The sequence below is a fragment of the Tiliqua scincoides genome, chromosome 1, assembly GCF_035046505.1.
Source record: "Tiliqua scincoides isolate rTilSci1 chromosome 1, rTilSci1.hap2, whole genome shotgun sequence".
NCBI lineage: Eukaryota > Metazoa > Chordata > Lepidosauria > Squamata > Scincidae > Tiliqua > Tiliqua scincoides.
Window position 1 is genome coordinate 29,361,912 of NC_089821.1, and position 144,179 is coordinate 29,506,090.

The window sequence follows — 144,179 nt, forward strand, 5'->3', positions numbered from 1 at the left end:
CTCTGTTGTAATTCAGCACACATAGAGATAGTCCTTCTCTTAAACAGCACTGAGTGATGAAACAACACACACAAAAAAGGATGAATGGTTACTCCCATTGGCTTTCATTCAAAGGAGAGAGAAGATCTTAGGTACTGAGGCTATAAGGGGAATATAACTGATATGTTTGACCTTCAGCAATGAACTGTACAGTGCTAAGCATGTGGGAGGGACTTTGTTTCACTGAATGTGTATGTCAATATTCATTCACAAAATGCTTTACAACAAACATGAACATGAAACCAATAGGAGCTTCTCTTCTGCAAAGGCATTCCTGGGGAGAAGCAGGCAAAACACTAAGGGCGCAATCCTAACCCACTTTCCAGCACTGACTTAAGGGCAATGCAACTCCGAGGTAAGGGAACAAACATTGCCTTACCTCGAGGAAGCCACTGTGACTGCCCCCCAACTGCAAGATGCTGCACATGCCCCACTGACACAGCTATGCCAGTGCTGGAAATTTGGTTAGGATTGAGCCCTAAGTTTGTCAGGTGGCTGAACACCAGTGTAAAGTGGTCCCTCCACTTCGCTCTTACTGTTGCGGTGTCTTGGTGTCTCGTCTACTTTTTTCAGATGCTGGTAAGTCAACATGGGGGGGGGGAGGAGAGAGATCAGGAGTGGTTAGAGGAGGGGAAGGAACAGGATGAAGAATGGGGTGAGGAGGAGGGCAGATTGAGGTCTGGAAGAGGGCAGTATTAGCAGTCACAGCACCTGCCTTATCCTATCCCCTTCCCCAGTCTCAATCTGCCTTCTTGGGTCCACTCAAACTTGCACCAGCAGGTCTGAGTAGACCCACGGGATACAGCGCATGCCCTGATGGTGTAATTGCATTGCAACATGGGGAGTTACATAGGACTGGGCTGTTTATCATTTAAGATGGATGAAACTGCTCCAATAGTTGCGTTTTTGTAGCAACTTCTAAATATACCGTAGATACTTGCCTACGAGGTAAGAAATTTCTGCCAATAAGCCAAGCTTAGATCATCTGCTTGCTTTTTCTGCAAGGTCATTCGGGTTAGGGCTGTAGTACCAGGAGAAGCAAGAGGATGTATCTGTGAGAGCAACTTATACTCAAGTATCTGCGGTAGTTCAGTTCAAAATATTAACAGGTACCAAAAATTATTACATGTGCATTTTCTACAGCAAAAAGACTAAAAGTTTAGATAAAAATGGTATTCATTCTTTATGACTGCAAAAGAGCTTTAGTTGCTGGCTCTGTGTTGAAAGACTTTGTCATAACTGAAAAACCAAGGAGTCTGAAGAGTTTAACTCACACTTTTGAAAGCCTTTGACTTATCTTTTGGGTTTAACAGATGGACATTGGGGGATGGGAAAGGAAATGACATTTAGCTTTTTTCCTGAAGGGGAACCCCCCCACCCTTCTGTTTAGATTTTTATAAGGTCACTCTGGTGCCAGGGTGACGGGTGACCTTATAAAAATATACGAGAGAAAAAATACTCAAAATTAGTAAATGCCACAGCCATATGCCACCAAGTGTCTCTTTTAAGGAGCTTTCAAGAATAAAAAATACTGAGTATAAGCCATTATTAATACTGTAAACAGAGTACTTATGTAAGCTTTTGAATTAAAGGAGAGGAAGGAGAGATTAAGATTGAAATATCCCCAAAAATTTTGAAAGTTTTGAAAGTACAAATGTATGATATTTTTTTATTCTTCTCAGAGGAATAAAAGGAGTTCTTGCCTTTTTTTTTTGCTCTGTACAGTACCTTTTTTGTACTTTATTTCATGTACTGCAATGCAGTGTGGAATTATTCACAGATGCATTTATGTACATAAGCATTTATATTACCTGCATTCATATCACTTCACCATTCTACATCATAACGATTTGTTGCCCTATGGTGAGACCTTAAATACTGGAAGGAAGGAAGAAATTTTTTTAAATGGAAAATACGAAATACGAAACATGAAACATTTCGTTTCGTATTTTGTATAAATGGTGTTCCTTAAAATTCCTGATATTTGGGTTCACTCTACAGTTGTGTTCTGGGCAGCCCAATCCTAACCTGTCCTGGAGCAGGCAGGCCGTTGTGTCAGCCTCGCATGCAAGGCAGGGTTGGAGCCAAAAGCGGAGCAGCCTGGGACAAGGGGAATTGCTTCTTCCTACCCTGTGTCATGCTGAAGCAGCCCCAATGGGGCTACTCGGAAGTGTGCCACCTAAAGAGGTGGTGCAGATCCAAGTTGCCCCAGCTGTCCAGAAACAGGGTTAGGTTCTGGCACAAGTGCCGGATGCTGGTCCCACCCTCATTTATGTGCCGCCCCCCCATGGGCCCAGCTACCGCCCGCCCTCCCCCATCCCTGAAACGCTTGGCTGGCACAGGCTTACGCCATCCGAGTGGGGCTCGTGTCAACCACCGGAGATGGCATGTGAGTGCTTTACGGAACTTTCACGACCTTCATGGGCCAGCGCAAGGAACTTGAGTCGGCCCAGAGCGTGCTCTGTATTGAGCCCTGAGCTGCTCAATTTTTTTGAAGCTGAGCCATTGGTCTAATGCAGGTGTGGCAGAATTGGCTGGGAATTTGACCTGGCTAATAATAATAATAATAATAATAATAATAATAATAATAATACAGGTATTTGTATACCGCCTTTCTTGGTCTTTATTCAAGACTTTATTCAAGGCGGTTTACATGGGCAGGCTTATTTAAATCCCCATAGGGATTTTTACAATTGAAAGAAGGTTCTATCTTTCAAGAACCACAACATTCAGGTGTTTCATTCTGATCTGGTTTCACATTCTGGTTTCACCTTTTACATGTATGAAAGGGTATTGAGATATCACTCATCTCAGGGTGTGTATGTGTCTGAAAATATATGTCCATGTGTGTGAGAAGGGAGGTGTAGAACCTTTCTAGCTGCTTAATTGCTTGACTATACAAGACACATGGTGAATGATTGTAAATTGTAATTAATTGGCAAATGTGTGTGCTCGTATGAATGATCTATTCTGCATGAGTTTGGAAGTCTCCATGACTTGAATCTTGGTTTTTGGATTCTCTTCAATGGATTGATTATTTTTAATACTAGAGACAAGATGTCTCAGTATTTCCAATGTGTAAATTGTTTTTGGGGATGCCTTCTGAATGCTTGTACAGGTTGAAACTACTTATCCGTAGATTTAGACAATGTGGATGTCCTCCCCGCCCGCCCGCCCCCCATTGAGCCAGACTTCACCCAACCTGAATTCTCTGAAGGTGATCGGAGCTAAGCTCCATCTGTCTCCAGAGGGCTTTGTGAAGCCCGCAGAGATTTCGAATATCTGCCTGCATCTTCTGTAGGCTTCAGAATGCCTCTTAGTGGCAAGAACATGCTACTTCCGGTTTTTGGAGGAAAACCGGAAGTGGTGTTTTTTGTTCTAGTTACCTTCAGAGGGTTTAAGGGGCCCCAAACCATGTGTTTACTTATCTGTGGGTTTTGGTATGCATGGGGGTGTGTGTCTGAGAATGGTTCCCCCGCACATACTGAGGCCCCACCTGTATTTGAATGCTTCCAAATGATTGTATCTGCTTACATGTTTCAGTCTTCATCAGATACCTTGCTTTTGGTACCTCCCACCAAGATGGTCATCATCATCTTGGATTGCATGAGATCTTGGAAGATTTTGGCACTGCCATCTTGGTTCACGCAAGGCTGCAGGGGTGCCATGATTCCAGTAAGTTTGGGAACCACTGTGCTTGAGTTAAGCAGTTTTAGTTCTTGCTTTGTACTTGCGATGCACAATTTGATGCACAGTGCACAATTGTGTGCACTTGGAATCTAGATTGAACTAGATGGATTGTTGTTGCCCTTTGCTGTATGTCCCCAATTTTTCCTGGTGCAGGAAAGAAGGTAAATTGAAGTCCCAAGTTTCTACACCTCCCTGAGTAGGATTCTTTTTCCTTGCCCTGTCTTTTTCTTCATTAATCAAGCAGAGATTGGAGCCCTGCCATGACCAGGTAGATACAGCCATTGTCAATTAAATGTCCTGCAAATTTAATGACTCCAGATGAGATGAGGAAGAACTGACTGTCCCTTTAGAATTTTTCCTCTGGAAAACTCCACTTACCTGTAGGCAGAGTTTCCATTCCTGGATGTCTGCTGTGCTGAAACAATTACAACACAGAAGGGTTTTCTTTTCTATCCCTTTCTCAGTAGGGTAGTGTTGTAATTAGACATGGTGTATTTAGCTGCAACCAGAGTAAGTTCACAGACTACAAAATAACCAAGCAACTGAATATTCCTCACAAGCCCTACTAGGCAAAGAAGAAACCAAACTGGAATGTTACATTTAAACCTCTTGCAAAAGACCCTTTTTGCTACATAGACCTGCTTTGTTGTCTTTTTGTCTGTTAGAGATAAATGCTGGGATGCTGATTTCCAGGCAAGCAGACCTTTTATACAAAGGTGAGGGAGGGAAAATTGCACCTCAGGGAGTAGAAGAGAGAGATAGAAGGGAAAGAAGAACAGTTTGACCTTGTCTCCACAGAGGAGGGAGATGGAAATGGTCAGAGCAGTGTTTCTCAAACTGTGGGCCGAGACCCACTAGGTGGGTCACAAACCAATGTCAGGTTCAGTTCAATATTTTATTTTTAATACATTAGTCGATGCTACCATGATATGTAACTGCATTGGGGAAAATGTTACAGACCTGTACTTTTAACAAGCTACTATGTACAGATATATTCTTTTAACAATGATAGTAAATGGGACTCACTCCTGGGTAAGTGTGGGTAGGATTGCAGCCTAGGATTATTAAAAAAATTTTCTGCTTGATGATGTCACTTCTGGTCATGACATCACTTCCAGTGGGTCCTGACAGATTCTCATTCTAAAAAGTGGGTCCCAGTGCTAAATGTGTGAGAACCACTGGGTCAGAGATAATGCTGAATAGGAGAGATGTTAGTGTGTTATCGTTATTATGTGGTTTACCTAAGAGGACAAATGGGATTTCTAGAAAACAAGAATCTAGGTTGAGTGAGAGAGGAAGAGGGCATAATGGCATAGTGCCTGGTCAAGACATGAGGGCATATCTATGAGTTGAAAAGTGGAGGGAAGCAGGAAGGTGGCTAGGTCCAAGTTGCCTCCCCAACAACTTGTAGTGAGGGATCTTTCTGTCTATTACAAGGAATCTCAGATAATGTCTCAGGCCCTCTCAGATATGTCAGACCCCTGGAGGCTGGTTCTCAAGGGTCTTGTCTTTCTGAGTTGAAAAACTGAAAGTGACTAGATGGGGTTGGGTGAGGGAAGAGAAGCTACACAGTCAATGGGCTGTATGGAGGAAAAGTTAAAATGGTTTAGAGGGGTCACGGTTGGACAATAAGACCAACCTTAACAGACCTCCCCTTACATGTGGTTATATAGTATAGTGTAAACAAGTACATTCCTTCTCCAATAAGACCCTCTTATGCAAGCTTTGGCTTTCATCCCTAGACTTTCCACAATTCTCAGATCACTTCACCCTGAACATTTCCTGACATGTTTCCCATATCTTGACATGTTAGGATGAAAAGTCCCTGGCCCACAGCCGACTGAGGTCTTGGTCGCAAATATGTTTTTCACTATCTGGCAGGCTAAAGCTGAAACTGCAATCCTCTGGCTGATGTCATGACACCAGGCCTGCTCTGTCCTATTTGCAGAGTTATATCCATTTCTGGCCCCTTAAAATATAGAATAAGTCACTGAATATATGATTACATGTAGAGTATACTTTACTTTGGTAAACCTTTATTGGCATACAAAAAGTCCAACAACAATAACAAATATAACAAGGCAAAGAGATACAACTTTATCAGCTAACAACTTCTGGCCTTTGCCATACAAACTGCCGCCAGAAATTCCGCCACCAAAATGGTGATGGAAGGGGAATAATCACTAAGAAGGACTGGGAAAGGATCAACAGGAGAAGCAGGAAGAGAAGAGAGAAAAGGGCCAAATAGGTGGGACCTGAGATTATGATGGGCAGTGCACCGAAGAAGAATATGATCCAAAGTATCTGGTTCAACTGAACAAAACAGACATGATCTATCTGAACGAGGGATCTTAGAAAATCTTAGAGATGGAAATATGTTCAATCTCGCTAACATGAAAGCCCTTCTTTTGCTCGGATTAATAAATTGGACGAAATAATTCACAGGGCGGCCAAGGGAGGGGGACAGTCCGAAGAAAAGGGGTGAACAGGTCGGATTTATATTAGACAATAATGTTACGTATTCTTGCTCCCAGAGTTTGAGTTTAATGAGATGATGCGCTTTTTGAAGGTCCATATCAGCTAAAAGTTCAGGAGAAAGATTTAAGGTAGATAATTTGGCATGGATAAATTTGGACCAATTAGATGAAAAAAGGTCTTTTAATAAATCTAAGAGAATGGAATTCGGGCAAATATTAAGATGGAGTCTGAGCCAAAACTTAAAGGTGGAAGTCCAAGCTACCGTAGTGGGTAGATGGATACCCAGTTCCAAAGACATAGTGGACAACCTAATTAAGTTTGGAACTCCAAGAATTCGTCTCAGAAATTTAGCTACTGCCTTATCTATCTCCTGATTAGCTGCTTCAATCCAGACAGCTACTCCATATAATAATTTGGGATAAACTTGCGTTTGGAGAGCATGAATGGCAGCAGGAATATACTGGTTACCTTTATGAAAATGAAACCGAGCAATCGCATTCTGAGATAACAGGGCTGAGGGAATGGCAGATCTACGGTGGTATAACCAAGAATGTCTATAATGAAAGTAGAGTATATAAAAACAGATAAAACCACTAAATTTTCCCACAACTGGCCAAGATTACCTATCCCAATCTCCTGGCCGAGATTACCTATCCCAATCTCCCAATCTAGAGCATACTCCCAATCTAGAGTATATAAAAACAGATAAAACCACTAAATTTTCCCACAACTGGCCAAGATTACCTATCCCAATCTACCTGGCCAAGATTACCTATCCCAATCTCCTGAAACAAGTTGATATCTGGAGATCTGAGTTGCATTGATCAGTGTTATTTAGCCAATATAGGACCCAATCCTATCCAATTTTCAAGTGCCAGTGCAACCATGCCAATGAGGCATGTGCTGCATTCTGCAGTGGGGATGCAGTCACAGAGGGCTCCTCAAGGTAAGGGAACATTTGTTCCCTTAGCTCGGGGCTGCAATGTGGCTGCACCGGTGCTGGAAAGTTGGATAGGTTTGGGCCAATAGGCTCCAGGAAGTGACCGGGAATACTCAAAGAAAGAAGAGGGGATCAGGAGGGGTGTAGAAGAGAAAGATGACCAGTGAAGCCTGTTCACATTACAACTTTTGTGTGATTTCAGTATTTGAAAGAGGTCAGCTTCCGCTCCACTTTGGTGACTCATTGGGGAAAAAAGGCCATGAGTGAGTTAGCTTGGGCCAAGAGGAGAAAAAAAGTGAGGTGGTCCTTTGAGGGAGAGGAGAAGAGAGCAGGGAGACCTGATGAGGAGGGATCAGGAAGCAGAGGAGGAGAGAAACAATGAAGAAGGCAAATAGAACAGAAGAAAGTACTTTCAGCACAGCCCAAGTTCATTCCATACAGTCTCAGCTATCCAACACAGCTACTTTTAGAACAGGTACAACAGAAGTAACAAAGTCATCAGTTCAGCACATCTGGCATACTTTTCTAGGTCTTTTATGGAGTAGGCCTTTTCTACTATACTTTATTTTCAGTCTCATTCATCTGAAATCATATTCAGTATTTGAGACTTACCTAGTCTCAGTCTCGGGATTTAGATGTTCCAATACATTTTGGGGGGGGGAGGGACTTAGAGATGCATTTTCTGCAGTTCCTCTGCTGCATGTCTCAATGGGAGTGAAGAGAAGCAACAAAAGTGAACCTTTAAGAAAGAAATCGCCTCCTCCACCCCCTTGCATCTTTTTATTGACTCCACTTCTTCCTCTTTGGAAACGACTGACAATTAGTAAGCTAGACTGGAGTCTATCATGGTTTTTGCTCTTGATAAGTAGTTTTTGAGAAAGACTGTGGCCTTTGTATTAGCATAAGAATAACCTTTTCCTGAATGACAAAGTCTCCTAAATTCAAACATGGAAATCTAGTTTTGGGGAAATTAGCTCAAATCAAAAGATACATATAAAAAAAGATCTTAGATCAGTGTTCTTCAGTGCAAGGCCCACGAGCCAGTGGCAGCTTCCAACAATACTAAACCCAGCTCCCACACTAAGCAGGGATGAGGTGGAGCAGCAAAGCCAGATCTACCTCTGTGTGCTTGAGTGGAGGCAGGAGGACCAAGGGAGGTGACAGCCTTTCTGTCTGCCTTATGTACTACACCAATGCACAGAGAAGCAAAGGAGAGGTGGGATGCATTCTGTGTGCTTGCATGGTATCATAATGTGAAGGCACATGGAGAGGAGAAGAGCCGGCTGCAGGCATAGCAACTGCAGTACAAAAATCTACCAGTCCACTGGGGGAAAAGAGGAGGTGATCTGTCGAAAAGTGTAGTGCTGTTAGAATGAGATTAAGAGTACAGCAGTAAACAAGATTGGAATGGGAGATAGGAGGCAGGGAAGGGTAAAGATTGTCTAACTGATGTGTATGTGCATTACACAACAATGTGCTCCCAAGCATAATGAGGAAAGCGCACAATCTAAATATGTAACTGTTTTGTAAACTTTTGACTCTGCATAAAACTTTTGCCTCTCCCACTCAAAATTACGTGGAGTTGCCCTCTACCTACACCTGAGTCCTTTAGTCTTCCTTTTCCTTTTGCTGGCTACCAGAAAGTGGATCTAGGGGCATGCATGAGACCCAGACAATCACAGGTGGACGGGGGGCCAAAGATGAGGAAGGGAAGCACGAGCATTGCCATTTGTTCCCTGATTTTAAAAAATCAATTGAAATATCATGTGCCTCACCACTTTCCATCACCCCTTGCTGTCACCCCAGCAATTACCTAGGTGGCATGCCATTAAACCTGGTGACTTGTTTTGTGTGTGTGTGTATGGGGGGGGGGATAAAATGAAGTTCTTAGTTCTGCCTTCCCTGCATTAGGTTAATTTAGTATTTGATGCAGTTCTTACATTGACGTGTACATTACATTTGCCAACATGTCCCCAACTTGAAAGTCAGGTACCAGAACGTGGCCTTTCAGAAGTTGGCATCCCTGGTTATAAATCTGAAATAAATAATTTTAAGGGCTCACTTCTATCAAATGCTCAGCCCTGCATTATTAGGAGGGAGACGATGGTTATAAGTAGCGCGCACACTGTAATTCATAACCAACCCTTCACCACCATGGTTCACCGTCTTTTCCTCCCTCTCATTTGCAACTTAGCTTTTTACTAATTAAATGGCAACTTTCTGAGAATAGTGATTAATGCAGCTGGTCATGAAACCTGTTATCGACGTTGTGTGGCAGAAGGGAGTTGTGCGCTTAAAATACGTTGCGCTAACCAAACATTTTATTTCAAAGCAAAAAATGCAAAGCAAAAAAGAAGTAATAGTAACCAGTAGTAACATGAAGACACAATAGTAGATCCTTGCCCTTTAATTTAGTTGGTCTAATCTGTGTCATTATTTGTTGTTCAGTGTGCACTCTCTGTGGCTGCCCAGTAAGTACTGTGGTGATGTCTTTGAAAAGTAAACATATCTTTTGGCAGTTACAGGCACTGCACTGCTCTTTCTTTATGTAACCCAGTAACTACCCATCGGATAGCAGCCACGGTCATGTGTTATTTTATTGCTTTATTATTAACCTGTATAAGGGTCAGTTGGTCATGACTCATACCTGGAAAACAATGCCCTACACAGTTGCGTCCTTTTATTTTTCTCGGTGTGCAAGCTTGAATTTCTGTGGTCTGCAAAGAGTGTATTTGCTGCTGTATGAAAGCTGTTTGCAGTTCCCATTCTGGTAATCAATGAGATGTAAAATTGCAGCAGTTCCATGCTGCCTAGAGCCTATCCTGACAAACCTCATTTGGTTTGTCAGAATGCATAAACCACTCATTAGACCAGACCATTAGCTCAGTTGCTTTCTGATGTGAAGGAAAAGTGAACCAGGCCAGCTCTTAAGGTGATGTCTCACTTTGTTTTTTCTAACTTTAGGGAAATGGCACTGTATTTCCTGAACTCTAACTTTGTGATGAGTGTCTAATCAAGAACTATCCCTTTAAGGACCAGCTAATTTCCTGAATCTGGAAGTTATTTGCATACATTATTTAAATACCTTAAAACTCTTTAAAATGATGCCCTTTCCTTCCAAAGATTAGAATGTTTTCTTCCTCACTTGGTTACATTTGAATAAACAGAGGTGTGAGGATTCATGCTTAATTAGCAGCTCCTTCTGCTGATCTATAAATGCAATGAGGGAACGGCATTCTGCATGTGCTCAAAAGCATTTTGCTTTTATACTTAGCTAACACCTTTCAGGGTTCCAGGCTGACATTTCATAAACCTTAGTTCCAGTTTTATCATTGTCCCTGTGTGAGTACATGGATGGCTTACTTTTTGCATAGCATATTTAGTCTCATCCCATGCACTTCAGACTGATGTATTCATGCACTTCAGACTGATGCACTTCAGAAGTCATGTATTCACATATGTGTGGTGTCCTCACTAGGCATGCATGTATAGTTATTTTCTGGTTACTTGATGCAGACAGATTCCTAATAAAATGCTATCACTTTTGGTGAATCCATTCTCAGTTGCTACATGTTTTCGGGAGACATAGACAGGACCGCAGACTGACAGCCATTTTGTTTAGAAATCTGATGGAGGCACCGAATGTCAAGGACAGTGATTTTCAACCACTGTGCCATGGCACATTGGTGTGCCGCGAATGGTCTGCATGTATGCTGTAGGAATTTGGGGAGGGTCATAGTGCCCTCCAATGGGGGATGTGGGGGCCCTTGGGGAATGTGAGCCCCTGGCTGGCAATGTGGTGTGCCTTGTCAATTGTCAAAACAGATGGTGTACCTTGGCAATTTTCATACCTTGTCAGGTTGCCATGATATGAGCAAGGTTGAAAAATCACTGCGGTAGCATCTTGCTCAAATGACAGGATATGCTTAAGACTTTGCATGGATAGTGTCTGAATCTTTACTATTAATGGCTGACAAACCTCCTTTCCCACGATCCAGTTCAAAATGTGGCAGTCCTGAGCTGAAATAGGGCATACTTATGTGTGTGTGTTTTCTTTGATGGTTTGAAATTAGAAATTTATCAAATGTCTGTATCTCTTTTTCACTTCAGCTAGCACAGTCAGGTAGTATTTAAATGGGAGGTTATACATCTACATCAAATACCCTTCATTGAAGACAGAAAAATATTTGAATTGTCTTTGAATTTCCTGTCACTGCCACCCTAATTTTCTGTCTCTAGTTCCCTGCTAACATTACGTTTGGAGTGTGGGAACCAAAACACAACTCCTTCCTGGTGTTGGTAATATGTGAAAAAGCCCATAGTGCAGCTGTTCTTAGGCTGGGGTTGCCCCAGGGTTGATACTAGCTGCATAAGCTCTTCTCATATTCTTCAAGTGGTGTGAAAAGGAGCTGCACTGCAGTGGTTCCCATGTGAAGAGTGTTGAATGAGGAAGAACATAAGAACATAAGAACAGCCCCACTGGATCAGGCCATAGGCCCATCCAATCCAGCTTCCTGCATCTCACAGCGGCCCACCAAATGCCCCAGGGAACACACCAGATAACAAGAGACCTCACACTGGTGCCCTTCCTTGCATCTGGCATTCTGACATAATGACCAACTCTGCACCCCTTCTATGCTCAAATTACAGGTGGGGGCAGAGGGCGTCCATTGCTTTTTGTGGTGACTCATAGGCAGCCCAATCCTGAGCTGACTGGAATGCGGGGCTGAGGCAGCGCCAAAAATGGCTGCTGCTGCATCCTGCGCGCTTTGAGCAGCCACGGGTGGCTCCTCGGGAGAAGGGGACTTTTTACTCCCGGATTAACGGAGTAGCCCTGCAATGGGGCTACTCGATTTACCACCAACGGAAAGATCGGCGGTGAATCAAGTGCCTCCATAACGGGTGGTGAGCCCTGCAATGGGGCTACTCGATTTACCACCAACGGAAAGATCGGCGGTGAATCAAGTGCCTCCATAACGGGTGGTGAGTTGAATATCGAAGCTTTGGGTCTGGTGGAGCATCGATCCACCAGTCCCGCCTCCTTCCCTCCCTACTCCCTCCCCCGGCACGCCTCCCCCAGCCCTCTCCCTGCCTCCCCAGAATGCTGCTTCCCCCCCCACGCACCTGCTTGCCTCTCTGCTTCTCTGCAGTCTGCTGGGCTACCACCTGCGCTCGCCCAGCATTAGGGTCTGCAAACGTACCTGTCGGCCTTTCGTAGGGGTACATAATTCAAGCATTGCAATATCCCCATCCCACCCTCCACCTTCTGAGAAAAACGCATCACCCCAAGTAGAAAGCTTGGTGGTGACTAATCATGCTCAGTGAATAATTGCAGTATGAAACTGCAAGCATAACCTCCATAAGTTGTAATTTTTTGGTCAAATGATTCATGAATCATTACAAATGAAGAATAATATTTGGAAACTAACAGCTCGTTTCATAGAAACATATTAGCCAGGACAAATGGCTGAATTCATTGCATAAATACTTTGATTACTTTGCTCAGGCAACTGAAGCATAATGACACAGAAAGATGTTCAGACATATGGAGATCTTTTGATCTTGAGAATCCTGGGAATTTTCTGTACTGCTGACATATTAGTTTTCACATCTTGTTTATTTGGCTCCGTCTCCACGCCTATGCCTTCCCTTATGTAACAGCGTACAGTTATTTGGTGTTATCTAATTGCAGTTAAAAAATAATAACTTTAGCCTTCTGATACCCTCCACCTGTTACTTGCCTTGGAAAAAAAGCAAGCTAAACGCAGGATGTATATTTAATGAATTCTTGGTGCTCTTATTGCTATTTGTTCAGCAAGAACAGTGTATCTGGTTCCAGACCTGTGGAAGTAGCGTGAACAATGTTTGTTGACATGTTACTCATATGGGGATGGGAGTGGGGAGATAAGAAAAAGGAGGTTATTTATTTATTTATTCTGGGGTAATGATTAGCTGCAGCTCACTGTAATAAGGATTATTCAAAATGGTTAAATGATGATTGGCAACCTTCAGTCTCCAAAGACTGTGGTATAAGCCTACAGCACCCGGTATTCCCAGGCGGTCTCCCATCCAAGTACTAACCAGGCCTGACCCTGCTTAGCTTCCAAGATCAGACAAGATCGGGCATGTGCAGGGTAACAGTTGCTGCTATACTTGCATTTTATTATTTAAGTAATATCTCTATTTCACCTTATTGTAGCTGTTCCACAATAGATACATTCCCCTTTCATGTTGTAAACAAATGCACTGTGGATCAAGCCTAATGAATAGCCTAATGGTATAAGAAAAAATGGATGAACCCACAGCTGAAGTAGAACCTTGCACTACTCACGGGTGGCAAAGGCATAACCAGGGCTGGGGCAGCAGGGGAGTGAACCTCAGGCAATGTGAATTAACAGATCCCACCACTGTCCACCTACTTGCTGCCCACCTACCTACTGTCCACTTCTCCTCCTCCCACTGGAAAAGGAAAAGGGGGCCAGAGTGAAAGAGTAAGTGTGGAGGAGAGGAAAAGAGGTGGGCTAGAGTGCTGCTCTCTTCTACTCCATACTTCTGTTCTGTCCCCCCTTTCCTTTTTCAGTTCAGGGAGTGGGAGGAACAGAATTCAGCATCACCAGGGTGGGTGGGGGGGCAGGATTTAGTACGCTCTCTAGGCACTAGGAGGTTTTTCTTGGGCTAGTCGTGGGCATAGCACCCATCCTCTTAACTGTCATAAAATACTTAACTCATTTGTTTACCAAAAAAGAGGTTATAGTTCTTAGGGCAATCCATTGCTGTTATGTCTCCAAAAAGTGCAAGGTTGCAAGATGGTCATTAAGGTTCTGAGACTTGCTTCAATGTGGAATTTTTAATTCCAACCCAGACATTTTAGCACCAGAACCCACTTTTTAAAATGCCACTCTATCGGGACCCACTAGTTTTGCAAGCCTTTTTTTAAAAGAAAAGAAAAGAAATGGAAATAATACTTTATTTTTTTTATTTACAAATAATAGCAACCAGAAAAAGATACTCAAACATTGCCTAATTGCCTTGTCCTCTTCCTTCTTATCTCTTGCTGAAGATATACTGTCATTTCCTGAAGCCAATATTACCATTATTTGTCTATTTTCTTCACAAACACAAGCAACTGTTACCCTGCACATGCCTGATCTTGTCTGATCTCGGAAGCTAAGCAGGGTCAGGCCTGGTTAGTACTTGAATGGAGACCGCTTGGGAATACCAGGTGCTGTAGGCTTATACCATAGTCTTTCGAGACTGAAGTTTGCCAACCACAAGCTTTTTATGATTTTGGCAGCTTCAAAATGCAGAAAATGCCATATTCTCCTCATGTTTCAGAGAAGGAAAAATGGTAAGTGAGGTTTTTGATTTGTTCGTTTTCTTTTTCAGGCTACTAAGTACAAAGTAGAGAGGGCGGTATATTGTGGAGGCTCTCTCTTGTCCAGTCTAGTCGCAAATCCCTCTTTCCAGTATGATGGGCATCTTTTCCAGAAAAAATTGTATATGACTCTTGTATAACTCGGCTGGTAGAGCAGCAGTTCAGTTTCAGTGGCAAGGTGGTGGACTAGTTGTATCTATGCCCACAGGTTGCAACTGTTTGTATTCCAACATAATTTTACCCTTTGTAGTGCTTTGCAAGACAGCAAGAAAAAAATTTATAGGATCATTCCATGTTTGCAGTTTTCATAATTATGTGTCTATCATTGCCCTCTATTGGACAAGTTGAAAAATTCATTATAACCTCTCTTTAAAAGGATAACTGTGACCCTCCCATCTGCACCTCTTCATGGAATGTCCAATGATAATTGGATTATATGTCAGTAAGCACAGAAAAGTCTGATGCCATACTTAAAAGTCACGTCAGGAATATTCGCTAGACGAGTGGTTTCCAACTTTTTGTGTGCCCTGAACCTATTGAATGAATGAATGAATGAATGAATGAATGAATGAAGTGTGAGACTGGGGACCCAATGCTAGTTTTGCCCCCTACCTGGGACCCTATCCACCCACTCCCCGCCCCTGTTACTCACTCCCAGCAATGTTCACTGTAACTGTATATTCTTAGAAAAAAAAAATTGAACAGAACAGAAACAGTAACGGAAAAAGTTACCATGATGCCTGGCACTAGTGATAACTATTTTAGCACAATTGCGAAGCCCTGAGCAGGCTGGGAAATAATCTCCTGGTGCCTCAAGGGGTACACCAGATGGCTCCCCCTTTACCAGGTGGTGCTCTTGTCCAGTGATCTTCAACCTTTTTCATTCCTGTAAGTTACTGTTACCCCACAACTGAGATTTTTCAACCCCATTGGGGTCCCAACCCTGAGGTTGAAGAACTTTGCCCTAGACTTCTATTGTTATGCAACCCTAAAACCTTTGAGCTTTGTTCAGCCCTCAGAGCAGCCTGGGTAGAGGGAAATCACTTGTAGATCATTACAAATTATAATAATGCTGGTTATCTATCAGGACCTCTTTTTTGTCTTATGAATATTGTAAAGCAACTGCAACATCAGAATTTTCTAGATCCAGTACAAAATTTTCTAGACCCAGTACAAAATAGGTGACCATCTCAGCCTCTCATCCCTCCCCCCCCCCAGAGGTTCCATTGACTTTGGATGTCTCATGGTAAAATGAATGATATGGCTTGATAGTTCCTTCGTGAGTAGTAGCCATATGCTTCTATCTGTGGGCCAACTCGGCATTGAGCCAATGAATGTTTAAAGGTTGCCACAACTGTTGACTTGACTTAACTGAATGAGGCTGTGTTTCATTAGCTTCTGGGATTCTATGATGGCATCTACATTCGTTGAATGAATGCAGCATTAATTCAGTGTCATGATACTGACCCAAATATTCTCTTCGTATTTTAAACAGATTGAGACTATGAAGAAAGACTGGCAGATTGTAACAGGAGGGTTGGCTTCAATCTTGCTAGCCCCAAGAAATATTCAATTTTCGTGCACGACTCAAGCATATAGTGTTACCTCTAAAGCAGCTGCTTGGTTGGCCAGGAAGTGAGACGGGCAGAAGATGGACTAAGTATTTTGGTAGGTTATTTTCCATGTCTAACTATTTCTGTAAAACCTTCTCCAGTGTTGTTCTTGCAAGGAGTGGTGATTGGGAACGTTCTGTACGAAGTAGCGTTTATGGTCACAAATAAATCCTTTAGTCAGATTTTTGACCTTAAGGCTTTTCACCACAAATCCAAAAGATGTTCACAGAAACTGTGATCAATATCATCTCTGCAGCTCGCTCCTTCGCATTCTTACTTGGAGTGATAAATATACATTACAGCTGTAGGTATCTCTGCACTCAAAATGCAAACTCTAAATATTTTGCCGTGAGCTAGACTGAAAAATGATACATTTTGAATGGCACACGCAGATGAAGATAAAGTGACTGCTTTACTTCGCTTCATAGTAAGGCCGTCCTCAGTTTCGTAGGCAATTAGTAATTTGAATATGAAATTGGTAGTGGTGAATTTAACAGTTCAAAATTCATCTTTGCCTGGCAACCATGACCTGTGTCGTTTGAAGTTCTGCTGATTGAACCCAGTTCTATGGGGATGGGCTGGAATTAGTGGTAACAGAAAACCACTCTCCTTAGGAACTAGCGCATGCCCTTAGAGGCTCTGGAACTGTTGGCTCAGTGAGAAGGCCTTTTAAATTAGAAGACTGAAAATGTACAGCTGAAGGTAGGACTTTTAAAATCATTGCATTGATAAACATAAAAGACAATCTCCAACTTGGTATGATTTCAGTCTCTTGAGTTGTCATTGCTTAAGACAGAGATTTTAGTATCTATATGGCACTTACATTATACTGTGAGTTAATGATGCATCTTCCTAATCATATGGAACATGAGTTGTTTGTCCAAACTGCTCCCCTGTATGCACTACTAAACCCATACAGGGTGGTTTATATTAACCTTCCTCTCACATTATTTGGAAGATACACAAAGAAAGCAGGAAAATGAAGGGAGAGACCAGGATGTGCATGTCCTATAAGCACATGTACTGTTAAATCATCTAAGCTGGCCCAAGGTGATGTTAATTTACAAACTAGGGACTGGTTCAGACAATATTTTTATCATCAGCCCAGTCCTTCATGTTGAAAGGCATGCATGATCATGGTGCACACACATCTTAGCCTGCCTCCTTACTTCTTTCAAATGTCCTGATAAGTCACATTCTTCATATGGGGGAATGGTTTGGACTATCCTCCCTCATATGATTAAGGTTATTTACCAGAGTTGCAGAGGAAGCGAGGGAAGGGACCAGGTTGTCTGCACTTCATGAACATGGATGTCTTTAAACTCATGGGACCAGACAGACAATAACACTTTTTTGAGTTGCTGTTGGAATATGGACAAGAAATCTGTTTTTCCAGTACCTTTTTATTCCTTTTTTCTTTCATATTTGCCAATATTATAGATAGGCCAATTATCCTGTATAATGAATTAACATTTGCAAATCAGTTTTGACATCCTGAAAAATCTATATCTATCAATAGATATTGATATATAATCCCTAAATGCCTTTTTATCAGAGGAAGAGGCATATATTGATACAGAAATGCATGACATCCTAGCAGGACCAGGGAAAAGAGAGAGTGAAAATGCAGAGGTGCTGTCAATGCTATCTGAATAAATCTGGTAACTTATTTTTTGGCACAGTGATGTTTGTTTGTTTCTCCCTCCTACTCTTTTCAGCTCAGTTAATCAGTGAGCTGAAGGGCTGATAAGATTGGCACAGACCTGTTCCTTGCACTTCCTGAATTAAAGATGCTAGACCATGCCACATTGCTGAATGCTTTTCACTCCCTGTCGTGTTCTTATCATCTTGTGATTTTCACTGTACTGTATAGCCAGAGCAGAAGTAAACAAAAAAAACAAAAGTCAAGTAGGGAATGTTTGTTTCTTTCACATATCAATGTATTTAGAGGTGCAAAAGCCGATGTGAATGGCTCAACTTTTTGAAGACATAGTTAGAACAAAGAAAATAAGCCAAGAAAAACAGGCTATATATTTACAGTTTGGATTAATTCAAATAGTCAAATCTTTGTGTCTTCTTTTAACGCTACTATTAAGGATTAATGCTCTTCATCTCTTCATATGCACCCACATCCTGCATGGTTAGCTTCACAGCAGCAGCACGGTTTCTAACTCTATCCATTGAATATGTTTACATGTGGCCCATTAGTTTCGTACGTTAGGTTTATATACAGAGAGCCCTTGTTATCCACAGGGCGTTCATTCCAGAAACCCCCACAGATAACAAATTTTGCAGATGCTGGAGTTCTGATGAGGGCAGGGTCACTGTGCCTCAATAACTTATCTGGAAGTTGCGTCAGACCCTCTGGTGGTCTTGCTGAGTTTGCGGCCCTCTCTTATGCCTTGTCATAAGAACTCAAGAACATGACCACAAGCATCTTCTGGTTCATGTCCACAACTTCTGGTTATGTCCTGAGACACAGGGATGCTCATAGAGTGGGCCACTGTCCTCCTGCACCTCAGAACACCTCCAATATGTAATTGGAAGTTGTGGGCGTGAACCCAAAGTAACTTCTGGTCACATCCTGGAGGCCCTGTGAGGCACGGGATCTGTGAATGGTGGAATCCGCTGATTCCACAGATAAGGAGGACCCACTGTATGTTCTTTCCAGCATACCTACTCTCCCACTTAACATGTGGCCTATCTAATAGTGACAAAAGATCTGCCTGTACTGATCACCTGGGAGGAGCACAAAACCCAGGTACCTCCTTCTACCATTCCAAACTTTCTGATGCTTTAGTGTAGGAGCACATGTGTCACTTACACCATGTATTGGATGTGCTGTTTTCCCACTGCAGCACTTATCTACGTATGGGCTGATAGTCTTCTCTGGATCAAGATTAAAGGAGCACCCTGCTTGCAATTTCATCACTAAGGCTTTTCTTATTTTCTGTAGTTTCAGTTTCAATACCTTTATTGGCATACAGTTACAATACATACACACTTACATATACAAGGAAAGAAAAAAAACTTAAAAGAGCTGACTAGAGAACCATAACATACCAAACTAAAATTGACAATTATAAAGCACGGACTTCAGGAAGTAGGGACATGCTTCAAGTTGGAATCCACTATTTGTGAAATAAATTGAGCTATCTGGAAAATGATGTTAGGGTCAGTGGAGGCTAAAAAAGATTGCAATATAACAGAGACCTCAAAAGAGGAGTTAAGATAAGATTGGAGAACTAAGCATTTCCTCCTAGCCACACTATGAAGCGGGCAATGAAAAAGGAGGTGATCTAACGTTTCTGCAACTTGCTGGAGGCAAGGACAGATTCTTTCCTGAAGAGGAATACCTTGAAATCTACCCCAAAGAACAGCGGATGGAATAGAATATTGCAACGGGCCATAGAAAAGGCCCTTCTAATTTTTGGGCATTCCAAAATGTAAAAATAATTGGGAATTTCCCCCACTTTGACCGGTAGGTGATGATATACTGGTGAACAAGTTTTATTAACAGCAAGTAGGATATTAGAAGTATAGGTATCCAAAAGTCTCCCTTTAATGAGTCTAAATGCCTCATCTTGGTACAAACGGCCAAGAAGGTCAGGCTCAACTCCCAGTTGTTTTATTTTTGTGCTCCAAGGTTTATCTGAGAAATATGGGTCATCAAGGAGGTGATATAGGAGAGTGTTAGGATCAGTATCATAGAGAATTTTTAGCCAAAATTTGGTCGCTCTAATCCATGCCAGTGTTTCAAGATGAATTTGGCCTGATTCGATACAGAGCACCTCATAAGACACGCACCGGGGCAGGCCTAGTATACTTCTTAAAAAGGCTGATTGAATCTGCTCCAGTGAGTTATTAAATGCCTTAATCCAAATCGGCACCCTGTATAAAACTTGGACATTTTCTGTAGTGGATTTATTATTGTTGCTTCTGATTTTGCCAAATAGCTATAGTGTCTAGCTAGACTCAGCTCCATCATAATGAAAAGGACTGGACAGGCCTGTAAAAAGTGATAGTCTCCAACCTGCAATACTGAATAACTGAGCTAAAGCACCCATTAACAACATTCACCCACATGAAAGTTAACACCACAAACACCGAAAAATTATCTCAGCCCCAGAAAGCAAGCTAACCTCTTTGAATTCACTCACCACAGTATTTGAGCCCTTATATAAGCCAAATTCAACTGGAAGAGCTACAGAGTGGTGAGTCTTGCATTTCAAACCATCAGTACATCTATAGTAACAGGAGGAAAAAGACAAAACAGACAGGGTTCATTCAGAGATGAGATTCAGGATGGCTTTGTCAGTAAAGCATCTGTCACCAAAAGCAGTGAACAGATGGAAGCTGGGAGAGTGGAAATTCCTCTACACCTGCACAGACAAGTGTTTTCTCCCTATCTCTGTTCAGTATATAGTTTGTGGGGATTACATGAAGCCTTTCCTTCCGCCGCTGGTTGTCAGGTTCCTGAGCCAGCTTCTCATGAAATGGAACTGGCTACTGTGCTGATTCTTCCCAACATGTTTTAATTTAAAGACTACCACTAGAAGTTGAAGGAAGGCCTTTGGAGAGATTTCATGGTTCAGTGCCATGACAACTTCCTCCCGCCAGGCATAAGCTAGTACTCTTTGAACAAAAGAAAAAGGACAAAAGTTTGGAGCAGTGTTCCATTTCCTTGCCACCTTCTATAACTGCAGACATCATGTCTATCTGGATCAATAAGTAGTGCTCAACATGCTCCCCAAAAGCAAAAGACTACCTAGCTATGAAGCACCCATCTGGTCTAGTTACTGCTCATTACAATTTTCTATTCAATTGGACTGTGCTGCCTGCCACTGTTGCAAAATGTGATTTGTTGTTTTTGTTTTTCCCTGAATGGAAGTTCTCAGATTGTTTCTGCACCCCCAGAAAAACCTTGTGTACCACTGTGTAAATAAATAAGAGCTATTGTCAATATAGATATTATAGTTTTGATTTAGGCATTGATTTTGTTTTGATCATGACCCTACCCTGCCAGTTATCTTGGCATGTATTTGGAGTGTATTGCATTCCAGACACATGTTCCTCAAGCATAAACTTTTGGAGCTTCTGGTGTGTCTATTCACATTCTACATGACATCTGCTTTCTTCCGAAGCAGTTCCATCTATTTTCACGGTTGCATATTTGGGCTGGTACTAATATCATTTTCTCTATTGCAGTAGCGTAGCTAGAGGGGGGGCGAAATGCTAAGTAGAGCCAAGTGCCGCAACAAGCTGTGTAGGTGGCCCTTCCACTTGCTGTTGGAGCCCATTTCGAGCAGCCATCGCTGCCCAAAATGACTCTGGTGGTGAGTGCAAGGAATTGCTTTCACGGCCCATTGCAGCACTTGCATTACTTAGGGTTTTGCTCCCCTTCTAGCTACTCTACTGTTTCATTGCACAATGAAACCCATTAATGAGAACATCTGATTAAAATTGTAAACCTGCATGCTTTGCTTTAATTTGTCTAGTCTAGTACGTGATTTCAGCTCGGCCCTGAAGCTCATCGCTCTCATGTCTGAATAGGTTATGCCTCAGTAGGTTTGCATTTGCATTGCTTCCTTTCTGCAAACTGGATTGTTGAAAACGGTGGTGAATGATGAAGTAGAGAGAGCAGATCTGTTTGTTTACAACAGAAAAGGCTCACTACCCTATTTGTGTTTTAAGATGTGTTTTAATCTATAGTGGAAAGCAGAGATAAACCAAGAAATGATTTGCTGGTTAGTTATTTCATTATGAGTAATACACATTGTTAACCTTAATATGAAGTCTTAAGTAAAACTCGGCCTTTGCATTTAGAACTTCAAAACTCAGTGTTGAGAAAACTCAGTGGTGCTTGACTTGAATCGAATCGCTGAGTCACCACCCCCTGGTACTCGACTTGAAAAAGAGTCATAATGGGCACTTTCTCTGAGTCACCATTTAGTAACTCTAATGGACTTGAGTCTCCCCCCCCCCCCTTAAAAAGCCTGCTGTGGAAAAAATGGGGCTGCTGCCAGGCTCTGTGTGTGTGTTGGAGCTCTCCATGAATGCTCCTTGGCTCTCCCAGACCATCTGTAAACAGGGCAGGACGAGTGGGAGGGACTGAGTGAGAGCTGGGACAGAGGTGGCAAGAAGGAAGAAGAGGGTCACGTATAGCAGCTGGTAGGCTTACCAGGCTGACCTGATCCTTGGCAGCCCTAGGCAGAAGTAGTCCCACTGCAACCGGACATTCAGTGGGGCTTCCTCTCCCAAGTAATGACAGAACCAAGAGAAGCCGTAAGTTCGAAAGCAGCACTGGGCAAAAGAGTTTTGTCCGGCTCCTTGGGCTTTTGCAAGGCAAGAAACCCCTTGGGCTCCTCTTCTTGTTCTCCCTCAGCCAACAAAAATATCTGAATGCCCATCCTTTGTCCAATTACACAGGCCAACACACATTTTGCTTCCTTAAACATTACACCAATTCCTGGGTATATTTAGGGTGCCGATTCCAAAAATGGCATCCGTTTTGTCCTATCACATCTAGTTTTGGAGACACGGCATAGCCTCTTTAGAGAATGGTTCAAGCAGCTTCCTCATGAGGAAGCCTACACCATGGCTTCCTCATGAGGAAGCTGCTTGAACCATTCACTAATGAGGCTATGCGGTGCCTCCAAAACTTGACATGATAGGGCAAAACATATGCCATTTTTAAAATCGGCACCCCAAATTCATATCAAACCACCATAAAGTTTGGGAAAAAATTTTCTGACCCTCAATTTTGTAGGGCTGTGTTGTCATTGGTTCCTTCCTTCCTATCAGAGATGGGGGGAAAAAGAGCTCACTCCTGCCTCCCCTCTGCCTCCCAATTCATTAACTCTTCCCTGCTTCCCAGCTAGAACTCCCTGCTGCTTGCTTTTCGAATGCTGGTCCCGCAAAGTTTTCCACATGGTAAAAACAGTAAGCAGGCACCCCAGACACATGCAGACTCAAGTCAGCCTGTGCGGGGATGAGTCCTGAGTCAGGGTGGCCCTGACTTGAGTCCTTTTCAGAGTCTTCCATGTGCGTGATTCACGAGTCATTGAGTCAGCAAAAATCACACATTTTCACGACTCCAGTTCAAGTCACTAACTCAAGTTCCCAACACTGTTAAAACCACACAATACAGTCAGTAGTCTGTCCAATGCCTCCAAACAAAACCATACAAACAAAATATTAGTGGTGTGGCTAAGCCGGGGCAGGGGGGTACATTACCCTCTCACGGCTTTGGGGGAGACTGTACTTATCTTGTTCTCATGGCAAATGCTGTGAAATTGACCCTGCCGCCCTTTTTACAGCTCCAAATGGAGCTGTTTTTGAAGGCAAAGCTGGGCATGTGCTGGAGAGGGGTGTGACCGCATAGGTTTGGGGTGTATGTGTGCCATACTGCTGTGTGACATCACCCAGCCTTAGGAGCAACTGGGCCTGACAATACAATTGCAAAACATCACTAATGTTCCTGGATTCTAGGAACTATATTCTGTACAGATTTTATATCACTCTGTTATTTGCTATATTTTAATGTTCTTTGATAGTGTGGGCACATTTTATTCTCCTCCTCCCACCTTAAGTTGTCCAGATACCTCTTCCAGAGGATGGACAGCTGTCCTTAAGGTAATGTGCAGGATCAGACAACATTCCTCAGTAAGGATTTCCATTATGCTCAATTTCTTTGCAAATTAATTGCTAAAGCGAGATGCTGTGAAATTTCCCCCCAGCAAGCATAATTATGAAGTGTGTCAATGTTTTATGCATAGATACTTTGCTTAGTATCATGAATTGTATATTTTGGACTCGAATCCTGACCCTTTGACACTGTTGTGTCCCTCATATCATCCTAAGTCCCTCTCCCACATGCTCATTTTTTTAAAAAAATCTTGTCTACTTAAAAAAAAGTTGCTTCTGAGGTTGTCTATTTCTTTTCACTGTTGCCCACAGCTCCTTTGCCATCTTCTGTTGCATAGAGATAAGACTACAGAGCTATAGATGTTGGATGTATAAAATGCCAAGAGAAAAGGTGTTTTCCCTAAGGCAAAATGTTAGCTTGGGAAGGTCCTAGAATTCCTGACAAAGGCTGCTTCTCAGTCACATTGTCTAGTGATGATTATCTATCTTGTTTTATCACATTGTATGGGAAGCTGATCAGTGGGTAGTTTGACTTTTCTGGAGTCTGTTAGGTGGTCATTTTATTTTCTACTTGCCCTCTGATCCCATGAAATGCACCAGAGGTATTCTGATTACATGAATCAGATGTGATGTACAGAATATCCCATGTGATGATAACCTGTTGCTTGTGGTGAAAGTACTGTGAAGCAGTCTCCTTTGGGAGAGGTCTCTTCACTGTTGTATGTTTGAGTGTGAAAACCTTTTATCTTTCTGCTTAATTTTCATGGGCAGTATTCTGATGTTCTGTATTATATTGCATACAGACTTGTTGCTTCAATTGTTTTCTGGACTGTGAGTGTAACAAGGTGTGTGTGTGTGTGTGTGTGTGTGTGTTTAAATTAAACAATGTAATTTGCTTAGAACTTTTTTAATGGAAAGTTGCTTGGCAAATAAAGGATATAAATTCACTTGTGCTCCCACTCTGAAACCTATCGTGTGGTAATTACATTATGAGACACAATCATATTTTGTGGTCACATGGTCCTGTCTGTTTTGGGGAGATGATTGCACTTAGAGTTGTCATGTTCCTAGCCAGTCATTTCATGCAATCTCTCCACCCATATCAGACCAGGCCAAGGCAATTGGCGTCCTGCACTGAAAATGTGAAAGAACTAATGAAGTTCTCTACACTCTCTGTCTGGGTATACAGGTCATACCTTGTTATCCACTGATTTCACTCACCACTGATACCGGGGTCCACTTTAAATGCCTTGTAACAAGGAAAAGAAAGTGCCAAAATCCCATTTCCTATCTGTGCACTGTTAAACTGCACTGGTTACAAGCTTCTCAGGATTAAAGATAGTTTTAAAGACCCACTTCTGTGTCTTGCTCCTCCATTGTCTCTCCAGAATGCATCAGTATAGTCATGAAACTGGCTGAATGCAGTATAGCGTCTACACCAGGAGTATCAAACTCATTTCATACAGAGGGCTGAATAGTATTCATCATGCCTGCTGAAGGCCAGAAGTGATGTCATTAGGCAGGAAGTGGTGTCTTTAAACAGGTCATAACCAAAAATAAGCACTTTTTCTCACTTAGGAACTCACTAGCTGCAAATGACAGAAGAGAAAATGTGCAAATCTTGACCATATTTCAAGATATGGGAGAGCCCCATTTTCATATTGGCTGCCCTTTCAGCAGTAACTCCTTAGCACTGTTCAGTAGCTGAGAGCCTGAGGGCCAAATGAAAAGCTTCTGCATGCTGCATCCGGCCCCCGGGCCTTATGTTTGACACCCATGGTCTATACCACTGATTTTCAACCTTTTTTTATCTCATGGCACACTGAGAAGGCCACTAAAATTGTCAAGGCACACCATCATGTTTTTTACAATTGACAAGGCACATCATGCTGCCAGTGGGGGGCTCACATCCCCATTGATCCTACTAATAAATGACCTTCCCCCAAATTCCAGTGGCACACCTGTGAACCACTCATGGCACACCAGTGTGCCATGGCACAGTGGTTGAAAATGGCTGGTCTATACCAGTGCATTCTGGGATGCCAATGGAAGAGCAAGAAACTTGGAAATGGGTCTTTAAAGCTATTTTCCCTCTGATTTGGTATCCACTGATTTTTTTCTTTAATCCACTGAGGGTTCGGGCACGGCACTCCAGTGGATAACGAAGCACAATCTTTATCTGCTGGGATAAGACAACATAGAAATAATCTAGCACTTTCTGTAAATAAAGAAGGTGTTTGTGAATCTCTCCTTAGACAGAGTTACACAGAGAAAATTATGCAGGGGGGAAAAGGGGGGGAATGAAGGAGAAATCTTGATTTGGGACAGTTGCGCAATCACTTCCCCCCACACTTTCTCAGGAGCTTCGCCAAGTGGCATCATAATTCCCCATGTCCATGAGAGCTTTTCTTCTGGTTGCACACTTTGTTTGCCTATATCACTATGTTCCCATCCCCAGACAACCTATTCCCCCACAGACCTGCAGGTTTTGATGAAAAGAGAAACTGAAAACTAAACCTAATTTCCCTCTACTCTCTGTATGGTGCAGAATCTGCTGGTGAGTCAGTGATGCAGATAACCTTCCTCTCTCACTCTGCGCCTGTTACTCAGAAACTGCAGGACTACTTGAAAGCATCGCATGCCCAGTGCAGGATATTCTGGGCTCATCGAGATACTTTTGGCAAGAGACAAATTGATTCCGATGCAACGTTTGAAAAAAGATTAGTGACCATTTCCACAAGGGACAGTAATTTGTAGGAAGGGATCTCAAAGCCAAACACACTTCTAACATGGTAAGAAAGGACAGAGGTTAGGACTCTGTTTAATTCCCAGTCAATCAAAGGTGCCCAGTGCTTCTGTAATTGACCAAAAGCCACTTGTATTTTTTTTTTTTTAAAGCATGGTGGAATGCCCGGGATCTGATGTTGAGAGAGAAAGAAAGAACAAACACCCCTTTCTTTTCTTTCCTTTTTTTGAAAGACGAAAGAAGTTGGGGGAGATGAAATCCCTCTAGCATAAATATAGACTAAGAAACCTCTGTTGAGGTTGCTAAGCAGCAGTGGCCAAAGGAAGAGAAAGCAGGCTGGGCTTTGAAGCAAAATCAGTGACTTGTGGGTTAACTGGAGTCACTGCATATTCTGTCATCTTTTGTTGCAAGGAAGTAAATGTGGAACACGGTTTTCCTTCTGAAGGCCTGTTGACGAGGTTGGTCATAAAAGGACCGATTTTTGTACTCTCCTACTTGCACATGAAGGAAAAATGAGATTGTAAATATGGTTGCTTATTCAATTATCTCTATTTTGGGGCCCTGCTGCATATTGCACTAGACGCTGCACGATGGCTACACTTCAGTATGTGCATTTGCACTTTAGGAAAGGGCTATTTAAGAATGAAATTGTTCTTATTTCAGACCCACTGTGGAGAAATAGGGCTCCTAGGAAAGCCTATTAGCCCCTGCCCATTTTACATGGCGCAATCAACCACATATAAGTCCCCAGGACTCCAATTACTTTAGCAAAAGAAACCCAACGGTGTTCTTGCCTACTGGCTGTGGATGCCATAGAACACAATCCCAAAGGATAAGGCTATGTAAATTAGTTCAAGTGATCGGTTTGGGGAAAATTAGGGGGTGAATTTCCAGATTTGCAGCTTGGCTCACTGCAGAACTGAAGTCTGGGAATTCTATTGGTCTCTGCAGGCCTCGCAACGCCTTTGATCTTAGCTATATTTGCTATTCTAGTACTGTGGGTGTTTTTTATGTTGTAACACGTGGTGAGCAATGTGGCAGTGGCATACCCAGGGAGGCAAGGGGTGCAAACGCCTATGGTGCCAGGTGTTTGGGCACTTGGGGGCTGCGCCACAACACGATCCCCCCGTCACCAGTTTTTCTATGGTCGAGCACCACATCGACAGTGGCTGCAGGAGCACAGCCACTGTTGGCGTGCTTCCACATCAATCTGAGGGCCACCCTCTTCTCCTCCCCTTTCTTTAAAGGGTAGGAGAGGAGGGCGTTCCTCAAATCAATGGGAAACCACACCTAGAATGACTGCACTTCTGCAGCCACTGTGGGCACAGTTCCCAACCATGTCTGAGGGCCGTCTTTCTCCCTTTTAAAGAAAGGAGGAAGAGTGTGCTGCTTCAGGCTCTGATGGAATATTTTGTGCCACCGCTAAGCAGCACAAAAGACTCCATTAGAGGTTTTTGCACCACTCGAAGTGATACCCAGGAAGCTAGAGCCATTTCTAGGAGGCAGGTGGTGCTCGCCTCATGGGCGCTGCTTCCAACAAGCACGTAAAAGCTCAGATAGAGCCCTCCGTGCCTCTTAGTAGTGTTGCAGAAGGCTCCATCAGAACCTAGGCTGCCTCTTCCCTCCGTTTTTTTTTTTTCAAAGGGGGAAAGGAGGAGATAGCGGCACGGAAGTAATTGCGGTGCCGATGATGTCACCACAATAACTTCCGGGTTGGGGGGCAGCAAATGTGGGGTTGGTCCCTGGTGGAAAAACCACCAGGACCACCACTGCAGTGTGGCCTTGAGATGAGAACAGACCAGAGCTGATATGCCTTTACTTCCAACCAACTGTAAATTTGTCATAAGTTTTCAGAAGAAGAAGAAAAAATAGCTCCAACTCTAGTGGTGAAATTGTCACACAGGTTTTCAGCTTTGATATTGGAATAATAGAATTTACTGCACTGGGATGTAATTCCATCACTGTAATACGCATAGAATATTTTTCTCACACAGGGAAATCCATCGTCATCTTTATATGCTGCTTTTCAACAAAAAAAAGTTCACAAAATCAAATAAATACATGTTTCCGTGTCCCAAAAGGACTCATAATCCAAAAAGAAGAAGATGATGATGGTGATTACTAACAGTGATTATTAACTGTGTTATTGATGTGGTTCAATTATAACTGGTGATTATTAACAGTATTTATATACTGCTTTTCAACAAAAAGTTCAGACCACAAAGCGTTTTACAGAAGATGCAGCAAAAATGTTTAGAGCAGTCAGCTTGGAAATCAAGTGTAGTTGGTTTCAGGCAGCCTGGCCCTCAGCACATGAATGCCTTAGGACAGGGGTGCATCCCTGGGGCCTCTCAATGCGGCCCTCAGGGAGCCCCCAGTCTCCAATGAGCCTCTGGCCCTTCAGAGATTTGTTGGAGCCCACAATGGCCCAACACAACTGCTCTCAGCGTGAGGGTGACTGTTTGACCTCTTGTGTGGGCTGTGGGATGAGGGCTCCCTCCACTGCTTGCTGTTTCATGTCTGTGATGCAGCAGAGGCAGCAAAGGAAAGGCCAGCCTTGCTTTGTGCAAAGCCTTTTATAGGCCTTGAGCTATTGCAAGACCTTCATTCATTCATATTTCATCTTTAATATATTCATTTATGTAAACTTATGTAAATTTATTCAAATTTTAAATGTAAATTAATTCTTCCCGCCCCCAGCACAGTGTCAGAGAATGTGTCCCTCCTGCCAAAAACTTTGGACACCCCTGCCTTAGGGCAATGGTTCCCAAACTTTTTCAGCTGGTGGCTTCCGTGATCTACTGGGCCATTGACCATAGCTCCCCATTAGGGTTACAATCTTATACATTTTATAGGGCGGCGTTTTTCACTAGAATTCTGTAGCTCCCCTGGCTGTTTTCCTTGGCTCCCCAGGGAAGCATGGCTCTCATTCCAAATGATTTGGAAACCACTGTTTTAGGGTTAACCTATAAGGTAAAGTGTGAAGGCCTAAAAATAACAGGACTCTGCAGAAGTCAAAATCTGGATACAGGTTTAAGCAAAGCTGCGTTCCGGACATTGCTGTGACACAATCTGGTTCTTAGAATCACAAAGTTGGAAGGGTCCTTCAAGGCCATCTAGTCCAACCCCTTGCTTCTCCTCTCAGGAGAATCTCCAAGATCTCTAGTGAGAGAGAACCCATAATGTTCCTTGGTTCCACTGTCTTACCGTTAAGAACTTCTTCCTGGTATCCAACTGGAATCTCCTCTCTTGAAGCTTAAGTTCTATTAAGATCAAGTTCCATTGTAAGGGGCAACAGAGCACATATTTGCCTTCTTCCATGTGAGAGCCTTTCAGGTATCTAAAGAGTACTATGATGTCTCCCCTTAGCCTCCAGGCTAAACATACTGAGTTCCTTCAACCTTTTCTCATAGGTCTTCATCCTCCTGCTCCAACCCACCCACCATGTTTCAACCCAAGTCTGCCCCCTTCCTCTCTTTGGACTTATACCAGCAAAATAGCTGGCATGGGCCAAGGAGACACATAGGTGATCGGGCAACCTACCAGGATGTAAGTAAAAAAGATTTTTACTCACCTCTTGTTAGCCATCTGATTGTCCATCCATCCCCTCCCCACACCATAGCATGCGGTACACACTCCACCAGCACGGCCACAATGTGGAAGATGGTGGGGGGATCTGATTGGGTTGCAAATCTATCTTCATTTTGTTATCACAAGGAAACAAACTAGCAAATGCATCCTTAATAAGTAATGAGAGCAACTCCTAAAAGCAACTCTCTTAAGGAACTTTTAGAAAGTGATGCAATAAATAGTTTAATAGTTCTTTAGATAAAGGCTTGTTTTATGTGGTGCCTAGTTTTTATTTATAACAGGTATGACTTGTTTGCTCCATTTGAAATACATTGATCTTTGTGCCTTGATTTAATTCTGTTTATTGCTTTCTGTATTTTTATCACAACAGTATCTAAGCACATATATTAAATATTAAATGCAAATTTGTTCAATAAGCAGAGCTCTATCTAAGAAATGTCTTAAAATATCAGACTAGAGTAAACCGCTTTCGTGGCTTAAAAGTATACTGAAATTTTATTGAGCTACAAAAATTAAAACAAGAACCCCCTCCTCCATTTCTACGCACATTTCAGGGTTACAAATCTTTTTGAAATAACTGTGACCCACTTCTAAGGAATGCTCTCAGATCATCCAGTAAATATAATTATTAACATATTGTCCATGGGAGATGAGCTTTGAGCTGAAGCTGACATTACATTTTAAAGGATTTTCTGTTTGATTTCCCATGTATAAATTAATGTCTGAAACAGAGAAATAGCAATGGTTGTAGCAGCTACTTCCAGGATAAGAACAAATGTATTATTTTGTTCTTGGTTGGCAACCTTCAGTCTCGAAAGACTCTGGTATCGCGCTCTGAATGGTGGTTCTGGAACAGCGTCTAGTGTGGCTGAAAAGGCCAATTCGGGAGTGACAATCCCTTCCACACTGGGACCAAGTGCAGTCTGTCCCTGGTCTGCCTCCCTGGCTATGGGTCTTCCTTCTTTGTCTCTTTGCCTCAGTCTGTTGGCCAAGTGTCTCTTCAAACTGGGAAAGGCCATGCTGCACAGCCTGCCTCCAAATGGGCCGCTCAGAGGCCAAGGTTTCCCACTTGTTGAGGTCCACTCCTAAGACCTTCAGATCCCTCTTGCAGATGTCCTTGTATCGCAGCTGTGGTCTACCTGTAGGGCGCTTTCCTTGCACGAGTTCTCCATAGAGGAGATCCTTTGGGATCCGGCCATCATCCATTCTCACGACATGACCGAGCCAACGCAGGCGTCTCTTTTTTTGCACTTATATTTTGCTCTTATACTACCCAATACTGAAAAGGAGGTACTCCTGAGAGTGGCTTCACATACCAGGATCTTTCTGCTCATAGCCAAAATGTTAACCTGTATTTTGGCCATGAGCAGAAAGATCCTGGTATGTGAATGGTATGTGAATGGTAGGTAAAGGTCGCAATCCTAACTTGCACTGGAACAGGCAAGCCAGGAGGCTTGCGCTGTATCCAGCCAGGACTGTGGCCAGCAGCAACGTAGCCAAAGGCAAGGGGAAACTTTCCCCTTACCCCTGGGTAAGGGCTGCTGGCCACAATGGGTCTCCTCAGACTTGCGCCACCCCCTGATGTGGCACAAGTTCGAGGAGAGCGGAGCAGCTTGTAGCTGCTACGTTCTCCCCGGGGAAGGGGGTTGGGATCTGACATTACTGCTGGATCCCAGCCCCGCCTTCCTCTCCTCGCCCACTCGCTTCCGCGCAGGCGGGCTGACACAAACGGCTGAGGGGAAGCCAGCGCAGAGGCAACTGTCAGCCTCCACAGGCCGGCGCTTCTAGGAGTGCCGGCCTGGCTTCCCCTTGAGGGACTTGGGCCGGCCTATCTAAAAGTTTTGACTGTGCCCATAGGGTCTAATTTGATCCCTACAATGTAGCAGCATTTCAATGTAATTTAGGCATCATGTAAAATCGCAGAATCATAGAATCCTAGAGTTGGAAGGTACCTAAAAGATCATTAGTTCAACTCCCTGCATGTTAATCCTCTTAGAGCATCTCTAGCAGGTGTTTGTCAAGCCTCTGCTTGAAGAAATCTAGTGAGGAAGAGTGAGAGGGAGTCATACGACTCGCGTTCAATTCAAGAACTCAGGTTTTTGCCATTTTATAATTCCTATAGGATATATTAAGAAGAAGTAGCTCAAAAGTTAAGAAGAATATAAGCAATCAAAGATATGAAATTTTAAAGGTTCCTTCGTATTATAGGTAGCAGTAAAAATGGCTTAAAATGATGCTCCGTACGCATGTCGCTTGGCACCCTCACCATTGCAAAAGCATATTGATTTGCATTCATTCCTTTTCCTGTTGCACTGTAGATTTAATTTTCAGAACACTTTACCTTTCAAAATGGGACCATATTCCAAGTGGAGTGCACAATATTAATTCTACCTTTACTTTTCCATATATTAGTTTAATTGCCTTAAACCAGAAATATTACCTTAATACCAGAAGTAGAAATGCACAAATATTGCAGATAAAACCCCTCCACTCTGATAGACCAGAGAAGAGACCAGAGAAGTGTTGCCGCATCTGATAATCTGAGCTGTAGTCTCCCTGGCAGAGGCTTTAATACTGAGGTGGGTGTAGTGTGATTGACTGCCGAACATAGTCTGTATCCTATATTACAGTGATTCCCAGTTTATGGGTCCGTGGCCCACTAGTGGTCATAACCCAATTTTTGGTGGTTCATGAAACCAGATTAGGTTTAGGCTAATTAGGCTATGTGCAGATTAGGCTATGTGCATCAAGGGTTAAACAACCAGCTGCTTTGGGCAGTAGTGCTCCTCCCATCACCATTAGAGGCTTGGTTGGCAACCTTCAGTCTCGAAAGACTATGGTATAAGCCTACAGCACCCGGTATTCCCAGGCGGTCTCCCATCCAAGTACTAACCAGGCCTGACCCTGCTTAGCTTCCAAGATCAGACGAGATTGGGCATGTGCAGGGTAACAGTTGCTGAGCAGCTGGTAAAGTGAAACTGTTTTTTAGATGGGTCCCAATGCTAAAAGAGATGGGAACCACTGCACTCCATTGTAGGAAAGTAGATGGAATGGAGTGACAGAAGGTGCAATTTTCTGCTATTTTTCTCTTCCCCATTGTTCCTTATGGGGTTACTCTGACCTGTGTTAGGTCTTAGCACAATTTTTTTCATCTGTCAGGGCCATGTTCATTTTCTGGAGGGAGTTAAGAATACGGTATATGCCAACTCCTCCTCCTCATTCCTATGTCCCTCCAATGTCCTTCCCATGTCACACCCCAACTTCCTCTCTGTTTTGTCCTCTCCACTGGCAGGTTTGTACTGGCATCTGAGTGACATCTGAGCGACATCGGCACAGTATTTTTATGACTTTGCACCAGCATTTCTGGTGTGTTCATCAGTGGGCAGACTTTTATGCCAGAGGAGCTATCATTGCACTGGTGTACATGGAGATAAAGGGCACAATCCTAACCAGGTCTACTCAGAAGTAAGTCCTATTTTGTTCAGTGGGGCTTGCTCTCAGGAAAGTGTGGTTAGGATTGCAGCCAAAGTGGCATATCTTGAGAATAGGACTGGACCTTAAGCCCTGAAGAAACAAAGGTTTCTTTTGTTGAATGTGCATTGTCTATCCCTGGCCAATCATTGTTGTTTTCATTGGTGTCATCCATCAGTGGCACTACTTATTGAATTCAGGAAATCATTTTTCCTTTTCCCCAAGTGCTACCAAAAAACAAAGCTCCCTTCTTCCTCCTCCTGCAGTAGAAGGAAATGAAACATAGGGTATGAATGTCCAAGGCAGAGATATGGTATGTAAACAAACTGGGGTTGTGTAATGTTTAACGAAAGATACTGATGCATGTTCCCTCCTGGGTCAGATAGAAGTGGGGGGGTGGGGGAGAGATTGATTTTCATCAGGTCTGCATTATGGGAATAGTTTAAAGACTCCTTCCATTTCCACCATAGTCCCAATCTGAGTTGTGGCCCTCAGTGGTAGCTAATTAAAAAAAGAATGATGGAAAGAAAATGAATGACATCCTGAGTAATGCTTCCATTCACAGAAGCATGTTCCATGGATTTAAGCTCCCTCTGAGAATAGAAAGAGGTTCCAATGTGCCCTTCTACTTGTGCAAGGACTTTTTGTGCAAGTACAGAAAATGTCTCTGGATGCACACAATATATATAGAGTTGTGGTTAGTTTGATTGTTATTTTGTGCAATCCAGTGTCTTCCCATCTGCAACACAGAGATTAGTTAAATAGTGCATAAATAATAGATTATTATTAAATAGTGCAGACCCAATTTAATAATAATAATAATAATAATAATAATAATAATAATAATAATAATAATACAGGTATTTCTATACCGCCTTTCTTGGTCCTCAGATTTCTCCTTAGACTTTATTCAAGGCGGTTTACATAGGCAGGCAAATTTAAATCCCCGTAGGGATTTTTACAATTTGAAATAAGGTTCTATCTTTCAAGAAACCACAACATTCAGATGTTTCTTTCTTGATCTGGTCGCACATTCTGGCCTCCATCCTCCCACGCTCAGAGCAGATGGAATAGCTTGGCTCAGTTTGTCAGCTGCTTCAAGGTCGCACGGTGCTGGTGGCCTCGAACTGGTGACCTTCAGATGTTATCTTCAGGCAAATGGAGGCTCAACCCTCTAGACCAGACCTCCTGCCCAATTTACAAGACTGTTTATGGCTTAGGACCAAGGTATGCTTTCTTGCATATGGATGGCCCACCCTCTGATGTCATCTTGGGGACCCTCCTGTAGGTGCCATTTATCTCTGAGGCAATAAGAGGAGGGGCTTTTTCTATAGCAGTACCATAACAATGGAACTGCCTCTCTATTGAATTAACAACTAAGCCCTCAGTGGTGGGCCACCCCCCCCACAGGCAAATCCACCCCCTCCACTCACTTGAGGCTCATGGAGTCTCGTGCAACCCCAGGCTGCTTCAGGGAAGCTTCCTGATGCTTCCTGATGCTATAAACTGTGCTTCTGAAAAACTCAGAGAGTCTTCTGCTGAGTCCTGAAGGCTTGTGCCTGGGGCATTTGCCCCATCGAACATCATGGGAGGTCAGCCACTGTAAGCCCTCCCTATTAATTCCATGAGGACTCAGGGTTTGTTTTTTTTTCCTTAATTCCAAATTGCTTTTTCTATTTGAAAATTGATTTTGCTAGTTTAATTACATTAATGTTTGATATTTTGTTAAAAAAAATTGATTGTATTTATTGTTGTATTTCACTGTTTTAAATTTTGATTCATTGTTAGCCACTTTGGTTCCTTACTTTAAGGAAAAAAGTGGGATATAAATATTTAAAAATAAATAAGGATTAACAGCCCAATCCTGAGCAGTCCAGGGTGCACGGCTGCAGCAGCGCCAAGAACAGCTCCCGCCTCATTCTGGGCACCTCAGCCTGCCGCAGGTAAGGGAAGCAGCTCCACAATGGGGCTACTCATTTTACTGCCAACCTTTTGGTTGGCGGTAAGGTAAAGGTGTTCGTGTAGGGCACTGAGCCACACATGAATGCCTTGGATCTGGTGGAGCAGACCCACCTCCCTCCCACCCCCCGGCACAGCTACCGCCCCTTTCTCCACTTCCCGGTTACACCTCCTTCCCGCCCCCCTCCCCGCCCTCGCTTACTGTGCCACAGCTCGGTGGTCCGTGAGACCGCCGAGCAGCGGAGGATGGGTACCTGCCTGGCGCTAGCCCAATGCCGGCCAGCACTGGGCTAACACGGGCACTAATCCAGTGGCAAACCTAGTAGATGTGCCTTAGGGCACATTTGTGACAGTTCGCTCAGGCGGAAAGCCGGAGCACTGAGCCCAGGATAGGGTCTAAAAGAGTCCTGGAAGAGGGATCTGTATTATTGTCCCTCTATAGCAAATGATAGTGAAAATAAAGCAGATAATATTGATAAAATATATGAACAGTACCAAGGATGTGAAACTCTTTGAATACTCTTCTAAATCACCATATAAATGCTAAGCGGTATTAATTTCCTATGTGGGAGATGAATGATTCTCACTCTTTAGTGAGTAGAATTACTCTGTAGCACTTATGCATGATATGCGAATGAATACTCACAAGGTATCTAGACTTTACTTCTCCATTTTCCCATATATTACAAAAGTTTTATATTCACTTGTCTCTAAATATCTCTCTGCTGTTTGTTATGAGCTGCTTTGAATCCCCCCCACTCCCTTCTCATCTTTCTTTTCCATTGATTTTTTTTCCTGGATGTTGTCAATAGGGCATATTATTTTGGAAATCTGAATTTTGTTTTGTAGCAAATACTCAACCCCTGTGCTTAAAAAGCCCCAACAATAGTGGGGAGGGGGGAGTTGGTATCACTAGACATTTAGAAGTTTTGAAAAACAGTATTTCAAAGAAAGCAATGTACTTTCTGCTCCTAGTCCTGCCATTTCCCAGTTTGAAGAGACACTTGGCCAACAGTCTGAGGCTAAGAGGCAAAGAAGGAAGGCCCATAGCCAGGGAGACAGACCAGGGACAGACTGCACTTGCTCCCAGTGTGGAAGGGATTGGCACTCCCGAATTGGCCTTTTTAGCCACACTAGACGCTGTGCCAGAACCAGCATTCAGAGCGCGATACCATAGTCTTTCGAGACTGAAGGTTGCCAACAACAGTCCTGCCATTTAATATAAAATCGGAACCTGGAAAACATTTTGATGCTGTAGTAATGTTTTTGTTCTTAAGAAACCCATTTAATTGGAGCCACTTCCTATATAGTGCAATGAAAATAAGGTACATCGTTTGAAGCAGTTATGTGTACATGTTTTGCTTAAATGTTTTTAAAAATTAGAGGGTATTTGATGCTTCTAAGATCAACAGGCTCACAGCTAAGATTGGCTGTAGGGAAGATGTATGGTGCTAAGCAGTTTTATCCCATTCTCTTCTGCTAAGAGACCCACTGTGGCTTGAACCTACAGTTTTCCCCTGCAGCTTTGAGTACTGTTCTGGATCTGTGATTCCAAGCAAACCGTGGCTGCCGCAACTAACTGAATGATTGGATGTGTGCAGCTGGCAGGAATCCACAAGCAACTGTGCTGAGACCCACCAAATTGATTTTATTCATTGATCTTTATTAAGCCAGAAAACGGGCCAAATCTCCAGAGAAGAAAGGTTTTAACTGTATGTTTGGAGCAGGAAGAAATTTTGGACTCAGTTGGCCTCTTGCAAATGAGGTTTTAACCAGACATGGATCATACTGGACAATCAGTATCCCTGTGAAAAATGGAGCTTCTGAAAATGCCAAATGACCCTGTTCTGTGTTTGTAATAATGAATGCAAAGTACATGAAAGCTTTGCTCTCTTTCAAGGTCACGGAATGAAAACACCAATTAATCATTTAAATCTTATTTCTGATGAGCACGATTAGAAACTAAAAAAAAAATCTAGAGCTTTTTTCTTTCTTTCATTTTTTTTCCTTCAGGAAAACACAGTCTGGATTTACATAATCTTACATGTTAAGAGAAAATCCCCATCACTTGTACAGCTATCTATTTTCTATGTATGAATTATTTGCAGAATGTTTACTCCATTGCAATGAACCTTATAAACTCTTTAGAAATATTGTACAAGTTCAGCCAAAAAAAAAAAATTGCCTGTCATTTTGATTTGGGGCGGGCGGATGCTCTTAGGTGTGTTCATTTTGTTTTCAGTTTGTTATTATTAAGAATAATAATATTTCAAACTAAATAAAAAACTAAACTTTTCAAACTAAAAAAAAAATCTCGCGAGCCAACCACCCCCCACTATAAAAAAAACCACCCACCAATAGTCAATGGAAAAGACACCATGCTGGGGTGAAGAGGGATAGAAAGCGACAGTCCAATCCTGAGCTGCCCAGTACCCAGAAGAGCAGCAGTGCCATAATGGCGACCACTGCATCCTGAGTGTACCCGGCAGCCGGCGGCGGCTCCTTGGGAAGGGGACATCTTTTCTTCTCCTGGGTAAGGGGACAGGCCCCACAATGGGGCTACTCAAGTCTGCACCAGCTATTTAGCCAGCACAAAGTTGGGAAGCCCCACGTGGGCCAGAATGCCCAATGTGGGGTTCTGGATTCAGTCCAGCAGAGCTCTGTTGATCCTGCCCCCTCCCGCCCTTGTTCCTCCTGCTCACTGTAGCACGTGACTGGGTCTGTGCACCAGCAGTCACTAGACACCTGTTGCACAAGTAAACGTGCGAAGGGACAGGAAGGAGGTGGGGTGGAATGAGGGAGTAATGGAATGAGGCAGAGGGAAGTTTAAGACCGTGAAGGTAGTGGGTTCATCGGGAGCAGCATTCACCAAATCCTAACCTCCTTTCCATATTTTTTTTTTAAAGTATTCCATGGTTCTGAAAATGGCTTCTATGAGTCAACAATCGTTTCTGTATTTGTGGTGCCCTCATAAACATGTCAGCTTTCACTGCACTATTCTTCATACCTTGAACCAAGGGGAGAAATTGATTTTGAACCTCATAAGGGATGTGTCCAGTGCAGATGATGGAGCAAAAATAATATTTCTACTGCCTAACAAATGTACAGGTGTGGCATAGTAGCCAGGTTTGTAATGGCTGCCCAAAAGCTTAGGATAACCTTTGCTGAACTGAATGTTGTAAAAAGTAAATACTTTTGTACAATACATAGAACTCACTTTTTTGTAGTTTATTCTTAAACATTGGAGAGGAAGTATACTGATTGTAATGTTCTGAGTTTTATGGAAGCTATCTGTAGTGTTTTCTGAATCATCACTGAGAATATATATTTTTTTTAAATTGATACAGGTTGAGTGTCCCTTATCCAAAATGCTTGGAACTAGAAGTGCTCAGGATTTTGAATTTTTTTTTTTTTTTTTGAGGTGGGAGGAGGGAATATTTGCATGTACCTAAAGAGAATTTTTGGAGATGGGACCCAAGTCTAAATGTAACACTCATTTATGTTTCATATACACCTTATACACATAGACTGAAGATGATTTTATACAAAGTTTTTAAATAATTTTGTGCATGAAACAAAGTTTGTGTACACTGAACTGTCATCAGAAAGCAAAGTCACTCATCTTACCCACCCATGTGGACAATCTATGGTTGTTAGGCATCACCATCATTCCTGATTCTGAATATATATGCTTCTGAAAAGCGGTCATATTTTTACACTTATTCACAAATAAGAACTTCACAGTAAAAAAAAAAAATGACATACCATTAATACAGTTTAAAACGTTTTGGGGTTTTAATCATTTCAGATCTTGAATTTTCAGATTAGGGATACTGAACTTGTAATTGATGTAATGGCCATCATGGTTGGAACAATGAATGAAGGTTGTTTAAGGATGTCAAGCATAGTGGGATTTTGTTGGGGGAGGGGCAAAATATAGCCCCTTGTCTTAACACCAGAGTCACCCTACTCCCAATGGCAGTCCATTTTAATCCCTTCATATAAATTGGTGGCATTTCCAAACCAGTATTTTGCCAGTCTAAACAAACACAACAAGACCAAGTCAACAGAGAATTATTTTGTTAGCTTTCAGCCATGTACAAAGTGAGACTTCTACACTCTCTTCCTGACAAATGTAGGGTATTCTTGAATCTCAATGAAGCCTTTAAAATCAAATTGAGTTTATTGTTTGTCCAGCACTTATACTTTCATAGATTCTGGTTTTGCTGGTGCTTTGAAAATGGGCAAAAGAAAAAAAAGCTTTCAGTCTAATAAAATATATGTTGTACTGGCTCAATAGGATTCCTATTTTGACACTGTTCTAATAATATATAGTTTAAATGTTAATTGAAGTCTTTCATAGAACTGTAAGTTCAATATAATATGCTTGTGCTGAAATCAGCAGTAGCACATATTCATAATTTGTTCATTTTTTAGAGCTTGCCTTATTGTCCAGGTTATTGAAAACTGGCATTCCATCTGTCTGTATGTGGGTCTTTCCAATGGATATACCTCCTCACAAATGGTAACATAGAAGGGGCTCAGAGAGGAGATGAGCATGCACCAACCGAGCAGTTGTAGCTGCTTGATATCTGAGGAGCCATGATTGTGGTCCAGCTAACCCACTCCAGTTCCCAACCAGAGGCAGCATTAAGTGAGGGATGCTAAGAATTAAGCATGTCTGATGATTTTTTTAGGAAATCAAATTGCCCAGCTGTCAATCCTTTATTTCCTCCCATTATGTCACTTGCATGATACATCTGGTCTTCGCCAAAGGTACCTTTTCCGTTTGAACCTGATATTTATAAAAGTTAAAAGGAGAATTGATTAACCTTCTGTTGGTTCATCTCAAAAGTTTATATCCTTGATCTCCTTTGATATACCCTAACGCAGCTCTCTCTTTTCCTTGCTCTACAGTTAATCAATGCTGATGTATTCATTTGGCCCTTTAGATCTGTCCTTCCTTGAATTGAGAACTGCATATTATTTGTGTCCTCTCTTTCTGAAAACAATTTGCTTAGATTTGAATCTGCCAGGATCTCATTGATTGGTTCTGAGTGAATAAGACTGCTGTTGTTTACTGACCCTGTCCTGTCATGTCCTACATACATACCTAACCTCTATTTAAAATATATATATATATATATATTCTTTTGTATTTAAGACCTCCTGTGTGCAGTCATTTTTAGTCCCCTAAACTTGTATCCTTTACCTCCGAAGAGTCTTTACTGTTCATTTCTTTGCCCCCTGCATAGGAAACTTTTTCCTTCTTTCTAAGTTTCTCACTTCACAGAAATGGTCTATTCCACAAAAATTCCTCACCTTCTGATTGCTTCAGCATCTTGTCACCTTCAGGAGAAACTGAAGGCCCAACTATACATTATGCATTAATTAGAGTTGATGATTTTGCTTCTGCTTTTTTTAAAATAAAAAACTACAGTTTTGGCTGATCCCAATTGAGGATCACAGCATTTGGGAAAGTGGATGTTAACCCTTTTCTCCTGCCACAGCTATCAATGTGATATTTCTTCTGGTGCAAAAAGAAACCATGGAAAGGCCCAATTCAGGTTGGAAATGTGGAGGGCAAAGGGATATCTTTTCCCAACCTGTTCTGGTCCCAATCCATATCACCCTCCCCATGGATCCTGTAGTTTTCCAAGGCATTTGGAATTTGCAGAATGGGTGGGAGCTTACTTGTTTTTGTTTGTTTTAGATCAACAATGTATCTTGCTATAAATTCAGTAAGAATCCTAAAGATTTTGTTTTAAGCCCAGCAAGTTTGACTTAGGGTGCAATCCTAACCCCTAATGTCAGTGCTTCCCAGCACTGGCATAGTAGTGCCAGTGGGGCATTTGCTGCATCCTTCAGTTGGGTGTCACTCACTGAGACCTCCTCAAAGTAAGGCAATGTTTGTTCTCTTACCTCGAAGCTGCATTGTCCTTATGCCAGTGCTGGAAAGCACTGACATAAGGGGTTAGGACTGCGCCCTTAGAGTGTACTGAGTGAGTCAGTATGAAAACCACTTTGGCTGCCATTTCAGCTGATGGTGTATCTCTTTCTGAAAGTTATATAGCAAGCAAGGGGAACATCTTTCTCTTCTGTCATCTCCCCAAACACAGTGGGGTCCTCTGAAGCTTTTTGTATTCATCCTGTGGTGTGACGGGATAAGGATGGATTCATCTCTCTTGTTGGAAAAGGACAGATTTCATAGGCAGAGACACACGAACTGTGCAATAGGCTTCCTTTCCCCCCCTCATCACAGCATTGCTTTGGTTCCAGCAGTGTTGTGGCTCCTCCTCAGTCTTTCCTTCACCATTTGGTGGCTGAGATCAAGATTTGGATGACAGCTGCAAAGAACTGAGGTGTTCATTGTAGTTTGTATTAAAGAAGAATACTGTACTACTGATTCACTTCCTTCAACTATCCAGGCAGGATCAGAGACACTTGGAGCCCTGTTGTTCCATGGTAGTTATTTCTTTCAGAAACAAGGACATATAGATGGTGGGAAGCATTTGAAAGCAAATGTAAGATCTGACTATTACGTATAGATGAATTTCCATTATGGAAGAAAAAAAGGTGATAGTTCTGCTATCAGAAGCTACCACGACATGAATGTTCATCAGTGACTGTGATTGGGATGATTGTAACACTGCCAGGAGATGAAATGATTCGTCTTCCCAAACTTACAATGTGCCTTCTTTTTTCCCTGTTAATAGTTGTTTGAAATCCATTTCTCACTGAAGGGCTTCCCCAAGCCTCCCAGTGCCTTATTAGGCATTAAAAAGTCACTTCCAATTTCTCAGAGAAACCGGAAGTTCCTTTATTTCAATAGCTGAGCTCAGTCTGATCTCTGCAGAGGCTGGGGACAGATGTCCCCGGCCTCTGTTGAACTCAGAAACTCCTCCAGAGGTGAGGCAAGCAGAGTTCCCCTTGTCTCCAGAGGCACAGCCCCTGAACCCGTATCTACGGTTTCAGCTATCCATGGGGGGGGGGGGGTTTCCAAAAAGGAACCCTCGCTGATAAGGGGGCACACATTTATAGAGTTCCAACTAAATGGGTGAAATTTTCACCAATTTTTGCACCAGCTCTGAAAAAGTTGTTCCCAAGGGGGAACTTCTCACTCTTTGTGAAAAAGTGCAACCTCATCCTCCATTTCAATTTAGTCCTGTTAGAAAAGCAACACAGCCCAGTCCCTGAAAAGCCAACAAAACCACTTTATTAAAAACAGAAACTTATTTGAAGCTCATAATTTTTTCAGGATTTCTGTACAATTGGGTTGGCAACACTGCATGTCTTTAATGGCCATGCTACCTAGAGCTGTGGTTGTTGCTATTAGCAGCAGGCATTCTGCTCCCATTCCAGCTACTGGGTTTATTCCTTTGTTTTTGGTGTTGGATAGTGCCATTCTTTTGGTTCTATAAAGGCAACTTTCCTACAGTACTCCACAGGGGATCTGATCCCCAAACACTTCTCTAGCCCTGTGCAGAGTCATCTGAGAGCTTTTCTTCCTGAGTTCCCAGCAGGAGCTTCCTGCATTCTTTGTACATTCCAGCCAACACACACGTACTTAGGTCCTAACTCCATTGCTAGGAGCCAGTCTAATGAGGTGTCACACTGAGACGTTAATGGCAAAGCAGCTTTACGTCCTTGTATGATCCCACCTTTACAGTCCACATAATCTTGCTGGCCTTAGACACTTACTTAAGTAAAAAATTAACATTTTTGATCTTTATTATATATACCACTGTTGTGTTCTCTTCCTGTTCATCTTTGTGATGTCTTCCTGCATGTGTTATCATGCTAGGTAAATCGCTGGCTGCAAATCACCCACTTCTAGAGGCCACATCAAATGATGCTATACAGTACATGGTCTCTATACGGGACCAGTCCATGGTCTAGTATGGGACCATTATATCTCAATCAATCAATCAATCAATCAATCAATCAATCAATCAATCAATCAATCAAACCTTTATTAGGCATAAAAATTAACACATAATATCTCTAAACAATCCAATATATAAATATATGTTAAAAAGCAAATAAAGAAAAAGGTTAAAACACAACAATTTACTTACGCGGTAACTCCAGGTTGCTTAGGACCCACAGATTAGCCCTCTTCAAGTTACTCAGGTGTAAAAATTTCGCAACTGGAAGGGTCACGAGTTTAGAATCTCCCGCCAACAAAAATTGTAGGCAAACATTCTCAGAAAGACCTTTTTTAGTTCTTATAATGGGAGAAGGTACTGGTCTCTAGGCACTTGATTGCTAACACAGTGCAAAACAATGTGTAAAAGAGAGTCTACCTCTCTAAGGCCACAGTTACAGACTTGTTCTTCCTTCGGGGCATTTCTAAACCTGCCAAGTAGGTCTTTAGAAGGCAACACATTGCAGCGAGCTAATATAAAAGCCCTCCTTGCGAAGGGGCACTCCAAGAAGGTCAGATACTTTGGTTGTTGACCAAATGTATTACTTAGGTGGAAATTCAGGGGCGAACATTTTTTTTGTGCAGTGCCATTATATCTTACAATGTTGCTAGTTTTGAACCATTATAAATGGTTATTTCTCCACTTACCGTAGTATCAGTGGGGGATAGGTTCCTGGTGCACCCGTGGATACCGGAAAACACAGTTAAGGTGGAACCCTATCTTCTTGACCTCCCACGCCACATTTTGTTTATATTCATTACAGTCCCACAAAATGTCTCTTACTTTAACCCAGGGTTGGGCAAACCCCAGCCCACAGGCCATTTGCGGCCCTCAGGGACCCCCAATCCAGCTCACAGGGAGGCCTAGTCTCCAATGAGCCTCTGACCCTTTGGAAACTGTTGGAGTCCAAGCTGGTCCATGACTGTTTATGTCTCCATATCGTTCTGGCTTGTTCTGTATGTGCAAGAGGTGTATGGCAAATAATTCATAGCTCTCATGCGGTTCTACAGGCCCGTATTATAGTTCTCATGTGTATTTTATAAGCGCAGCAAAATTCATTCATTCATATAAGTTATGTCTCTAACATATTCATTTATGTAAATTTATTCAAACTTGAAATGTAAATTAATTTTTCCCCCAGCCCCTGACACAGTGTCAGAGAGATGATCTGACCCTCCAGTCAAAATATTTGTCCTCCTCTGCTTTAACCAAACAAGCAGGCACGCAGGCTCTTGTAATTACTGTATTGTATGTCTCTTGCTCTAATAGGCAAGTGAGCAAGCAGGCTAGAAGGGAGAGTGAACAGGAAGCAGGAAGTTGACGTTCACTTTTCCTTCTGATCTGCCTACTTGCTTGTCGGTTAAAGCAGGAGACATGCAGTACTTGCAAGAGGTTGTGTGCCTTCTAGTTTAGTTAAAGCAACAGACATTTTGTGCGACTATAATGACCATAAACAAAAGTAATGGGGTGTGGGGAACCATGGATAAGTGGATCTGTGGATACCAGAGGACATCTGTAGTTTTATTCTTGTGAGGCACCTTGAGCATTTGTTTGATTCTAAAGGAAGGATTTACATTCCTTAAATAAATAAGCAATGAATATGGGGCGGTGCCATGGCATGAACTCTTTCCCTTCAGATATTACCATGTGAAGTTTAAGAGTTAAGTGCAGTGGAACTGCAGCTCCGACACCATAAAAAGAACATGCAAAGTGCTCCCAGGGTCTGTGTAAAAAGCAAACTTGATTCCCTTTCCCTGCTTGGTGTCTTGTACTGTGCATATTGGCGAGGATAGGAGAAAAGGCAGTGTGACTCAGGACCAAACTAGCTATGATACTACTGGCAATCCATGATCAGGGTCTCCCATGTTTTGTTTTGAATTATAAGCAACCCACTATAGCTGCTTTGTGGGCCAGACAAGAGATGCTGGGAAGAGAATAAATCTTATCCTCTGTGCTGTTTACATGATCTAAGCCGTTCCCACTGCCTTAACTTTGCAGGTGAAAACAAACAGGTGCTCCTGTGGTACCTCTCATGGTGAGTTAGGGCCAAATGGGCCCACGTTGGCCCAGAGCCTGCATGCAGTGTTGCAAATGTGCTATAAGGTATGCCCGCAACACTAACCTCTAGGCCAGCACGGATGGTGGTTCAGCGCGAGCTCACACTGAGTCTGTGCTGGGCAGAGGACTGATATCTGCTGTCTGGCGCTCCAGATGAGCACCAGGCAGTGAACTGGTAAGTCTGGGTGTAGGGGAGGTGTCGTGGGGCAGGGGAGAGGGCAGGGAGAAAGTGTGACAGTGGAGGAAGTGGGGCAGGATCTGCACAGAGATGGCGGCAGGCCCTTCCACTATATCCTAATCACCCTCGCTGCCTGGGAGGCCCAACATGGGTCTCCTTGAATCTGTGCCCACTCAATAGTGGGCACAGATCTGAGGAGACCCATCAGGGCCACCTGGTCCTGGATACTTACTTTGAGTATCCCCGGCGCTGCTTCTGAGACCCATGGGATGCAGCAGTAGCCATTTTGGTGCCGCTGCAGCCCTTGGCACTGGGAAGCACAGGAGCTGCTCATCATCTGCCATGATGTAGCATGCAGACCCAGGATTCTTAGCCAACCATGGAAAAGGTTCCATCCATGCCGAAATAGGCATGGAGTTTGCAGTGAATACACCCCTTGTATCTCCCTAAGCAGTGTATGCAGAATAACATATCTCATTCATGGGTATCTTGAGTCACAGTGAATTGAGTCTTAACTACTGAATTACTTGAAAATGACTTTCAAGTACTCATTTGAAAGGTGCTATACAAGTGCCTAATAATATGTCTTATAATTTCAGGAGTTTCAACCCCATATCCTGAGGGTTTATTTTCCTGCACATTTAGTGATTTTTAGGTCATATTTTAGTTATTTCACATTTTAGTTTTACCGCTAAATAATGATTCTCTATTGTGTATACATATATCAAAGAAGATTTTCTAAGATATGTTATTCATGTTCCACATGAAGCACTTGAGTCTTTAATTATAAAATAAGCCTTTTGAAAAACATAGTTTATTTGCTCTTCAGCTACGTCTGCTGTATGGAAGCATACAATGAAAGTAACAACCTTGGAAAGTAGGCTGTAAAATGCTCTAGTAGCTGTGGAACCTAGATATATAATTGTGGGTGTGTTCATTTTTATGGTTTTCAATCATTTGAAGCTGGCAGCCCAATTTGAACATTTCTAAGGATATGTTTCTGTAGCACCAGCCTTACCTCCTTGGAATGGTCTGAGTTACTGCTATGGTTCTAATGCCATCGCTGGTTTGGTTTGTGACTCCTGTGATGCCTCTCAGTCATCTGGAGGGCTGAAGGCAAAGGTAATTGGATCTGGAAATGTGGAAAGGAAAACAAGATATGGATTGAAATCTGGATATGCAGAAATTTTAATGTTTTGCATCAGGAAAAGTAAAGCATATGCTAATTTTTGTGCATGTACAGGACTGGCCCACCCACGAAGCAAAAACGAATCAGAAGCACTGGATAGGCATAGGTGGCAGAGTTTGTTTATTTACTGTATCCCACTTTTCTCCCCATATGGAAGTTGGGCATTGGCCACCATCTGCAACCACTTCAGTGTGCCATCCTTTGCACTTGTGTCCTTCTTCCTCTTTTCTTTGTCAATTCATTTTGAAATAGAGTAGCAGAACAGGGCCAGAATAAGGAACTTAGGAGAAGCATGGACTCTCCTACCCAAAAAGGATTCCCCCATTTTTTCTAAAGTGGGAGATAAGAAACCTAGTGACTGAGGATAGTCATTAAGAATTTGTCCCTAATCTGCTGGGACAACTCCATTTGGAGTGGAGCCTGGTCTATGCATGAAGCAGAAGGTGGTGGAATTCAGATGTCAGACAGTGAATTTTACCACTGAGATGCAGGTGGAGGGTTTCATATTTGAATATTTCCCCACATTTTTTTTTAAACCTCTATGTAAGTAAAGCACTAGCACATTCCAGCCTATATCACTGTATGCTGTATAAGTATTCTACTTACTGGGACTTTATGATTTACAAAATGGTATATTCAAAAATGCCAGTACTGGTCTGAGCAAGGAATATGTGGCACTGGAATGGAAAATGGGCTGATCCATGTAATTTGGATGCCTCACATATTGTGGTCACTATATGGACCCACCACTGTGCAGACACATTTTTGTGGCCTCTATGTAGCTGCCATTACGCTGGAATCAGTACTACATTCTACGGCAAGCAGAGAAACTTCACTTCCAAATCATCAACTTGACCCAGCAATATCTTCCAAATTTGGGAACTATAATAGGTACATAGGGGCTTCCTGTCTGAACCCCCAGAGAGCCACTGCCTGTCAATGTTGATATAACTGAGCTCAATGGACCAATGATCTGACTGAGTATAGGGCAACTTCCTATGGTCCTATAAGGAAGCTCGACTGTATCAGGGACCTCAGGATGAGAGTTCTTGCAACTGTGATCACACTTTGGAGCAAATACCTGGCACTACGTCCAGCTGTGGAATTCACTTCCAAGTAAGCTTAAAGTAACAACCTTGCAGCACACAAACTCTAGCTGGGATAAATACGCTTTGGATAGGCATGTGTAAGTAGGATTCCGTGGGTGTGCATAAAGAAAAGTTATTTTCCAAATTATAATTTCAGACTCATTCTCCAAGCTTGCATCAAGTACGTTCATATTTCTTATTTACGGTTTATTTGTTTCCCCCTTATATTCAAATTATTCCATTATCCAGCACACACGAATGATGTAACAGACCAATTTCAAAGCCCAAATTGCCTTTCTCAGGAAATTGCCCAAACTCTTGGCAACCTCCACAGTGTACTCAGCAGCATTACGCCTAATGCAAGCTAGCTACTTTTTCTTTAATATTAACGAGAGTCAAGGGTGGCTAGGAAAAAATAGGGCAAAAGCATAAAAAGCTATGAATTCCATTCTCTGGATTTTGCTGTGTGATCACTTCCTCTCCCCCCCATAATTAAGGAAAATATTACAATAATTACTCTTTGACCTACCATTTTTAAAAATGGCTTCAACAAATAATGTGCAGTAAAGGCAGTAAGTCCAATGGCTGCAGTTCGATGAGGTCAGATTCTCTGTTAGTTTCTCTTTTTTCACCTCCTGACAAACTGCAGAGTACATCCCTTTTAAAAAAAAATTCAGAGTGATGGGAGCTTCTAAAGATAGAAATGCTTTGGTGTCCTAGACCTGGAACATTCACACCTCTCTGCTGTGGCTATCGTGTACGGATACACCATTAGTCAAAGACATAAGAGACACTTGGTGCAGTGAGAGAAAGCCTTGCTTGAACTCCTTAAGCATGTCTCCCCCAGTACTTTGGGAAACATTGACTCTGGTTCTAATTATTTTATCCCTGTTTACACATGAGAAATAGTGTGTTAGAGTGGAAGAGCCAAAGCTACATGATAATTTAATGTGAGGACCTTGTACATAATTTAGCAGACCTCATTTACTCAGCACCTCCCTGTTATTTATTATGTCCACTACTCAAAGAACTACACGGTTAGTTCGGTTTATGTAGGGAAGCTTTGGGCTGGCATTTCTTAAACAGCAACTCCCTCACGCAGCAAGCCACTTTTGAAAGTGATGGACTTTTGAGAAGCATATCTGTCAAATTGTACAACCCTCACTCTACACTCATACAGATTTTTTGGTATGACTCAGAGTTGCTTTTCGGATTTCTAGACCCCATGATCAGAATGAATTCAAGTGTATAAACTGCCCTTAAACAGAGTGAACCAGGATGCCGCTGGTGTCAGCTGGACACTCAAACCAATCACATAAGATTGCATGATTTTCCACAGTGGCTCTCTGTGCTGAAGAAATGCAGAACACCATTAGGTTTAAGAGCAGCCTTTCTCTTTAGATCTGGAGCCAACTCAGGAATCAACATACGAAACTTCAGCTCCAGGGGCAGTTCTCCATCCCATGCACATAATATGGTTATTTGGATCACCGCTACTTTCTTGAAAGGCAAAGGGATTCATGGTTATACCAGTTCAATGCATTCATTGAAAAGAGCCCTTTGGATGTGATGTAAAGTGTTATGGTGTTACCATGAATGCCCTGGGGACAAGTGTACAGGCGCATACATGTGTGCTCACAACACATGGGTCTAGGTACCTCTGTTAACCATTGTGGACACAACTTGCAGAGTACTACCATTGAGAAGAAGGGGGGGAAGATCCACCATTCAAACTAGTGCAAAGCAAGGAAGACAGGGATTGTGATAAGCAAGGAGTGGGGAAGCATAGCATGTAAAACACCACAAATGTCAAAACTGTAACAAATGAGGAAGCTTGGAGAACACTAGAAGGAAGGGGTAATGATATCTGGGCAGATTAGCAAGGAGATGTGACATGTATGTTCCTAAATCTCCTGAAAAGTCCTAAATCTCCTGCAAACATGTAGGGGTTGCTATGAGAGACAAGGCTCAAGGGTAACTTGGGTTTTGGTGGGCTAATTTTGAGATTTATTTATTTATTTATTTATTTATTTTTCACATTTTTATACCGCCCTTCCTCCAAAGAGCTCAGGGCGGTTTACACAGCTGCTCCTCCCCTCTTTCTTGTCCTCACAACAACCCTGTGAGGTAGGTGAGGCTGAGAGAAAGTGACTGGCCCAAGGTCACCCAGGAAGCTTTGTGGCTGAGGGGGGATTTGAACCTGGATCATCCAGGTCTAAGTCCACCTCCCAAACCACTACACCAGAAAATGGTTAGACCTTACCCACTGGAAGTGGGGAGATGCTGTCCCAGAATTACGAATAGAGAGTTAACTCCCAGCTACCCAGTCTTCATGGCTAATGCCACAAACCTTCAAATGAGAGCTCAGAAGCACTTCGAAGAGGGAGGTTCTTCCATAGAACAAAAGATAAAATCAAGAGGGCTTGAAATTCTTGCAGGATTGGTCAAGAGGACCAAATATAAGACAGTTTGAGAAAGAACTGCTGGGCTCCCTTCCTAAATGGGTAAAGGATAGAGCAAAACGGTGCTGGATGCAAGCAGAGTCCACTGGTTTGAGGGAGAAATCAGACTTGTGGGCGGGTTGAGGTGGAAGAATTGGGAAACTCAAGACTCAAGAAGCTGTGTTTCCAGGAAGGCTAGTATGATAGGATAGAACCAGGATAGGTCCAAAAGGGTTGCTTGGACTTCAGTCCAAGTGGACATTTGGGGAGGGAAGCAAGGTAAGGACAAAGATGCAGAGAGGGACCAAATACTGTACATACTTGTTGATCCAGCTGCCATAAATTCCAAGGTCTGGATAAGGGTGCAGGATTTAGAGGTTATATTTGCCTGTCACAAATTTCCTGACACAAAACAAAACCCAAAAGATTTCCAGGCCTGAAAGGCCAGCACTTTGCTCAGAATGGCTCTGCATCTGACTTCTGGAAGGGAACAAAATGATTTGATTGGGGCAGAAATGGGTCTTCAGAGTTGAACAAAACTTCTGTTAGGTCCTAGTCAAGACATTGGGTGGGGTCAAGGTGAATGTGAGTGACGGGCAAAAGGATTGCCAGTTTCAAGTGCTGTCCCTTTACTGGTTTAAGATGTTCCTCATGGTGGGGCACAAGGAGTCTGTTCAGTATTGAGGACACTGCAAGCAAGGGCTATGACTGCAGAATCAGGATATAGGCAGGCAGGAGACTTGAGGCTTAATGTCTGTAATGTTATTCAGGTGACAGAAGGATCAACTTTTTCCTAAACCATTTCCTTAGACTATGGAAAATGACTATGGCTGCATGTGGCCTTGCTTGCCCAGACCAGATGCACTTCTCAGGTGTGTTGGCAACCTTCAGTCTCAAAAGACTATGGTATTGCGCTCTGAAAGGTGGTTCTGGAACAGCATCTAGTGTGGCTGAAAAGGCCAATTCGGGAGTGACAATCCCTTCCACACTGGGAGCAAGTGGTAGAAGCAAGGAATGGGGAGGCCTGGCCATAATGATCTCTTCCTCATCCCTAACCTTCCACATTACAACTGCACAACCCTCTGGTGCCAAGGCCATAATTGTGCCAACACTTGGGACTGTGCCTTCTGTTCAAAATGTCATTGGCACGAGGATCTGTGTAAATGATATTGTGTGATGCTACTTCAACACATGACTCATACAGACAGGCCATAAGCTAGTTCAAATATGACTATTGCTTAATTAAATGGTGGGTTTCAGCCTTACACTCTAATTTGAAATACTTTTATCAGTGTCATCTCCTGCCTTGGTTGCATAATGCCATGTTCTGTGATGTGCTGGAACGGTGAGCCTCAACTTAGCTGAGCAACTTTTAGACTAATTTTATTTTGACCTCAGAACAGTAGAATAGGCTTTGAATTCAGCTACCTAAACTTCCCCTTCTCCTTTTAAGCATTATGGTTAATCTAGCTATAGGTTACCAACAAATTAGGCAAGGGTATCTTTCTTGAGTTTACACCCATGATGGCTGAGAGTGACTACAGGTGGGGCCTTGTTATCCACTGAGGTTCCGTTTTGGAACCCTCAGTGGGTTAAAAAAATCAGTGGATACCAAATCAGTGGAAAAATGGCTTTTAAGACCCACTTCTGGGTTTCTTGCTCCACCATTGTCACCCCAGAATGCATTGGTATAGACACTATGCTGCATTCAGCCACTGGATGTGGTGAATAAGGAAATCTAATGGAATGAAATTACGGCTGAATGCAGTATAGCATCTATACCAATGCATTCTGGAGTGACAATAGAGGAGCAAGAAACCCGGAAGTGTGTCTTTAAAGCTATCTTTAACCCCAAGAAGCTTGCAAGCATTGCAGTTTAATAGCATGAAGGTAGGAAATGAGAATTTGGTGCTTTTTTCCTTGTTACAAGGCATTTAAATGTGGACGCCAGTATCAGTGGTGAGTCAAACCAGTGGATGCCAAATCAGTGGATAATAAGGCACAACTTGTATTCTAGTAACCAACATAACCATTCAAGTTGCAGATTCCCCATAAACTCAGAGTTTATGATCAGACCACCCTGAGCAAACACAAAGATTTAAAAGTACAGAGTGGTTTTAATATCAATGCAGAAATACAGAATTACACTTTTGACAATTCTACCATATTGGAGCTCAAGGTAGTGAAAGTTGGTTAGGATTTAAGTGTCAATGAAACAAGCTGGTTGCAACTTATGCAACACCCATTACTTTCAGTGGGGTATGCCATGGCTAATTGTAACTGAATTATGACTTTTGGTATTAGGATAATTCCTCAGGTTTGCCATTCCTCTTATAGTGAGGATTTCAGGACTTGGCTACTTGTGACATTTCATGCATCCTTGGTCTTGATGAGTTTAATCCTTCTATCCTCAGTAGCAGCCACAGAAAGATGATCTGTATTGTGATCAAAGCAAGGTGAGAAAAGGATATAAGTATATACTTCTGCCACAATCCTGATCGGAATTTCCCTCCCAGATTATATTTTCTAGAGGAAAAATGCTAATTAGTGCCAATTTCACCCCTTCGATGTCTGTTGACTAAAGAAAAACTGAACATGTCAGGGCCAAATTTTCATAAAATGTCACATGGACAATTTCCATGGTTTGCTAAATAGCTTACTGCTTATTAAAGCCTTTATTTCATCATTATTATCTAGTTAAATATTGATGCCACTTAAAGCCATTCATATAATCTTACTACCCTCCTTTCGGATTAAAAAGAAGGAATTTCAGCTCTTTAACAGAATGGTAGAAAACAATACAGCCTAGAAATGAATAAATTTGCCAGCAGTAATTGTGTAAACCCCACAAGGGCATTTTCAGGTGTTTTGGAGTCTCTGAGGACAATTCAGTTGGACACTGAAAATGAATCAGTGCATTATTTTATTTTTGGAATGGTTCTTTTTGTAGCATTTCAGAGTAAATAAGTTGTAAAGGCTTTCATAATTAATGCCACACCTGCAAGGGCTGGTTGCCTTTCATAGGCAGAATTCGGTAGCCTCAGAAATCCCACTGATTTCAGTGGAAATTACACATTAATATGTATGCATAGGATTGGAGCAATGTATCACAATTCTTTGCATGTTCACTCAGAAATATGTCCTCATTGGTTTCAGCGGGACTTTGGCTCATGTAAATGTGTTTAGGATTGCAGCCTCAATCATTTAGCTAGTACAGTAAAAAGAGATATGCATTTTTCAGCTTGCCGGAATGAATCTGTTTCTAATCATTGGCTACAGCTCCACTATAGGCCCTTTGTTGCAATTTGCATTAGCTATCTTGTGTGACTCTCATTTGATCCTATGCCAGCTGTTGGCAACCTTCAGTCTCGAAATACTATGGTATCGCGCTCTGAAAGGTGGTTCTGGAACAGCGTCTAGTGTGGCTGAAAAGGCCAATTTGGGAGTGACAATCCCTTCCACACTGGGAGCAAGTGCAGTCTGTCCCTAGTCTGTCTCCCTGGCTATGGGCCTTCCTTCTTTGCCTCTTTGCCTCAGACTGTTGGCCAAGTGTCTCTTCAAACTGGGAAAGGCCATGTTGCACAGCCTGCCTCCAAGCGGGCCGCTCAGAGGCCAGGGTTTCCCACTAGTTGAGGTCCACTCCTAAGGCCTTCAGATCCCTCTTGCAGATGTCCTTGTATCGCAGCTGTGGTCTACCTGTAGGGCGCTTTCCTTGCACAAATTCTCCATAGAGGAGATCCTTTGGGATCCGGCCATCATCCATTCTCACGACATGACCGAGCCAACGCAGGCGTCTCTGTTTCAGCAGTGCATACATGCTAGGGATTCCAGCACATTCCAAGACTGTGTTGTTTGGAACTTTGTCCTGCCAGGTGATGCCGAGATCCTATGCCAAAACATCATCATCATGACCACTATCAATAAGGCACTGTTGAGATTACTATTAATTAGAGTGCAGTCCTAAGATTGTGCTGGGCCAGCGCAAGTCCCCTATGCTGCCTCTAAAGCACGTTTGCACTTCCTTAAGTGTCAGCTGCAAGGACGTGTACCGGCCTGTGGAGGCTGCATCTAGCCGCCACAATGATGGACAGAGATAGGTATGTGCTGGCCAAGCTCAACCAGCACTGAGGTCTGGGGGGGGGGGCATGGGGAGGAGATGTTCCAGGGTAGGTGGGGGCAGGGAGAAGGTGTTCTGGGATGGGGGGAGGATGGGCAGCAGGCGGGCCCATGGGCACATGGCAGGAGAGCGGGGGTGGGGCCGGCACCCGGCACTTGTGCCGGATTCTGGCTCCATTCCTGGGCAGCTCCAGGCTGCTCAAATCTGCACCAGCTCTTTAGGTGGCGCAGATCCAAGTAGCCCCATTGAGGCTGCAGTGGGTCTCTTTGAGCTAAGAGGAAGCGATTCCCTTTGCCCCGGGCTGAGTCACTTTCAGCCCCAAACCCCTGCTGGCCTCCCCATTCCAGCACACGTTAGGATTGTGCTGTGTTTATCCCTGCTCCAAGACACTGGAAGAAGTACAAAACATGTTAATTCATAGCCAAACCATAAACATTAATCAATAAAAAAGATTACCTGAAAGCCACATTCTTCATGGGCATATACAGAATAGCCACACAAAAAGCAGCAGTGGTGCAGTGAAGCACAAAAGTGATTAGGAATAAATCAAAATGAGCTGCATGCCTTTTAGACATTACTCTGTATATTTGTTTTATCTATCAGAAACAAGTTATCCGGTTTTCCACTTCTAGATATAAATGCTGAAGGTGGCTGCACAATTAAAGTAAATTAAAATAATGAAAGCAATTTTAAAAGAAATCAATAATCACAATAATAATTTAAAAAAAACAAAAAACTTGCAGCATAAAAAACTTAAAAAGAGCCAAAGCAGCTAAAATATTTTCTTTAAGCAATAGACAAACCAATCTCATATTCTGGAAAAGGAGAGTCTTTAATTGGTAGCAGTACACAGCAAAAGAAAATGTCAGGTAGATCAGCAAGTGCTTTTTTTCCCCATTGCTGTGCATGGGGCCACTCTGGCCTTTCCGAAGGTGGTCCAGAAGGGCACAGCTCCACGCGCTTCCAGAGTGCCATTTGCAACAGCCGTAGACCATCCTAAAGCTGTATGCAATTGATATGAAGCCATAAAGTGAACATAAAGGAGTGGCCATAGAGCAGTGAGACATTCTGGAAGTTGTGCTACCTGAGTTTTGGTTTCTTTTGGAAGAGAGAGTACTGGTAATTGACATTCACTTGCAACATGGGATTCACTTTTCCAGCTTCAATTCCATCAATATTTTTTCCAGCCTCTCTATCATTCCTGGATCTTTTCCCCCAGTATTTTTTTTTTTTTACTATCTTCACTGATAGTAGTCTCTATCACCAGTATTTTTTTTTTTTACTATCTTCACTGATAGTAGTCTCTATCACCGGCACAGCCACCAGCCTTTAAGAACATCAGAAAAGCCTTCCTGGACTGGGCTGAAGACTCATCGAATACAACATCCTGTCCCCTACAGTGGCCATCCATCGGCTACCTCCAAGAAGCCATCAGACAGAAGCATACAAAAGCATACGTCTCTCCCTTCACTGCTCCATGGCAAATGGCATTCAGTGACTGAACTTGAAGGTAGTGCATAGCTATCATGATTAGCCGCTGTTGACAGACCTGTCCGCCATGAAATTGTAGAATCCTCTTTTAGAGTCATCCAAGCCATCACTACCTGTGGAAACAAATTCCACTGAACATATATGGCATGTGAAGATTGCTGCAAGATCTCCTCTTGTTTATTTGATTTGTAACCCACCTTTCTCCCTTTCTCCCAAGAGGCCACCCAAGGTGGCTAACAGCAATTCAAATACATAAAATTGCTGGAATGCTGGTTCCAAGGTTGCTACTACCTGCTCTTTCTTGGCTCAGTAACAACAGCTCACATCTTCCTTTCCAAGGGATCGCCAAACCCTGTTTAACACCAGTGTTTTATCCACCCCACTTACCCAATTGGTGAGAAATTCCAAGAGGAGTGCTATCCAGGTTTTAGTCTCCTGTGGAGAAGGCACTGGAGATTTAGGCCGCAATCCTAACCAGTTGTCCAGCAGACATAAGGGCAATGCAACTCCAAGGTAAGGGAACAAACATTGCCTTACCTTGAGGAGGCCTCCATGACTTCCCCCCAACTGCAGGATGCAGAACATGCCCCATTGACACAGCTATGCCAGTGCTAGAAAGAAGGTTAGGATTGCGCCCTTAGAGTATTTTTTGTAATGTCTGTTTCTTTACAAATGTATTTATTTAATACATTTACACCTTGCTTTCCCCCCACACTGTTGGCCCCCAAGGCCTAGCAGAGTCAGTGGGCATGCAAGTAGCATGTGTCCTGTTACCATTCAGACACAGTGATGGTGAGAAAGGGGGAAATAAATATTTCAAATAAAGAGATTCACAATAAAAGCAACAGAGAGGTTTGTGGCACTATAAAGACTGTGGCACTAGCATTTGTGTGATAACTTTAAGTGCCACAAATTGTCTTTGCTGCCATAGGTTAACACAGCTCTCCCCCACCCCAATTATGTGATTAGTATTCTGAGAGTGGTGTCAAAGGTTGTGTGCCTGAAGCTACCCATGGAATACCAACGATCAGTACAGCTCTTGTGAAGATGTGAAAGGTCAGCTTGACAAAAAAACTTAAACTCTTAGGAATGGGAGGAATTATTTGCTACTGGTTAGAAAGGAGGAATGAAACAATTGAAGAGGGACAACGTTACCTCTGACCTGAGAAGCAGGAACCTGAGGAAAGTTTGATGGGACTAGCGATGAAGTTGAGGAGCTTCTAGCAAGATTCATCCTGTGATTTTAAATAGCTCCATTACAAACAGAAATGTCATCATTCATAATTATATCTGTGGTTTTTGTTCTGCATGCCTATACAAAATATTATGAGATGTAAATGTTAGACTCAAGTGAAGAAGAAGAAGAAGAAGAAGAAGAAGAAGGACTGCAGAGGACTTCCCCTTCCTTCACCAAGTCAATACCGACCCTTGGGGTGACGCTGCTTCTGTGACGCTTTCATAGCAGACTATAAATGGGGTGGTTTGCCATTGTCTTCCCCAGTTATGTTACCTTTCCCCCAGCAAGCTGGGTACTCATTTGACTGACCTTGGATGGATGGAAGGCTGAGTTGACCTCGAGCCAGCTACTGGGATCAAATTCAGGTTGTGGGGAGAGTTCTGGGTCGCAGTACCTCAGTCTATCACTCTGCACCCCACAAGGCTGAAGATGAAAATAGCATAGCAGGGCAAAGTGGAAGATACTAGTCATCAGTTTGGACATAAAGGTGAGAAGAGTTACAATATAGGACAATGAGGGAGACACAATGTAAATTGAGAGGTATTGGGATGGGGAGTTGAACATGCCTGAAAATTGAAGCCAGGAAGCCTGTGTTCTTCCTTCCATACTTTCTCTGCAATGTAGGGGATTTGTCTTTGCACCAAAACTGACAGAGAAGCAGCAGGCATTGCCTGTGATGGGACACCAGAGCATGTTCCAACGCAGAACCTAAGATCACCTCCCTCTTTCACTGTCCATCGGCCTGTATAAATACATACGTACATGGGCTTCTTCGCAGCGTTCACACACGGCAACTTCATCCTTGAATGGAACGGTACAAAATACTAAGGGCTCAATCCTAGAATGCAGTTGGGCCGGCACATGTCTCTTGCGCCGGCCCAGGAGTGTTGCAAAAGTACCGCCAAGCACTTTTGCGCCACTCTGGAGGCAGTTCAGCCAGTGCAAGGGACTTGTGCCAACTTCACCACACCATCACGGACCCCAAGGAAGATGAGTTTGTGGTGGCCTAGCTCAGCTGACACAGGGGTCTGGGGAGGGTGGGGAGGAGGCAGGGAGGAGATGGGAGGGAGGAGTTTCAGGGCGGAGAAAGGGCAGGTGGGGAGTGGAAGGCGGGGCCAGGATCCAGCAGCTATGCCAGATCCTGACCCCCATTCCTGAGCAGCGCGGAGCAGCACCACCTCCAGAGGTGGCTCAGATCTGAGTAGACCCATTGGAGCCCGTGCATCACAACATGGTGTAAGGAGAGTTTTTCCCCTTGACTTGGGTTGCACCAATTCTGGTCCCAAACATGCGCTGGAAGCAACGCAGGTCTGCCTGCTCCAGTGCAAGTTAGGATTGCACTGTAAAAATGACAAGAGCATCATCCGTGGTATTGTGAGGGTACTTAAAGCATATCATGGTAAGGAAAAAAAGCTGGTACTTTTTCTTTTTTCTTTTTTTATAAAACTCTGCATAAATAATTAAACATGGCTCCTGGTAAAAGTTGGCCTAAATAAAAGATTTGAATGTGTTACACCACTTACTAATCAAGCTGAGTCTTCATTCCCCTTGATGAATACAATCTCATGCACCCAGTTAAATGATACACTGTGCTTATGTAGCCATGTTTTGATTAGCACAGATGCATTTAATTAGCAGTTTGTTTGATCAATTAGAAAATGAACCCTAAAGTCACCTACTTGCTTAGATCTGCTTTGAACAAGGATTTTAATCTTAGCGATGACTCTTGAAGAAATGAAGGGGAAAGAATATAATTAAACCATTAGCACCGGGGGGGGGGGGGAGAGAGGGAAGTCCTCACTAGGTGAGAAGCAAGGAAAGCAAAATAGTTTTAAATGCTAAACGTATAGATTTCCAAACAAGGAAGGGAGTCAAGTGGCTCATAGGGTGCGCAATGGGATATGATGCTCTAAACCGAACCTCCATCATTAGTTGTTTGAATATTTTCTCAATCAGTAATGACCAACTCTGAAATTTTCAGAAGTACTTGGTATTGATTTTCTCTCCTTCAACTGCAGTCAATGGTGAAATTCCCATTGACTTCACCACTGGAGCACGGTTAGATCAATATCTGAGTGCTTTTGAAAATACCATCCTAAACATCATTGCTAGGTGATGACAGCCTTCATGATATAGCATCTCAGTTTCTTATAAGTTTTTCATAGGCTAACCTTTATATTAGTATGCAGACGTTTGATTAGTTTCTATCATCACGCAAAACTTTCTTCTTTTGCTAGTTATGATCCAAATGATTCATGTTCAGATTACATATTTAATTTAATTGAATTAACTCTTTTTTTTTTTTTTTCAACCAGGATCTCTCTCCTGGAGTCATGTCTAGGTGCCTTCCAGAAGCCATGCAAGGCTTTTAAAAATTCAAATTGGATTTCTGTGTCCAGAGATAGGGCAATATGGATTTTAACCAGTGTAATTGGAAGGTTTATGACTAATATATTGCTACCCGTGCCAAATTCTTGGAATAGAGAAGCATGTAAATCAAAGATAACAACATAAAATAGAGGTTACGTGCAACTCAAATGTGCAGAAATACAAAATATGTGGCAATGAAGCTTACATATTTTTCTTAAAGGACATTAGGTAAAGGTATAGTACTCCAGTAGCAGATGGTCACTGTGTGATCTTAAAAGATAATTTAAGACATTTCTGACCAACATTGCATATAGGCAACAGGGACCAAATGTGTACAGCTGTGGGCCAGGCAAAAATGGGTTACTATCCCTATTGTGACCTAGCGCACTGGCCACCTATTCAAGGAGTCTAGGTTTCAGATCTTACCTCTGTCATGAGGAAGTCACAATCTCTTTGTTCCAGTTATTCGTATGTGATGCTCTCAGTTGAGAAGAGAACATAATGGTAGCCTACCTCTCAAGGTTGTTGTGAGGGTCAACATTGTAAAGATGCCTAAAGCAACTGGGAAATTAGAGATTCTGTATAACTGAGTAGTTTAGTACTCAACAAACCATTTGTCTTTCATTTAATCAAATAGCCTCTGCAGCACTCAAGACAATGAATATGCAGTCTGTCTTGAATGTCAAAATAAATACGTCACAGTATACAGAATTTGGATGTGGTTTTTCTTTTGTTGTACTTTGGAAGAGTGATGCCTTCTTCTTCTTCTTCTCCTTCTCCTTCTCCTTCTTCTTCTTCTTCTTCTCTCTCTCTCTCTGTCTTTGATTTGAATCCCAGAGTGATTATCATTTTGTACATAACAGGAAACCTGAGGTGTAGCAAGATTAAATCAGCTGTTTAAAGCCACACAAGTATCCTGTTGTAAAACCAAGGATGAGTCAGCCGAGCCCCATTACAGAACCATAAGAAAATCATTTTGTATATGTGAACACTTCTTGCTGAGGTGATGCTCACACTTTCATTGATAGCGTATAAGACCAACGAAGCTGGGAAGGGGTATTATTCCCTCCCCTCCACAAACTTACTGCAACCTTGACACCTTGATATTACTGAGCTTTTCCTTGAGAAAGACAAAGACAATATTCCATGCTGTTTGTCTGCGTGGTTGCATCATTTTATTAAACTTGTATTTTTATTTTCTCTGAACATGAAACTGGCAGGCTCTAGAGCTCCCTACCCACAGGCAGTCTGCAAATATTGCCCTTTACTGTCACTGAAAGTGTGTCTAGAATAAGCACTTCTCTTTTCTCCAGTGGGAATAACTTTCTGCTGCCAAGTTGAGATAGCAGATGTACTCTGATCATGGATAAAATCATAGACAAGAAAGGGAAACACCATTAGAATGCTGAGATAAAATGGAGAATAGGTTAAGGAAGGGATATTGGATGAACAGGGCTGAAAATACATTAGTGCCACACATTGTAGGGCTTCATCTGGGGATGTTAGGATCTGAAGCTGGGATCTAGGCCTAGTGAACTGTCACCAACAGAATGTGTTCAGACTTCATAGCCCATTTCAGAAAGACATAGGGAAGTGCAATGTCAACTCTGTAAAAGGTAAAGAGAATGACAGTCCACTCCTAATGGGCAGCCCAATCCTGAGCTGCCCGGGGAGCCCCAGCTCAGTGGCATCACGAAGCTACCGCCGAATCCAGCGCCTCCTGTGCTACCGTGGGAGGCACCTCGGGAGTGGGGCACCACCGAGCTGTGGAATGCGAGCGCCCACCACGCACTGGCTCAGCGTCGGCTGGAGCTGAACCAAGTCTGGCAGGAGCCCGGTGGTAAGCCCCGCAAATGTGCCTTATGGCACATTTGTGACTGTGGTCCAAGCCGCGGAGGCGTAGCGCGGACCACAGGATTGGGCTCTTAATATTCTGAATTGGCTAGGTCAGTTATAAATGCTATGTGTCCCTTGTTTGGTCAAAAATGCAGTACTTACGTACTCCTTTCAGGTTCCAGTTTCTGGCTCTGGAGAGTTCCCAAATTGGACATCCTTTGAGAGCTGGCTACAACCATGAGTGGTAATATCAGGAACTGGCAATGTCAGAAACTGACCAAGGATCCACAACCATCTCAGTCAGGCTGAGTTTCAGTACTAGCAGCAGTGGTAGCACCTAATTTCCCATCAGGGACAATAAGGGGGACCATGGCTGGGAGGTCCCAATACAGGGCCTTGTCCCAGAGCTTCAGCAACCTGGTGCCTGCACTGATGACTATCCATGGGTATAACTATCAGTGGTGATGTCAGGAATCAAGGCTATCAGTTTGGAAGAAGAAGTCCCAAAGCCATTTTTTGATAAGGAATTATTACTTATACCACTGTGGTTATCAATCTCCAGGTTTATCAGCCTGGAGAATTAATTTGGTTAACTGTCATAGTTCACTGAAGCCCTGATTCTATCATTCTAGAGAACACTTGCTGATTTCAGTCCAGGATATCTGGTATCTTAGACCAGGGGTGTCCAAAGTTTTTGGCAGGAGGGCCACATCATCTCTCTGACATTGTGTTGGGGGCCGGGGAAAAAATAATTAATTTACATTTAAAATTTGAATAAATTTATATAAGTTTTCATAAATGAATATATTAAAGATGAACTTATATGAATGAATGAAGGTCTTGCAATAGCTTAAGGCCTATAAAAGGCCTTGCACAAAGCAAGATCAGCCTTTCCTTTGCTGCCTCTGCTGCATCATAGATGTGAAACAGCAAGCAGTGGAGGAAGCCCTCATCCCACAGCTCATGTGAGAGGCCAAACAGTTGCCCTCATGCTGAGAGAAGTTGTGTCAGGCCAGTGCGGGCTCCAACAAATTTCCAGAGGCTCATTGGAGACTGGGGGCTCCCTGAGGGCCGCATTGAAAGGCCTCGAGGGCCGCAAGTGGCCCCAGGGTCGGAGTTTGGGCACCCCTGTCTTAGACAATCAATGCCTAGCCTCCACATTCTGAAGAATGGCAAAAATCTCATGAGACCACAAGGCAAATATTTCTGGAAGGACCTAGATAGCTAATATGAAATACACAGAAAAGTTTCTGCCTGGAATGTATATCTGTGGGCTCAGTTATAAATATATCTCATGATTCCTACATTGTTCTGCTTTTATAAATGTATTCTGCAATTTCATCAACATGACAGTCTGAAGACGCTCAGATCTGGACTGAATGCAAAGGAAGACGCAGGAGCAATCAACTTGTTAAATTATTTCTGAAAGCTGCAGCTCCTAAATCAAATAATCACTTGCTAAGGGAGATATATTTTTGATTGTTCATTCACAAGTAGCCAAGTAAATATGATGACAAGGCTGGGAAGGGAAGCCATGACAGATGTGATTAGAGAGGTGAATGTTTCATGTAAATAAAAGTTGGAACTGAACAGCATTCTTTTCTTCTTCTATCTCTCTTTTTACACACTCACAAGCACACACACACATCAAAACAAAAAAGGGTTTCTTTCTTTTGCATTTGTTGCATAACTCAGTCTAGGTTTTGAGGACTATCTCATTTTCCACTTCTGTGCATATTTGGCAATATATTCCTAGTCGGTTATCAGCTGTTCAACAACAGGAAAATAAAATTGCCTCTGTAAGGCATTGCCGTAGATAGAGCTTATCCCCACTGTGGCTTAAATGATTCAGTGAAACGATCCAAGTGAACAGGAATCAGAGGAATCATTTCACTGAAGGAATTTGATTCAGCTCCTCATTCAATTGCCTTATCATTCAGAGAAGCAGAGATTGACTATTCCCCCCCCCGCTAATGAAAAACATCTGCACTGATCAAAAATTTACCTCCTTATTCCTCTTTCATCTGCAGCATACAACATGTTTGCTCTTCACATTTGTAGGGACACAGGTGAAAGTTGTTTGCTGTTCTTAAGCAAAAACTGGAGTGCTTACCTGTCTATTCATGCCCCCTATTTTTTCCTGTGCATCTCAGAACCAGCTGCAGCTGTTGATTCTGCTGGAAGTAGGTCAGACAAGTAACCCTCTGACTCCAAAATGCCACTCATGCTGATTCCCCAAATATGACTCATGATCCCCGAAAATAAAATTGACAGACCAGTAGAAGCAGATCATGGTCATTAGAATTATATATTCATTTTTTAGGGATTAATACTTTAAGAGATTAAAAGCATGCTTAATTGGTTCATCACTTGATCACAGATTAATCAGATTAATTAATCAAAGTGAGCCATCTTGAGATGCATACGGAGCAGTCAGCAGGATGAGCATATGCCCTGCGTGGGTTGGTGTAGCAAGTAAAGGCAGAAGGAAAGCGATGCCAATGCTGCAGTTTCTTTCTTGATCATATTATCTTGTATGAACCAGAAAAAGGCAAATCAAGTGAGGCCTAAAAGTTTTGAAAACCAGTCCTCCTTGCAGAAATAAATAAGGTCTTGTGAGCATAACAGCTCCTATATGGTGTGAATTGTGAGATTGCATGACCTGGAAGAGTGCAGAAGACTGCCCTGCCTCCCTGCAGTGGCACAATTTTGTGGCATGATGGCATGGGAGGCTATTTTCTTACTGGTTTTTACTTTTTAAGACATTTTTGAAGGGGACCCTGGCATCTGTGGATAGTGATACAAGAATCCCAGACCTGTGGATGAGGCTGGTCCACTGAACTTGGTCTGACCTAAAGCCCCTTGAAAAGTCCCTGTTATAGTTGGCAACCTTCAGTCTCGAAAGACTATGGTATCACGCTCTGAAAGGTGGTTCTGGAACAGCATCTAGTGTGGCTGAAAAGGCCAATTTGGGAGTGACAATCCCTTCCACACTGGGAGCAAGTGCAATCTGTCCCTGGTCTGTCTCCCTGGCTATGGGCCTTCCTTCTTTGCCTCTTAGCCTCAGACTGTTGGCCAAGTGTCTTTTCAAACTGGGAAAGGCCATGCTGCACAGCCTGCCTCCAAGTGGGCCACTCAGAGGCCAGGTTTCCCACTTGTTGAGGTCCACTCCTAAGGCCTTCAGATCCCTCTTGCAGATGTCCTTGTATCGCAGCTGTGGTCTACCTGTAGGGCGCTTTCCTTGCACGCGTTCTCCATAGAGGAGATCCTTTGGGATCCAGCCATCTGACTTTCATGTTGTGAGAATGGATGAAAGTCCCTGTTAGCTTGCTAATATTACCTAAGTCATCAGAGATCATTTTGACTTTAGAACAATATACTCTTAGCCAAATTAAGGACTTACATAACCATATTTTTGGCTGGAATTTCTTGTACTTAGGAATATTGGTTAACTCTTTAACTGCTGTAACAAAACTATGCTTTATAGTTTCTATGTAACTGGACTCAAAAGTATTTAACTACAGTCCTGCGTCACTTAGTGACAGGAATGCAGAACGGCACCCCTGTTGCCAAGTGAAGCTTGATGTTATGCAAAGCCCGGGAGGCTTTTCTGAGCCTCGCTGAGGCAGCACACATCTACGGACCGCCTCTCCAAGGTTCCAAATGCCCAGTTCAGGCAAAAAGACACAACTTCTGGTTTCCCAGAAGCTCAGAAAAGCCTCCAGAGGTGAGGGGAGCACCACTGTCCTTGACTTTGGAGGATTGGGGGGGGTGTGAACAGAGACCAGTGGCGGCCATCACATATGCGGGCTGTCACTGGTTGAAACATTGCTAAGTGATGCTCACCTGTGTGTTGTGAATATGAAGAAGATACAATGTCGAAATAGAATCTTTCAAACTTTCTTAAATTTCCTCCATCATTGCTCCTCCACAAACTTCATTCCAAAGACAATTCGTATTATTTCCTCGCTTTTAATTCTTCTTGTGTATTTACCCACCTGCTAGAGATTGCTGCCGTGCATAGATGAAAAGGGAAACTCTTACCCTGGCAGTACACCTTCTGGTATTTAAAACAATCCTTCCCAGCAGGAAGCAATAGCACTTCAGATGATTAAAACAAGCACTAAAATGTCATTACAGACTAATGAAATCCTGTCATCAAGCAACAGGGCACTTCTGTAAGACTCCAGAAACCTCGATTAAAATGAAGAAAATTGAAGTTGACGTTTCAGGTGCAGGGAGGGTGGGCAGATGGTGGGCTGAGAGCAACAGTATTGCACCCTTCCCAATTTCATTCTGTTTGCTTCCTTCCAAGTCCTGTCCAGTGAGCTGCTTCTCTGAAACAGCTGGTGGCACACGCAGAGGCCCTGAAGCAACATATTCTTAGGATTCCTCCCTTGACCACTTGGAGAGCATAATGATATCCTCCATTTCTGCAATAAAAATAGTACAACTCGGAATTGTTCCAGAATGCCAGTAAGATGAGAAACAGAAGTTCAGTTGTAAAAAAGACCATCAAACACACATAACAATCGACAGGAACGATAAAACTTTCAACAACAGGCTTTCCCTCCTGCTATTACAAAAATCTATTCAATTTTCCGCAAACAGAACCTCTTCTTGCAGCGCCTGTATATCCAAGTCATTCTTCTTGAACGACTTGCTCTTTTTGCCACAGGAGTACAACTGGCATATGTTTCAAGCCAGCTTTGGCCAAATCCTATCCAACTTTCCAGCCGTGGGGTGCGCACTGCATCCTGTGGTGGGAGGGTAGTTATGGAGGCCTCCACAAGGTATGGGAACATTTATTCCCTCGCCTAGGGGCTGCATTGCAGCAGCACCGGCACTGAAAAGTTGGATAGGATTGGGCCCTTTGGTGGTTAAAATATTCAAGGAATGAAAGAACAGGGGAGAATTAGAGTCTACCATTTGGGGAATACAGAGTTACGCAAGAGATGTGGGCAAAGACAGCAGGTCATGGTAAATCTATGGCTCTTGTTTGCAAACCTCCAGAGACAATTTTATCAAACAGAAATACAACAGCAACAACAAATGAGGATTTTATTTGGTGCATCCCCCCGCTTCCCTTGTGCCCAGCTACCCACCAAAAGGCACACACATTTCAGAGTCCCAAACTTCCACATACGTTTTCAGATCTGCAGTAAAGTTTACACACACACACGTTAGTCCCTCCAAAGCAAGTTTTTCCACACTCAAAAACCCCACCTGTCCATCCTGAGCCTTTTACTGGTTTTTGTCACATCACATCTGGCCTCCCAACCCTGAAGTAACTGGTGGTAATGTGATCACCAGTTACTTCAGGTGGTACTTCAAATAGATGGACCATGTGAAGTGGTAAGGTGGAGACAAATGTTAAGAAACACTGGACTATAGCATCAAGAAGTGGCTTGCATGTGTGAATGAAGCATCACAGATTAACTTCACAGAGTTTTGGCATTACCCATTGTCAACTCTCACACAGCACGTTCACACATTCCACTGAGAGGTGTCAGGGGTTGAGTAATCCCATTCGGAGAGATCAAGAGATGCAGTTGCATGTGTGAATAAGTGCAGATATTTTCTGCTATTTGGTGTCCTGGATAACCCAAGCAGAATATTCACATAAAGGCACATTCTTAATGTATGCACATTAGGCTGGGACAAAAGATACCCAGATTTAGGCTGCAATCCTAACCAACTTTTCAGCACTAACATAAGGACAACACAACTCCTAGGTAAGGGAACAAACTTTGCCTTACCTTGAGGAGGCCTCTGTGACTGCCCCCCCCCCGTCGTACACTTGGGTCTCACTCCCAGGGTTTTGGGTGCTCAGAGTTGTTGGTTCTGAACCCTAGAGCCCTCAAAGATCCCTGTTCGGTAGTACTGCCACCACCCTGTAAGAGCCAGTGCCTCAGTCCAGGGACACCGAGACCCTCTAGGCTTAACTATATCCCTTGTAGGCACTGAGCACTTTCTTTACTTAAGTCTCAGTCCTCAAGTTTCTAGTCCACAATGAGGATTTTTGGTAGCTTGCTGAACGGCTAGCAGGATTCTGAACCTTTGTCCCCAACAGACAATGAACCAACATGGTAAAAAGATTTTCTACTTTATTAAGTACATGGGGTTACTAAAAGTTACAAAAGGCAGCAAATGCTAGAGGCATAAAACTTCTAGGAACATATCAGCATAAAATAATAAAGCTAACTGGCTAATTCTATTAATCCCTGACTCTCACCTGGGTCAGCTTCTTTTGTAGATCCTCAGGCCAGTTACCTATGGCCACATGGTCCTGGCAGGGCAGGATGTGCACCCACCACCTCTTTCACCTAGAGACAAGGAACAAAGACCCTGTCCTCTGGAAGAAGGGCTGGAAGTTCGCCCTCTCAGCTCTTTCCTCCCCCCTGGAGATCTGCAGCTGCATTCCATCCTTGATGGGCTTCTTTCTGGCTGCCTAGGTGCTACATAATCACCTTCCATTGATTTGTAAATCCTGGCAGCTAGGACTGCAAGCCACTTCTGTGTTACTGTTTTAGCTTGGTTCAGGCCTTGCAATGCTACTAGGCCTGAACTGTACATATTCATGACACCCCCCAACTGCAGGAGGCAACACACTGCCCACCAGCACAGCTATGCCAGTGCTGGAAAATTGGTTAGGATTGTGCCCTTGCACCCATACTCAGTTTCAAAGGTTGCAAGCAATGTTGGATGTCAGTGTGTTGCTGCTTAACCATCCACAGAATTGCAATGGGGAGATCTAAATAAATAAATAATTTACTGTAGTGCATATTGAATCTTTTGGACAGATGGAGATAAAATCTAAATAAATGAATCATCCAGCACCTATTAAGATCTTTACTTCTTTCCAGCCATCATAGTAGGTGCAACAGCATGCGGCAGGTAGAAAATGTGATACTGGATTACTAACATGGCTGGCTATTTCTATTTTACGATCACTGTTTCACAAGAGCAGGTATTTCAGCATTAGATGGGAGCAGGGGGTTGGTGGAGGAACTCGGCAGTGCCCATTTTAGGCCAAAATATGCTGTCAGATCAATTTATTTCTGACAACAGTTTGTCTGCCTTATAAGTAAAAACCTCCAGTTTATGTTTCTCAATAAAACAATGCTACTTTTAATTCTCCCTCCAGGAGTGGATATATCTTTTGCTTTTGTCAACACAGCAGTATTTATTTGAATAATAGTAAGTTGTTGTTTCTCCCCCCCCCCCCCAGAATACTAATTTAGCATCTGTCCACTTTAGACCAGTCTTTCTCAAACTGTGGGTCTGGACCCACTAGTTGGGTCGCAAGCCAATTTCAGGTGGGTCCCCATTCATTTCAATATTTTATTTCAATATAAAAGACTTGATGGTACCATGGTATGTGACTGCATTTGGGGAAATGTTACAGCTCTGTACTTTTAACAGGCTACTGTGTGTATGCTTTTAACAATGATAGTCAATGGGACTTATTCCTGGGTAAGTGTGGGTAGAATTGCAGCCTAGGATTGTCAAAAATGTTCCTGCTTGATGATGTTACTTCTGATCATGACATCACTTCTGGTGGGTCCTGACAGATTCTCATTCTAAAAAGTGGGTCCCAGTGCTAAATGTGTGAGAACCACTGCTTTAGACAGATGCTGAGCAAGGTAACCTACAAATACTAAAGGTTTTCTAGTGCAGATGGGAATCGGGTAGAAAAGGATATTGGGGGGAAAACTTCAAATGGTGAATTCCTACTGTAGACATTTGCAGTACAGGGCTATGGCTTTAGGATGAATTCACATGTTACACTGTTTCAGATACAGGGCTGCTCTTGCAAGATATCCCCATGGAAACCTGAAAGTGTGAGCATAATGCACAAATGAATGGCTTTCCCTAAGACCTCCTGGTCTCTTGTTGGAAGGGAAGCTATTCAGTTGCATAACACGTTCGGGTAGCTTCATAGAATGCACAGACTGCAAATCACTCACAGAAACAATCCCTTGCCCGGAAAATGTAATATGAATTAGCCCTATGACTTCTGCTTATTTCACCCCTCTCTTTTATAAGATACAATGAATTTGCTGCAGCACACCTGTCATTAGTGTTGTGTGTGTGTTTGCAATGTTTCTGGGGAGGTAATGATTCCATGTTGAACTCTGAGCTCTCACACAGCTTTCAGTGTCATGCAGAAGGGTGATCACCCCGGCTCTTATTCTCCCTGCCTCCCCCAAAATGCATTTCTCTTTCAGCTGCGCTACCACGACATGTTAGCGCCTTTTCCTCCCCACCTGGCATGGAGCCACCCTCTGGAACACTGGAGAAAGTGATAGTTCAAGGCTTTGCTTTTACCTCTTTTCATCACTGCCAAGTGTTATTTTACTTTCCTCACTGCAGAGACAAACAGATCATCCAGTGTGTGGGCTGGCAGCAGCTAACAGGCTTTCTCATTTTTTTTCCTGCAGTACAGCCCAGTGGGGATTTCCAGCTATTCGAAAAACGTGTATGTATCCTGGCTGATCTGTCGTCATCTCCACACCACTCTTGCCTGCATCGCATACCCATAAATTCCCCAAGGCAGACATGCCATTATACACAATATGATTTGTACTGCAGCAGCTGCTGGTGAGATAGAGATCTCACAGGATGCTGCACAAGGGAATAGATTTCCCTGTATTGGATCGGTCCACTAGACCATTAAGCTGCATATATTGCCTCCAGCAGTGGCCAATAGCTTCAAATGATGCTGAAAACACCACACAATGCATCAGGCAAACTGAGTAGTGCTTATATGTGAAATGGCGAGATTTGCTTCCTGGCACCATTAACAAACAGCTTCTAAAGAGAAGCTAAGAGCCCGTTTTCTCATACACGAAGGCATGCGCACATAAAATGGAGAGGATCTGTGAAGAATGTCATGGCACTACATTTCACGTATGAAGGGGAGCATTTGCCTTAGAAGATGTGCATGCCCTCCAAGTCCAGTTGGTCCTGTAAACTGCAAGGGACAGTCCATCTCACCTTTGAAGTAAAAGTAAGCCCGTTTACAGCCCAATCTTACCCATCTTTCTAGCGCTGTTGCAGACATAATGCAGCCCCGAAGTCAGGGTACAAACATTCCCTTACCTTGGGGAGGCCTCCGTAACTGCCACCCACAGCAGGATGCAGTGCACACCCCATTGGCATGGCTGCATTGGTGCTGGAAGGTTAGTTAGAATTGGGCTGTGTATCCTTGCAAGTGTGCAAACCTAGTCCAATTCCCTTCCACTGCTATAGAGCCCGATCTTGAGGGACTTGCACCAGCCCACCGCCAGCATGCACTGTTGCAAACATACTGTAAGGCACGCCTGAGACAGCGCCAACCCAGCACCAGAGCTAACCCAGCGCAGACACCACCTGGTGCTCTGGGCAAGTGCTGAGTGGTGGAGAGGTGAGTGGGGACCATGGGGGAAGGTGTTCCAGGGCAGGGGGAGAGTGGTGGAAGGCGGGACAAAAGGAGAGAGTGGGGCGGGAAGCAAGCAGAACTGGCGGAGCTCAGCTCCAGTGGATCCATAGCTGTGCATCGAACCTCCTGGCCTGACATGGGGCTGTTTTACTCTGCGCTGGCTAAATAGCCAGTGCAGAGTTGAGTAGCCCCATTGCGGGGCTTCTTACCTAACCCGGGGAAAGGGGATGAATATCCCTTTCCCTCAAGGAGACATCAGGAGCCGCCACCGGCTACCCAGTGTCCATAGGATGCAGCAGCAGCCATTTTGGCACCACTCAGGCCTGGGGGCAGGGCAGCTCAGGATAGGGCTGTTAGGTCTCTGATGAAAGGAAGCAACTGGCAAGCAAGCTGAGAGCTTATGCCATTTTAGTGCCCCTGCAGCCCTGGGCATGCAGCAGTTTTGGATTGGGCTGCTAGGCCCCAGATGAAAGGGAAGCCAACTGGCAGGCAAGCAGAGGGCTTATGCCTACTCTGATTTCTGAGGACAGCATTCCTGGGTATCATGAGGGCAGTGTGCACATGGGTGAACCTTGGCCTCTACTATCTTTGGAGCAGGTGTGTGTTTCAGGTCAGCCGCAGACCTACGCAGCCCCGTGCCCGGGGCAAAGCTCCATGATGGTGCCCCCATGTGGGCTGTTGCTGCCCCCCGCGCAGATATCCTCCCCCCCCCCCCACTCACCAGAGGCTCACGGAGCCTCACGCAACCACAGTCCACACCGGAGAAACCTCCATGAGTTTCCCCAGCGCTATGAACTGTGCTTCCTGCAAACCGGAAGCACAGTTTCAGCCCCCGTCAGGAGCCTCAGAGAGGCTTCCACGGGGTCCTAGCAGCTGGCGCCTGGGGCATTTGCCCCAGGGAAGTCTATGGTAGGCACGCAACTGTTTCAGGTATTTAAATCTTCCACCAGTTTTTTTTTCCCCCTTCTCCATCTCCATCACAGATAGGACCTTCAACCCTCTTTAGTGATTTTGGCTCCAAACACACTCATTCACTCAACCTTAACTTTTCAAAATGTAGAAAGAACATACACGTTTAATCAATTGGAAAGAGTATTCTGAAAACATCTGGGGCAAGAAAAAGAAGTGGTGAGGTACTATGTGACAAGTGAAGAAAGTGAAAGATCATGTATTTTTAAAAAATTCTGTAAAGTTGAAAAGTTGTGTGTGTATTCTTAAAAATATAAATAACAACAACAACAATAATAATAATTCCATAAGAACATAAGAACAGCCCCACTGGAACAGGCCTTAGGCCCATCTAGTCCAATTTCCTGTATCTCACAGCGGCCCACCAAATTCCAGGATAACTCATGTCTTGTGGTCAAATTACACATTACATACTAATGCATATAGCTTTGCCCTGGATACTTTAAGAAAAAAAAGCAACACCATTTGGGAGGAAAAAATTTAGAGTGGAGAAGCTGGGGGCATATCACCCTTTTTTTGCCCACTCTAAATCATCCTCATCAGCAGGTTGCTTCTGCATGGTTTAAAAGCCGGAAGCATGCATTTGAGACTTCACAGAGAAAAATTATACATGGGTAACTTGGAGTGGGAAAATGGCAGGGAAAGGGTTAAGCACCTTGCAATGTGTATTGCCCAAACAAGAAATTGTAATGAATTATCCCAGTTCTGATTATCTTGGGTCATCCATTCGCACCACTTTATTTCTCTTTGTAACTGTGAATTCTGCTCACTAGAAATAACAATCCTGATAGTTATGTTCTTATAGATGCCTTTAAAAGGGGATTGGACAGATTTATGGAGGAAAACTCCATCACAAGTTACAAGCTATGTTGGGTATACTGTATAGGTTTAGAGGTAGCCTATCTCTGAATGCCAGATGCAAGGAAGGATGCAGGTCTCTTGTTGTCTTGTGTGCTCCCTGGGGTTTCAGGTGTGTCACTGTGAGCTACAGGAAGCAGGACTAGATGGGCCTTAGGCTTTTGCCTCTTCTTATATTCTTATAGTTTACATAATTACTTGTTCTGATGGGGAAAATATGTCTTCTTCTGGGTTGCAGGAAGCACGTCAGCTCATATTTACATTTTCCAGAGTCCCAGGTTCTTGATATGCCTTGCTAGCAATATCCACCTGATTATTTTTTTTATTGGACTTCAAAAAGAAGACTGATCAATTTAGCAATTAACTACATATGGCTAACATACTATGAACAGCCTGGAGGAGTATGGGTTTGACAGGACAGATTTAATGCTACATAAGTCACCTCAGTGTGAAACACAAAACGAGTGCTGCCACAACAAAGATCTTAACATAAGAAGAGCCCCGCAGGATCAGGCCAAAGACCCATCTAGTCCAACTTCCTATCTCTCACAGTGGCCAACAAAGATCTCCTACACTTTCATTGTACACCCCAAAGCATGTATAATGTTATAATAGAAGCTGCTTGCAGGTGAACATGCTTTTTTTTCTTAGTGGGAGGGAAACAGGATTGCACCTTTTATGAGGCCTTTATGGTAATATTATTATAGATAATCATGTAGAAGAAAACACTCAAACACAGCAATTAATGTCCACTTTGCTTTTCAACAGCCCAAGGCTGATCTGCTGTGGTTGTAATCCAGTTTAATGACTGCTTGAGGAAAGAAAAATCCTCTGATTAATGTTTTGCTTCTACAATGGATATCATTGCAATCTTTCTACCTACCTTCATTCAGTGCACTTAAATGAGCATATTTGGGGGTTTGGGGATGGCAAAAAGATGCATGACTAAGAAGAACTATAACCAAGCTGAGAAACTACTTCTAGGTGGAAAGCACTGAGGACTAATGGTCAGAGTAAGAGCTGGACTGTTCTAACTTTTCTAAGTTAGGATTTATGGTCCAGTATTGCCTGCTGTATGACAGCAGCTATTAGCCTTACAGAATTAAGAGTTCATTCTCTTCTTGTCATCATCTCTATGATTAGTTAAGAATGACTTCTTGAGAAACAATCTCCTTTGCAATCGCTCATTATCAAGACTGATGGCAGCCTTCCAATCAGAAACAGAGAAGATGCTCATAAAAGATACCTCAGTGACTGCTTCATAGCTTGCTAATACTTTCCTCCGTATCTTTTTGTTTTTTAGGGGGGGGGTTGGTGTATTTTGAACTATCTTTTATTTAAGTAAACAATTAGGTCAGAAATAAGTATAAGAAGAATGAATGAGGGCCCAATCCTATCCAACTTTCAGCCTATCCAACTTTGCATATCTAACTTCCCTGAGGTAAGCAAACAAACCTTGAGGAGGCCTCCGTGACTTACCACCACAACCACAAGATGCAGCACATGCCTGGTTAGCACAGCTGTATCAGTACTAGAAAGTTGGATAGGATTTGGCCTTGAGTGTATAGCCAGTTACTTTAAGGACTGCCGATTCTCATATGAATTGTTCATCCTCTCCTGATGCCCTCCTCTCATGTAGGAGAAAGAATCCTCTGTGACAGTCCCTATCTATGAAATGCTCTCCTAAGGGGTATCAAACCGACTCTGTTCTTGTTGGTTTTTAGACATCTTCTGAAGACATTCTTGTCTGAGAATGTGTTTAATTCAGTTTTGGCTTGACTTTGCTCTGCAGTCCTGTATTTTTCTGTTTTACTGCCTTTGAACAAATATATTTAAAACATCATTGTACTATTAACCCATTTCTGCCCGGCCCACAAGAAAGGCGGTATATAAATACTGTATATTATTTATTATTATTATACATATTTGTTCCCTGTTGAGTATGTGCAGTGTTGGGCAGAAATGGCTTCAGGATGTAATTGTTGGACAAATCATTGGTTTCGCCTATTTCCATGTACTCTCATACTTTTATATTCATCTGATGGAAGTTATCTGGGCCCATCTCTAGGGCCAGGAATGAACATGACTATAAATGCATATAAGCAAGGAGCCTTGTCTCATAACTGCAACCCATGGCTCAAGTCTGCTTGCCTGACAGAAGAATAGTTTTGTGGAAAGCATGTTTATAACCAGTAGGCTGAAGGCCATGGACTTTCCAGAACTGGAGTCAAGGGAGGATGTTAGGGCAGGAGATATTCAGGACAGAGTGGTCTCCTAATTTGGGAATAATTTGGGAAGACAGGGGACCAAGAATTTTCATAAGAGGGACTGTACTTAATTTGCTTGTGTTAGTTGTTGTTCTAAGGGTATTTACACTTCATTTGGTTGGGTGGAGCTTTGAGTCACTCCAGGACTGCATGGAAACAGTATTCTTTGTGTAACATCTACAATTAAAGGTAAAAACTCCAAGGAGATTCCTACCTTTTGATTTTAATCAGTAAGTGCTCAGAGCAAGAACCAACTTTCTTTCCATCATAATAATTTCAGCTGCTTTTACTTTCTGTGTGCTTATAAGTTGCTTTGATTATGTCTTTATGAAAAGCATGATATAAATATGTAGAATAGTGAGTGAGAGAACGCCCATAGTTAAATTAGCTGAATTTAGCACAATGCATGTTAAAACTATGCAAGCTCAGCATTGGGCACTCGTAGTCCTAACTCAAACTGGAAAAACCACCTTGATTCAAAGGGCTTTTGAATTGGATGTGCTGGACCAAGCCAGTTATAGCAGAACTCAAGGACAAATTATTGTCTGGACAGATTTAACTGAAGTTGGTTACTAAGGGCGCAATCCTAACCAACTTTCCAGCACTGACATAGCTGTGCCAATGTGATGTGCACTGCATCTTACACTGGGGAGGTAGTCAAGCAGGCATCCTCAAGCAAAGAACATGTTTGTTGCCTTACCTTGGGGGCTGCATTGCAGCTAAGTCAGTGCTGGAAAGTTGGTTACGATTGTGCCCTAAGCCACAAAGTGAGTTTAGAACCCACTTTCACAGTGGTGATGTATATGCAGGGTGATCAGATGCAATGGAAGACAGAGTGCCTATATCTTTAGCCCTGTATAGAAGAGAGAATTTTGGCAGGGGCAGCTTTTTAAATGCTTCCACGTTGAGCTGCCCCTTCCTTCTTCAATACCAGCAATTTTCAGCCACTGTGCTACAGCACATTGGTGTGCTGAGACCAAACTCCTGGTCTGCAGGAGTTTGGGGGATGGTTATTTATTAGAAGAGCCAGCCCCCCCCCCATCATCACCAGCAGTGCAGTGTGCCTTGTCAATTGTAAAAAAAAAAAACCCGATGCTTTGCAACTTTACAACTAGTTTGTGTGCCATGAGATGAAAGAAATTGAAAATCACTGAACTATACCATAGTTAAAGGTATAGGCATTCTGTCCTCCAATGCATCTGGTCACCCTGTGTAGATGTTGTTGCCACCACACAGTGGAAATTGTTGCATACTCTGTGTAGCCCATCTAACAGTGAGACAGAATGAATACGGATATCAAGCCAGAAAAGCACCAAATGCTAGTGCTGAATTTTGCATGTGCAGTTGCTAACCCAGAAAAACACAGCTATTCTGTTGACTATGTTTATGTTTGGTAATTGATGCTGTACAATTCATGGTCTGTGATGAAAGCACCCAGTTCATTTCTTTTCTGATTGGGTGGTAGTAGTGCTGAAGTTTGTAATTCCTTGGTTCAAATGTGAAGAGGGGAGGGATTGGAAGTGAGTCGCATGCTGAATATTATGTGAGCAATATGGATCCAAGCAGAGTTTTGAATGCAGTGAAACAGTCGGGTAAGTGGTTCACCATAAATCTAGCTCATAATAGCACCACAAAAATAGCACTACAACAGCATCAAAAAGTTGCCCAAAGCAACACTTGGGTAAATGTGAGTTGAACTGTGAGCTAAGTGCATGGAAGTAGTTCCATGGACATTTCACAGGGTGCAAATTTCTTTCCAATTCTGCTCTTTCATCTTATATAAATTTGGTTGTCAGAAATGGACTGTAGACCCTGGGCTCCTGCACTCCTGCAATATTCCAGCTGAAATTTCTCATTTCAGTTCATTTCAGAAGCTGTTTTACTCCAATATGCAATCATGTAGCCATTCTGATGAAGTAGATGTTAACATATGTACACAATCTTTAGCATTAAGAAAGAAGAAACTCTTCTGTAATTAAAATCTGAGATAATTACACGATTACATTATTGTGGAGTTTCAACAACACTCCCCTCAAAATATTTTGCATCAAACCTTAGCTCGCCAAACTAATTACAGTACTTGATTAAAACTTTCCCCGAAATGTGGAATTGGGCCATCACATTAACAGAGCTGTCTCTTTGCTATGAGTCCTGAGGTAAAAGTTGGCTGATCCTCAGACCCCTTAACGGTTTAGATCAGTGATGGAAAACCTCAAATCTGTGGGTGCAAATTAAATTATTTTCCTAGTCCAATAGCCTCTCTCTCTCTCTCTCTCTCTCTCTCTCTCTCTCTCTCTTCCCCCCCCCCCCATTTCAAAGAGTAAGAAACCTTCCCAGGCTGTCATTACTTCAGCCAAAACCAGGTTTTAGTCTGAGCTCTACAGTAGAGGCCTTTGTGAATCAGGGCTGCAGCATCTACAGTGACTGAGAGAGCAGCTGGGTGCTGTAGCTGACTTCCTTGATTTTGGAATCAGTTGATCAATCCAACAGTGATAGTGAGCAGAATGTTGCTGAGCTGGTTGTCTGAATATTTCCGCCTCTTGCCAAAATATTCCTTTTTAGTTCCCAGTCTTCAAGTTTGTGCTTCAATAATTGCCATCATGCTTAATAGCTCAAGAATCACAAGCTGGAGGACATGGAAGCCAGTGTCCAGTGTTTGGGAAATGAAAAGTGATAATTTTATATGAATCTGGTTTATGAAAAGTTGCAAGAATAGAAAGGTGGAAATTTGGGAATGCAAGCCATTTGTTCGTATAGGTTCACCAGCAGAAGTATCATTACAGCTGAAAACAGTGTGGGCACTGTGTCGTATTTTCTGGCTCCATTTATGGAAAATTTTATAGCACTTCCAGGATGCAAAGGTTTTGGCATTCCTAAGGGATTATGGGAGTGAACCTGATCATGTGAGTCAACATGAGATACTGAAAATTTGAAAGAGTGGTTTGAAGAGTGGAAAGGGAGGTTTTCTGGAGTGTCTTTCAGAAAAAAATAATAATTTGTTAAAGCTGTTATGATTTTAAAAAAAGAAACTACACTTGCTTTCCTATTGGTAAAACTCCCGATTGCCTAATTAAAAGGGTGATCGGAGTTTGTTTGGCCTGGCCTGGGACACGAGAGTCCCTCCCCAATGGGGAGTGGAGGGGGCTGGGGCTGGCAGCTACGGCAGGCCTTGTAAAGGGCGCAAGACCCAGCCCTCTTCCTCCTTTGCACGTGGGCACCGTGGGAATACCCGCCCACCCGCCCTAGAGGTAGTCTGAGTTTAACTGGTTGCCGTTTGGGACCGGGTAGGAATTTTTTGCTGCCTGCCAAGATTGGCCAAAGGGCAGGCAGTTTTTTCGCCTACCCCAGACTGTCATGGGCCAGGGAGTCACACACCCCCCTGTTTTCAAGCTGCCATTGGTCACTTTAAGAGGGAAGGTGGTGCAGGTTAGGAAGCATGAATGGGACTTTGGGCATGCACCTTCAGGCAGCATAGGCATGGCGGAACCCTATTTCAGTCCTCGGGCTCGGCGGCATGAGGACGTAGACGGGGCCCTGGCCGGGACCGCGGGGCACACCTCAGAGGCTCAGCGGCTCGAGGAGGCGCAGTCCGCGGTCCGGCTGCCTTCCCCTTAAGGGACAGACATGGATGAGACGTGCCGCCCATCAGCGGGGCATGACTTGGAGTCGGGTGCATGCCCCCCTGGGGGCAGAGGTTTCTGGTACCACCCAGAGGTCCCGTCCCGCACCACAGGGGCTTTTGCTGCCTCGGATACTGCAGGTCTCAGCCTCCTCTTCTCTTGCTAATGTGAAATAAAGTGGCCCTTTTCCCCATATCTGTTGTCTCAAGTGTTCATTGGACAGTGCAGAAACAATGGAACATAGACAGTATAAGGGCCCAATCCTATCCGATTTTCCAGCACCAGTGCAACCGCAATGCAGCCCCAAGTTAAGGGGACAAATGTTCCCATACCTGAAGAAGGCTTCTGTGACTGCCTCCCCACCACAGGATGCAGTGCAAGTCCCATTGGCATGGCTGCACCAGAACTGGAAAATTGGATAAGAAGTCACTTAACTAGATATGATACTAGGAAGAAAAAAAAGGAGAAATTGGTGTTATCTGTTCCAGTAAAGAACTGACCCTAAGAAACACTGTATTTTGTGGTAAGGTATATTTCTGAGGTTGGCACTCTGAGCTATTAATGCAGCTTCATTATATATTGCAATATATATTGCTGATTGCAAGCCCAGTGGTACGGAACGCTGGTTATTCAGATAAAGCATTTCTGAAGTACCAATTTATGGAAACTGCAGAACCCTGATAAGGATGTACAAGTTTAAGATAGCATAATGGGTTATAAAAGCACTGTCCACCCTGAGGCTGTTCTTGGAAACCGATAGTGACTTGTGTGTTGTAATGCTTATGAGTGTTTTTTTTCCTGTCTTTTTTTTTTTTTTTTCCTTCAGAAAATGGAAATCTTCATGGTCATTTTACAGCTTTGCTAATTTTGGCTGAGAAGTGCATGCTCATAATGATTTCATAGCTAGGCATGCCCAGCTAAAAAAATATACCCTTAAATTGCACTGCCTTTCTGCTTTAAATCTGCTATACATTAACAGCTCAATCCTTTCCCCCACCACTGGTGACTATGCAGCTGTGCCAGTGGGGCACAAATTACATCCAGTGATGGGGAAGCCATCAGGAGGCTTTGGAGAGGAAGACTTGTGACCTATGGGTCTCATCTGATCAATGCCAGTTATGTTGCTGGAGTAAGTCCCAGGAGTGAAAAGGGAACTGATAGGTTAAAAAAAAAAGTGAATGGGTTCAAAAAGAGGGGATAGGTTCCTGATGCATGCTAGTGCTACCCCTCTCTCCCCTGCTCCCTGTGCCCCATGCCTCTCTGCCCCCAAACTCCCTTGATCCTTCCCCTTCCCATCCCTGCCACCATCCTACTGAGAGCAAGGGAGCTAAATGGGCAGGGGCATGGTCTGCACAGCAGCTGCTCCTCCAGCACGCAATGCTTCTGCCCTTTTCTAGCAGAGCCCCAGAAACACATAATGGTGTTTAGAGCTGTTTAGGTCATGAACCTTGAAGTGTGCCATGTTCTGTACCAATAATCCTAGCAAGTGATTAAAATTGACCCAGGCACTGTGGTTTCCATCCTTCATATGAAGTATGCTACCATGAACATTTGTGCACCCATTACAGATAAGAACATAAGAACAGCCCCACTGGATCAGGCCATAGGCCCATCTAGTCCAGCTTCCTGTATCTCACAGCGGCCCACCAAATGCCCCAGGGAGCACACCAGATAACAAGAGACCTGCATCCTGGTGCCCTCCCCTGAATTGGCATTCTGACATAGCCCATTTCTAAAATCAGGAGGTTGCACATACACATCATGGCTTGTACCCCGTAATGGATTTTTCCTCAAGAAACCTGTCCAATCCCCTTTTAAAGGTGTCCAGGCCAGATGCCGTCACCACATCCTGTGGCAAGGAGTTCCACAGACCAACCACACGCTGAGTAAAGAAATATTTTCTCTTGTCTGTTCTAACTCTCCCAACACTCAATTTTAGTGGATATCCCCTGGTTCTGGTGTTATGTGAGAGTGAAAAGAGCATCTCCCTATCCACTCTGTCCATCCCCTGCATAATTTTGTATGTCTCAATCATGTCCGCCCCTCAGGTGTCTAGATACCAAAGTATATTTCATTTAGCACTGTTAGCCTTGTATTGCAACACACAGTAGGCTCACATGATCTTCCCTACTGTCCATAGAACCTTCAGTATGAATTGGATTTACCATCTGCATGGGCAAATTGTAACTTGAATAGACTTCACTCATGTGATCCACCCTACAATCATGTAGCTTGGTTGTGAAATAAATGTAGTTCTTACACTATTGGGGTGCAGAGGGACTGGAAGACAAGGTAGGTCAGGTAAAAAATGAGAGGAATAAAAAAATAAAGACAACAAAAGAATAGAAAACTAAAGAGATGAGTGATAAATTACACAAATTTTAGCAAATTACACTGTCTTTCATAGCTTTGAAGGTCAATGCTGCCTCTCACTCCATCTGTAGGCACAATGGCTGTGGCCTCTTCACAGCAGTTAAATGCCCATCTGATTTGTTCAGTAGATAGTGATTTGTGAATTGAAGGGGAAGGAAGATTATGCCTTTTATTAAACAATTTTCATCACAATCGTGTCCAATCAGAAGTTAAGTCCTATTAAGTTCAATGGGACTTAGTCCCAGTTAGTGTGTGTACAGTGTATATAGGATTGCTCTCTTAAGGTTGTTTTAGGAATCTGCACTGCAAGCTTTTAGTAAACCAACCATTAACAAAAAGACAATCTTTCCTGTAAAATTACTTTGTGTCAGGGTAATGACTCTCACTTGGAAAGTGTGACTGTACCTTTAAGAGCATCTTATTTAATTGAGTGAAAGGCTAATAGGAAATGGAATGGACTTAGGAAGATAACAGAAACTAGTTGGGCAGTGAAAACACATTGTGATTAGGATGGCCTCTTGTTTTCATCTTCAAGTGAAAATTACCAAAAAAATGACATTTATCCCTTTTTCCAATTCATTGTCTTTGATAAGAGACCATCTTACCTCCTCTACTTTGATTAGCCATGTGCAGGTGACTTCACCTGTTTACATAGTTCCTGAGGCTAAAGATTCTTTACTGTTATCTCCAGTTGTCTTTGACAGTGGTCAAAGCCTCAGTCTGGCAGTTTCCAGGAAATGAACAGTACATTTGGTTCACCAGCAGATTGCTGTGGAAACAACAATGATCTCTAGTCTTAAGTGAGTTTTGAGCAGCAAAGCCCATGCTAGATTTTTTACTTGATTTTGAAGGTTGGGGAATTTTGCTATCAGCTAGTTTAAATTCCCTGCAATCCGCCTCCTTCCCTACAATCCTGCCCGTACTCTTAGATCATCTGGGGGGGGGCCCTTTTGACTGTGCTGCCACCAAGAGATGTGAGAGGGGTGGCAGCCAGGAAGAGGGCCTTCTCGGTGGTGGCCCCCGAACCTTGGAATACCCTCCCCTTGGAATTGAGAACTGCTCCCTCGTTGCTAATATTTTGGCGTGGACTGAAGACTTTATTTCAAAAAGCTTTTAACTGTTGACAGGCTGGCTGGCTTTCCTTTATATTAGAATCCATGGGGTTTGTTTTTGATTTTTATTTGAAAACTGTTTTAATTATTGTTTCAATTGTTAATTTTGTATTCTTAATTGTTGTAGGCTGCCTTGGGTGCCCATGGGGCAAAAAGGCGCAATATAAATTAACAAAATAATAAAATAATAATAATAAATGTCCTTTCACACATTCCGCCCCACTCCCCAATCCTGTGGCAGTAAGAAAGATGAAGTCACATTTTAATGGTACACAACAGCTACAGTAGCAAAAGCTTTGAGTTGACTGGTTCATTTTCTTGAAACATGCATTTGTCAATCAATCACTTACAGCAAACATTAGATACATTGGTTGGAGATTTTGTTTCTACCTGGGGAATGGAGTTCCTTCCTGATGCGGCACAACTAATTAAAAATATGCTGTTTTGGTTCTGTGTGCTGAGATTAGCTTAATTTCCAAATGAAGACATAATGCTGGGTGCTTGATTTAAAAATAGGTACTGCAGATGTTTCTGCAGAGAAAAATGCTTTGAAATGCCTCCTTGCTTGTAAAAGGTTCTGTGCATTTCTGCTCAGCAGCAGAGCATAATTATATTTTAAATTAATGGGTTACATATGACTATACTAGAACAAAGCTGTGCTAGGGTGACTCAGTGGGTGGTTGTTTTTTTTTTTTTCTTTGAGTCCCTATTTTCAATCCTTGATTCATCCTATGTGTGTGCTTGTGAATGTATGCAGTCTAACGGGAATATTAGTTCAGTAAATCAGTCATACAAAAATAGAATTGATTGTCCTGTTGGCCTCAGCAGGAAGATAGAGTTGATTTCAAAAGACTTACCGTAGATACTTGCCTATAGGGCGATAAATTTGTCCCAACAGATCGCTCCTGAATCAAACCTTCGCCTTATCTGCGGGGCCACTTGGGGTCAGGGCTGTTTCAGGCACACTGCAGAGCAGCAGTGGTGCTGCTGGGGAGGCTGACGCGCCACTCACTCCCCCACTGTGCGCTTCCCACCTGGAGCAGGGAGCCTGACGGAGCTGCTTGGCTCGCCTGCCGCTCCCTCCTCCCTGCTGCTCCTGGGCATTGCAGTTCCGCCCACTCAGATTCCCCGAGCCTGGTGTCCTTGGCTCTGACTTCCTCCTCCTCCTCCGCCCCTGCTAGTCTTTGAAAGGACAGGAAAGGGGGGCAGGAACCTGGAGCGTGTCCCATATGTGTCCTCAATGGGGTTTACTCCCAGGAAAGTGTGCATAGGTTGGCAGCCTTTGAGCCCAAGCCAGTGCATGCCTACTCAGAAGTAAGTTCCATTATTGTCAATGGGGCTTACTCCCAGGAAAAGATCATAGCTTGAAGATGGGGAGAGAGACGGGAGGGCTGCTTCTTCATGCAGAGTCTACAGCTCTGCATCTGCTTCTGCCCAGCGAGAGGGGGGAGGGGAGTCCCCCACACAGTCTCCCTCCCTCCCGCCTGCCCGCCCCCACTCCTGCAGTGCCTGCTTCTCTCTGCCCTTCAGCCCCAGCCCCTCTCTTCCCTCCACCAGCCTTCACTCTGTTGTACTGTTTTCTTCCCTTCTCTTCGCCTGCTTTGCCCCCCTTCTCTTCTCCCTTCCCCTCCATCCCTCTTTCTCTGCCCCCTATTTACAAGCCATGCAATCAGGGAAACTGACCAGGAAATTGAGTAGAGCAGGGACAGCAGTTTCCATTCACCCATCCCCCTAAGACAGAGAGCAGAGCTGAACCCAGAATCACCCCACTTCTTTAAGAGTGAAACCCCCCTGACAGCCTTGATCCTGCTGTAAATCAAGAGGAGGAAACAGACCAGGTGAGGGTGGGCTTGTTGCAGCTGCAGGATGCACCTTCCCTGAAAGTGGAAACATTCCCATCAAATGTCTCACAAACTACAATTCAGAGTACCATTACTTAGGAATAACACCCAGGGAAAGCAATGGGTCTGCTTCTGAGTAAATAGGGTTTCAGCTATGTGCAGCTGCACTTGGTCACAGCCATTTGCTGTTGCTTGTCTCTGCTGTGATTTGAATTGCACACTCCCAGTTGTGTTCTAAGTTGTATGTTATATGTAGAGCTTCTGGCTTAAGAGCAGAAGTCTCTGCCTTTGCACTGTTTTGCACCAGAAATGTCCTGAGAAATTCTGAGTGATAGATCACTTTTTTATGTTTTAGTTTTTTTTCCTGTGCTGGTCTTCAATCACTGGTTCATACATGAATTGATCACCAAAAATTAGCTATTGGTGGGGCTTTCACAGTCAACTAGCTTCCTGCAACTGGCCCTGCAAGGCATTCTGGAGCACTGCTTTTGTTCCATTCTCTTTCAAGTACCCCTAAATGTCCTGTTGAGTGCCCCTGGGAGTACATGAACCCCAGGTTGGGAACCACTGTTCTATTAGTATGTTGTTTACAGTGCAGTTACTCTTTGATAGTGTTTACAAAAAGATGGTGAAGACCAGAATTTAAAAGTTTATGAATAAAAATGAATCTTATGATCTTTTACTATATTTTTAATAAATTAGAGACTGTCAGTTCTTAGGTAACAATTACTGGTAGGTTATTTTTCAGGATCTGGCCTAGGGTAAATCAGACAAAACTATAATCAGACACCCCTCCCCAAGTTTATGACCTTGACTTATCCGAGGGTCATAGAAAATTCTATGATTCTTGCCTCAAAACCTGCCCTCTGCTTATCTGTGAGATTGACTTATAGCCAAGTGTCTGCAGTGATGCTGCATTTCTCCCAAAAAGGTTAGTGGAGGTCTGTAAGTGCTCTATGGACACTACTCATCCTTTTATTTTCCCTTACTTGTCTGCCTTTTTATTTTATTTTGTTCCATTCAACAGAACCTGTCAGCTTTTTGTGTTGTTTGTGTCAGATTTTTTTGACTGGGACAAGACTGTTGGACTTGTCTCCAGGCTTTTCACTCTCCTCCCCCCCCCCCCGCCCTTTTAGCAGTTCAGTCAGCAAAATGGTTCTCTTGAAAAACAAAATGAGCAGTCCTGTCCAGAACTTAATATGTGTGAAGAGATCAGGCCACATGAGACAAGGGTACAGGGGGTACATAGTGCCTGGGCTCAGGGTAAAAAGTGGGCTTGAGAGCCGAAGAAGGGGAGCTGGAAATTTCCTGGGATCTCAGAAAATGTTTGCATATAGTAAAGACTAGTGTCAAGTCTTGTGTAAAATCTAGTATTCATATTTTGCGTAAGCCTACATAGTTTTATATATCATAACTTGTAGAAATTATGATCCAATGATTGTATGAAATTGTGACTCAGTGGAAAAGGGAAGGGCCCAAAAATAAACTTTGCACCCCAAAAGGGGACCCAAAGGAACATTGTACCCCCTAATAAATTGTTCTCAAAGGCCCTGGAAGAGAGACCAGTACCTATTTGTCTACTGCCTATGTCACTAGGCATTTATGTAGCACTCCTGGGCCGTGCTACATCATCTGAAGGGTACAGGAGAAGCAATGCTTCTGTTGCTCCACTACCATGTGAAGCACATTGCCCTATTCCTTTTTCTGTCTGTTTCATAGGTACATAGGAAGCAGCCTTATACTGAGTCTGGCCACTAGACCATTTAGTTCAATGTTGTCAACACCACTCAGGCAGGTTTCAGGCAGGAATCTTCCTCTGCCTGGAAATGTTGGGGATTGAACATGGAATCTTCTGCATGCAACTGGTGTGCTCTGCCACTGAGTTATGGCCGCTTTCGTGTCCTTTTGGACACAGTGTTCATCATCTCTGTCGTCTGCTGATCCAACACAATGCTAGTAGGAAAACATGTTGATAACCTAGTGCAAAACAATCAGTAGCAACCTATCAGACTGTTGGCTTTGGTGTCAGTGAAGGTGCTTGAACGCAGGCACACTAGTTTTCTGATGTACAGGAAAGAAAATGTAACAAAACAAAAATATCATTAATATCATAAATCAGATAAGCATCAACCTGATGAGCTAAGAACAGAATCTTTTAAACCTCCACAGCAGGTGTTTGGCCTCTCCAATGGTTACCCATCTTGCCCTTAAATTATACATAATTCTGGTGGGCCAATCAGGTAATTAACAGTAAATCAAAGAGTCTACTTCATTCATAATTATTAAAGAGCATTTTATTCAGTATGCTCAGCTAGTTTTTGCAACCATTTCCAAGGGTGTTTTCACACCACATGAGCCAATGTCTCTAATGAGCCAGCATTGACTAATAATTAACTCAGAGTAACTTTTCTTTTCCAAGCCTTTATAGAGGAAGACCACTAAAGAGCAGGATGTAAATGTCAGAAGTGTTTAAGCCATTTCTGCCCAACATTGCATATACACAACAGGATAAAATGTGTACACCTGTGAGCTGGGCAGAAATGGGTTAAATTGAGTTGGATCACCTTCTGATCAGTCTGTAGTGATCTAAGCTTAGATTATTGAGCCTGTAACACTCAGAACCAGGGATAGCTGCTAGGACCAGGTAACTCCTAGGTGTTAAGATGTTCCTATTTAGTGGTGGAAAGATAAGACTGGGGTGTCAAACATAAGGCCCGCAGGCTGAATGCTGCCCTCAGAAGCAATTTAACTGGCCCCCGTTATAATTGGGCCCTCCCAGCTTGATAATTGGACTCTCTCATATCTTGGAAACATGAACAAGTTTTACACATTTTCTCTTCCATCATTTGCAGCTAATGAGTTTCTATGCGAGAACAAGGTGTTTATTTCTGGCTATCATCTACTTAGGCTGCAATCGTAACCACACTTTCCTGAGATTAAGCTCCAGTGAACAAAATGGGACTTACTTCTGAGTAGATTTGGTTAGGATTGTGCCCTAAATTATGTAACTTTTTGCTTACTGACATCACTTCCGGCCCTTGGCAGGCACCATGTATGCTAACTTCGGCCCTCTGTATGAAACAGGTTTGACATCTGCTGGATAGACAATTGTCATAGTAATGAAGCAGACACTTGTAAGTTCTTGATACAATGGAAAATATGAGAAGATGCATTGGCAGATTTTATTCTTACCAGAAATGTTTATTTGCAAATCATGTTTAAAGGAATTGTCTGTTGCCTGTAAAACTTTCCTTAGGCTTGACATAGAATATGGTGGTGAAACAATATATAAATGCATTTAATTCCTCTTTAGATACGTGCACCTGCTTCCACTGCAGTGTGTGTTCTGGCTTTAGCTACTTTTCCTATTGTTGAGGCTACTTTCAAAAGCCGCCTCATAGTTGGGGGCAAATTGTTAGTGGTGCAGGGAGCTTCAACTATAGTTAAGAGTTCAAAATCCAATTGTGAATGTAGAGCTGCTCTCGTGGATCCAGACCAAAGTGATCTAAATTTGTAGATTTGATGATTAAGGAATGGTGTAGTTGTGGAAAACTATAACCCCATTGTTGGAATTTTGAATGCAGTGATGCCTGCAGGACTCTGGAAGGCAGTTTTATGTCCATATCCCTTGAGACCCTTTACTTGTTCTCTATGATCCTTGCAGGAGGTGTGGTCCTTAATACTATTTTCTTCCTGCTCTTTCTCCACACACTCTTTCTCTTCCAGGCTATTGGAGGGGAAGGATGTAAACTTACTAAGCTCTGGCTCCATAATGGCAGAAAACCATTATAAGCAACACACAAACATGCATGCATGCAGGCAGGCAAACATACATGCACACCAGCTGTAGGTTTGTGCACATAAGAGTATAAGAAGAGCCCTGCTGAATCAGGCCAAAAGCCCATCTTGTCCACTTTCTGTATCTCACAGTGGCCCACCAGATGCCTCAGGGAGCACACAAGACAACAAGAGACTTGCGTCCTGGTGTCCTCCCTTGCATCTGGCATTCTTAGGTAGCCTACTTCTAAAATCAGGAGGTTGCACATACAAGACCATGGTTTGTAATCTATGATGGATTTTTCCTCCAGAAATTTCTCCGATCCCCTTTTAATAGCATTTAGGTCAGATGACATCACTACATCCTGTGACAAGGAGTTCCACAGCCTAATTACATGCTGGGTAAAGAAATATTTTCTTTTATCTGTTCTAACTCTCCCAACACTCAATTTTAGTGTTCTCTGTTCCATAGTAGAAGGAACCTCTGATAGTTCAGAAGATGCATATACAACTATGAGATTGTGAGTAAAGTATTTCTTTTGAAACCTTAACCAGCCTCTGCTACTGTGTATGTTAATTCATTAAAGCAGCTTAGCCGGGTGGTGGATTTAACCATAGGAAAAGGGGTCTTTCTGTAGATTCCTTCTGCTGCCTTCCCTTTTCCAACACCCACTTAGGTTTATATACTGCACACTGTACTTACTAAATTATTTGTGATACAATAGTTCTTTCTCCACACCTTAGTTGTTATTGTGGATGATGTTGTGGTTGTGGAGACATTTTAATTATCCTCCCTTGCATCTTCTCCAACTGTATAATATTTTTGTCGAGATGGGATGGCCACAACCGCACACATTACAGTATACTAAATCTGGGGACATGATCAATTTTTATAATGCCCTGATGATACTGACTGTTTCATTTTCAGTCCCTTTCCTAATAACTCCAAACGCTGACTCTGTCTTTTTTCGCTGATGTAGCACACTGAGCTCACAGTTTCAGTGAGCTTCCTACTTTGACCCAAAGATCTTTTTCATGGGTTGCTACAGCCAAGTTGGCAAGTTAAGATTTCTTTAAGCTAGGATTTGTTGTGGAAAGAATACTTCTCCTGAGAGCACCATAGCAATTTTACAGAACATTTTGACATCATTCAGGTAATAAAAGGGCCACATGTACTGGAAGTAAAGTGACCTGATAATGTTGTTTGTGCAAAAGGTACTTTTATGAAGACCAATGAGAAACCATGTCACTGGAATTCTTCTCTTAAAATTCAGACCAGGAGCATTCTGGTGCTTTAACTATTCTGTTCTTCATTTCAGAATACAGGAAGCCAGAGCAATTGCAGAAAGTTGAACTTGCTTATTCAAAATTGAAGACTAGTGTCACAACTTTCTATCTGTAGTAGTTAGCAATCCAGTTGTATTGTACTGATCTGATTGTACTGTCATATACTACCATAAACTCAAGAGCTACACAGATACTCTTACTCCATTAGCAGAAAGCTTGTCATGCATGCCATGCAAACCACACTGCTAATGAAATTGCCTTAACCATTTCCCATCCATCATGGCAGTGGTTAGGGATTAATAAAGACCAGCGATCTCCAAACTGGGGACCTCTATGTCTCAAAAAAGTCCTCCCTGTCCCGAGCAGAGCTTACAGTTCTGCCATGATGCCGCATGTTTTTGAAACTGAACAGGTCACAGGGATGCTCTGGGCAGCTACATCTGTTACCCAGCATCCCAGAAGGCTGAGTCACAGGATGTCCAAGCAGCTGTGACTGCCCAGAGTGTCCCTGTGACCTGTTCTTTTTGAAAAACATGCGGCACCATGGCAGAACAGTAAGCTTCGCTCATGGGAGGGGGGGTGCTTTCTCCAGCCTATGGGCTGGATATAGAGCCCTGACATAGACTGAAGATACCTATATTTGCTGGGTACAGTGACCAAGTGTGCTGTATTAATGCATTGCATTTGCCAAAGAAGCAGGGTCTAGAAATTAGTGTGAAGCCATTAGTGTGCTACCAAAGGTGGAGTATTAGTGGCTAAGTTCTCGTACTGCTTTTCTATATAGAGAACTGTTTATCCATGGAAGGACCGCAGGGATCATATCCAATATTCGATCAAGATCATCAATCCAGAGTTAGTTTCTAAGACTGCGATCCTATTCACACTTACCTGGGAGTAAGTCCCATTAAACTCACTGGGGCTTACTTCTGAGAAGATATGCATAGGACTGGGCCCTAAGACACCTTCAAAGTCACTACCCTGATTAATATCATTTTGTAAGTCCTTAATGTTTCAGGTAGCCAGTATTTGGGTCTAACCAAGAATACATATACAGGCAGCCTTTTTGAAAGATTCTGGTTATTTAACACCCTGCAAATATACCAGGGCAGAAAAATTAAACAAAAACATAGCAGATTGTCTACAGAGGCAGCTTATTTGCAAGACAGCTAAGGGCCCACTCGTATCCAACATTCCAGTGCCAATACAGCTGCAAAGTAAGGGAAGTCATGTACCCTTACTGTGAGGAGGCCTGTGTGACTGCATTACATCCCACTGCAGGATGTAATGCATTTCCATTGACATGGCTGCATCAGCCCTGAAAGTTGGATAGGACCGTGTCCTAAGTCTCTTTCTTATTCTTTATTTATGATTGTTTCTGAAGTTGGAGAAGATTTGGCTAATGTAGTAAAACAAATTGTAGTAATAATTTATTATGTTAGGATTCCTTGGACAACCTGAAACAAGAAATCATGTACAAGAAGAAATACCAACCATAACGGTTTAGGAAGAACTATGATTGCTCCTTCCACCCACCCCATTAATTCTGTAAATTCCAAGCTGCAATACAAATTATTCAACCAATTGGAATTCTCTCCATGTGTCAGTAGCATTATTTATCATTACAAAGCAGTTGCTCTATATTTAGGAACAGTGTCTGACGCTATCTGGTTTTTCAGGAGTGCAGGCAAACTTAACATATTTTGTTGCATAAATGAAATCCTCCCCATCTCAGCTTCCACTCATAAAGGATACATGATGCCCTGCATACCAAAATCCCATAATGACCAAGGAGGGTTGATTCTTTCACTGCAGGCATGCTCTTATATACTGTGTATCAGCAATGTGCTGTGTGGGGGCAGAAGGTGAGGCAGCAATGCCCTGCTGGGGTTCTTTGAAAGGCCACCGCCACTGCTACCAAAGTTGTGAGTGTGCAAACACAACCCACATGCTCTGAACAGAGAGCATTCTCAGAATTCTGAGCAGAGTTCTGCCTCACCTTCCACCCTTTCACTGCACATTGTTGTGTATATGTACATATGTCTGTTGTTGCCACCTACATAGCAACAGAGGAGAAGAACCTGGTGGTACTACTACTCCTACTCCTACTACTCTCCATTGCCCCCATTGCAATATTCTCCTTAAGAACAGTACTTTACTTTTCCTACAAAAATGAACAGCACCTATTTATATATAAGCAAAGTCAATCTGCTTTTCCATGCCACCAGATAACGTGAATAGCAGCAAACTATACAGCATGAACTACATACAGCATGAACTACACAATGGAGTTTCTTTTCAGAGTGAGCAGGTCACTAGAAGACACTGAAACCCCTTTAGACAGCTTTTAAGTATAACATAATGAACAATCAAAGTGTTTCCTTAAAATCCCAATCAGGGGAAGTTAGTGTGTTGTAGTGTTAAGCATTTTTGACTGCTGTAGAGAGGCAAATGGGCAAATATCAATGACAGCATCACTAGAATTTTGTGCCACTGATGTCTAACTACTACATTCATTGATGAAACAAACAGATATTGTAAATTGTATAAAGTACCTTTGCTACTTTTAGGAAGGACTTTGAATTATCAACATAATTATCTGTTTCAGTCTTTTACTTTACTTCAGTTAACCCATGGTGGAAGCCTATGCAGGTTTACACAGAAGTACGTACCACTATTCAGGGGAATAGTGTTGGATTCAGGGGAATGTGTGTTGGATTTTACTGTTGCAACACAATCCTCTGCATGTCTACTCAGAAGTATGATCCATTGAGTTCAATAGGACTTACTCCTGGGTAAGTGTGTACAGGATTGGAGCCTTAGCTATCTTCCTTTTAGTTTATCCTCTTTAAAATTAATGCTACAGTATCTTGGTATAGTTCAAATTGCCAACAGTAAGAATAACAGATAATTTATTACTAGAAAAAATATATTACTAGAAAAAATAATCTTTAAAATATTCACTGTATCAGAGGAATACATTAGCCACTTAATAACTTGTCACGTTGGAGAGATCTTGTTTAGAGCTGGTTTAAAAGCCAGATTTTTAACCTGAGTTATACTGTGATTTGATTAATTGCACTAATTAGTGCTTTAAAGCATGTTTTGGCTTTTCCCCACACAGCTACATGGCTTATGCACAATCACATTTTCCTTCTAAGCAAATATGTTCTCTCTGTTCAAATGTTGTGAGTTACACCTCTTGATACAGTTCAATACAATTATTTAGTACCATCTTTGACACATACCCACAAACACAACTACTAGGCCTACAATCAACTATAGATTAATTTCCGAGAAGCGTCTTTGTAAAAATTTTTCTGTCATTTTTCCAGCCAGTTCTTTCAGCCTGCTCCTAGATGTAAAGGGGGCAAATATTCTATTAGCCTTTTTTTTTTTTTATGAGTACCTTTACATGAATAAGAAAGGAATCAAAATATCAAAGATTGTAGTTCCTGATTTTTAATGCAGACCTGATAAGCTTTGTGCACTTTGTTCTAGCTCATTTGATGTGTAGTCAAACCCTATTAAGATCAAACTTTCTAGATAATGGGGGACTGTGATTTCCCCCTCTATGTGCTGCTAATTCATGTTTGAGATAGATCAGTGAAGTTAAACTAGAGTAAAGGTTCCTGGCCATGGCAGACTGGGAAATGATAAAAGTGACATGCAGGGTTTTCTTTGGAAGAAAAAATAGCATATTAGTGCCTTCAAAGAAATATGTTCAAAGCTGTATTCATGACTGTTCTGAGGTTCCTGTAACACACAGCTAAATACGTAAATAGCACATCATTGGCACATCAAACTAGGTGATGGGAAGTACAGGCATCCCCCCATATTCATGGGTCCCTTATCTGCAGTTTCACTTATCCACTGTTTTCAGATTCTTCCCCCATCACACTCATGACTCACCTCTCTTCATTTGCAAATGCTTTGCCAAAGGAAGGCTTTTCTTCATTTTGCTTTGCAACAGCAGGTGAATAATAAGAACCTAGCTTCATAGCTACCAGAGGAACACTACTGGAGGCAACTGTGAGAACTCTGGAAGTTTTCTGCTGTCCACTTTCTTACTGTGACCTCCTGTGGTGTTCCTCTAGTAGCAACTATGAGTCTACGTTCTCACTGTTTGCCTCCTGTTCCAAGGTGAAATGAAGAAAAATTGTCCTTTTGCAAAGCATTTGCAAACAAAGAGAAATGAGTCATGAGTGTGATGGAAGAATCTGAGTAGGTTTGCTGCAGTCTTTGGTTTCAGGTATCCCCACTAGCAGCAGGAACATATCTCCCATGGATGCCAGAAGACAACCATATATATTTACAGCACAATTCTATATGTATTTACTCATAAGTTAGACCTGGATCAAACATGCAATTATCCATGAGAAAATATATCCTTCAGGGTCAACCTAAATGGGACTTGCAACCACATGTTTGATCCAATCTGGGGCTTTCTTCATGGCAAAAGCCTAGCTGGTCCCTTCTCGGGCTCTGCCAGCTATCCTTTGGCAGACTTCTTGTGTCTCTGCCAGCCAACAGAGGAGGGAGTCTCCCCCTGGGAGGTTGCCCTTCTGACAGCAGTGAAACTTCCCAGTCCTGCCAGTGACAGCAGGATACACTATGCTTTTTATTCCCTGTATTTGTCTACTGTGACAGTGTGCATGGAAGGCTGACCCACTCATATGGGAGCAAGCTGTCAGCCACTCCTTGAGCCTTGCTTCCAAACAAGTTTAGGATCATGCCCAAAGCAGACACTTAGGGATGTTCAGTCATGCAGTCATGCAGCATTCAGTAGAATTTAGTCAGAAACGCCTTTTTCTGGCTGGGAGAAAAAGGTGCTGGGCCAACTTCTGGTTGGAATTGGGGAGGAGGGGGGGAATCTTTATCCCTTTTGGGAGAGCTAAGAGTGAATGAGACAAGGGAAGCCCCCCTTGTGCTGAGTTGCACTTACCTAGGAGTAAGCCCCATTGAACACAGTGGGACTTGAGTAGGCATGTATAGAATTGTGTTACTAAAATGTCATGTGGAGAGGCTTCTCTGCCAGCCTAGGGCAAACGTGCCCTCCATGGCCTCTTGCTGCCTGGGCTACCATCATTCACAAATGTCATCTCCCCATTTCCTGGGAGTAAGCAGCACTGAGCACAATTATGGGGGCACCTATGGCAGCTCAAGCGGAGACAGGTAGTGTCAGCATGGACTGGCCTTGTTCACAACAGGTGGAGGGAAAAGGTAACCACACAAGTCTGCCATTTGTAGAAAGCTAAAGGTGAAATTTAGGGCTTTTCCTGCAGTCTTGAATTGAGTCATAGGATCGTTGAGATTATAACTTCCATTAGAGCAAGGAGGAGTTTCATCAGTCCTCTCGGGCTTGGGAAGGCTTTCTCCAGTTGCCGCAGTTGTTTCTCACACTTTCCTTTTCTTTCTTTCCTCGCCTCTAAGTAGAAAATTTTAAAAAAAGAAGTGTGATCAAGTTTAGTCTGGCGAGCATTTTTCTCACTCTTAAGTGTTACTTGTTAATTTTTTTTTTTTTTGAAAAATGAAGTTGTTTTTGGAGAACGTGTAAGCAAACCTGAAAGAAAGAACCCTGACTCATTTTTTAAAATATATATCTTTGCTTCCTGCTGCTATATAATTTTGAAACGGCTAGGCAATTTGTATAGTGTTTAAGGAAAAAAGAATAAATCGTAGCAGAGCTGACAACTTGGACACCAAGCTGCAGGTAAATGCAATTTAAAACAGTGGATTTAGTATCCCTTTTGGGGGGGGGGGGAATGAAGTTTTAGATTAGAAATACTTGACATACCATTAATTAAACTGAAAGGTGCATTCCTGTACCATTCTGTTTCCTTGTAAGGAGACCAGTGAATTTATTTGGCTATTGTGTACAATAATCGTACAGTTCTGCAGCAGTGACTTCAGGCCCATCGTTGCATATATAAGAACTCAAATGAGTTTGGCCACTAGTCAAAAGAATCAAAGAATAGCTCCTTTGGTTGCAGTATTACTGTAGCCTGCATCAATGGAACATAAACCAGCAGGGCACATGGGAGTCTTTGCAAACATTTATATATTCACATACAAATAGAGGTAGAAATGTAGGGCCAAATCCTCTTGTAACTGTATTCTCTCATGATTGATCAGCTGTGGCTGCCTGAGGAAGAAACTTGCCAGCCTCATTAAAGGCAGAGTGCGCAGCTACCAGAGGTACCCAGAAATGTGACGGCGAGAATTTTAATAGGACCGGCAATAGATACACGCTACATGAAGGCTGACATGCTCTACAATCTATCTTCACTTGTGAGAAGAGATGGGATAACTCGCAGTGAAACCCCTTTCCACTAATCCCTCATCTCCTGGCTCATGAAGACAAATGCCATTATGGCACAGAATGGCTCTCAAGAATCATTGCAGATGCTGCTGGATAGAGGGGGCCCCACTGCGCATGCATGTCGCCCTTGCTCCCATGTAATAGGATTGTGGTCACACAGCCTTGGATTCCGCAACTGCTATCTATCATAAACTGAACAGCAGCATTGTGTCTGGTCAGCACTTGAAGGGGAAGGCGGCTAGGGAAATGCAGAGACTTGCAGGAAATGACTTTGTTGATTCATTAAGTGCAGCTTTCCCCCTCTCTATTAGTTAGCCAACGCTGTCGCTTACTGCCAGAGGGCACTGTGCCATTGGAAAGGCTATCTTTTTTTGGAATGAGACCCAAAGGCAGTGCCTTTAACACTTCAAGTCATTAAAGCGGTTGTGATGAATTATATTTTTAATCAAGTTCTGCCATGCTCTTATACTTTGCACAGTCACTGATAATACTTCTCCCCAGAGACAGATGCATTTTGAACAGTGGGTAACATTAATGTGGTGCCTATGTTGCCTTGTTGTTAAGTGCGGAGTTTAAGAAGTCCATGGGGCTGCTTCAGGATTTAAAATGCTCTATCAATGACAGCCATCAATATATATTAGCCCATTAAAAAACCCACCAAAGCAGTTGCATGCTAGGCAAAATGCACCTTAGACAGTACAGATAAGATATGCACCCAGCACTGTACTTTAATGCACAGCTGCCTGTGTGAAGAAGCATAAGAGCAAGCTGGAGAATCACAACTTACTTACAGAAATGCTTTTCAACATTTATTTTTTAGGAACTTATACCTGTGTGGTTTTAATAGATGAGCATCCCCCTTTCCGTTAGTGGAAAGTGGTTCTTCTCTAAGTACAATGCAGTCTGGTGGGTTGAAAAACAAAATAGAAAAAAAAATGTTTCATATTTGTGATATACCATGAATCTTCCATAGATTTATAATGCCCTCCCACTCTGCCTGTTTTGTTTTTTTCTGATTTTCTTTCAAAACTGGTAATAAACATTTCAGTTTCTATATATGTAGTTCCTTTCACCCATTAACATTTTTTTCACTATAGGCAAAGCATGCACATGAGTAGCCATGAAAAAACAAAAAAAGAAGAAACAGGAAAAAAAGAATGTTTTGTTTTAGTTAATGGAAAGAGCAGCAGTTGACCTGAAGCCCCTTTAGGCCCAGGGTTGTGCAGTCATTTGAGACAGGTGAGGCAGAGCTTCATCTGACCCTGGCAACGCATACCCCCAAAAAGGACCCAACAAGTCAAGTCCGGAGGTGTTCTGATGGCCAGAGAGGAAGTATACTGCCTCTCCAGGCCTCGGAAGGTCTTAGAAAGGTACGTCAGGTTTTTTGTAAAACTGCAAGTACCTTTAAAAGGCCTTCCGGAGCCCTCCTGAGGGCTGTAGAGGCTGTACACAGCCTCTCCAGCTCTCAGAACACCAGTGGACATGACCTTAGGGGTTGTGGCTGGAAGTGAACCAAAAGTGACATCACTGCAGGGTGCTGTGACAGTCTGTCCCTCACCACAGACCACAGTCCTGTTTAGACCCCTATCCTCTTGGAATCTTGCGCTGCCAGAACTAGCAAACTGGCAGCACAAGTTCCTTTGTGGTGGTGTGAAAGCCAGGCTGCTATTGCGCACTGCTGGGCTGCTGCCATAAATAGCAAGAGACATGGTGCATGCAGCAGCGGCCCAGGAGACTCTACAGATGCCAGTAAGTTGGCCGCAGGGGCAGGCCATGGGTAGGGAGGGGGATAACAGGGCATTCTGGGGGATGAATGAGTGTGTGTTGGGGAGGAATTTAATCTAGCTGGAACGAGGAGTACTATGAAAGACTAGAACTATTCAATTGTAAAAATCCCTACAGGGGTTTAGAACAGCCTGCCTATGTAAACCGCCTTGGATTAAAGTCTGAGGAGAAATCTGATGACATATATATATATATGAGATTAGGCAGCTAGTGTCCTTTGAAATTCACCATCAAGAAATGCAGGCAAAGATCAAATGACCAGAAAGGGATGAAGCTAATTCCATGGTGGATTTTTAACCTTACAAACGAACTTTTGAAGGAATGAAGTAGTCCAACGCGAAACTTCAGGTTGCACAGGTCCATCACCAAACTAATATTCATGGCTTTCTCCAAAGTTCCGTAAGGTCTAGGAAACCTAAAATATATTTGGCTTCTTCATACACATGTGGAACTAACAAGAATCTTACTGCACACTTCCGACAAACTTCGCCACATTGGGTAGGGGGTGTAGTTCTGAACACACTGTACTCCTTTATGTTGGCAAAATGATGAAAACAAAATAATGTTGTTTTTTTTCTTTCCTGTCCTGTGAAACAGCTCATTGTCATTTTTTAAAAAAATTTCATCAAGGTCTTCATTTTATTGAAAGTCATTCTCAATGCCTAATATTCCATTTCGTAGTTGTGTGTTCTATGGGCAGAACTGGTGAGGGAAAGGGCTTTTGCACTTAGAAAAAGCATGGAATTGGCATCTGTTTAGATTCAGATGCTACTGTTTAGATTCAGCTCCTGCTACTGTTAACAGTGTTTTGGTGTTCTTGGTGTATGAGAAAGGCACAGTGAAGTATGCACAGAAAAGATGTAACTCATTCCCCTGTGTCCTCGTAACTGGGGAGGGTTTACCTCCATTGAGTCTGGGGAGCACTGTGCAAATAGGATTGACTCTCTTGAATATTTTTCAGTGCTCAATGTATTTATTTTAACAGCTGCCTAACATCAAGCACATAGTTGTCAATTCCCTTCTATGCTGGAACACCATGCACAATGCCTGGAGAATCAGCTTCTCATTCCATGCTTATTTTATTTATATTCCACAATAAAACCCTCTGAAGCAAGGTATTAAAAAAGAAGAATTCAGTAAAGCAGTGGTTCAACCGCCTTAGCACCATGCAACCAAAAGGCAAAGCTAAAATTGCATGTGTACTGTGGCAAGGTTCATATGCTAAGAGAGATTCCTCTTGCATTGGTGGGTCACCGTAGACACATGAGTATGTCTGTCTCACAGATAAGTCGAGGACAGGTTTTGAGCCAAAAATAATGACATTTTCTGTGTGGGGGTTAAATTTAGGGGGGGGGGGAGTATAATTTTGTCTGATTTTACCCAAGGCCAGATCCTAAAAATAACCTACCAGTAATTGTTACCTAAGAGCTGTACAGTCTCTAATTTACGAAAAATATAGTAAAAGATCATAGGTTACTTTTTTATTCTTTAACTTTTGATCTTCACAACCTTTTTGTAAACACTATCAGAGTAAGTGCACTGTAAAACAACATACCAGTAGAACCATTAATCAAATTCTTCTTCAAAGTGCCTGGTGTGTTAAGCCAGAGTCTCAACATCTAACATTACAACACATAACTGGGAGTGTTTCAATTCACAGCAGAAAGACAAGCAACAAGAAATGAGTGTGAGCAAGTACACAGTTGCAACCTGATTTACTCAGAAGTAGACCCATTGCTTTCCTTGGGTGTTTTTCTTAAGGAATGATGCTATGGGACTTTGTTTCAGATGGCAATGAGGATTATATTGTGGTGTTTTAAAAAAGATCGCTGCCAAACATTTGCAAAATGGCAGGAGAGTGCAGAAGGGCCAAAGAGAAGGAGGCTTGCTTAACTTAAATGGAAGCCTTGAGCCCTGGCTTACTTTTTTCTCAGGAAGAGTCAAAAGATTGACTTTGGCTGCAGCTTGGAGGAGTTGCTGTGGAGACTAATTGCTCTCTAATCATCTCTGCATTATCCTCTTGTTCTCCTCTGGGCTTCTCCTAGCTGCCTAAACAGCCCTGACCCACAGATAAGGTGAGGAGATGATTTACACTTCATTTATTAGCAGAAATTTATCGTTTTATAGGCGAGTATCTACAGTAACTTCTGTTCTGGTAATGGAAATTGCATTGCATGCAGAAGCAAAAAGCAACCTCCCAAAAACCCTGTGTATTTTTAGACAAAAGAACTATACATCCTGAGCACCCCTTCATTTACTTTGCCCCCAGAAGCAATTACATTTCCTCTTATCTTCAATAAATTCTGAATTTTCTATTTGTGTCTTTTATAGAATGACATGTGTCTATGCAGTTTTTTTCCCCCTCCTCACTGTGATGCAAATCCATCAGGGTGCAATTCATCAAATATTTCTGATGCTTATCCCATATATTTCAGTGGGACTGAACAGAGGCAGTGCTATGATGGATGGATGGAGTCTTCAATTTCAAGCTATACAAATCCTACAATACTGAATACCGAACTGTGTTAAAGATGCAGTCTGGATGTTTTTTCCACAATAAACAAATTTAAGAATTTAATTTAAATTCTTTATTTAAGAATTTAAATTTAAATTTAAGGAGCCAAACTTTGAGACACTTTATCATTTTATAGAAGTTTTCACTTAAGAAAACTGTAATGTTAGCAGTGGACTCAGTGGAGATGGATTGTTGGATGAAAATACAGGTGATGCAATCAAAAGGTGTATCATGACTGCCGTTTATCACATGGCTTTGCTATTTATCATCCACTTATGACTACCATATGTTGTGTGTGGCACATATTTAGAGGCAGAGAATATATTTTCTCATTCATTTTGGCTCAATGAATCATTTTCTTAGCCACACAATAGGATCTCAAACAAATGAGTTATGATTTCGTTTAAAAAAATTTTCTTGGAGTTATGTGCCGACTGCCTGCAGGTCAGCTAAACCCATTCTTTGCCATGTGCAATAGTGAGATTTTGAACTCAATCTGTTAATTGGTTGTTAGGTTTCTTACAGTATTTCCTGTCCAAAAGTTCACCTTTCACAGTTAGCTCTTGTGATTGTACTCAAAAACAAGTTTCACTGAGGTCAATGGGACTTCTAGAGAAGCGTGCACAAAATTGCAGCTTTATAAGCTCTGCCCTATGTATTTTAACTGAGAAGTAAGCCCTGCTGTATTCTGTGGGGTTTATTTCCATTCAAGGTTGCATATGATCACAGCCATAGTATTAGAGTTACATCTCAACATTTTGTAAAAATACATGGCTGAATCATTATGAATGGTTAGAATGGGAAAAAGGAATTTTTCACCCAGGTTTACTGGAAGTGCACTCCAACCTGCAGATTAGAGTGATAAGACACTTGGGGGGAGACCTGCAAAGGAGCCTGTGGGCCTTCTTAAACTCTGCCTGAGGCTTGCTGAGCCCCCCCCCCCCACAGGGAGGGAGACAAGCCTTTGGGTGCCCATGGCAATTGCTGCACCGCCACCAGGGCATCCATTCCTGGTTCACTCCCCTTAAGGGGGAATGACCCGTTATTAGTTTCTATGATGGGTCATGACCCACTATTTTGAGCACCAGTGCTCTAGAGTATTTTGAAATACAGTCAGTTTTTAATGCAACGCATGCAGTTGTTGCATCTCATGTCATCCACAGTTCAGATGTGTGTCCCCCCCCAAAGTCTGCACTTCATATGTTCCTAATCACTGCATGCACTACATTTGGACCTGGGGAAGTTCATTTATTGTCCCCAACCAGGGCAGCCATTGTTAAAACAAATGCCATCTGGAGTATAGTTGGAAGAGTCTCACAAGCACTTATTAGCTATTATGCTAGCCTCATATTCTCCTCCAGACTTGTACTCTAATTAAACTACACAACTTGAGTCCATCTGCTATAGTCCCTCTCTGCCACAACTGCTGACAAGATCCTGGCTTGCATCTAAAAGACTCTATCTGCTTCTAATCTAGGCTTTAGATCAGGGGTGCCCAAACCCTGGCCCTAGGGCCACATGCGGCCCTCGAGGCCTCTCAATGCAGCCCTCAGGGAGCCCCCCAGTCTCCAATGAGCCTCTGGCCCTCCAGAGATTTGTTGCAGCCTGCACTGGCCCGACACAACTGCTCTCAGTGTGAAACCAACTGTTTGACCTCTTTGCATGAGCTGTGGGATGAGGGCTTCCTCCACTGCTTGCTGTTTCATGTCTGTGATGCAGTAGTGGCAGCAAAGGAAAGGCCAGCCTTGCTTTGTGCAAGGCCTTTTATAGGCCTTGAGCTATTGCAAGACCTTCATTCATTCATTCATTCATTCATATAAGTTCATCTTTAATATATTCATTTATGTAAACTTATGTAAATTTATTCAAATTTTAAATGTAAATTAATTATCTCTTTCCCCGGCCCCTGACACAGTGTCAGAGAGATGATGTGGCCCTCCTGCCAAAAACTTTGGACACCCCTGCTTTAGATCCTTCAGTCCCATACTGAAGTATGCTCTTCAAACAATCTACAACCTTTGTTCTACAGCCTTTTCAAAGCACTCATTATGTGACATGGTTCCCACATTGCATTGGTTCAGCACCAAGAGTCAGGTAAAATTAACCCCCATGTGCCTGCCATCTAGCCCTGCTTCCTTTTAAATGCTTGTTCATTCAGCCTTGTGCAAGTCCTCTACTGTCTTCAGTGGTCAGAGCTGTCCCTGAATCATCAAATAACTTTGTTCTTAATTGTACTTCACTGGCTGCCTCTAAAATCAACTTGAATTGTTTTCCCAGTTGTTAATATTCAAACATGTACAAATATTGTACGCAGGAGTGCCTGTGACCTATTCATTTCTCAGCAGTGATAGATCTGGTAATAATGTGTGCTTCCAATTCTGGCTGTGCTGTACTTTGTAACACCCGGAGTTTAATTGAAAATACACCCTGACCTTGGTTTTGTTCACTGGGCATAGAAAGGACATAATTGCTGCGAAGCTGCTGAGAGACATTATTTCAAAATGTCATATTGCTAATTTTGGCTTTAAAAGTCCCTCCTACAGAAAGAAAATCCCCAAATCCCCAATATAAAAAACAATGTGTTGCTGTTACATAAAACATCGATAAAACAAGTAATTTTCCAAAAAATTAACTTCTTGTTTCTCTGCACCTGCTTCCAGAATGCCATAGCAGTATAATAATGGAATCCATCCTAACAATCTAACGCTCATTCACAAATACATAAACAGCTTGTAAACTGTCAACCACAAAGTATCAGTATCCATTCTTACCTTCACAGAGTTTCCATAGTTACTAAGGACAAGAGGTCTAACCACCTCTTGTCTTAGGACAGAGGTGTCAAACTGATTTCATACAGTGGACCAAACAGCATTCATGACACCTACTGAGGGCCGGAGGTGATGTCATCCCATGGGAAGTGAAGTCATTAAGCAGGCGATGACCTGAAATAAGCACTTCTTTCACTTGTGTATGCGCAAACTCCTGATTTTAGAAATGGGTTATGTCAGAATGCCAGATGCAAGGGAGGGCACCAGGATGAGGTCTCTTGTTATCTGGTGTGCTCCCTGGGGCATTTGGTGGGCCGCTGTGAGACACAGGAAGCTGGACTAGATGGGCCTATGGCCTGATCCAGTGGGGCTGTTCTTATGTTCTTATGTTCACTTAGGAACTCCTTAGCTGCAAGTGACAGAAAACAAACAAATCTTGATCATATTTTCAAGATATGGGAGAGTATCAATTATCACATAGGCTGCCCTTTCAGCAGTGACACCTGAGCACAGCTCATCAGCTGAGAGCAGCTGATGGTGGTGCTGGGAGAGCCCAACTATCACGCAAGCTGGATGAAGAGTTTCCACCGGCCACATGTTTGACACCACTGCATTAGGATGTTGTAAAGGTGGGTGCTTAGGGATGTGGTATTTTGGAACAGAATAGCTTTTAGATCTAGAAGGGTTTGCTTTAGCCTTTCATACTAGAATATGCTACAACCATCATCCAGGTCATCTTCAATGACGCAGGTGTCATTCTTCAGACCATCATTCATTTTCAGTTCATCTTCACATAAACAAATGCTGAAAGTGATATGAATCTGTTTCCCACTTTTCTCATGCCACTGCTGCTACACACAGATGACAGTAAAATCTGACCTCTTTCCAAAGGCTATATAGGTTTCCTCAGCTGTTTCTTGTGATCTAAATGGAAAGAATGAACTTCAGAGTCTGGAGTTCAAAGCTTTGGCTCCTCACTTGGATCTTATTTAATTGCTTTTTCTTTTTGTTTAACATTCTTTTCCCAACTGCAGAGTTTTAAGAGGGCTCTTTTCACTCTAGTGCTCTTACAGTAGGTACCATGTTTGCAAATTAAATCCAGATACCATACAATACACATGGAGATAATCTGTGTGTACATGAAGATCTATGTCTCACAGGCATTTATTGGCTATCACCCTAGCCTCATATTCTCCACCAGTCTTTAATTAAACTACACAACATGAGATCTGTGCAACATGAAGATCCACTGCAGAGGAGCTCTCTTTAAATCACACTGCTGTGTACAAGAGCTATTTGTCTAATAAACCACCATTCAGAAATACCTCATGCAGTGAGAGCAGTCCATGCCAGGTACCAATGTACCAGGTATACCACTGGGAAGGAAAGTCTGCTACTGCCCATCACAGCCAAGAAAACAAGCCAAGACAAGCTTACTGTTCTTGCTCACAAACAGGGCTATTTAATCCAGATCTTCCCTTTTCTTGTAGGGCAGTCTAACCACACAGGACTTTTAGGTTATGCAGCTTAGCTGTTCGTATGTTTGCTTATCCTATTTTTAGTAATTCTCAGATCCCAATATGAGAATCTGCAGGTATGCTCGGAACTTGAAGATAATTGTTTATAATGCAAATCTGAATCCAAATCTCCCTTTAATTACAGAGGTGTTGCAGTTTAATCATTACTAGGAGTAATATTTCTTAGCATGAGAGCAGTGCATTCAGAATACACTGATGTGATTTTGATATATTCTCTTCGGCAAGCGATGTGGTTTATAAATTATGTGCTCTGAATATTTACAAGGTTCTTTTTTGTTGTCAGGGTTATTTCAGAATTTTCTGATTAGCTGTCTGATCTCCCTTTATTTTCCTCTTGTATATGTCCCTTAAGGTATAGTCCTTGAGAAAAGGAAACTGAAAACAATAGAAAGCCTTCAGAAGATCAATGCCCCTTCAAGAATTACTGAAGTGAGGCTCAGATAGCCCAAGGATTAACAATCCATTAGGAGACCTTGTATCATTAAGCAACTGCTTTGTATCTCACCCTGGTTAGTAGAGAATTCAAGTTAGCCAAACTTGATTTAAAGTATCTTGGCTGGATTGCCGCGGGTTGGAACGGTAGATACATTTCCTAGCGGTCATACTAAGTAGTATTAATTTGCCCACGGTGAACCATTTTTACTGAACAATTTCAAAAGGAAGACTAGAAAGCAGGGGAAAATATAGAGCCAATGCTATCTTTTGTGACATGATGCAAAAATGCAAGAAATTGTTTGACCTTTTCCAGCCTAAGACAGTAGCCAGCATGCAAAGCCCCCAGCTCTTCTTGTTGGTGGCTCTGAAGCTCCTGGCAGCAGCATACCATTTGTGGTGTCACTGCTACATTTGCAACAGTGCAACACAAGTTTCACTGTCATAAATGAAGGATAGGATTAGGCTGTAAAGCTTTTACTTTGACCACCATCCAGGTGGCATTACTGTACAAACACTAGTGACATCGATATACCACAAATGTTTAACTGTGTCTTTGATGACATCATACCTGCAAACAAACTTCTTGCTTAAAGTTGAAGAACTTCCACATACTGAGCCGCTTGAAACACTCAGCTAATTCCAACTGAAGACATGAGTTCACATCCAGAGCAATGCTTCCACAAATGGAAGTTCACTCCATTAATACAAGCTCCCTCCAAGAATGGAAGTTATGATCCACTCACACAAGCATCACCCTGGATGCAACCCAGAGTCCCCAATACTGGAAATTGTCATGATTGCATGTCATGAGATGAGATCTTGATAGATGCTCAGGAGCAATGATATATGCCAAATCACTCTCTGGAAAGAAATTTGGTTTTAACTCATCTTCTTGTTTAAAATCTTGTCACATCTTCTTGTTTAAAATGTGACTCCAAAATGTTGCCCTGTAGCTCAGATCATGGGAAAATTGCTTAACTCTCACTTATGTAATTGTATTCTTACATGAGTCTTCTCAATATAAAGGTTCTCACTTCAGTTTTGTACTTGGCCAGATGCATTTGATGTGTGTCAACAGGTGTAGACATGTTTTCAGGTGCTGTTTGTCATGTTCTACTTTAAAATAATGCAAGAGATTATTGGGCATGCATCATAGGTCCTCTCACAAATATTTTGTAGGCAGAGGTCAGCAGTCAGAGACCAAATCCAGCCTAGAGGTAAACCTAGTTGGGAGTAATTTGTGGCAATTTGTGGCAACAAAATATACTGGCTGATTACGAAAGGGGATGTAGTAGTGGATTGCCACACTGCTGTCATTCCATAAAGGAGAGCATGTTGCTGACCAGTCATATGCATTTTCCATTTGAAGGGAAATCTCTTTTATGTATGGGTATTCATACCCAAACATGAAACAGTTGAGAACTGGATCTACAGGATGAATGTAGTAGGGCAGCAGTTATCCAATTGTGGGCCAGGACCCATCATGGCCAAATTTTTGGTGGATCACAAAACTGACATGCTGATAGCTAACAAGGAAAATATATTAACCCTATGAAACCAAAACAGAGCAGCACGTGCATGTTTACTCATGGGTAGGCAACCATGTCTCAGTCCACTCTGAAGGACAGGCTGAGGGCAATGCAATGCCACCAGAATGGTCCTGATCTGATGAACACAGGCCCCAACAAACTCTCGAGAAGGAAGTCTCTTCTCCCCCAGTTGACAAGGAAAATATATTGAGCCCTATGGAAAGGGAAAGTGAGTCACACATGCACATTTTCTCATGACTAGGTGACTGTGCCTAAGCTCTAATTTAAGACCAGGTGAAGGGGAACACAAGGCCAGCAGGATGCTCCCAATCTAATGAACATGGAGCTGAACAAACATTCCAGGAGGCTGTCCCCCCCCCCCCCCACACACACACAATGTAAAAAGGATAAAAACAGAAGCTTGAGTGGCTGGTAAAGTGAAACATTTTTTTTTAAGTTTTGTAAAGTTGGGTCCCAATAAATTTATAAAGTGGGTTCCCCAGTGCTAAAAGGTTTGGAAACCCCGCAGTAGGGTTTAAATGTAACACAATGGCCATTCCAAAATAACTGGTCTTTTCCATGATGTCTAATGTCTGGTGACTGTACAGTTGCCAGATGAATCTGTAGTGATGAATTTCTCCAAAACCTATTGCCTTTGTGAAAAGAGCTTCAAAATGCTGCCTTGGCTTTGTGAATTATTATCAGCTATTTTTATACAAACTCTTTCTAAATCTCACTGTCATCAGACATCTCCATACTGAGGCATTTCTCCTTATAAGAAAAAGATATAGGATCTGGGATAAATCATCCATGAAAAGAAGCTTGTTATAGATTCAGGGTTCTTTTTTTCTACCCTATAGATGAGCCAAATTATTCCCCCCCCCCCCCACACACACACACATCACTCAGATTTTTAAGAGTTAAAGATGATACTTAGCACTCTAGTATTGATGAATGTGAAAGGGAAACCTTGGAACAATCCCTGAAGTAAAATTGTCTGTCCTATCAAGATCACCACTTTTAGCTCTGAAGCTAACCGAAGTAGGCTGAATTTCCTTTTTCCTTATAGTTTCCATAGAACTGAGAAAAGCATAACAACCAAAAAAACTTTTTATTCAGTGTTTCTTTTATTTTGTCTTATCACCAGCTAATGTGATTCATTAGTCGAGTTAAGTCCTCAGGGAATGAAGAGTAAGCAGAAACAAAAAGACAAATTAGCAATATTCTATAGTTGCTTCTCTGCTAGTATTTCAGAATAAAATTAATGTGTTATTTGGTACTAAAATCCAGCCAAGGATTTTATGCTATTTCTGATTTTCGTTCTCACACAAAGTATACCACAGTGCAGTCCCACCTTGCGTTCCAGCAAAGTTATCAGTTATTCTCAACAATGCAAGTGCAGATTCTACAAAATTGAGACATATGATTGAGACATACAAAATTATGCATGGGAAGGATAAAGTGGATAGAGAGATGCTCTTTACACTCTCACATCACACCAGAACCAGGGGACATCCACTAAAACTGAGTGTTGGGAGGGTTAGGACAGACAAAAGAAAATATTTCTTTACTCAGCATGTGGTTGGTCTGTGGAACTCCTTGCCACAGGGTGTGGTGACGGCATCTGGCCTGGATGCCTTTAAAAGGGGATTGGACAAGTTTCTGGAGGAAAAATCCATTATGGGTTACAAGCCATGATGTGTATGTGCAACCTCCTGATTTTAGAAATGGGCTATGTCAGAATGCCAGATGCAAGGGAGGGCACCAGGATGCAGGTCTCTTGTTATCCGGTGTGCTCCCTGGGGCATTTGGTGGGCTGCTGTGAGATACAGGAAGCTAAACTAGATGGCCTATGGCCTAATCTAGTGGGGCTGTTCTTATGTTTCTTATGTTACAAAAAGTTGTATTTATTGATACTTACTGGAGCATAACTGTTAAGAGGTAGAAGTTCAGTGCTCCTCTACCAGTCACCAATGAAACCACTCCAAGAGTACATTGTTCATTTATGGTCACCCTGGTGAAAAGAAAGGTGCTGTCAAATTGAAAATGAAATTAATTCCACTGATGCAGAGATGGACAGCACTATCTGCTTCTGTTCCATACAAACTTCATTGTATTTCCTTTGAATCCCATGTTGAAGAACACTGTCCTAGCACATCTAAAGCTGCAATACTATATGCACTTCCTGCAAGTAAGTATAGGATCTTCTTTTTTCCTTACTACAAAATGAAACAACTTGGAGTTTAAAATGGGAAACCTTTGACTGATAGTATTCTTGTTCTACTAAATGCATGTATTATGCATGTTTGTGCTCTGGGTTATAAATGCGCTTTGAGCTTGCTGTAATTTATAAGACTTCACTTTTGGCTGATTTATAGGAAATTTCATTAATCTCTACAGAACAGGGACCTTGCAGTGAGCAGCAGATTGAAAATGAACCCAGGGCTGGGGGTTTTAGGAGCTACCACAAATGAATCAGCATTGAAAGGCTTTGAATGGTAATGTTCATTTGCAGAGTCGAAAGGTCTTTTTTCACTTATGCTAAGACATGAAGGAAACATTTTTGGAGGTAACAGTGAAATTGCCAACCCTACAGCTATGGGAAACATATATATTTTTCGGTCATTTAAATAGCCATTCTTTATTCCTGCATTCAGCACACATTTACTAATGAGAATTTCTCTGCTGCTTTGGCCAAACATGAGGCTAGAGGAAATCAGATGAGTCTGCTTAATAATGGAAGAGAGCTGATGCTCAGCAGTTCACATAAGCTATCTTTTGGGTTATTTTTTGCGTGTATCTGCTTTCTTGCAATAAGCAAACAATACACATTTGGTCAGGATTTGTGTACAATAGTAAAAGCTTTTCTTGCACCAGGGCTCAGTTGTATTATTCCAATAATTTTATTGAGGTCACTTTATGGCTAAGGTGCTACAAAAGGCAAAGGCAAGAGGAGTTTATGGCACTGCTAAACAGGATCAGGAGTCTGTGGGTTCGACTGTGGTAGCGATTCATGTCTACGTTTAGGTCTGCCTCTCCGGTGCTCGGCTGCCTGCTGCCAGATCTCACAAACTTGAACCAAAACCATCCCAAAGCAAGGGAATGCACACCAGGACTGTCACTCTTAGAATCTGTACTTGAATTGTGGCAAACCTGCCAACAAGACTGACCACAACCCTTGTTATCTCTCACACATGCAGATATTTAAAAAGTCTGATACTGTGTCTTGAGCCTGGGGCAAAAATAAAATTCACCATGTTTCATCAGCTCCAAAGTATTGAATAGTTCAGTGGTTCCCAACCTGGGGTCTGTGTACCCCCAGGGGTACATGCCAGGGCATTTAGGAGTATACCAAAAAAATTGAATAATGGTGGGATAAGGTACATATGTCAACAGTGTAAGGCAAGATACAAATCAAAAGTTGTGAAATTAATTCAACTTTATGATGAATGGTGGTGTGGGTTTTCTTTGTTATTTAATCTCAAGAAGAGCCTGTCTTCCCTTCTTTTTGTTACGTTCACAAATAGTGAACATAACCTCTGTCCCAACAGCACCGGTCAGAGTCCGGCGATTCACCACCAGGCGCTCAGTGCAAAGCACCTGGCAACAGAGAGGTAAGTTGGGACATGAGGCAGACGAGGCGGCAGCATTCTGGAGCAAGCAGAGCGCCAGGGTGGTGTAGTGGTTTGGGAGGTGAACTCAGACCTGGGAGATCCAGGTTCAAATCCCCCCTCAGCTACTAAGCTTCCTGGGTGACCTTGGGCCAGTCACTTTCTCTCAGCCTCACCTACCTCACAGGGTTGTTGTGAGGAAAAAAGGAGGGGAGCAGCCATGTATGCTACCCTGAGGTCTTTGGAGGAAAGGTGGTATAAAAATGTAATAAATAAATAAATAAGGCGTGGTAGGGGAGGAGCAGGGCAGGAGGGGGCAGGACTGACGGAGCGGAGCTCTGCCATATCCAGAGCCCTATGTCAGGCCTTGTGGCCTAACACAAGACTTCTTGATTCTGTGCCAGCTAAAGAGCGACCACAGCATACCATTGCAAGGCGACTTCCCTTAATCCCTTTGGGGGAAAGGTGTAAATGTCCCTTTTTTCCTGAGGAGCTGCTGCCGGCTGCCCAGTGCACACAGGATACCGTGACAGCCATACCGTGCCACGGCAGCCCCGCACATTTGGCTGCTCAGGATTGGGTTGACAGTTCAATGCAAATATAAAAAATTCCGAGACTGTGTCTTGAGCCTGGAGCAAAAACTGTCCCCTGAGTAGCGTTCAATGAGTGACTCCTTCTGGGTCTTCTCTCGCAGTTTTCATCCTCATTTTAAATTAAGCTTTAAATTAATTTTTCAGTTTGTGTGTTTTCAGATATGGTTGAAAATCGTCTTTTCAATCCCATTATTGGGCCATTTATTTACAGTTACAACATATACATTTGAAACAACAGCAACTGCATTAATTACAAGCATTTGGTTAATACGAATGGTACAATTTATGGAAATAGGCTGCCAAGTGGTGTGGAAGTGAAATAAGGTTAGGAACCACCGGAATAAGTAACTTCCTGGAACGATGACAAGAATGCTGTGAGAGGTTATGAGACACTTTCCACAAACTCAGAGCCAGCTCAGCTGCGAAAGAGGTACACAGTTTGCACTGAGCATGAGGAACAGGGGAGCTTCAGATTAAGGGCACCCTTCACCTCAAGGGTCATCCCAAGTTACATTGATCCACTAAAAGTGAGAGGGAGTGGATCATCCATGTGCCTGCCTTCCTCACTCATAGTTTAAAGGGAACATGTTCCTTTACATATTAAGTGTAAAGAAAGAGATATTCGCCACCCCCTTCCCCTCGCTCTCACCTCACATGGCATTCAAAAATGTAAGAGGAAGTCATTCCCTTTAATCCTCAAGTCCCATTTGAGCACAGAAGAAGGGGAGGGAGTAGGGAAGGGCTCCTTCCTCATGCAGTTCCTTCCTGTTTTTGGAAAAGAAGTGCCAAACGGTAGGAGTGAGGTGAGGAAGTAAGGAGCATGCACACCCAGGTGAAGGCAGCAGTGACAAGTCAGGGTAGCAGCAGGCCGTGGACCCGGTTGGGCCAACCCTACACAATACAGTGGTGATCCACATCATAAGTTTCTCTCTCTGTTCATGAGACAGTCTGGAGCGCTTGCCATGCTTAAGACATAGGTCCTAGGTGAGACACATACCTAGCAAATTTTAAAATATGCCCATCTTCGTGGTTCTTAAGCCAAACATTTCTCAGCTCTATTCCCTGTCCTGAAGAGCAATACTGTTGGTTCTCCATCTTTATTTTTAGAAGGTCTGCCAAGAGTTGGTGTTGGTTGACCACTACTGGATTCTGGCTAAATTACACAAATAGTCCATATGCAGATGTGTATGTAGAGGCTTATGTTTACCTGTGAGTAGCAACTCTGTGGAGCTTCTATTTGGGTTGGACCACAGCATGCAGTTAGGGACTCTTTTACGTCTACACAGTTTTTCTACTGAAAAATCATTCCCAAAGTGCCCTTTGATACAATGGCGTTTCAGGAATGAAAAAGCCTCCATAGTAGGCATTTTGCAGCAGGCAAATGGCAGAGAAGTAAAAGGTTATAGACTGCTCACTATCTCTAAACTGTGGCTCCCTGTAGCTGCTACTCTCATGTGTAGTTGACATTAAGAATCAAACATGACCTGCAAGAATGAAATCCAGGATCTAAACCACCTTGTCCACTTTCTCACTTACATGGGATTATTTGTTTATTTTAAATAATTTCGTAACATATACAAGCACCACTTATTAAATACAAAGCTGAATTTTCTAAATAAGAAATCCATGTTAAACATTTAAATTGTACTCAGTTAATTCAGACCACCATGTTGAACCACAGTGTCTTCAGATGACTATCTTAATGCAGGCCCATAGCTAGCATGTATACTCCGGTGCAGCAATTTTCAACCAGTGTGCCATGGCACAAAGGTGTGCCACGAATGGTCTGCAGGTATGCTGTGGGATTTGGGGGCAGGGTAATTTATTAGTAGGGCCATTGGGGATGTGAGCCCCCTGCCAGCAGTGCGGTCTGGCTTGTCAATTGCCAAAAAACCGACGGTGTGCCGTGAAACTTTTAGCACCTTGTCAGTGTGTTGTGAGATTAAAAAAAGATTGAAAATCTTTTCTGCCCTGCTGTTTTAGGACCCAATCCTATCCAACTTTCCAGCGCTGATGCAACTGAAATGCAGCCCCGATATAAGGGAACAAACAGTCCCTTACCCTGAGGAGGCCTCCATCACTGCCTTCCCCTCTGCAGGATGCAGTGCACACCCTGTTGGCATGGCTGAATCAGAGCTGAAAAGTTGGATAGGATTAGGCTCTGTAACTGTCTTAAATTAGCTTTCAACTAACTCTTAATTATGCAAACTTAGATATCATCTTTCATCAAATGATACTAGGGTGGTTTGCAAGAATAAATATTCTACCATGTATTCTAATACTGGTAGAACCCCATTGTAACCAGCTCCAGATAGTCAAGCTATGGTCTGGAGCATTTGCCATAGTTTAGGCCTTCATTCCTAGATGAATAAATACTTTGCATGGTTTAAGATATATTTTGTCTTGGTGAGTCTTCATGCCTCTAATATCTTGGGGGGCGGGGGGTTTAATAAATTATTCCTTAGCTGCAACCTTTCATAATTTCCACTCTGTAGGCACGGACTATTCTAGCAGCTAAAACGATAGTCAATTTGATGCCTTATTTTCTTGTGGTGGCTAAATCTTTCATAGATTTAATAGAAAGCTCAAAAGATTAAGAGGTAATTTTAAGCTGCAATTACATTAACTGCTCCCTAGTAGCTCTTACCCGTATCATAGAAAGGTGTCTGTATGGTATGTATTTGTAATACAAATTGTATAAAATCCAACACGTATTTGTGAAATTGTAGATGTGAAATGAAGTTTATTTTAATCTTTGCTGCTTAGAAAATAATTTCTCTTTTTTTCTTCCCTTTTATTTCAGACTATTAAACTCCTGACGGACCAACACCAAATAAATTATGAATGTTGAACAAGATGACCTTACATCCACAGCAGATGATGATAGGTCCTAGGTTTAACAGGGCCCTATTTGACCCCTTGCTTGTGGTGCTACTGGCTCTTCAACTTCTTGTGGTGGCTGGTTTGGTCAGAGCTCAGACTTGCCCTTCTGTCTGTTCCTGTAGCAATCAGTTCAGCAAAGTAATTTGTGTGAGAAAGAATCTGAGAGAGGTCCCTGACGCCATCTCCACCAATACACGATTATTGAATCTCCATGAGAACCAGATCCAAATCATTAAGGTGAATAGCTTCAAACACCTGAGGCATCTAGAAGTCTTGCAGCTGAGCAGGAATCACATTAGAACAATTGAAATTGGGGCCTTCAATGGTCTGGCGAATCTCAATACTTTGGAACTCTTTGACAATCGTCTCAGTACCATTCCTAATGGAGCTTTTGGATATTTGTCAAAACTGAAGGAGCTTTGGTTGCGGAACAACCCTATCGAGAGTATTCCTTCTTATGCTTTTAATAGAATCCCTTCCCTGCGAAGGTTGGATTTGGGGGAATTAAAAAGGCTGTCATACATCTCAGAAGGTGCCTTTGAAGGTCTGTCCAATTTGAGGTATTTGAACCTTGCTATGTGCAACCTTCGGGAGATCCCTAACCTCACACCGTTGGTAAAACTGGATGAGCTAGACCTTTCTGGGAATCACTTGACTGCTATCAAGCCAGGATCATTTCAAGGGTTAATGCACCTTCAAAAATTGTGGCTGATCCAATCCCAGATTCAGGTGATTGAAAGGAATGCCTTTGATAACCTTCAGTCCCTAGTAGAGATCAACCTGGCCCACAACAATCTAACGCTGCTGCCTCATGACCTCTTCACACCTCTCCGTCTAGAAAGAATCCACTTGCATCACAACCCTTGGAACTGCAATTGCGACATCCTGTGGCTCAGCTGGTGGATTAAAGACAAAGCACCCTCCAACACTGCATGCTGTGCTCGTTGCAACACTCCTCCCAGCTTGAAAGGAAGGTACATTGGTGAGCTGGACCTGAATTACTTCACTTGTTACGCTCCCGTGATTGTGGAGCCGCCCACAGACCTCAACGTCACTGAAGGCATGGCTGCAGAGCTGAAATGCCGAGCATCAACATCCCTGACCTCTATCTCTTGGATTACTCCAAATGGGTCTGTTATAACACATGGGGCTTATAGGGTTCGGATTTCTGTGCTCAGTGATGGCACGTTAAATTTTACGAGGGTGACCGTGCAAGACACAGGCTTGTATACGTGCTTGGTGAGTAATTCTGTTGGGAATACCACAGCTTCTGCAACACTCAATGTAACTGCACAGGAGTGTATTACTTACTTTTCCACCATCACAGTAGAAACCGTGGAACCTTCTCAGGACGAGGCGCGGGCCACAGAACAGGTTTGGCCCACACCAATCACTGAATGGGACACCACCAATGCGACGACCTCTCTCGCACTACAGAGCACAAGGTCAACGGAGAAAACATACACCATCCCTGTGACGGATTCAAGCAACGGGATTCCGGGAATAGATGAGGTGATGAAGACTACCAAAATCATAATTGGTTGTTTTGTGGCAATCACTCTCATGGCAGCAGTGATGTTGGTCATTTTCTACAAAATGAGGAAACAACATCACCAGCAGAATCACCATGCTCCAACGCGAACTGTAGAGATAATTAATGTGGATGATGAGCTCACAGGTGACACGCCTATAGAAAGTCATTTGCCCATGCCAGCGATAGAGCATGAGCACCTAAATCACTATAACTCTTATAAGTCTCCTTTCAACCACACAACAACAATTAACACAATAAATTCAATACACAGTTCAGTGCATGAACCATTATTGATCCGAATGAACTCAAAAGACAATGTGCAAGAGACTCAGATCTAAAACATTTACAAATTTAAGGGGAAATTTAAAACAAAAAGACAGTTTATTAAAAAAAAAATGACACAAATGACTGGGCTAAATCTACTGTTTCAAAAAAAGTGTCTTTACAAAAAAAGAAATTTATTTATTAAAAATTCTATTGTGAGCGAAAGCAGACAAAATTATGTGTATTCCTCAGAACCTCTTTTTGCTGCACTTATTTTCCCTACTTCTCTCCCTTCCCTTTCTTCTTCCCCTCTCCCAACCCCATTTGCCATATTTTTCATAGAACAACTTGATTCTCTAAAGAACTGGTCTAGGGATTTTTGTAAGAATTCTGTTAACGCTTTGGGAATTTTTATGGTGAATTCTAGTGGTGAGATTCGGTCTATTTTGTCTTTTTTCATTTCCATTTTCTTCTCATGCCCTTTTGGAAATGGTTCGACAGGGGAAAAAATGGATGTTAGCAGTAGTTCATAAGAACAATCGAGGATCAACAAAAACAAAAAACAAAATATTTCCTTTTAAAATATTTTCACATAACCTGCTCTGTATTTCCTGAAAGGACCATTCTGTGGAAGAAGAGAAAAAAAATCCAAGAAATTAATTTTCATGTGAGCATCTATAAAACCCATGATCTTTTAAACAATTCTAGAACCAGGATTTGTAGTTCAAACACTAAAATAAGATTATAAATAAAATATTGTTGGTTTTTTTTTCTGTACTTGGACACAACTCATTTTTAGTGTGGCTTTAAATGTCAAAAGGTGGTTCAAAATTTTACATTTTTTTTCCTTCAGTGGTGGTCTGTCCTGCCACCAGAAAATGAGAGAGCTTTACAAGAGTATTGTTGCAATATTTTGGAATGTAACTGAAAAAAAAATAGCCATATATTTACTTTTAGCATATATAAAAGCCAGCAAAGTGTCTGAGACAGTGGCCACAATCAATAGAGTTCAACTGACTTAAGCGCACTTAAGACTCTTTCCATGTTGTGCAGTAGCTTCTGTAGTGTAACTCCATCCTACCCTGCTCAGGTAATGTGAAAAGCCCTGGGCCACATGGACCCATGTTGTGGCTCTTCCCTACACCAGCACTGCCCTAGTTTCTAGCATGAACAACACTGGTGTGCAGAAGAACCATATCATGGGCTTCTCACATTATCCAAGCCATTGCTGCAGACGCTTCCATGCCATCAACAAAACATGACATGGGACCTTAAATATGTATTGGGCTGTGGCATTTCTGCCCTGCGAATAAAGAAAACTATGAGGGAAATTCCCCCTGTCTTTGGTGTCATCTTCCACTGTGAGAGGACAATATAAAAGGATTCAGATCTCACAAGGCTAACTATAAAATACTGGAACAATTGTTCAATCCAATGGTTTACTTATTGGGGCTGATAGAATTAATATCCCTTACCAAAATCCTTGGTTCCATTTCTTTGGGTTGTGTGGAATTTCTCAAAGCTGTAAATATGGAAGTTGTTAAATTATCCAACTCAATTAAAATATGAGCTAAAAAAATATCATCAAGGTGTTAAAACTCTCCAGGAAGCAGTGTTCAACAACAAGGGATCAGCAAAGAAATAAAGTTTATCTAGAGGATTACTTTGGTCAGATTTGGAAAAGTGGAAGAGAAAACCACGCCAAATACTGCAGTTTCCAAATGAGAGCACAGCAGTTAAATAAACAGTCCTTAGTAGAGGTCTTCTGGGATGAAATTGAATTCTTCTATTAAAATGGGGATATGTTCATAGGATCTGTTGTGAAGATTCCAGCCAGCAACTTCATTTAGAGAGGAAAAGGGATCAATCACCCGTTCATGTATTTCAGGAGTATATATATATTCCTCAGAGGTGCTATATCTCAGGTTAATATTAGGAATACAGAGAAATGTCAGAGATGTTAAGAAGCAAAGTAACCCGAGTCATTGTTCAGTGCTACACTCCATCTACCAAAGCTTTCTCAACCCCCCCCCTTTCTACAAACTTACCAAGTTGTTGGGGGCATGAAAGGGGAGAATAGTTGTGGAGGGTGTTTCTAAGCTTTTCTATCCTGCTGATGTGAAAGTGTAACTCTTTTATTCCTCCCAAGTCATTGATCTCCCAAAGTGGAGATCCCTGTGTGCTGGCAAAAACTATCCTGGCATGGATGGCACTTGCTGTTCTGCTGGAGAGCCTTCACAAAGTACCTCCGTGCACTCCCATTCTTTGCCGCTTCCAGCCACTTCTGCCCAGATATCTGGGGCAAAGCCTGTCAGAAGCTGGAAGCCGCTGAACACAGTGAAGAATGGGGGCACGCAGAGACTCCCACACGGAACGGGTGCTTTCGGAGACTCCCCCACAGAATGGTAAGTGCAGTTCACATGGGGGAGGGCTTAGGAAGGGCTCTGGATCCAGCCCATGGGCTGGAGTCTGGAAAGCCCTGACCAAGAGGAATAAAAAAATATGGTTCCCAGAGTTCAGCTGAAGGCCATTTCTACTCATGGGCTGTTTCTCTGCAATGAAGACTTTTTAGCATGCTTACAACCTGTACTGCTGGCTCTAAAACACTTTTTCTAATTCTTCTTTACTAGGAGAAAAAACAAAACACCATTTCCAAATTTGCAGGTAAGAATGTATGCCTTTACTGCAGAAAGCTGCAAACTTAAGAGAGAGGCTTCAACTTTTGCAGGCTGTCTCAGCTGCTATTTCCTCTACTTTCCCCAACCTCCATCTTGCAAAATGTTTTTTTGGAAAAGGAGGAAGAGGAAAAAAGTTGGGACATGCAATGGAGGAACTTTCCCCGGCTCAATCTTTCTGAACTTTCAATAATTCTTAGAAGAAGCCCAAGCTTTTTCTGAAAATTTGCTGGAACAACCTAAGTGATTCCATGTTGACATGGGCAGATTTCACTTATCACCGATTTGTATGGATATAAGAAGAAACTACAACAAATGCTCATCAAATACACTGCTTTTTTTGCAATTTAATCTTGAATATATTCAAATGCTGACTGTATAGCATTTAGTGTTTGTCTTGATTTATAGATAATATCATTATTTATCTAAATTTGCTGAGAATCAGTCCTCCACCCCAGAGTTAATACCTTTGCTCTTTCCTTACTGTCCCATGACATAGTCCTAGTCCTGGAATCAGATTGACAGCACATCTAGAATTTTCACTCTGGCACAAAGACTTTCATCCCAGGCCCCATTCAACTGCAGAAGCTGCCACAGACATACAGTATTTGTCTAAGCTGAGGCACACCATTCAAAGCCAGTTGTGTTCATTGGTCAAGATGTCCCCTTTAGCCTTTGTGCATGATTTCTAGACTGGTTTCTAAAGTCTTTAAAACACTTAAAAAACAGTTTTTGAACTTCTTGTTGACTTTCAGGAAATCAAAGCCTTCAGTCTACTGCTACCCAGATGTTTAGGTAAAGATTAACAGCTGCCATTCTTGCAGGGCACTTCAGAAAACAAAATTAAAAGGAACCCTTGCCCTGGGGAAGAAACCAAGGGCGAGAATCTCCTTTTAAAGAAAACATGTAACTCAATGTAGCCTAGCAATACTGTCAAGAAAATGGGTGTAAAAAGATAAGGCATATAGGTAATTTTTAAACAAGACTTCCAGACCAGTGTTTTGTCAATGTTTGTCCTCTAGCATACCACTTCACATGGTCCACTTATTCAGAGTACCATTGAAAGTAACTGGTGATGATATCATTGCGTTATTTCTGGGTTAGGAGGCTAGTTGTGACATGACAAATGCCAGTAAGAGGCTCAGGGTGGGATGGAAGGTTTTTTTCTGGCACAGTAAAACATACTTTGGAGGTCTACCTGTCAAGCCAAGCTGAGCCTCCTAATGCTGTTTGTTGCTCCATACCTGGTCTCGCTGTGGGGTAGCAGGTGTCCAGGGGCCCTGAGAGTACTACCAGACATGACCTCAACTACCACTGATGGTACCCATACCACAGGTTGAGAAATACTGCTCTAGACCAGGGGTGCCCAAACCCCGGCCCGGGGGCCACTTGCGGCCCTCAGGGACTCACAACCTGGCCCGCGTGGAGCCTCCAGTCTCCAATGAGCATCTGGCCCTCTGAAGACTTGCTGGAGCCCATGCTGGCCTGACGCAACTGCTCTCAGTGTGAAGATGACTGTTTGACCTCTTGCATGAGCTGTGGGACATGTGTTCCCTCCACTGCTTGCTGTTTTAGGTCTGTGATGCAGCAATGGCAGTGAAGAAAAGGCTAGCCTTGCTTTGTGCAAGGACTTTTATAGGCCTTGGGCTATTGCAAGACCTTCATTCATTCATACAAGTTCTATCTCTAATATATTCATTTATGTAAATTTATTCACATTTGAAATGTAAATTAATTCGGCCCCCAACACAGTGTCAGAGAGATGATGTGGCCCTCCTGCCAAAAAGTTTGGACACCCCCGCTCGAGACAAAAGATCTATAAAGAGCAATCAGCAATAGCATTAAATGAAAAAGACACAATTGCTTTGGCTAATGAATTTTTGATATCGCTTGAAGAAGGTGCGCTATCAGAGAGGGGCCAAAACTTTAGTTTTGAAATGATTTCAAAATGGAACTTAGTTAAAAATTCCTTGGGCCATAGACAGCTCCAAGCAAACATTCCATTTCACCTAGACATCAAAAAGACTAGCCAAGTCATCTTCCATTTTACAGAGAAAATGGTAACTATTGACAAAGGGCATTCATGGACCAAATGATTCCACAGCAGAATCCAAGTCATTCCAAAGTTTTTGAATGAAAACTTCCGAACAGAAGATATGACCCATGCCAAAGAGTGGCTGTTTATTTCTACTCATTAAATTAGCTATTTAATTGATTCATTTTTACTCCTTTGATTTTGGGTTGGGGTGCTGATAAAATATTTTACAGTACTAGTGCAGAAATAACAATTGGATGTTTGATTTATGCATTCTGTTTTGAAGTGAATTGCAGTTACATAGGTTTATTCGCATGACTTGAGCTAGACTGTAGACAAAATGGCAGGTGGTAACTTTGTCAGGGGGAAAAATGCATAGGGCTGGCAACTTGAAACCTTAGAAAAGGGTAAGTGCCAGTCAGAGGAAAATGAAACAGAGACATCCAACTTGCTTGTGCTTTGCATCCATCACTAGACACTTCCTGTCCCTTACACGCTTCTCACTGCTGGGGGGGGAGGGCTCAAGTGGAAGAGTAGGTGGAACCTGTGTGCTACCTGATAACCCAAGTGTATAAGGTTTTGGTTTTTAAAAACATTTTTTCCCTTCTATATGCTTTCAAAAGTATGCTAGACAAGTTTCTTCCTCCTGCCTTCATGTTTTATTTTGGATCGAGATGTAAAGCTGGAGAGTGAACCAAAAGATGGCTACATGAAAAGACTGCAGGTGATGTGCCATGACTATGGTACCTTTGACTGGACCACTATGTGTTTGCTTTTAATCCTGTTTAATGCAATGGAGATCACATCTTTGTCCCTTTTAGAGCAATGATTCCCAAACATTTTAGCATTGGGACCCACCTAATTCACTTTACCAGCCACTCAAGCCTCTGTGGCTATTATGGTGATTGGGCAGCAGTACTCCCCCCAAGCAGCAGGTTGTTTAACCCTTGATGCACATAGCCTAATCTACCTTGTCAGTTTCATGAACCACCAAAAATTGGGTTGTGACCCACTGGTGGGCCATGGACCCACAGTTTTGGAACCACTGTTTTAGAAGGTAAAGCAAAGTTATCCCAGGAATGACTTGGAAAGCTCTCACTCTGTGTGTGTGTTTGTGTGAGTATTCCATAATAATTCATTCATGGAACTGGAAGATAATTATTGTGAACAACAAACATCCAAGAAAAGGTTTTGCCATTCACAAGACTTCTGTCTGATCTCACTGAATGTACTATCACTCTCACTATCACTTTACATTTGTAAATAATTTGCCATGATCTCACAAGACTTTGCCTGTCTATAACTTAGCAGGCCTCTATAGACACAAAGTCAAATAAGTTTTTATTTACAATATCAGTCTGATCTACCTCTTCTCGCAATCAAATGCCTTGGATGGAGTTTTTATAGTCTGAATCTATACCAAATGAAAATGACAAAAAGATAAAATTACCAATCAAGACTTGTAAGGTCATTGAGAGTGCCCCTTCATTTTCTCACTGGCAAGTTTCTCTAACACCTGACAATCGTATTGAAGATTATGGAGTTTATTTATGTAACCAATCTGAATTTTGTCTCAGTATGTTTCTTTCTCATTAATCTAGTCTCTGGTTTGCAGGCCCTATTTGGCTGAAGAGTTTTAAACACCTAAGATTCAGTCGTAACAGACTGAGCAAGATCAAAATTTCCGGAATAGTTTACCAACTTGTTGTTTACTGGGTCTCCTATACAGGCTGTGACATAAAATGCAACTATTCTGGTTGCCACATCTCAAAAAGGACATAGTGGAAATGGAAAAGGTGCTAAAGAGAGCGACTAAGATGATTACTGGGCTGGGGCACCTTCCTTATGAGGAAAGGCTACGGCGTTTGGGCCTCTTCAGCCTAGAAAAGAGACGCCTGAGGGGGGACATGATTGAGACATACAAAATTATGCATGAGAAGGATAAAGAGGATAGAGAGATGCTCTTTACACTCTCACATAATACCAAAACCAGGGGACATCCACTAAAATTGAGTGTTGGGAGGGTTAGGACAGACAAAAGAAAATATTTCTTTATTCAGCATGTGGTCGGTCTGTGGAACTCCTTGCCGCAGGATGCGGTGATGGCATCTGGCCTGGACGCCTTTAAAAGGGGATTGGACAAATTTCTGGAGGAAAAATTCATTATGGGTTACAAACCATGATGTGTATGTGCAACCTCCTGATTTTAGAAATGGGCTATGTCAGAATGCCAAAGCAAGGGAGGGCACCAGGATGAGGTCTCTTGTTATCTGGTGTGTTCCCTGGGGCATTTGGTGGGCTGCTGTGAGATACAGGAAGCTGGACTAGATGGGCCTATGGCCTGATCCAGTGGGGCTGTTCTTATGTTCTTATGATATAGAATAGGCCAGTGGTTCTCAAATTTTTTAGCATCAGAACCAACCTCAAAAAGTTTCACTTTATCAGCTGCTCAAGCCTTTGTGGCTATAATAGTGATTGGGAGCCGTGCTCCTCTCTCCAAGTAGCAGGCTGTTTAATCCCTGTTGCACATAGCCTAATATACCCTGTTGGTTTTGCAACCCACCAAAAATTGGGTCATGACCCACTGTTGGGCCATGGACCTGCAGTTTGAGAACCACTGGAATAGGCTATCCTTTACACTGCTAAATGACCATTATGACAAGAAGCCAAATGTGAAAAGGAAGCTGTGTATGGATCACACACACACACACACACACACACACACACACACACAGAGGAATATCAAGAAAATGTACACACACTTAAAGTGTCAAATGTATTATGCTATAATTCACACATACCCTACGATACTATAATCCACACATAGATATGCCATAAATAGAAACAGTTGCTTGCCCCAGTTAATTAGATCAAGTGCTCAAAATGTTCTCCATTGGCATCTATACAGCATTGACATCGTGGACTAATGGATCTGTGGATATCCACAAATGTTTTATGGATGTATGTTTGTGGATGTATGTTTTCACACATCTATTGCTTCCCTTCGATGTCCAAGTGTTGCAGGTTTTCTACGATGAAGCATGTATGAACTAGAGCTCATTAAAATGTGTGTATATTTTTGAGACGCCCTGTGTGTAGAGAGAGAGAGAGAGAGAGAGAGAGAGAGAGAGAGAGAGTATATAAAAATCAGAATCCATTTACTTAAATCTTAACCTTATCTCTATTTGCTTCTTCACCATCAAAAAACGTACTAACACATTTTCTTGCTGCTCCAGTCAAAATCAATACAACATTGTGATGTAGTCTATGTAGCAGCTGCAGCTGTCGTTCAGCATATCTAGTTTCTCCCAAGGCTACTGTTTGTCCAAATAGCTGAATTTATCCCAAAGGACAAGGGATCTAGTTTGAGCTACATTATCTAAAAGCCGCTGTCTAACCTGGGAGACTTCCATTACAACGCTATCACTCAGTGGTACTCTTAAACCAATTCCATTTTCAGTAGCTTTGTATCCAATTTGCCAGTGTTTTCTTGTTTCCTAATGAAATGAAGTTGTATGTGTTTATTTTTTTTAATATAGTATAAGGAAAAAGTTTAGATTCTGGTATACACTGAAGCATAATATGAATTGTCGACTAATTGTTGGACCAAAGCAGCTGATAGATGTTTAATGCAGTCTCCCTAACACACTCGTGCTGAGCTGTTCAGAATAAGCTTATGGATAAAGCTCTTCAGGAGAAATTTTGGAGAGCAAGGAGGAAAGAGTCTAGAGGCAATGCAGCAGCTTGAACCCGGTACTGTTCTTCTTAGCCACCATCTCTAAGAAGCCCAAAAGGCAGGGAACGTCCCTGCTCTTACTTCACCCACTAAGAAGACAGCAACCCCCTAAAGTTGACTGTTGCCCACCTGCAGAAGGACCCTTCTGAAAAATGGAAATGAGCCTTAATGGCCCACCGTAAACCTCCGAAAAAATCTTGGTCCTCCAAAAACTGGAAGTGAGCTTTAAAGGCCCTCTGGAGGCCTCAGAAGGTCTTTGGAGGGCTGCAGAGGCAGAACACAGCCTCCTCTGGTTCTCTGAAGGCCCCAGGCAGGGTTAGGAAGGTGGCCTGTCAGCAAGGAAGACAGCAATACCCCGCCGGCATGGCACCTTGGGATATTTGCCTCCCTTGACCCCGCTAGGTATGCCAGTGACTTTATGTTTATTTGGGATAAAATCATCTCCTACAAATGGGAAGAAAAGAAAGTCTACCAGAGTTGAAAGAAGCTGGCAGCTTCTTACTTTGGTCCTCAAAAGTTGATCTTCCACTTTTAGTCATCTGAACTTCTGAAGAATTAAGAATTCACTAACATAAATTCCAGTACCTCACTTCATAGTCAGAAATGTTTTGACTATGAATGACATGCAAGAAGTGCAAATGAAATCTCTTGGAACTGTACCCTTAAACTTAAAAATAAAAAAAATAAAAAAGTGAAATGCTGCCGAGCATGGGAAGGTAGATCAGATTTTGGATGCTACCAATTTAAAATGCATTACTGACCATTCTTGGTCATACTGCAATGGCAACATTTTGCTGTATTTTCTGGCATGCTCCCCAGCAGTTAGTACACAGGGTATTCTACATTAAAATATGATTGCAATTGCTAGCAACATTTACAGCCCAATTCTAAAGGCGGTGGCAGTGCCAAAGTGTCTACCACTGCATCCTGCAGCCCTGTGGTGGCTGCCGGAGGTCTCCTTGGGGGAAGGAGACTTTCATCCCTTTCTCCCAGGGAAAGCCCCAAGCAGTGGCATAGCTAACTCATTTGCTAGCTGGTGCAAAGAAGATTTTGTAGCACCCCCCCCATGACATCAAATTTAACTAATTAAATTGGTGTCTTTTTTATGAGAGCAACACAATCCTATGTGTGTCTATTCAGAAGTAAGTACCATTGTGTTCAATGGGGCTTACTCCCATGAAAGTTTTATAGGACGGCAACCCCCTTGGTGGAAGTCATTCTAGCCTCCTCTCTCATGGAGCCTCCTTCACTGCTGATCGGATCGGAGGGGACACTTCCCCCTCCACGGACACTTTGACGTACCCCCCCCCCCCGGTCTGGGCAAAGCGCTCCAGAAACAACACCCCAAAGCAGGAAGTATCTTCTGTGGCTGTGAGGAAGGAGGAGATCACTAGTGGCAGCTCACAATTCCACAGGGGGACACACATCACAGAGACAGTTGTGGAGGAGGGTAGTCACCCACACAGATCTCAGAGGCCCCTCCACTTCCTCAAATGGCTGGCCTGCCTACCAGCTGGGCTCCCTCTCATACAGCAGCTGGGTAGGCAGCAAAACTGAATCTGTCCCCCCCACTCACCCCACGGCATGGTGGGCAGCAGCAGGAAGAGCACCTCCTCCCCCATCTCCTCTCTGCTCCTGCCAGGAAGAGCCAGGCCCACTAACTCAGCCACTGTGGCCCCTGGTGAGGGAGAGGCGGAGACAAGGTGGGGAAGGCCAGACAGACGGAGCCCCTCCTGGTGTCCTGAGGTGGTTCGTGTGACTAAGAGCACAATCCTATACATGTCTACTCAAAAGTAAGCTCTATTATAGTCAATGGGACTTACTCCCAGGAAAGTATGGATAGGATTGGGCTCTTAATTTGGCTGCTTGCGGGACCTGCAGCCAAATTTAAGTTGCGCATGGAGTGCAGCCAGACTGCTGCCTCCTTCCCAGCAGCACACAAGTAGTTTAGTCGTGTTGCTTTTGTAAGTGGCACAACTTGACCAGACTGCTTGTTGTGTGCTGCCAGCTGTAGGGGGTGGAAACAGTTTAGTATGTCGCTGTATGCACAACTTACATTTGGCTGCTGGTGAATGTAAGTTGCATTTGCTGTGACGACGGGAGACGACTGTTGCCTCCTCAGTAGCCCAGTGTGCCTGGTAGGGCAACTGTTGCCCTCCCCAGCCTGTAGCCCAGTGCACTTGCTACCCATTGCACCCTCTTAGCTACGCCACTGGCCCAAGTCCCACAATGGGGCTTCCCAAGCCTGCGCCAGCAAAATAGCTGGTGCAGATTTGAGAGACTTCCGGTCTGACATGAGTTCAGGATCCGGCGTAGCAAAGCTCCTCTGGTCCCACACCCTCCCATCCCAGTTCCTCCCCCTGCCCCACCCTCCCCCACCCCAAATGCTTCCCCCACCCCCAAGGCCCTCACCACCGCCCAGAGCTCTTACCTAGATCCGGGTGGCGTGCAGGTGGCGCTGCACTCAGGGCATCACAGACGTGCGTTATGGCACATTTGTGACACCCAGCGCCAGCGGTACACTTGGATGCTGAAGAGCTCAGGATTGGGCTCATAATCAGTTTTAAAATGCCTTTAAGGAAGAATAAAGGGAAGCTGTAGACCAATGTCAAACTACAATGTATTCATGAGCTATAACTGGTGAATTTAACATCACCACCACCACCTTCAGCTATCTTTTTAAAGCTGAAGAGGAAAACACAGAGATGATCACTGTTTGAAGAGTAGGAATGCCACAAGGAAGCAAATGTTTCCCTCAGCAGCAAATGTTTAATTGCCTGCCAACCAAGGGTCAAACTTCACAAGCGTGTAAACACACTCCAGAGGCCTGCTTCCAACCAAAAATGCTTCTTTTTACCTTTAAGATCCGTGCACAGTGGCAATCATGGCTAGAACCAGCGTGCATTGGGTTTGTCCAGAAACTTGTCTACTTCAGCAAGGCAATTTTGTGGGTCAAAGAAAGCACAGGGGTAAGAATGAGATTCCCCTCTCTCTGAGCATCAGTTTCAATTACAATTGCACCCTGTGCAGCAGTCATAAGGGGGACAAATCCTTCTGGTTGAAATCATGGCTCTGGAGTGTGCAAAATAATGTAGTTTGGCCCTTTAGGCAGTGCTTGGCCTGTATGTACTAGAGCATATTTTGTGCCCCGCTACTAGCATGTTAGCTTTGTAATGAAAAGAACAGCCTATTATGCTCAGTTGCTAAGCTAGCCATGCAATTTTAAATTTGTGGTTGGTGGTGTAAAGCATGTAATAGGCTTTACAGTCCACTGGAGATTTTCCAGGGCTGATGTGCTACTCAGGTTCCGGCTTCCTCAGAGGAGAGATCACTGGAGGCTTGCAGTACCTTCATAATATTTCCTTTATTTACAAATATAGAGGTTGAACATTGCTTAGAGGTAGTTAGCAAAACACTCTTATAAAGTAATATCAGGTTGCATGGATTCCAGGAACTTCCACTGAACCTCAAAACTTCCAGGAAGTTCCACTGAACCTCAAGGTGTTCTCTTCCTGTCTTAGCTTCTATTTCCAGACTGACTCTTATTCATTCAGGACATTATATGTGACTCATGAGCCGCAGTTTGACTTAGGTCTGACTCGAGATTTGGGGAGTGAATTGGAAAAGACTTATGACTTGAACAGATTCAAGATTTGCTTTTGTGTGTGTGTGTGTGTGCGTGTGTGCGCGCGCGCGTTTGCTTTTTTTTTTTTGCGACCAAGACTTGACTCATTTCTTGAACAGACTTGGGCTTGAGTCAAAATGACTCAAAAAAAAAAAAAAAAGCTCTGGGCAAGTTGTGATGGCCTCCCATTATGACTCATTTGCTACTTGAGTCAAGGGGGGCAGAGACATAGGAATCGACTTGAGATTTGGCACTATGAATCCAGTACATCCCTGTGTGACAGTCCCATGACCACCCAAACCTCTTTCTTGTCAGAAAGGCAGCGCTGAAACAGTTTGAGATCTATACCCTAACATTTTGGAGGATAAGAAAATGCACTGGCCGCAATCCAATATGCAATTAATTAATTAAACATGCTTATACCCAAGCCTCCTGGCTTGCCTGTTCCAGCACAGGATAGGATAGGATTGCACCCATAGCCACTTAAAATCTGTTCACCTCACCTGTCCATCAAATTGAATATCAGGCAGCTTTCAAAAATTAAAAGCCCTTAAACAACACCAATGTTCAGCATATGCTAGCAAAATGGTCAATTCTTAAGAAAAGCAGATGTCATTGCACTACCCAAAAGGGGACAGACAAGCGGAGCTATTAGGTGCAAACAGCAGCCAGTAAAGCCAATCAGAAAACTGATATTGTTCCTCTTAAGTAGATATAATTAGAAGCCATTGCCAATCTAAGTTGAGTTGGGTGACGTAAATTAAAAGTCAGTGGTTTTGGTGGAAGAAGAACAGATGGATTCATTCTAATACCATCAACATTAATAGATAAATCCTGTTGCTGTGATGCTCAGAAAAACCACCGCAATAAGCATGTTGGAAAGACAGGGTGATTTACAAGGAGGTAAAGCAGAGCAGCCAGCTGCACTGGAGATTATTGCTGTTGTATCCGCAACAGGTGTAAGGACAAGGAGCAATCCAGACATAAAAACAGGACTTCCTCTTGCAAGGACAGAAACCTCTCTGGCAATGGGCAATCTGAGAATTCAAATTTTGCCCGCAAAGCATAAATAGACGAACAGACAATGTCCTAAAGTAGACAGTACAGATGAAATCAGTTCGTCAGTCCTAACATGTTAAAAATCCTACATGACTTGGGTGACCCGAGATGTAGAATCTAAGTAGCTATTGATGGGTTCTGGAAGCTTTTGAAGCTCATATATTTCTCAACAATCATGGATGTCATCCTATAAAGAACAGAAAAGATATGCTATATGTCCAGACCAGCGATGGACTGTCTTGCTTAAAGTCTACATTGAGACGGTCCATCAGAATAGATATATAGCATATCTGTTTTATTTTATAGGATGGCATCCAAGACATCTTCTGAGAGCCTACATCAAAAGATACTCAAGAAAGGGCAGGCTGATTGAAAATGAGGTTGCTTATCTTGCCCATAAACTCAATTCAGCTGAAGTTTCCTTCAAATGGAGCAAATGAATTGTGCAAATGGTTGAACTTCTTCTAGCTTCGGTGTTTGTTTTTTAATTTGCTATCTTTGAGAAAGGCTCATACGTCAAAGACAGCTCTTGTTAGTATAATAAAAGCATTATAGTAAAGGAGTAAGCTAGAGAAACTGGAGGTGCCTATCTAACACCTTCTAGAGGTGTCTCTGGGCCTCAGAATACCCTCCTGACATGCTGGAGCACATGTTTGTAGTGGTACAAGTCAAACCTCAATGCAAGTTGGGGGACCCACATTGAGTCAAATCCACGGATGACAAAACCATGGATGACAAGATCTGACATATACATGAGTAAACTAGAGAATGTCTTCTCCTGAGTCAGTCTTCTGGTTCACCAGCCCACTATTGTATACTGTTCTGAACAGCAGCTCATCATGATCTTACACAGAGGTGTTTTCCAACCTCTTTTCACATTTCATCCCCAAGATCATTTTATTAACTGGAGATGGGGAAGTCTGAGCCTGTGTGCAACCAGTTCCTCTACCACTGAGCTATATTACCTCTCAAGGATGGAATTTCTACTTTAAAAAAAAACTATAGGTTATTTCTATGGCCATGTGTGGACTGCAAGTGAACTCACTCCCACCTGATGGTGGGTTGTTTAGCCTACTGAGATAACACTTCAGAGGAAGCAATTTGAAATGAGATGATCATCATTTGTGCTTGCACTGGTTAGAGAAGCTCTTCAGTGACAACAGAACAGATTGCTGCATGTCAGTAATAGAAAATGAAAAACTTCTTTCAGAAAAAGTCAGAAATGCTGACTTGGTATGAAAATGATTTTGGTGGTCATGATATTTTGAGATTGAGGTGATGAAAAAACTGTGAGATCATCAGATGCAGACATTCAAACCCATCTCACCTAAGGAGCGTTTATCTACATTCAAAAAGAAAATTTAAAAAATCCAATGAGCATTTTACACACACAACTCCTACTTTCAACTATACATTCCAATGTATATGCCTAGGTTTCCAAAATTTTCACAATCAAATGAGGAAAAACAGCAGTGCCTGCTTCCGGTGATGACAGAGATTGTCACAAATGATGGTCACTTATGAACTAACTAGAAGCTGCATCATCCTTTTTTTTATTTTCACAGAATGCATGCGTAATTTGCCTTGACCCTGAAACAGGCACTGATTTTGCTGTGTTTGAATGAAGGCAGGTGCAGGCCAGATGCTCATTACAGCAATAAAAAAAAGATGCTGCTGTTTGTCCATCACAGCCTAAGATGCCTTTTATGATGTTCTATTACACTATTATGACGTTCTATTACACTATTTCAGCAGATCTCAAGATCGATTAGGTGCAAGAACTACAGGACATGCTCGCTTGTAGCAAATGACAATTCCATCTCCACAGTAACCTGCTATTTCATTTGAAAGAGAAACCAAAATGCTTTGTGAAGCACTACCCCATGACAGCAATTTTCAACCTTTTTTGTTTCACGGCACACTGATAAGGTACTTAAACTGTCAAGACACACCATCTGCTTTTGAGAATTGACAAGGGGCCCCATGCTGCCGGTGGGAAGTTCACATCCCGCAGTGGTACCTAATAATGGTCCCCTAATGGTCCTCTCCAAACTCCTTCAGCACACCTGTGGACCATTTGCAGCACACCAGTGTCTCAGGGCACAGCAGTTGTAAATTGCTACCTTGTGGGGACAGAAGTATACAGAGTTGTTCTGACAATGCGGTTTAAGAACAAAAAAACGCACATGACAAAGTTTCAGAAAACACTACATGTTGCAAAGTAGTGTGCCAACGACTTTAGCATTAAACTTGGAAGGTTGTCTTGTCTCACACTGCGTGCCACAGTGCAAGGGGCCAAGTCTGTGTTCATGTGTCTCTATCTCCCCTGTGTACACAGGCAGCCCATCCATGTAGCAGATGATGTGACTTGCCTCAAATGGCAGTTTGCAGGGAGTGGCAATCCCTGCATGGACTCAGGGTGCCATTCACCCAGCAGTGGACCTAGCACTGGGCAAACGGTTGAACCCATGCGACTCTAGGACTGCATGGGAAGCCTTACTGAGGCTCCCAACGCGGCTGAAAAATGTACTTCCGGTTTCCTGGAAGTACTGTTTAAGACCACGGGAAAGCCTCAGAAGGCTTCCCCAGTCAGAGCCACGTGAGACTCCGTTGCACTATGAAGGTAGGGGGCAGCATTGCAGACCGTTGCCCCAGGAATGGCAAGGAGAAGTCTACTGCATTCACCCCAAGTCTGCCATGCCTTCCTCCAGCTTGCCATGAACAGAGCCGCTTTGATTTGCTTTCCACTCCCTAAAAGCGAGGAAAGTGGATCAGAAGGTAGCAAGTCCCTACTCCCTTCCTTTACTTCTTCCTCATGCGGTCCCTTTAAATAAATTATTAACAGTATTTAGTATTTATATACCGCTTTTCAACTAAAAGTTCACAATTAGGAACCATAACTTTGGATTTGTTTAAAAGGGAAGAATGAAGAAGGAGCAAAATAATCAGGTAGGGAAGCAGACTGCCTTTGCTGTTGAATCAGAGATGGATCCAAGGGGGAGACCATGGGTGCATATCCCCCCAAACTGGCACCAGAGGGGAAAGACACCTACCAGGTTAGGGAACAGCCCATGCACAGCCAGGAGCCCAGGTCTACCTGCCTGGAAGAGGTGGAATGGGAGCCCCAGTCTACTCAGCAGTAAATCTGGGCTCCAAGTCTGAGCGGGAGCCCAGATCAACCCGCCCAGCAAACCGGCCATTGAGGCCAGTTCAACCAGGAACCCAGGTCTACCCAGCCAGTAGATCTGGGCTCCAAGTCCAGGTGGGAGAGCTGGTCTACCTGCCCAGCAAACCTCAGCCTTGGAGGCCAGAAGTTCAACTGAGAGCCCTGGTTCTACTTGACAGGTAGATGTGAGCTTCAAGTCCAGGTGAGAGCCCAGGTCTACTTGCTTAGCGAACCTCAGCCACAGCAGACATTTTCAACCTGGAGCCCAGGTCTACTTGCGTGGTTGACCCAAACATAAACACCGGATCTAACCCTGTGTTTCATGCACCAAAAAAAACTCTGCAAAGGTGATCATCCAGTCCCCTACCTCCTCAGTTTTCTCTTTCTTTTCATATACCTTTTCAAGAAAACAGGAAGTATAGGAACTCCCAGTGAGTTCCACTTTTCCTATTTTGTTGCTAAGGGTCACATAAGCAAGGTACAAGCTAAGGATGTACTTGTACCTAAGGGGGCTAAGTAGCTAAGGGGGCTGGATCACTACTTTTCATGAATTAGGGAGGTGAGGGGAGGCATCACCATGGATAAAGAGTGGATGAACCATGGATAAACAATAAAACTACATATTGTTGGTTTTTCAAAAAAGAGGTGGCAGATGCCCAAAAGTGTTCCAGTTCAATGCCACTGCCCTACCAATCTCCCCTTTGTTGACCTTGGTGGTCCCATCTATTCCCACAGATTCCCCCAAACCTTGAGGTCATATTTTCAGGGTGACAAGGCACAACAAACAAAAGTGGGGGGAGCCAGCCACCTCTTTCCCCTTGCGCAGCTTGGACCTATTTCAAGCGTGGAAGCAGAAGCTGGGATTTGGTCCACTGATTTGGGCTGTGGGGAGCTGCTCAGGTGATCCGTCACTCGGTCCGACTCTGTATAAAGCAGCGATTCATTCTTTTATACCCTTCTGCTGCATTCAAGTGTGTTGCCATAACAACGCAGACATCTCCCTTGACAACATGCCCTCCCTCCTACATGTGTAACCTCGCTCCTCCATTTCCAATGTACATACAGAGGAAACTAGTATATTATACCCTCAACTTCTCCTTGTAGTCCACATACATCAACTGACAAGTCATTTCTCACTGGCTTTTCAGAAAAGCACTGCTAGATCTCATTATTTTTGAAAAAGTAACAAGCAGTCATCCCCTGAAAATCAGGCTGCTTTAATGCCAGAAGTGGGACAATGTGCCACCCTGAGCCGATGAATTCTACAATTCTGTGTTTAATCAGAACAAGTTCTCCAAGATGCAGTGAGGCGTACTCCCAGACAAATATACATAGGACTGCAAGCTACCATACTTTCCTGTTTATGCATGCATGTCTATGAATTTTTTTTTTTTTTTTAAATATCACCACTATTGTTCAGTTGAAATGAAATCAGATCATTGCTGGATGTTCTATACATGCAAAAACAAACAGAAACAGCCCAATGTTAACCTTGAGCTGGGCTGGCAGGCCAGTGCGCATGGTCACAAAAGCACCATAAAGCACTTTGCGACAGTGCTTCTAGGTGGTGCACTGTGGGGAAGCCAAAGCCTGCCCACGTCTGCTGGTGACTGCAGAAACACCTGTCGGATCAGGTAATAAGGCAGGGGAGAACAGCAGTGAGGGTAGGGAGTGGGCAGATCGGGCCCAGGAGGAGGTGGGATTGGCAATGCTAGCTTGCGCTACAACCTATCCCCCTTTCTGGGCCTGATCTGCCTACACAGTTCAATTCGGACTTGCACCAGCTATATCACTAATGCAGGTCTGTGTTGACCCGTTGTGGGTGCTGGGGCTTACCCAGGGGCAAGGGGGTATGTTCCCTTACCCCAAGGAGACCTCCAGCAGCCAAAATTCCCCTGCAGGATACAGCATAGCCCACACCATCGCCCCTGCATTGCCACACAGGAATTTAGTTAGGATTGGGCTGTAACACTGAATAACCTGTTGCTGTCATTGCAGTCAATTCTCTTTATATGTGAATTAACTGTCCACAAAATCGCTTATCTGCAAGGCACAGAATTGCCACCTACCTCTCGTTACCTGTGACTCTGTTCTTGCTACCTGTGAATGCTATGCTGGTGCACTCGGGGTGGCTGGGGGGCTCGGCGTAGCTACAGATACCGCCAATGGGGGAGAGGGTTGTGGTAATCGTGTCCAGCCAATTATACTTTTTGGTTTTGTAGAAAGTTGTTTGGATTGGGTTAATTTTCCACATTAACCCATTTCTGCCCAGCCCACAGGTGTATACATTTGTTCCCTGTTGCGTATATGCAACGTTGGGCTGAAATGGCTTGAGCGGGCAATGGTGTTGTCCCTCGGAGAATTGCCGCTTCCAAATTTGCCCCATTTTCTTGGGCACCATCTCAGGGACTCCAGCTGAACCTTCACAACCCTAGCAATGATGAGAGGTCTCTGGAAGGCTACCCGGGGGCTGCTCTGGGGCAAGCAAAAGACAGGTGGAGGAGAAGGAAGGGTGAAGCAACCCTCTCCGCACTGCTGAACTCTGAGGCCTTGTTGTTGGGCTAGCAAAGGCAAGCACCTTGTCAGCTGCTTCAAGGTCGCATGGTGCCGGTGGCCTTGAACTGGCGACCTTTGGATGTTATCTTCAGGCAAATGGAGGCTCAACCCTCTAGACCAGACCTCCTGCCCAGTAAGTCCCATTGACTATCATTGTTAAAATACCGTAGATACTTGCCTATAGTATGTAAAATTTTTGACAAGTAATCAAGCTTAAATTATCACTTCGCCTTATCTCTGGGTCAATCAGAGGACAGACCCTTTCAACTCTGAAAAGTTTCATTTCTCAGGCAGCAGGCAGGCACCAAAGAGATCATTTGTTTCTACAGCAGCTGGGAAATTCCAGTCAAAGTTAACCTTTTATTCTCCTTCCTTCTGCTGCAGCCTGGTTCCCTTTTGCAAATGCTTGTAAAGCAGTTCTGTTTTTTTTCAACACCAGGATGGGAACCTCCTTCCCAGGCTACAATTCAGTGCACCATTACTTAAGAATAACACCCATGGAAAGCAGTGGGTCTACTTCTGAGTAAAAAGGGCTGCAAATATATGCAGCTGCATCTCTGCGCTGTGAATTGAATTCCACACTCCCAGTTATGTGTTATGGGTTGCATGTTGTAAATAGAGCTTCTGGCTTAACACACCTGACATCTGAAAGGTGGATTTGATTCATGGATCTCCTGCAGTGGTTGCCAACCTTTTTCACTTGCATATTCCTTGGCAGCCCATTTCCATAAATTGCACCTTTCATATTAGCAAAATGTTTGTAATTATAATATAAGCCCTCATCTCCTCTATATGAAAGCCCAGACTTCATGTATTCATCACAAATTTTCTCTTTTCATCTGTTTGGAGAACAGAAGACTCTGCCTTTGCACTATTTTGCACCAGAAGTGTGCTGATCACTTTTCATATTATATTTCAGTTTTTTTACTGTGCTGGTTTTCAATCACTGGTTCACAGATGAATTTATGACCAAAAACTAGCTATTGGTGGGGCTTTCACAGCCAACTAGCTACCTCCCTTCCTGCCTTGCTGGTCCTTGCAAAGCATTCTGGAGCATGACCTGTCTTTTTTTTTTTTTTTTTTTTGGCCATTATTCCATTCTTCTTCAGGTACCCCTTAAGGTCTTGTTGGGTGTCCCTGGGAATACATGAATACCTGGCTGGGAACCACTGTTTTACTGGTGTGTAGTTTACAGTGCACTTACTTTGATAGTGTTTACAAAACGGTGGTGAAGACCAGAATTTAAAAGACTTATGATCTTTTACTATATTTTTAATAGAGACTACAGTTCTTAGGTAACAATTAGTGGTAGGTTATTTTTCAGGATCTAGCTTCGGGTAAGATCAGACAAAGCTAAGTTTAACTTAACTAAGTTTAACTATGTCAGACACCTAAGTTTAACCCCCAACTTATCCGAGGGTCATAGAAAATTCCATGATTGTTGGCTCAAAACCTGCCCTCAGCTTATCTGTGGGGCCGACTTATAGGCGAGTGTCTGCGGTGATATACATAGCTTGTTAAAAGTACAGGTCTGTAACATTTCCCCAAATGCAGTCACCTACCAGGATAGCATCAAGTCTAATATATTAAAAATAAAATATTGAAATGAATGGGGACCCACCTGAAATTGGCTCGTGACCCTCCTAGTGGGTCCCAACCCACAGTTTGAGAAACACTGACCTAGCTCCATAGACTTCAAGTTAAGATTCAGATTAATAAACTCTTTTTTTACTAGGAACTTTTACTTTGGAGTTTTACTAGGAGTTCACTGTGAAGCAGGTCTCCTGGAACCTAACCCCATTTTTCCTATAGGCTCAATGATTCCATATCTGCTAATTCAGTATCCACTAGGTTTCCAGGAACTTAACCCTAGCGGATAATGAGAACCAAACGTACTTCCAGTGCTCAAAGCACACAAGAGAAGCAATGCTATGAATCTCAGTGCTCAGAGCTATATAGGGAAAATCTCTTTCCTTACAGCTGATGCATTGACAGTTAAGTTCATAGGTACATAGGTTTCATCTTCACACCCTCTCATGCGCTGTAATGCTTGTACAAAAATCCTGCAACCATGGTTCCCACCACTTCTCTGGTTGTTTCACACTCAGATCTTCCACAGCTAAACTAATTAGTTGTACATGTCAAAGGTACAATTTATTTTTTTACCCACATGATGTACCCTTTCTCTGCTATTTACATCAATTTAACACCTTGCTCTGAAAGCAAAATATCTTGTTATCATATGGACCCCAAGTATCAATTTTCAGACTCAATTCCCTCTCTCCCCTGCCTCGAAAGTTAAAAAGTGCCTTAATTATTAGTCATCAACTCAGCAAGGGACAGAACTTGACAAATCTTGTGTGTAAAAAGGTGTGTAAGCAGCCAATAACAACATGATATCTTTTTAAAACCTTTCTTTTCAAGTTCAAAAATAATTCAGGGACTCCATGTGCACCTACCATATGTTAAGTCCCGATTGCCATGGTAACTTCATGGAACACTGATGGACTTGATATAGGAGACCACTTATAACCCTCTATTCAGCCTAGCATATATCATGGTATTATTGCAAGGTTAAAATGAGATAAGGGCACACTGTGGTTTATGCAAATACCTATTTCATGTTTGTATTGTCTGCATTTTCACTTTCAACAAGATTTCCTTCCCCCACCCCATGATTTCACATTGTGGAAAATGGTACTACAATTTCTTCCCTTGAGTAGAAGAATATGCAGGACCATGGTTCCCAAACTTTTTAGTATTAGGTTCCCACTTTTTTAAACAACACTCTTTTGGAACCCACCTAGGTTTATCAGACTTTAAAAAAAGGAGCTCTAGAAAGAAATAATATTTTATTTATTTATTTATAAGTAACAATCACCAGAAAAAAATGACCCTCAAACATTGCTGTCCCTATATTTACACATGCTTGCAAACTGCAGGAGCTGATCTCTTTGCAGAGAAATTAGCAGCTATAGTATTTGATTTTTATCTGATCACCCTTTGGCAACCAACCCAAAAATCAGGTCTTGACTTACCAGTTTGGGAACCGTTAATGTAGGTTTGAAAACACTACCCTCAACTCTTTTGCTTTGAGCGTACAGAAGTAGTTTGCCTGCATCTTGAAAATACCCTATTTCTTTGTCTTGTTTTTGAACTTGTGGAACTTTATTGGATCTCCCAGGAATAACCAAACTGAATAATAATCATTAAACTAAATCTAACACTGAAATATGACTGATAATGAGCAAAATAAGACAGTAGCATGAGGGCAAACAAGCTGAAATTACATCTGGAAAAAATTGGAGGACCTCTTAGTTAGGAGAACTGCAATGCAGGTATTAGGCCAGCAACTTGTTCTGAATGGGGCAGCACTCCCTCTGCAGGAGCATGTCTGTAGCTCGGGGGTTCTTCTGGGTTCACTGCTGCTTCAGGATGCCCACATGGCAGCTATGGCCAGTTTTGGCTGCTGTGCCAGCTGTGACGTTCCCTGAAACATTCAAATCTGGTCATAGTGGGTCATGCATTGGTGACATCAAGACTTGACTACTTTAAGGCATTCCACTGTTGCATGACTCTGGGAACAGCAGGACCTAAAAAGCCCAGCTGCCGGATAGTGCAGGCGCAAAAGCAAAATAATAAGAAAACAGACAGGTTTGAAAATGTAGATGGTGGGGGGAGAGCTGGAACTGAAGAAAGCTCCCAACAAGCCATTTTTATTCATTCTCAAAACACATGATGCAAACCTATACAATAGGGAAAATTACTGAAAGTTGCTGAAATTCACACTGGCTGTAACCAGCTAGCTCTTTAGCTAACCACAACATTCCATTAACTAAGATAAGAAGCGCTTCTCCATAACATCTTCAAGGCTAGCTCATCTTGTTTACTTGCATTGGGCCTCAGTCTTTGTTACTGGCCCACTCTGGTTTACCTGAGTGAGAGGGCAGCAGATTTGCCTGCCTGCCGGTTGCCATGTTACTAAGGCTAAGCTCAGCGCCTGTGCATATAATCACCACACTCCACTTGGAGCTACCTTTGAAAACTGCACTTAATGTGGAATGTGGTGACCCACATAGTGATGGAGGAGGTCATCAGATTATGTTGGCCAGCTTCACCTCCATCTACACTGGCTGCCAGTTTGTTTCTGAGCACAACTCAAAATGCTGGTTCTAACCTTTAAAGTTCCTAGCTTAGGGCTGAGGTTTCTCAAGGATTGCATTCTTCTGTATGAAATGGCCCAGATGAGGTCATCTGGGGAGGCCTTCCTTTGGGTGCTGTGAGTTTCTGAGGTTCAACTGGCAGTAACCAGAAGAAGGGCCTTCTTTATAGAGGCACCACAACTATGGAACACCCTCACTATTGATTTAAGAACTGGACCATCCCTACTGGCTTTCTGATGGGGGCTTAATTTTCCTTCAGTTCTGGATTGCTTTCACTACTACTACTACTACTACTACTACTACTACTACTACTACTACTACTACAAATAAATAAATAAATAAATACGATTAAAATACTAATACAAATAAATAAATAACTACTAGTACAAATAAATAAATAAAAATTATAATTGTTTTGGTCTCTTTCATTGTATTTTTATTGTGCATATGTTGATGGATTGCACTTACTGACTGCTTTTATTATTTTAAATATTGATTGTTAGCCACCTTGATCCTTGTTATTCAAAGAGAAAGGCAGGATATAAATGTTTTTTAAAGAAATAAAGAAGCTAATAAATAAGAGCTCATTCCAGCTACATCTCAAGCCTGACTTCTTCCAAGAAAAAAATGGACTCTAGTTGGCCTTGAATCCTGGTTAGAAACTGTACCAGAATGTAAATGGAAATCTGGTTTGAAGAAGAAACCATCTACAACATTATTTACTTGTCATTAAGTGTATGGGTTCTTTGATCCAAAGAAATCATTTATTTACAAGTAGCTGGGGCTTTCTTTGAAGATTTGAAGCAACTCCCAAGTCTGCAACGGCAAACCTCTTTCAATTTTTTTTTTTTTTTTTTTAAAAAGGAACTTGCTTCTTCTTAAATTTAGGAGGGGCTGCTGCAAAGAAATGATCAAAGGAAGGTCAAAGTGTTGGCCCTGTTCTCTGCATCTCTCACATTTCTTTTTGTATTATGATAGCATCACTAGATACCTCTTCAGGCATTCTAAAAGTGGGTACAGTATACCTGAGGTAGAGGGGAAATAAGAGTGCTCTAGTGCAGTGGTCTTCAACATTTTTGTGCCATGACTTCCCCTCCCCCCCCAACAAATAAATAATAAGACTGGGGACCCACTGCAAATCCTGCTGCCTCCCAGGACCCGATTCACCCACCCCATCACTGCCCACCCCTTTTTCCTCTACCTCATGTCCTCACAACAACCTGTGAGGTAAGTGCTTGCCTTAGGATCTGCGGGGCTATGCACAATTATATCAAGAACTCAGTTTTGATAAGGTTGGACCCATTATCGGATGGGATCCAAACTCTCTCTTGCACAGACTTTGAAAGGTTTGCCGCAACCCCCTTCCCCCCCAATGAGTCTTTGCTATCCCATTGGGGTCACAACCCACAGGTTGAAGAACAGTGCTCTGGTGCCAGTCATATGACTCCATACCGTGTAGTCATATCACCAGTTCTCCCTAGGTTCAATGTTTGCTTCTGCAGAGTCAAGTTCTGAACATAGGGAGACTTTCTCCCTGCATCCTAGAACCCTGTTTAATCAGGATTCCAAGACGTGGAGAAAAGTCTCCTTGGATTCAGCACATGTTTCTACAGACAAGTACAGAACCTGGGGATAACAGGGAGGGTGACCACAGAGAGCACTGGTGCTGGGATTTGGCAAGCCAGTGTGTCCCCATTCCCCCTCTACCTGTACCCAGTTCCATACCATCTGAAGAGAGCTTATTTCTTATTTCATGGTAATTTCCCATCCATGAGCAGACTCATGTATAAGATCTTAAATTTTAAGCAGCCCTTAAAAATGCGAACTTGGAAGGAAATTAAATCTGAATAGAGCTTACACTGTGGTAAAAATGCTTAGAAGGATCAATCTGCAAGTCTGATCCCCCTCACACACACATACTTCTTTCTTCTTCTTCATGTAAGCCTTTAAAACACTGTCACTACCCCCATTTCCCCAATGGAATACTGTTCCAGTCCTTTACTTTGAGAAAGGTTCTTCAGACATATCATGCATATTGTCCTTTTCTTAATTTCACCCTACGTTAGAGGGGGAATGACATAGATGATCTAATAGACATTTCCTATCTCTTATTTCTATGACTCAATGGCTTTGCAAATTGGTCAAAAAAAGCAATCAGGTTGGTCTTTCATGTGCTTTATTGCTAAATGGTACAGTACATTATCCTTTAGGAATATTCTGATTTCATTGTCAAAAATTACACTTCCCCTCTCTTTATTTTTTCAATATAGTTCCCTTTCTCTGCCCCATTCCTTTCTCTCGGTTTCTCTGGGCCACTGTTTATTAATAACACAGGCCAACACACATTTTGCTTCCTTAAAAGTTACACCAATTCCTGGGTATATTTGGGGTGCCGATTCCAAAAATAGCATCTGTTTTGCCCTATCACGTCTAGTTTTGGAGACACAGCACAGCCTCTTTAGTGAATGCTTCAAGCATGGCTTCCTCATGAGGAAGCTGCTTGAACCATTCACTAATGAGGCTATATTATATCTCCAAAACTAGATGTGATAAGGCAAAATAGATGCCATTTTTGGAATCGGCACCCCAAATTCATATCAAACCACCATACAGTTTGGGAAAAACTTTTCTGACCCTCAACTTTGTAGGCCTGTGTAATTATTACCTACACTTCTATGCTACTTGTCTCCTAACGTCCTGAGTGGTATACAAAGCTCTCCCCTCCCTTCCCCCTTTTTTGTCACAACTCTATTAAACTGAGAGATCCAGACTAGCCCACAGTTATTCAGTGAGCTTCGTGGGGAACTGACCCCAGGATTGAACCTATTCTTTGTTGAATGCTCTAACCACTACACCACACAGACTCCTTTCCAAGTAAATATTACTTGGAATATTACCGTACATCCTTTCTAGAATGGAAAACAATTCAATGTAACTAAAACTTTTCATTTACCCTTGAATCTTCAGTTAAAAATATCACTGTCTGTTCCCCAACAAGTGCTGGCTGTAGGGCTCCTTGTGGGTGCAATCTTGCAGCACCCCTTCCTTCTCCCTTAGAAGGAGATTACACCCACTGCTGCTGCATCTAAGTGTTTCTTCCAACACTTAGAGGTGAAGAAGCAGCTCAGAGCAGCTGCACTCCAAAAGCATAGTGTAGCAAAAAAGCAACTGAGTCAGCAGCTGCTTATCCAGAAGTATTTGGTGTGGTGATGTATCAGGTCACCACCAATTACTTCCACATCTGTATGTCCCAGGTGGCAGGCAACATAGCTACACTTCTGACTATCTGAGCTGCTTCCTGGCACTTCCTACTTCTTAAAGACAACAGGTGGGGCCTCCATATTCACAGTTTATATATCCGCAAACCTGGCTCAACGTGGGTCAAAATCATCACACCATATGAAGAAGATAGCGAAAGGCAGTCCTTGGATGCCCGTGCATTTGAGGAGGACTTTGCCAAGGTCAAAGAAACTCAGTAGCACTACTCAAAAGTAAAGAAATTATTCCATTCTGATACACGTTTTCATTTCATTTCATTTCAATCTTGCTCATGCTAAGTTAAAACTGACAATTTAAAAGTTGTTCCAAAACTATAGCAACACCTGATTTATAGGAAAATGTACGAAGTTGGGGGTCCAGTCGGGTATCTTGCCCCAGGCCCAATGCCAGCTTTCAGCAGCCCTGCCTGCTCCTCTTCATCTCTTAGCCATTTGTTCTTTCATCAAGCAGCTTCTAACTCCTTTAGGTTCTTCCTAAGCCCAGCTCCTCCCTCAGTCATCATGGCCTCAATTTCCTGTGCCTTCACTGCCATCTGATTGTCTCCTACCCGCTGTTTGTCAATACTGGATCTCTCACCCCCATTTTGCTCACCTAATGCAGATTATAAACTAGGTCACTAGCAACTAGATCACTGTTCTTTGTTCTGTCTAAAACATTGGCATTAAAGTGTGTAGGTGTGGGAGTAGCAGTTCATGTAGCGCATAATAGCTTTGAGTCACCCCTTGCTAGTTGACAGCAGTACTCAGGCTATGGGCATGCATGCAGCTCAGTTCTACCCATTTCTGGGCATGCAAGAGAACAGAGGCGCTCTCATGCCAGCATCTCTTCTAGTACTTTTCAATGAGAGCTTCAAAAGCAAAACCCAATAAGGCAAAACAGCGTTCAGCTCCTCTCCCCACTTTTATTAATAAAATAGCAATAAGGCTTACAGCTCTTACCAATGTTCCAGATTCCTAGACAGAAGTTTTTTTTTTTGTTCCCTTAAACCTTGATCAGTGATTCAGGCACCTCACAGGTGAGACTAATTAAACATCTTTTCCTCCTACTCTAAAGGAAGAGAGGAAAGGGGCAGTCTGAGTTCTTCTTAAGAGGCAAAATCATTCAGTATGCTTAACACTGAGGGCACTAGGATGCAGGTCTCTTGTTATCTGGTGTGCTCCCTGGGGCATTTGGTGGGCCACTGTGAGATACAGGAAGCTGGACTAGATGGGCCTACGGCTTAATCCAGTGGGGCTGTTCTTATGTTCTTAGCACAGGCAATAAGCTCACTTACTTAATGGCTCATTAGTGATCTCAGGTAAGCAGGTTACTACATCGGTAGTAGAAGTTACTACAACAGTAATACATGCAGGGACAGTTAGTGAATTTCAGAGCTAGTAAGGTTACATGTGTGGCCTATTTTTTTTTGTGTGTGTGTAGCTTGTGCTATGTCATCACACCTGTGTGTTTTTTTTTTCTTTCTGCACATGCATGCTTTCAAACTTCAAGAAATAAAGCTTCCCCAATATCTTACTATAGATGCATATCTTCAGTGCACTTGAACAAGACACTGTGGGCATAGCCCTAGCCAGCTTTCCAGCACTGATGCAGCCCCAAGGTAAGGGAACAAACATTTCCTTACCTTGAGGCCTCTGTGTCTGCCCCCTCCACTGCAGAATGCAGGGCATGCCCCATTGCTGCAGCTGTGTCAGTGCTGGAATGTTGGATAGGATTGAGATAGGATTACATATCCCAGTAATTTCAACTACGGGACTGCTACCAGCATGGTTGAACTCACAAGTCGAACCACTAATCCAGAAAGCAGCCAACACTTGGGGATGGAGTCTTAAGGCAAGCAGTTCCACTTCTACGGCAAACTCCACCACCACGCCTCCATTGAGAGTGTTGGCAATGCATGAGTTATGACTGATGGGCATGACTAGGATGGGATAGAACTGTGATAGATGAAATGGTTATGGAATGTAACTAAATACCCATTAAAAGCATCAGATGTCTTTTGATGAGCTCAAAGAATTGATGTTGACTGACTTAAGTACTGTTGTCGCTCATGGCCCTGTTAATGTTTTTTGGATTGACTTGAATTAACTACCTGTAGCTAAGAGGGAAATTGTCTCTATTCCTTTTCTGCTTTGACCTTGAACAACCAAGATGATTATTGGTATATGTGTTTATGCTTCTTGTATGGGTCCATTAGGCATGAAATGAGATGCTAAATTCATAATGAATAGGCTACCACATGCCCAACCAATAACAGCAGTTATCCCTGTTTATTGCTTAGTGGTCTATCAAATGCATCATAATCTAAGATATCAATTCCAGATGTATAAACTAGAGTGACCAACAGCAATCTATATGCTGGAGATAGGAGGAGATTCCTTTCTTACCGACTCTTGCAATGAGTGAGAGTCTTACAGACCCAAGGCGGTTCACATAGGCAGGTGGGAGTAACAATGGAGTTTTGACAATTAATGTTCTTTGAGAAACTCACAAAGGTCTTCACTTCCAGATGTTTTCTTTTCTGTGTGGTCATAATTCTTTTGCCGATGCATACCATCTGAGCTTCCAGCAGGAGCAGCTACAAATCAGCCAGGTGTTATTCATTCTTGGCAGCTGACCTCCACACTCCTCCACCTCTTGGCAGCCTATCACAGTTGACTCCTTGCCCTCTCATGGCCTGGTGATCAACAGTGACAATGACTCCTTGTGGCTCTGTTCTCTCACAACAGCTTATCAGTTAAGATAGTCTTCCATCCAAATCATAGCCAGGGTTACTCCCACTTAGCTTCTAAAGGTGAGGCACAACTTTATTCCCCAGACCACATCTCCTACCCCAGTTTAGGAATCCCCCAGCATAGGAATTAGTGGCACCAGTGGGAAGGCCTGCATTGGCCTGCCAGCACCAGTGTAAGAAAGTATGCATGCAAGAGTAGCGCAGGCACAGTAGGAGGGCAGGGAGCTGATGTAACAGGGCAAGGGGAGGGCAGGGAGGGGGGCGGAGTCAGGCAGATCGGATCCCAGGAGAGGAGCTGCCCATATCTTATTTCTCTTCCTGAGCCCAATCTGGCTGACTTGTGCCAGCTATTTCATTGGGGTAGGTCCAA

The 144,179-nt window shown here is 42.8% G+C and overlaps 1 protein-coding gene and 2 pseudogenes across 1 annotated transcript; 1 reads left to right on the forward strand and 2 right to left on the reverse strand.

Annotated features, from left to right (window-relative positions):
* Positions 1-13,179: 13,179 nt before the first annotated feature.
* Positions 13,180-13,299, reverse strand: LOC136637516 (5S ribosomal RNA; annotated as a pseudogene).
* Positions 13,300-16,121: 2,822 nt separating this feature from the next.
* Positions 16,122-114,858, forward strand: LRRC4C (leucine rich repeat containing 4C). The gene is made up of 2 exons (XM_066638767.1): positions 16,122-16,190; positions 112,907-114,858. The coding sequence occupies exon 2, from the start codon at positions 112,948-112,950 to the stop codon at positions 114,856-114,858; it is 1,911 nt and encodes a 636-aa protein (XP_066494864.1). The 5' UTR covers positions 16,122-16,190; positions 112,907-112,947.
* On the reverse strand, positions 32,964-33,080 carry LOC136638233 (5S ribosomal RNA; annotated as a pseudogene).
* Positions 114,859-144,179: the final 29,321 nt, after the last annotated feature.

Excerpts from the sequence above, each read along its gene's own strand:
- LRRC4C (XM_066638767.1), top strand. The coding sequence starts at position 112,948 with ATGTTGAACAAGATGACCTTACATCCACAGCAGATGATGATAGGTCCT.